The following is a 135,107-nucleotide window of genomic DNA, read 5'->3' as shown; positions in this document are numbered from 1 at the left end:
AAAACATACAGTATCTGTCTTTCTCTGCCTGACTTATTTCACCTAGCATAACACTCTCCAGTTCCATCCACGTTGCTACAAAAGGCCATATTTCATTCTTTCTCATTGCCAAGTAGTACTCCATTGTGTATATAAACCACAATTTCTTCATTCATCAGTTGATGGACATTTAGGCTTTTTCCACAATTTGACTATTGTTGAGAGTGCTGCTATAAACATTGGGGTACAAGTGCCCCTATGCATCAGTACTCCTGTATCCCTTGGGTAAATTCCTAGCAGTGCTACTGCTGGGTCATAGGGTAGGTCTATTTTTAATTTTTTGAGGAACCTCCACACTGCTTTCCAGAGTGGCTGCACCAGTTGCATTCCCACCAACAGTGCAAGAGGGTTCCCATTTCTCCACATCCTGTCCAGCATCTATAGTCTCCTGATTTGTTCATTTTGGCCACTCTGACTGGCGGTGAGGTGATATCTGAGTGTGGTTTTGATTTGTATTTCCCTGATAAGGAGCGACGTTGAGCATCTTTTCATGTGCCTGTTGGCCATCCGGATGTCTTCTTTAGAGAAGTGTCTATTCATGTTTTCTGCCCATTTCTTCACTGGATAATTTGTTTTTTGGGTGTGGAGTTTGGTGAGCTCCTTATAGATTTTGGATACTAGCCCTTTGTCCGATATGTCATTTGCAAATATCTTTTCCCATTCTGTTGTTTGCCTTTTTGTTTTGTTGATTGTTTCCTTTGCTGAAGCACCTGACTCTTGATTTCAGCTAAGGTCGCAATCTCATGGTTGATAAGATCAAGCCCTGTATCAGGCTCTATGCCAACAGCACAAAACCTACTTGGGATTCTTTCCCTCTCTCTGCCCCTCCCCTGTTCGTGCTCTCTCTCTCTCTTTCTCTCAAAATAAATAAATAAATAAACTTAAAAAACAAAGATTAACAGGAGGCAAAGCATACAAATTTTATTTTATTTTTACATGTACGTAGGAGTCTTCACAATAGAACAAAGGAATTCTTCTTCTCTGAAGAAGAGACCAGGAAATTTTTATATCTTTTAGACAAAGAAACAATAATTTGTGAATAATTGGCAATGAATTTCAGATTATAGGTAGTCCAACTAGGGCTAGGTAGTTGCTAGCTACCTAGCTTCCTTCCCACCTAAAGATAAGGGTTAGTTTTACAAGGTTTATTTGCAGATTACTCCGGTCCCTGGTCTCTGGCTTTTGGGCTGTTAAGAGTCTGTCTCGAGGAAAGGAGACATTTCCTGCCTTTAGGCAGAAAAAGGGAAGCGTTTTCTGCATTTACTTCTTCTTAATTGCCTTCAGCTCAAAATAATTTTTATGTCAAAGAGACATATTTTGGGGTGACATTCTGGCTTCCTTTGAGATATTTCTCAGACCTCCACTCTGATTTATATGACCTCTATTTGTGATTTCATACTGCTTTATGCTTATCACTCTAATACTGTATTCATCCAATACATATTTATTAAACACCTTCAGTATACCAGGCAATGTACTAGGATGTGTTTTGGAAGACACTATCTCTGACCTCCCAGAGATCCTGCTCTATTGTTGGAGAAGGGAGCAAGTAAATAAACAGGCAATTACAACACACTGCAAGAAGTGCTATGAGCCAAGAAACAGAAGGCTCTATGGGAGTTTAGAAGAAGGAGGAAATACCACAGTTTAGGGAGGAGGAACAGGTGGCAGGGAGAATGCTTCCCAGAGAAACGGATGGAGGTGACCAAAAGTAGGGAAGAGCTGCAACGTTCTAGGCAGAGAATAGTGTTTGTGGTGTCCTTCAGGGCATGATTTGTTTGAGAAACTAAAATAAATTCACTTTGGCTATGTCATAGGTGTCGAGTCTGGGATTTCATTTTACCTTATTTGCAAGCCAATGAGTTTGGTTGCTGGCAGAAAACAGGAGACTCCAGAGGGGCTCTAACAGGGCAAGAACTAACAGAGGCTTAGGAGAGGGAGGCAAAAAGGGATTGGATTAGGGATCCTGGATTAGGTGTTTCCTCCACCCTATAGCCTGCCTGGGCCACAAACAGCTGCCAACCTTGAGGAAGGGATGGGGGAGAACATCCCAGGCAGGAAACCCCCAGTCTTTCTGCTACTTTCTGGGACCCAACTTGCTCAGTGGGTCCCAGTCTGGACTCCCCAGGCCATAGGTATGGTTCCATACAGAAAATGAGTTGTCTGTGAGAAAGCTTCAAGATTTCACAAAGTCTAGAGGAACTGGTAAGCTTGCTTGCGAAAAGGCCAGAGGCTAATTAATACATCAACTTTCCTTAATTCTAATGGGAATCACCCAGCTCAGTGTAGCAGCAACGATTGATATCCTACTAACTTGAAATGTTGATGAATTCATATGTACATCTTCTAAATACCTCAAAGGAGGAAAAAAAAAAAAGACGTGCCTTTCTTAGAAGTCAGATTTATTGAGACATGATTTACATACAATGAAATTCACCCTTTTAGGTATATAGTTCTATGACTTTTGACAAATACATTTCACGTAGAGCCATCACCAGTTATGATACAGAACATTTCCATCACCCTGATGTTCATCACCTGATGTTCCTTTACAGTCAACCCATAACCCCATTCCCAGACCCCAGCAACCACTTATCTGATTTATGTCCCTATAGTTTTGCCTTTTAAAAAGTATCATAGAATAAGAGACTCTTAAAAACTGAGAATAAACTGAGGGTTGATGGGGGTGGGGGAGGGGAAAATGGGTGATGGGCATTGAGGAGGGCACCCGTTGGGATGAGCACTGGGTGTTGTATGGAAACCAATTTGACAATAAATCTCATATTTAAACAAAGTATCATAGAAATAGAATCACACAGTATATCTTGGTGTGGACATGTTTTCATTTCTGTTGGGTAAATACCTAGGACTGAGATGGCTGGGTTTTATGGTATAATGTTTAATTGTACAAGAGATTGTCAAAACAATGGTTGTACCATTCATTTCCCCCAGCAGAGTATGAGGGTTCCAGTTGCTCTGCACCCTTTCCAGTACTTGGGATTGTCAGGATTTTGTTTTTAGCAGTTCTAAAGCATGTGTAGTGGTATCTCATTTTTATTTTAATTTGCATTTACTTGGGGCGCCTGGGTGGCTCAGTCGGTTGAGCATCCGACTTCGGCTCAGGTCACGATCTCGCGGTCCGTGAGTTCGAGCCCCGCGTCGGGCTCTGTGCTGACAGCTCAGAGCCTGGAGCCTGTTTCAGATTCTGTGTCTCCCTCTTTCTCTGACCCTCCCCCGTTCATGCTCTGTCTCTCTCTGTCTCAAAAATAAATAAACGTTAAAAAAATTTTTTTAATTTGCATTTACTTAATATAAGTCAATCTTTTTTAAATAAACAGGCCTTTGTCTGGAGACACGATGTTTCAAAACTTGGCCAGGGGCTAGGGAGAAGGAAAGAGAGTGCTTGTTAGAGAATTTGTTGAGAACAGTTGGCATTGGTCGCTGGTTTTGCCTGGTAACCGACAAGATCTCCTGTCTGCAGTGACCTGCACTTCTTCCCTTTGGTCAGGAGAGGGCAGGAGAGGGCAGAAAATAAACTGCCCAGTCTTTGGCTTCTTAGGGGCCAGCATCCATAGTATTTGCCCTCAGCATTATATTTACAGTTTTTCTCAAATGTCTTTCCCTCTAAACCTATTTAGTTGCTACCTTGTGGGTCTTGACTCCCCAAGCTAATCTTGTCAAATGATTCAATGCCAAACCTTAAGTAACCTTGTAAAACCCTTTCCTGCCAAAGCATAACTAACCCAAGACTGAGCTACTGAAGCTTTTATAGAATCCTTATTAAGTCACCCTCTAATGTCACTCCATAGAGCCTGTATCAGGGGATCCACGAGCAGCTGAGCTGGGTAAAACGCTGCTTTTCTTCTACAATTTTGCAGAAGTTGAGAGAGACTGAGGAAGGACTTTGTGGGAGGACAGGTCTCCAGACCCTCTGCTGGCTACGGACCCTCCCCACCTAGGACCTGGGCTAGGGCAGCTCGGATGGGGCACTGCACAGATCCTTGGGGGCTGGGGCTGCAAACTGCCCCAAATGTAGTCCAGCCTGAGCCCTGGGCTCCTCCAGGAGTTAGAACCAAAAGGTCCTGAAGAGGGTAGCAAACATCAGGAAGAGCTCCATCTGAGCCAGCTGGTCCCTTGGGCACAGTTGATACCCTGGAAGCAGAGGGAAAGGTTAGATGGTGGCAGCTGTCTCTGTGGCTGTTCCATCACACCCCGTACCTACCACCCATAACCCAATGTTTTGCCCAGTATCTGCAGAGAATGGCAGGAAAGCTTCATTGACCAGGAAGTTTCCATCCTTGTCTGATAAGTGGCCTGGGTTGAGCTGTTGTGTGTGTGTGTTGGGGGGGGGCGGTGTCTCCCAACACTCAGGATCTAGGAGCACAGAGGCCAGGTTGGGCAAGATGATGGTGCTTTGCAGAGAGACACTGGTGTGGCTTCAGGAGCGTCAGCTGGTCCAGCATCTACCCCTGACACTGGGCTAAATGAGCTGTGAGAACACCCATTGTGTTGGTGAGAGTGACCCAGGGGCAGGAGGCCTCCAGGAGATTCAGCAGCATCTCTTTCTGGGTTTCTTTTGTCCAGGCTCACATCAGTGAAGTTGCTGAGCCTCTTACTTTCCTGGCTAAGGGCCACCTGTCTTTATCCTGAAGACTCCCAGCCCAGATCTAGAGACACAACTGCTGTCACTTATGGAGAAAGCCAGCAGCTGTTGGACATGACTGAAAAGGACCAGGTTCTGCATAGGGCAACAAATATAGCATGAGGTGGGGGGGGGGAGATGAGGGGAGAAACAGAATGGCAGAGAAAGAAAAACTGAGTGATGAGGCAGAGGAAAGGGGATGAGACAAAAAGCTTCCCTCTTTAGGACCAGGGAGTGGAGAACATGAACCCCAACTTAGCCCTAGCCCTAACCCTAATCCTAACTCTTTTGGGGGGTGGGGAGAGGAGAACTTGAACCCTAGCCTAGTCCTCACTCCAACCTCAAAGGAGGAGTGATTGGAAGGAGAATCAGCCTGATCAGGTGGGAGCATAAAGGAGCCAAGTGTCCCTACAGGGTGACTTCTGCTCTTTACCATGTGGCCCTGGGCTAAGAGGAAGGTCAAAGTGGAACCAGGATGGGGTTGGTCATGCATCCAGGACTTGGGACACTCAGCTCCAGGGATTCTGAGGAAGGGTTCATAACTCACAGCTCATTTAACTAACACCCGAGAATTAAATTAGCCACTCCTGTGGAGGCCAGAGGACTAGCCATAGGATTTTTGGTTTCAATAAGGGTGTCTTAGAGTTGAAAACAAAAACAAAAAACTTAGCAGTTTGATGCCTGCATCCCAAACAGAAGCAAATTAAGAATGCAGAAATTCAGCCGATGTAAACAGTACTTTCAGAAGTCACTTTTCTTGTTTTCAATAAGCTCTACACCCAATGTGGGGCTCTAACCCACAACTCTGAGATCAAGAGTCACATGCTCTTGGGGTGCCTGGGTGGCTCAGTCAGTTAAACATCTGACTTCAGCTCAGGTCATGATCTCATGGTTTGTGGGTTTGAGCCCAGTGTTGGGCTCTATGCTGACAGCTCAGAGCCTGGAGCCTGTTTCAGATTCTGTGTCTCCCTCTCTCTCTCTCTGCCCCTCCCCCGCTGGTGCTCTGTCTCTGTCTCTCTCTCTCAAAAATAAATAAATATTAAAAAAGAAAAAAAAAGAGTCACATGCTCTACCAACTGAGTCAGTCAGGTGCCCCTTCATTTCTTCTTTTAATTTTTTTTAACGTTTATTTATTTTTGAGACAGAGAGAGACAGAGCATGAATGGGGGAGGGTCAGAGAGAGGGAGACACAGAATCTGAAACAGGCTCCAGGCTCTGAGCTGTCAGCACAGAGCCCGATGTGGGGCTCGAACCCATGGACCGCGAGATCATGACCTGAGCCGAAGTCGGCCGCTCAACCGACTGAGCCACCCAGGCACCCCTCATTTCTTCTTTTAAGTTGCACTACTGCAGACTTAAGGGGGGGGGGGCGACCCCAGCCATCTGAACCACCAGGCTGGTCTATGGCTTTTAGCAGAGGCGTTGGGAGGCATATGTTCTGCCTGAGTGAGCGATATATTTCTTAATTACAGCCCTGGGAATTTCCCCCTGTTTTCCCTACCTGGGATGAAGGAACTTCTGCATTATAACATTTACTAATAATCATGTTTAGATGCAGAGGGCCCTGGCAAGACTCTCTTTTCCACCCGAATTTGTTATTTCCCATTCTGGGTGACATTCTGGATTCCTTGCAAAGTGACTGATCATAATTCATGGAACAGCCCCAGAGTATAACCTACCCAGTACACAGAAAGGGCAGCTCAAATTACAGAGCCATCTGCCTGCTGGGGTACCCCCTGTGGACTCCATGTCAGCTTCTTCCCAGGAAATGACAGTTGGGAGCTCATAATCAAATAGAATGTCTGAGAAGACAGGCTTGAATGCCATCCCTGTATTAGAGATCGTGCTGGTGTTGCTATCATTTGGCTTGATGGAATAGTTAAAAACAGTTTAGGAATACCTGTAACATTTACTGATCTGCTGGCAAGCTTTGATTTCTCTCTCAGAAAGCATCTCCCACCCAAGTTGCAATAGCTCAGTATCGATCCCAGGCTATTAATGGCTCCTTGGAGTTCTTGTTACAGAATAATTTCCAGAATGAAACTGGCAGAAATGAGCTCTTAATACGGACATTTCTGATCCTAAGTGGCATAAAACAACTGAACTCTGATTCTCTCCTTTTTAACTTGGTCTAATTTGACACAGCTTTTAGACCACCAGGGCTCAGGGCCTCCTACCTGCCAACAGCAAGAGGACCTGAGGACACGGTCCATGGTCCTGTCCTCACATCCTAGTAGACATTTGTCAAACCTGTGAACTTGCTGGCCAGTTACTGCCAAGCACAGTTCAATATCTTTTAGTGAGGACTGGATGATATTGTGGGTGCAAAGCCCTTGGCACCCAGTACACCTTGGCAAAGAGCAGGAATCACTGTGTTATTGTCCAGCCCATGTCAGAAACTTGCACAGAGACTATTTTAAGCTGGGTTGCCAGAGAGCAACAAAGCTCAACGACATATTTTTTGACTTCGTGTAGGAATGTATTCAACTGGGGCGCCTGGCTGGCTCAGTCGGTTGAGCGTCCAACTTCAGCTCAGGTCATGATCTCACGGTTTGTGAGTTCAAGCCCTGCATCAGGCTTGCTGCTGTAAGCACAAAGCTGCTTCAGATCCTCCACCCCGCCCTTCTATGTGCCTGTTTTCTCTTTCTCTCAAAAATACACATAAAAAAAGAAATGTATTGAACTTGATGTTAAACTTTTATCTCTTGAAAGGTATTAAGATAAAAAGCAGCTACTATTTTGAAGAATATTTCTGCATCTTTCAAAAACTCCTACTTAAGGCACCACCCAGTACATTGTCCACTGGCCCTCAAAAGGATATTGTGAATAATGATCTTCATAATAAGGGTTATAACTAATTGGAGATTCTTTTTTTTTTTTTTTTGCCTTGACTCCAAGGAGGCTCAGACTGAAGTTTTATGTACATGTACAGTAGGTGTTCTTGACCTAAATATTTTGATACAACTCTCTTCCTCTATCATGATTTGGTGCTTGTTATCTTAACCTTGTTATCAAATGAAAAAAACAAGATAGGCATTTCTACTAGAAATCAGTTCCAAAGAAATAATACAAAATGCAGACCAAGCTAAAGGCACGTAAACTGCAAATAGCCTAAATGTTTACCAATAAGGGTTAAGAATTATAAAACATCCATTTGGTGGAATGTTATGCAGCCATTAAGAGTGATATTGTTTTTTTTTAAGGTTTGATTTTTAAGTGATCCCTACACCAACATGGGGTTCAAACTTAAGCCACCCAAGAGTGATATTCTTAAACAGTGATTTTCAAAATGTGGTCCCTGGACCTGAAGTATCAGCCCTGCCTGGGCCCTGTCACAATGGTGAATTCTTAGCCCCCACCCCTCACGCCCAGCCACTGAGGCTGGAACCCACAACAATGTCCATTTTAGCCAACCCCGTGGAGACATGGGTCCCAGGGCTGTAGAGAAAGCCCAGCTGGTCCCAAACAACCCTGGGACCTTCCTCTTGGCGTGAATCTCCTGCCTTCTTGCACTCAACACTCAGTTCAAGTGCACCTTCTCAGAGCACCCCCAACCCATTCCTCACACAAGCCAAACCCACAGTCCACATTGGTGCCAGCTGTGCACTTAGAATCACCAGGAACCCAGCACTTCAACACATAGCATCTTGTTTGGACCCCAACAGTCCTGGGAGGTGATCTACCCATTTTACAGATAATGTTAAATTGTAAGTATACTTTTCTTCAGGGCTCAGTGTCCAGTGTGGACTTTCCATACATTACATGAGTCCACCATAAGTGTAAGTGTTGAGGTAGGTATCATTATCTCCATTTTATGAGTTAGAAAATAGAGGCCTGGGGCACCCGGGTGGCTCATTCAGTTAAGTATCTGTTTCTTGATTTCAGCTCAGGTCATGATCTCATGGTTCAGGAGTTTGAGCCTGACATCAGGCTCAGCATGGACAGCGTTGGAGTCGGCTTGGGATTTTCTCTCTCTCTCTCTCTCTCTCTCTCTCCCTCTCCACCCTTCCCATACTCTCTATCTCTGTCTCTCTCTCTCTCTCTCTCTCAAAAATAAATACATAAACATTAAAATAATGAAAGAAGAAAGAAAGAAAGAAAGAAAGAAAGAAAGAAAGAAAGAAAGGGAGAAAATAGGGGCCAAACAACAAAGCAGAAGATAAGAGCTACGGAAAACCCAGGTTTGCCAACTCCCAGTGCAGTGTTCTTCTCATTGCATGAGAAGCCTGGGTCTGTCATCTAGTATGCTCCATCAAATCTTTAAAAAGTATTTAGTCAGGGGCACCTGGGTGGCTCAGTCAGTTGAGCATCTGACTTCTGCTCAGGTCATGATCTCATGGTTCGTGGGTTCGAGCCCCGTGTCGGGCTCTGTGCTGACAGCTTGGAGCCTGGAGCCTGCTTCGGTTTCTGTGTCCCCCCACCCCACCCCCTCTCTGCCCCACCCCTAGCTTGTGCTCTGTCTCTGTCTTTCAAAAATGAATAAACATTAAAAAAATTTTTTTAAGTATTTAGTCAACATTGATTGAGGGCTGACTGCTGTCATGGGGAAGGGAATCGTTCTCAGCAGCCATTCACCTCTGGCTTGGATTTCAAACCCCACTTAACATAACAGAAGGCCTCCAACCGATGAGATCCGTCTACCCTAGAAGATGGCTTAGTATAGAGTTGTTTCTTGGGTGTGCCTTCATCCCACGTGGCTTTTCAGAAAATTCCTCCCATCCATAAAGGCACCCTCCTGAGCAGAACCCTGTTGGTTTTCCCTGCTGTGTTACGTCCATGGGCAGCGGGCTTCCACCAGCTCAGAATTTTCTGCGCGGAGGTAGGCTCTGCACAGTCCTAACCTTCAACTTTTGCAATCCCCTCCCAAATCCCACATTTGAAGGGTGAAGAAACTGAAGCTCAAGGCCGCAGAGTGAGTGGCAGGACCAGGATTCACCCCCACGTTTCTGACCTCAGTTCCTTCCTTCTAGTGTCCCTGGACTGAGAGAGGGAGGCTCATCTGCCTACCCCTTCGGGACCTCCAATCCAGGACAGAATTGCCACCTGGAGCAGTGTCTCCGGGTGCAGCTGAAAGCTTGGCTGCCACAGGTTTCCTAGGATGGGAAGGGGAGGGAACCAGCAGGAAGTGCCCTTCCTCAGGAGAAGGTGCCAAGTTTCCGGAGCAGGAGGCCAACGTGAGTAAAGCCAGCCCGTTGAGCAGGGGCTACATCTTGGACCTGCACCTCCCCTCACCCCTCTGCTTCCTGGTCCCAGGGCTTCTAGTTCATTCCAGCCTCCTTCTTAGCCCCCTCTGGCCACCTTCCTCGCCCACCCTGCCTGACCTCAGCGTTTATGCCAGCGCTCTCAGCCGGTGGTGTCTCGGAGGATTGGTGTGGAGGGACTCAAGTTCCGGAATCTTTCCCAATGGAGCAAATCCATCTGGTCATACCAGTCACACTCAGGTCCTGCTGCTCAGCCTGAGGCAGGTTGAGATACTCTCACTCTCACAGTAACCTCACCTCTGGCCCATGGAGCCCAACCCTAGTCAGCCTCCTTTCAGCCTCTACCTGGGAGTCTCAGCTGGCTGCGTGGGTCTGCTCAGGGAGGGATGGGGGCAGCCCCTGGAGGGGCATCATCTCCCTTCAGGATATGCTATTCCTGCTATGAGGAAACCCGAGCTCGTGGTTCCTTCTCTCCTCTGACCAGGCACTAAGCAGCCCCCCGGAGGCCTCACGAGCATCCCCTGTCACCGCGCTCCACCCAGCTCTAAGCTCTGGTTGGCTTGGACCCTTACCTTGCCTGGGGTCCCCATGTTCATCAGTCGTCAGGTTCTGCAGCCTTTGCTTTTGTCTCAACTGTCCTGGAGCCGGACTGCTGGGTCTAGATCCTAGCTTTTCTCTTACTAGGTGTGTGACTTCAGGCAAGTTATGCAGCCTCCATTTAACTGGGCATGCTCGTTTGTACAACTGAGAAAGCCAACTGCCCTCACAGAACTCTATACCTGTACCAGCGCCGGCAGGAGGCAGACAGTATGCTCAGGTTGAGTAAATTGAGGGTAGTTTAATAAAGAGATGGTTTACAAGAAGGTGTGTGGGCAGGGGTGAGGGGAACCATAGAGCAGAGCAGTGCTCAGGGCTAGCCACAGTGAAGGGCCTTTTCCACTTGAGGCTTAAAGAGTCAAAGGACATTGTTTACTGGGTGCAGAATTTCAGTTTGGGCAGATGGGAAAGTTCTGGAGATGGTTGCTGGTAACGAATGCACAACAGTGAATGCACTTTATGCCACTGAACTGTACAAATAAAATAGTTCAAATGGTAAATTTTATGTTATGTATATTTTACTACATTAAAAATTTTTTAAGTTTATTAATTTTTGAGAGAGAGAGAGAGTGCTCAAGTAAGGGAGAGGCAGAGAAGAGAGAGAGAGAGAGAGAATCCCAAGCAGGCTTCACACTGTCAGCGCAGAGCCCAATGCAGGGCTCGAACCCACAAACCACAGGATCATGACCTGAGCTGATACCAAGAGTCAAACACTTAACTGACTGAGCCACCCAGGTGCCCCAAGGGATTTTATTTATTTATTTATTTATTTATTTATTGACTGACTGACTTATTTACTACTATTTTTTTTTTTAAGTTAAAGGAAAGGGATGTTGGAAGAACCTGGAGCCCCTAGCTTGGTGGAGAGGGTCACTGGCAAGAGCTCTGGCCTTTGATAGAAGAATGCGGCTGGTTCATGGCAATTCTGTAGGGATAAATACCCCATCCTCACTTTTCCTTCACTCTCCGATCAATCTAATTAGCAGCTGGAGGGTGAGTGATCAGATAGAGAATGTAAAATAGTGCAGCTTCTTTGGAAGCAGTTCCTCAAATGATTAATGACAGGGTTTTAACATGTAAACCAGCAATTCATCTCCTAGGTATATACGGAAAAGAAATGATAATATGAGCACACAGAAACCTGTACACATATGTTTATAGTGGCATTATTGGTAATGTCCAAAAAGTAGAAACAACCCAAATGTCTATCAGCTGATGAATGGGTAAATAAAAATGTGGTATAATCATACAGGGGAGTGTTGTTTGGCAATAAAAAGGAATGGAATACTGCTACGTGCTATCACAAGGATGAACCTGAAAAATCTATGCTAAGTGAAAGAAGCCAGTCACAAAGAACATATTGATTCCATTCATATGAAATGCCCAGCATAGGCAAATCTATGGAGACCGAAAGTAAATCAGTGATTGCCTAGGACTGGGCAGAATGGGGGGATTAGACCTTACGTGTGGATAATGTACAATGCTTGTACAATATTTGTTACTGCTGCCATTCCCACAAAACTGCTACCTGTTTGTTAGAACTTCCCTTCCCCTCTCCCATAAATCATGTTCTTCTTCCTCATAACATTGTTTCAGAAAGTAACCTCTCTGAAGACTTCTCTAGTCAACCCCACCAATCCCTCACCACTTTCGCTAAACATGCCAACCATCACCTATAAGGACCTAAGGTCCTTGCCTTGTTCTGGGTGACTCCTCAGCTCTGTTGACCACATTTTGTGCCTCCGCCATCTTTTCCACAATATGACAAGCTCCTAAAGGCGGGTACCAGGTCTCCCTTTCTTTGGGTGTCTCCAGCAGTGTCAGAGTCCTCGGGTGTCATTGGGTGATGTGGACTCGTTGACAGAAGGACATGGTGGTCCCCAGGACCCAGTCCCACAGTGCACAACCTTCCTCCGTAGCACACCAGTGACCTATTTATAGGAGCTTCTACATTGGGGCTCCTTTTATATATGCCCAGACTCTTTGACCACTTCCTCTCCCACTGCAGCATGAGCTACTCGAGGCCAGCAACCATTCTCAACTGAAATATTACACATGTAGCCTAGAATACTCTTCTAGCCTTCAATGAAATTCAGACAGTTTGGTGGTTTTGGTATACGTGGATGGTAGTTGGGGGTGCTAGTAGTCATGGGGGTTTCAGTAGAGGCTTTAGTGCTGATGAAGGTAGTTGGGCAGGGGCTGTGATGGTAACTCCTACTTTTGGAGATCGGGGTAACATAGAAAGATGGATCTTTCATCTGTCTTTGACTCCACTGACCACATTCCATTTGGCTTCAGCTGTCATTTGGGTATCTTGGCCGGGAATGTTGTCCAACACCTCCTCAAAATCAGATAGGGCATTTGAGGACTTTTCTTTAAGTTGCAGAAATGTATTACCCTAGTGGGAGGCTTGCCTACTCAATGTTCCCAGATGTGTTGAACTTGAAACTCCCCCTCCTCCTTCTCTTGCCCAAGGTCACACTGTCTGGCTGCTGAGGGTGGGATGCAGCTCCTAAGCCAGAGACACACCCAGCACACAAGGCCTGACAGCCTTCAGATTCCAGGGATGGCAGGTCCAGGGACGCGGATCTGGAATGGAGACCCCAGCAGGGTACCAACTCCTTCATTTCTTGGCCAAGGCCCTCAGTGTCAGACTGTGTGCTGTGGGCTCCTGAGTGAGATGGTGGAGGTGGGCCACAAGGTACCCACCTGAAGGGAAGCTCCCATGCAGAGTATGTCTGACCCTGTGGGAGTCCACCCTCAAGCTGTACCTTCATAGGCGGTCTCCCTGTGATTCTAGCCCTCATTGCCACCCAAGCCACGGGGCCCCCCGTTTTCTCTTTCGGATTCTAGGCCAAGGATGGACAAAACTCAGACCCCTCTCTCTTGGTCCTCTAGGAACAACTCAAATCAACTAAGATGTTTTTGGCTGGGCACCTTCCCTGCATGAGGTATTTTCACATCAAATTTCTAAGCCAGTCCCCTCTATACTACTGTGAAGAAAACTGCTCCCCACTTTACAGATGAAGAAAGCAAGGCTTAGAAGGGTGAACTGATTTGTTTAGTAATCCAGATCTTCTGTCTCCAAATTCAGTTTTCTCTTTCCACAGCTGCCTCCCAGCTGGGACAAGCCTGCATACTCAAAAAGAAGTTTGTTAAAGGCTAACAGAAAACAGATGTTTTCTAGAAGCTAGTCATGCTTCTAGAGGCTCTGATGCAGCTGTAGGGGACTCCTTTGCAAGGCCTCACCTGTCTGATGCTGCCCTCAGAAACCCCTTCTTCAGAGCCAAAATGCCCTTTCCTCTCTGCCTCCCTTCTCTGCCCACAGACCTCCATCCAGGTGAGAGCCCTTTCTGTGGCCTTTGAAGAAAGTGGATAAGGAGTGCACATCACAGACTCATCCCAGGAGGCTGTGCCCCAGGCAGGAGCCATTTCCCGTGACAGACTGCCCCCCACTATAGAGCTCTCAGCCCCCACCTCAATAGATGGGCTCAGGTGGCTTCTCCCACGTCTAGATCTACCCAAATCCAGTGCCTAATCCATGTTCAGTGCCTAGAGGATGTTCCATCCTGCCCCCCACGTCTCCATCCACGGGAAAGAACCCAAGTATCAGGAGATACAGAGACCACTAGAGATGGAAGAAATGAGAGTTGAGGCAGGAGAGGTCCCCAAACTTATCTCCATACACCTGAACAAAGAGGGGCTTTTATTTCTTGTTTGTGTTTAACTTGTGCAATGTGCCCCAGTGTCTCATGGGAGTGAATGGAAACAAATACAGGTGGCCTGATTGGCCCTGGACAGTTAGGTAAAGTCCCCAAGGGACTGTAGCTATGACTAGGGAGGGTTGGAAGACCCAGGGACCTCTAACCAAAGGAAGGATTCTAGTCTCAGACACTATATCCAGGCAACCAGGGCAAAGGTCAGTGCTAGAGGGCATGGCACTGTTTTGCACATTTTATTATTAAACTTTGTTTTAATGTTTATTTTTAAGAGAGTATATGTGTGTGTGTGTGTGTGTGTGTGTGTGAGAGAGAGAGAGAGAGAGAGAGAGAGGGAGAGAGAGAGGGGAGGGGCAGAGAGAGAGATGGAGACAGAATCTGAAGCAGGCTCCAGGCTCTGAGCTGCCAGCACAGAGCCCAACGTGGGGCTCCAACTCACGAGCCATGAGATCATGACCTGAGCCAAAGTCAGACGCTTAAACCAACTGAGCCCCCCAGGCGCCCCTGCACATTTTATTATTATTTGTGCCTTCCTTCACTCTTGCAAGTATCTGCTCTGCTTCCTGTAAACACTCTACAACTGCTGACTCTAGTCTCCAGCCTTTCTAGAAGGGGAAATAGTGATGTGACATCTGACAGTTTGCAATGAACTTGGCATTTAGAATTCTGCTGAGTGTTCCAGGAAGCTTCCCCACAGGGAGCTGCTCTCTTTGAACCTCAGCTTTGAAGGCAGGGCAGCACTATTCAAGAGTCAGCTGAGTAGCATGACAGTTATTAAGCACCCACTATATGTAAAACATAGTATTTAAGCCAGAAATTATAAAGTATACAAAAATAAGATTTGCTGCCTTTAAATTTATATTCAGATAGGTGGCTCAGTCAGTTAAGCGTCTGATTCTTGGCTTCAGCTTAGGTCATGATCTCACAGTTTGTGGTTTGAGCCCCACATCGGACTCTGCAATGTCAGCATGAGGCCTGCTTGGGATCTCTCTCCTTTTCTCTCTGCCCCTCCCCCACTGGTACTCTCACTCTCAAAATAAATAAACTTAAAAAATAAAAGAATTTTATATTCATGGGCAGAAATATAAGAAAATGATCCATTATAATATGCAAAGAAAACAGAAACAAACCCTAAAATAGATGCATAAGGAAAAGGTTATAGGAACCCAGAGGGATGTGAAGAGAAAGGTTTTGTGGGGGAGATAATAGTTGACCAGAGTTTTAAAAAATATAGTTTATTTATTTACTTTAGGTGCATTCTATGCCCAACATGGGGCTTGAACTCATGACCCCAACATCCTGAGTTGCATGCTCTACCGACTGAGCCAGCGAGGTGCTCCAAAACATGGCTTTTTTAAATAAGAGACATTCCAAGCTAATAGCCAAGACTTAAAGGTGTGAAAAATATTTTTAGGAATACTGAATAGAAAAGGAGGGTTAGAGCCAGATAATGGACACCCTCAATGCCAAGCTAAGGAATATGGGCCACTTTATAGGCAATTGTTCCTTGAAGATTTTTGGTGGGTAAAGCATTTGACCAACTTGCATTTTTGGTCAGCATTTGGGCACTAGAAGGACAATGAGGCAGGGAGACTAGTTATAAGCTGTAGCTACAATATGAAAAAAGAAGGGAGGTGGGCCTTAATTAGGGCAGAGAGAGAGAGAAGGGGGTAGTGGTGGTGATATGTAGGACCTGGAATGACAGAATTTATTTGGGAAGAGACAGGAGAGCAGAAATAATTCAAGGCTTCTAGCCTGGAAGACTAAGGAGGCCCTGGGACTGCTAATTAAGACAGGGAGCATTGTTAGACTTTCGAGAGGCTATTTGAGGCACCTGGAGGACGCCAGTGGCGATGCTCAGCGCTAAGACAGGCCAAGCCTGCAGCTGAAGGTATGTCACTGTGCCTGTAAGAGTGAAAGATCCACGCAGGAGAGAAAAGGCAGGAAACGTCTCCATTTAAGGGGCAAAGCAGGGAGAGGGAGGTGAGAAAAGACCAAGAGAAATAAGAGAACAGCACCAAAAGGAAGGACACTGGAGGAAGGGTCGCATGCAGCAGGGGGCTTCTACAGGGTGACTGTGTAGGGGCTCTTCTTGCTGACTCTGTCACCTTCTTGGAAGGTAAACTCAGGGAATCAAAAAACGTGGCTGTTTACCTTAGTGCTATCCAACGGAACATTCTGCAATGATGGGAATGTTCCATACCTGCACCGTCCAGGCCACACGCGCCTACCAAGCACTTGCTACGTGACAAGGAGCTGAATTTTTTTTAATTTTAAAGTTTATTTATTTTGAGAGAGAGAGAGAGAGAGAGAGGGAGAGAGAACCCCAAGCAGGTCCTGCACTGTCAGCACACAGCCCGATGCAGGGCTCGATCTCACAGGTCATGTGGGATCATGACCTGAGCCGAAGTTGGATGCTTAACTGACTGAGCCACCCAGGAGCCCCAAGGAGTTGAATTTTTAAGCCAGTGGTTTACACAAATGGCTAGGCTTAAGATACGATTTCCGCTGGTGGTCAGCAGAGCCAATACAAATAGTTTAAAAGCTTTCTTGGCTGCATTCAACACAATATATCGAGAAACTTTACAATGAGTACCTTTTGAATGGTACTCAATTCTCAATGAGTTAATCTGAATGAACTGGCTGAAAGGGCGATTGCATGTTGTTTGAATTGCTGAGAATTCTCGACTAACTGTTCATTTGAAATCTACTTCACCACAATTTCCCACCTCCCCACAGCCATTCACCCTGCCCTTCCGCACCTCTTATTAGCCCCAGAGGAACTTTGTCTGGTGACCATGCCCGAGAACACAGGCTGTAGGGACTAAAGCCCACCACAGAGGATTCCAGGCATGCCAGGCCCCGCCCCCCTTGCCAACCAGCCCACTCCGTTACGGGTCTTTCTGGTACGTGACTCCCTCATTGGATATTCAGATCCAAGGCTCTTGTACACCAAAGCCATGACAAAGACATCTTGCTCCCTTCCCAGAAAACTATTTTCTACACCAAGAGTTTTACAAAATCCAAAATAATTTTATTCACTTTTTCAGATTTTTGCTTCCACGAGGTGTTCAGCAAACATGCTAAGGCGACAGAATGTCTAGTTGGTCACGACATGCAACTCTGACCATTCAGTTGATGACAGCAGCGACCACGCCCACCTGAGCTACTGGTCCCACAGCACAAAGGGGGTTTGCGGGAACACACGGAACCACACAGCAATCAGCAACCTGAGGTAGGTCTCTTTACAGTACAAAAAACTTCTACACCAGTGTGAGACACTGATTAGCAAGAGCTGCTTAAAGTCGCAGACTTTGGAGAGAGACAGAGACTGTGTGACAACTGCAGGGAGAGAGAACAGACCCACAAACTCCTGAACCCTGTCACTGAACCGTGGAGGCGTGGGACCAGGCAAATGAAAAAGTACCACCAAAGAAAGCAGCAGCTGGCTCCCGGGTTTGGAGCCAGCGGGTGTAGGAGCTGGAGAGCTCTGTGCAGTGGCCAGCGTTAGGAACCTGAGGCAGTGGGACACTCGGAATAGACTTGATTCTGGTTAGGAAACAACAGCAAAAAGAGGAAGGCAGGAAAAAAAAACGCCCCCTGTCCAAGGAATGCTCTTCTGTGATTCTCATTCCCGACGGAGGGAGTGAAAAGGGGTCTGGGGCTTTACCCCACTGCTCTCCTGACAGAAACAGTGAATGACAACAGGACAGAAAGCAGGAGCCCTGAGAATTCACGGCGCTCTGCATGGCCTCCAGCCGCCCCCTCTACCCCACCTGGGAGTGGCTGGGCGGAGGCACAGAGGGGGCCGCTGGAGGGCCCGCTATTGCCACACATCTTCCTTTTGGACATCCAGAGAACCTGGCACCGTGAAACCACCAGCTGAAGAACAGTATGCTACCCTTCCTACAATCTAATAGCAAAATCAGATCTCTAGTACAGCAAACTGTACAAAAATGATAGAAAGGAATTTGCACTGTTATCAGCACAGTGCTTATTTTAATATAAAATAAACAGCTTACATTTTCACTGTAAATATAGGCTATGTACAGAATTATATATAGATATAGCTACACGTATAAAGCTTCATTATAGGCCTCTGATACATTTATAATAACGGTTCCCTGAACCTTTTAGAGTGCAATTAAGAACAAAAACTAAATTTTGTTTACATGAATATGGAATAAATACGATAATCAAAATATGACTCTCCCTAAAATTGAAACACATAAGCCAATCCTGAACTGCTGTGCGAAAGATAAAATTGGGAAAGGCAAGGTTTCGGCAGGAGGACGTGATGAGGGGCCCGCCCTAGGCAGGGAATGGCAATGCTCCAAGGAAAAGAGACGTGGCAGCAGCAGGGAGGAGTTAGCCCTTGACGGCGACCTTGTTCTCCACAGCGGCAAACATGGCATAGAACCGGGAGCTGTCATTGGACAGAAGGACTGATGGGGTGTCAAACTCCACCACCTGCAAAGGAAAGAGACACATCACTTGGGGTCATTCAGAGGACCACTGCCAGGAAGGGGGCAAACCCCAAGTCCCCCTGGGGAAGAATCGCAGTGACACTTTGATCAATCCTGCCACGCCCAAATGGGTTCTGCATTTGGTTTTTTGTTTTTACTAACTAGGGTATAAGGAAAGGTTAGGGACAAAGACATCCAGACTTCCTTCACATAAATCTCAGGGGGGCAATAAATTACAGCTCAAGTCAATGGCATAGCAGGCAAATCTCATCTTGTTATACAAACTGATCCCAACCCAATGATGGAAAAAGAACAGCCCAAAATACTGGGTCGGTGGAATAAAAAAGGAAGTAAGGGATCCATCCAGTCGATTATCCATTCTTATGACAGACTTCAGTGTAGCCACTGAAAATCATATTGTAGCAAAAAAATGAATGATATGCTGGCAGAGCCTGCCTTCCACCACGGAGGCAGAAAATGTCACATATTCACTTTCCCAGCTTTTCTTGCTACAGGGCCAAGACATGGGGCATAGCCTTGACCAAGGAGCAGTCTCTGCGGTGCTTCTCGGAAAGGCTGTCCTGCCCACTAGATACAGACATAAGGACAAAGCCTTCCACAGGATTGCCTGTGTGAGGATATGACATTGGGAGCTAGAGCAGACATCCTGCACCATGAGGGGGAGGGAAGGTAGGAGCTGGCTGGAAGCTGACGTTGCTGAGCTGCTGAATAACCAACCATCAGGCCTCCTGCCATGGGATAATGAACTCCTGCCATCCAAGCCTCTTTCATTCTGGTATCGTGTGTCTACAGCAAAGCACATCCTATCTGCTGTAGTCTGTGTGCATACAGGCATGAAAAATGCTGGCAGGGTGCAAATTAATGTATTAATGATGCTTATCCCTGGGGGCGTAAATGACTTATTTTTGCTTTTATGCTTTTTTTTTTTCATGTTTTCCTAAAATTACAAGGAATTTTAATGAACACAAAAATTAAGGGATGGGAAGGACAGAGTTCCTCATTAAGAGCCAATCAATCCCCATTCCAAAACATTGAGCCACTCATAGAAACAAAGTGGTGTGCATGTGTGTCTTTAAGAAAGAATTTCCCAGAAGGTGTTCTTGGTCCCGTCTACTTTTATTTCATTATATTCTATTTAATACCTATGTACAGAGTAGTAGCTCTGTATATCCAATGTGTAACAGAATCTCACTAAACATTTAGGATAACGCAAACAAAGATGGTAACAAAAAACCATTAATGTTAACATAATTTCAATATGAGGAGAAAAATCATTAACCCTATGTTCTCTCAAACCAAGCTGTGAAGCCCAGACTAAATCTGCAGTGTTACAATTTGCTGCCATCCCAGGGGCACACAAAGGAGGTACCCAGCCAACACAAATCTACTTAACATCTTAAGTGACATACTTAACGTCTATCATGTGCAAAGAACACAGTACAGAGCCCTGCCAGGGACCCAAAGATGAATGAAGTATGACCCATGACTCTAGAGAGCTTACAGTCTAATAGGGGAGAAAGAGCATTAGCCAGTTACCATCAGTGGAGGCAGAAGAGGTACACATAAAGTTTAAGGTGGCAGAGGCAATCAGGGCATTTAAGCCGTGTCTTTCTTGAGAGACAGGCAGGCTGTATGCAGACAGATGTAGGGATGTGGGCGAGGGGACAAGAGGAAAAGGTGCTGGAGGTAGATGGAACCAAGTGAGGGAAGAACAGAGGAGAACCAGCTTAGGGTATGCAAGACTGGTTAGAGCCACTGGCACCTGCAAGGAGAGAGGGGGAAATGAAGGCGGCTAGGCTGGGCCAGATTGTGGGAAAGTTTGGAACAGCCAGATGAGAAGTTTGGCAACACTACATGATTGCAGAGAGCAAACAGAAGGTGGCTGGTCTCAATATGTCTCGGGCAATTCCTGCCTACGTGAGTGAGTTAGTATGAACACATGCTTTCTGATCTAAGTCAAAGTGTCACTTTTACAAGCAACAAAAAACAGGTAGTAAAGTACAATGAGAACCCAGGAAGAGTGCTCCTACTCAATCTCTTGATTGGGGGGGCTGTATCCCCCATGCAGCTGCCAGGTTAGAGCTGCTAAGGATGCTTATCTGAAAGCTAAGAATCGCCCTGAGATGGCAATCAGCCCAGTCCTGCCAGGGGCCAGTTTTCCTCCCAGACAAGGCCACATGTCAAGCCACGGTCCTTCAGGGGCTCAGTACCTGTCCCTGGGCCAGCACCATAATCCTATCGGAGCCTAGGACTGTATGTAGGCGATGGGCAATCGTCAGCATGGTGCAGTCAGCAAATGCTTCTCGGATAGTCTCTTGGATTAGTAAGTCTGTCTCCGTGTCCATGGCGGCTGTGGCTTCATCTAGAATCAAAATCTGCCAGAGAAGAGAGGAGAAAGAGAGATCCAACCAATTTCTTCGTAAGCATTCTACTTAATCTAGGTTTCACTAAAATGTATTTTATTATTTAAACCGTAATCTGTTTTTCCTAAGTAAGTACACACATATGCAAAAGAACCATTTTGCTTAGAACGGAGACAACTTCAAACCCATGTGTTCGCCTTCATTTCCACAAATAAAAGGAAATGCGTGTAATACTGATCTAACAAAATGCTGGCTCCTGCTTGCTCTGTGACTTGGAAAAACATCTTTCTGGATCTTCCTCTTCTGGTTTACAAAACAAGGCGACTGGATTTGATGGCCTGGATATCTCCAAGTCTATGGTTTCCAACAGTACTACAGCTACTCACTGGTCAGAAACAAAAGTCACCTTTGGAAATTAAAGGCTCAGGGAAGTCTGAAGGCTCAAAAACACTTGTATACCCAGATCGTGTCAAGGTTAATTTAGAAGCCTCTCTGGGCATGCTCCTAAAATGCTCCACTGGGCTTCGTGCCAGGAATGCCTTTGGTTCTCTTATGACAGAGAAAGGCTGTTCTTCCTCCCCACTGCTCACCAAACCACCTACCTTACAGTGACGGAGCAAGGCTCTCGCGATGCACAGGAGCTGCCGTTCCCCCACTGAGAAGTTATCCCCGTTCTCCATCACTTCAGATTCAAGTTTCAGAGGTAGCTGAGCAATCTAAGGAGAAAGGAAGGTCGGGACTTGAAGAGTCCAAAAGTAAATTTTGAAAAAAAAAAACCCAACGAATAAACAAAAACTATACTAAATTTTGTCAAAACTCCAGTAGCAAAAATAAATTATTCTGAAATAGATGAAACAATTTTTAGCCACGAATCTGGCTCATCTAGAAAGAAGGTACAGGTGTTACGATCACATGTACGAGGACCCTCATTTTTTTTTAATGTTTATTTATTTTTAAGAGAGAGAGAGACACAGAGCGCTAGTGGGGGAGGGGCAGAGAGAGAGGGAGACGCAGAATCCAAAGCAGGCTCCAGGCCCTGAGCTGTCAGCACAGAGCCCGACACGGGGCTTGAACTCACAAGCCGTGAGATCATGACCTGAGCTGAAGGTGGACACTTAAGTGACTGAGCCACCCAGTTGCCCTGAGGACTCTCATTTTCTAGGACATTCCATATTTCAGATAGATTATTCTGTTAGCCTCATACCATTAAAAGGTCCTAGAAATTCCAGTATTTTTATGTCCCCAGATCCTGTCCGATGGTGGCCCTAATTTTGGTTCTGAAAATATGGTCCTGCAAAGAGATCACTCTTTCTGAATTTCAAAGCTATAGGTCCATGGCTGTTAAATTTTGCCTTTAAAATAAGCTATTGAGCCTACTCTTCAAATGAAATTATTTGAGGAAGGTCAATATATAAGTGATAAAGGCACAGCTGATCTAGTTGAGTCAGGGCAGGGGATCCAGAGCTTTACTCAACTCAGGGGCATGAGAGATCTACTCCAGGTCAAGGGGATCACCTGTGGCCTTGGGAGGGTACATACTGAGTTACCCCAAGAAGTCTATGACTCCATATGCATGCTGCATGCTTTTTGTGGACTTGATACGTATTCAGATGCTTCAAAAACATGTTATACTGTCATGATGAATAAAATAGAAATTAACTTAAAAGCATTACAGAATCTGAGCGGTTGTCATTAATATCTTTTTTAATCAATAGGGAGCAAAAGGGCAATATGACCCTGGTCCAGAGATATCAACTTTTATGCCCTTTCTGAAATGCCTGGGAAGCCTTATCTAAAGTGCTCCTTCACAGGATTTCACAGACATCCTGGAAATAGAGCAACAGGCCAGGCTGGACACACATGTCACTGCATTCCCCCCCTGCCCCCAGATTTCCAGCAAAGTGCTCCCTCTGTGCTTTACTTACACATTCTTTCATGTGTGTCCTTTCTAGGGCATCCCAAATCTGGTCTTCAGTGTACTGGTTGAAGGGATCCAAATTTGATCTGGAGAGAAACACAGTAGGAATTTCACAATGATCCAACATGTAAGTGACCATCCTGCAAAGGTTATCTGTCATAGGATCATACATGGGAACAGGCCAGACCTCTCTGTCTTCTTCTTCTTAAGTTTATTTATTTTTGAGAGAGAGAGAGAGAGCGCGCGCGCGCACATAAGCCCAAGTTGGGGAGGGGCAGAGGGAGGGAGAGAGAAGCCCAAGCAGGCTCCACAGTGCCAGCATGGAGCCAGATGCAGGACTCAATCTCACGGCCCCAGGATCCTGACCTGAGCCGAAATGAAGAGTCGGCGCTTAACCAACTGAGCCACCCAGGCACCGCCTCTCTGTCTTCTTTATAAAACTTTATTTAACTTTTATTGTTTTTATTATGTAAATAATACAAGTTAGTTACAGAAAAATTAAGAAATACAGATATGTGAAACACAAAACCAAAGCCAATTGACATTTTAATCACTTCTAATCTGACCCCCCAGAAACAAACACTGTTAGCATTTCGACATATACATGTTGAAATACATCTCTGTATGTTCAAACTTAGAAAAACATCCTGATGCACCAGGGTGAGAGCCTGTCACTGAACAGGGACTCGAGGTCAGCTGGCTGACCAGGAGGAGGAGCTGATCCAGTAGAGGAGAAAGAAGAGTATGAACAGCAACTCAAGAGGAAGGAATTTACTGGAACAGAAAAGCAGGTTGGGGACTATTCTTGCTTACTGTACCAATAGCATCTGCCTTAAGAACATCAAGGATGATACCAAAAAATTGGCCTAGACATTTCTGAAAATCTTAAAAGACAGGGGAATCAGCTCTTTGTCCTAGAGGATGAGGGTAAAGGGATGGGGTGGAACAGATAATTGATAGAAATTGGGATGTTACATGAATTTTGCAGTGCCTTGTCTCCATCTAAACATGACATTTATAGTTCTAGTAACCTGAAAGGTATTAGGTATAATTTGCTTTGTCCATAAAATTATACTTGGCATACAGGAATAGGAAAGTCTTTGGGAAAACTTTAGCTCTGTGTCACATCCGTCTCCATGCCTGGGGTTAGCAATTCCAGGCACATAAATGCAAGCAGGACATTATCCCAGAACTCCACCTGACAGGAGGAAGCACAGGCTGGCACCGATCTTGCTCATCCCTTTGGGACACTTGTGGACTCTGCTGGGAGACTCTAACTGGCTCTGCTCTCTTATGCCCTTTGAACATGTGCACCTCTCCCCACCCTTTTGCTTGAGAGACACTGGTAAAAGAAAGGGCTCTGGGACCAGACTTGCTGATTCCTGTACAGCTTCTATTACAACTGTGTGACCCTGACCCAGTTAGCCTAACTTCTCTATACTTCAGTGCCCTCACTTTTTTATCCCCATCTTAAATAAAAAAGCACTTGTCTCTCTGTTCATTTGTCTGTCTCCCCCAGTAGATCAGGATCCTTGTCTGGATCTTATTCACTGTTGAAACCCATGTATATTGTCTACTATTTGTTGTAAGAATAAAGGAACACACATTCTTATTTGACTTCCTGGTAAGAGGCATTAGTGTGTCACAATTTAAAGCATTTTCTGTAATCACAGAGGCGAAGAACCGTATGATGCAGAGAGGGTATGAGTACACAGAATCCAGGCAGATTGGGCTCAAATCCCCACTCTGCTTCTTACCATCTGCATGACCTTGGGCAAATTACTCCTCAGTCTCCTGCTCTATAAAATGGGGATATAGTGACATGACTCAGTAAGTTACTGTAAACATTAGAGATAATATACCTACAGTGCCTGGAACAAGGCAGACATTCAATCACTGGCAGCTGTTAAATAGACAAGGTACATGTGGACACATTAGCTGTCTCATTCTAATGCTTGGTGGCCTTCTGATTCATATATTTAATGCATTTTCCAAGTGGACACAATAATCCAGGATCCTGAATACCAGGCTCAGAAAGAGTTCTGATAAAGTCCTATCTGTGAAAAGTCTGGATGGGGAAGACTAATCTTCTATAAGCATACCATCTAATATCTATTATCTCTGTGGGTATATCTCTTAAAGAAGAAGGTAGTCCAGGGGACTTAGGTGGCTCAGTTGGTCGAGGGTCCAATTCTTGATTCAGCTAAGGTCAAGATCTCACTGTTCGTGAGTTTGAGCACTGTGCCAGCAGAGCCTCCTTGGGATTCTCTCTCCCTCTCTCTGTCCCTCCCCTGCATATGTGTGCATGCATGAATGCATGCTCTCTCTCGCTCTTCAAAATAAATAAAACATTAGGGAAGAAACAGTACAGTGATGCCTATTGTTATGGGTTGAAGTGTGTCCTCTCCAAAAAGACATGAAGTCCTATCCCTCAGTATCTAAGAACGTAACCCTATTTGGAAATAGGGTCATTGCAGGTATAATTAGTTAAAATGAGGTCATTCTGGAGTGGCAAAGTAGAGTGGGCCCTTAATCCAACATGACTGGTGTCCTTATGAGAGAGGGTCACGAGAAGGCCAGGTGACAATGGAAGCAGAGATTGGAACGATGTATCTATAAGCCAAGGAGCATCAAAGATCGCTGGCAAACCACTAGTGGGTAGAAGAGACAAGGGAAGGATCAGAGGAAGCACGATCCTGCTGATACCTTGATTTCAGACTGCTAGCCCCTAGAACTGTGAGACAATAAATTCCTGTGTTTTGAGCCATCCAGTTTGTGGCGCTTTGTTGTGACATCCCTAGGAAGCAAATACACCTAGGAAGTTCACCACATACCTCTTATCAGACAGAGTATGCACACAAGGGATACAGTTACCTGCTCACTGAGGAGCCTGCCCCAGCGGACTGTCTGTGGGTGAAGACTCAGTGGACACATGGGTAGGCTCCACATTCAACCCTCTGAGGCTCATCACACCAGCTGACGGAGCCGCCGAAGGCTGAGCAATAGGCTCCAGATATATAAGGAATATTTACATACACCAGTAGGTGGTGTACATACACATTAAGACAGACCAGACTGATCTCAACAGGGAGCTCAGTCAGGAATAGAAAAAAATACACTGTCATTAGAGAAGCCAGATGGCCCCGAGTCTAAGCCACAAACAGAAGCGAAAGCAAAGTTGCGCATGCACAACATCAAAAGTTGTAGCTGGACGGATGGATGGATGGATGGATGGATGGATGGATGGATGGAGAAAAAAAGCACCTGAGAATGAAGACACCTATCTGTAATAGCCAGAATTCCTGGAGTCCTGGGGTACCTGGGTGGTTCTGGTGGTTAAGTGTCTGACTTCGGCTCAGGTCATAATCTTGCAGTTCATGGGTTCGAGTCCCGCATCAGGCTCTGTGCTGACAGCTTAGAGTCTGCTTCTGATCTGTGTCTCCCTCTCTCTCTGCCCCTCTCCCATTAGCACCATCTCGCTCTCAAAAATAAATAAACATTAAAAAAAAAAAAAAAAAAGAAGAACTCCTGGAGTCCTAATGCTGCCAGAAGTGCATTTTCATCTTTGGTCTTTCATATTTTATTTTTAGCAGTATTCTAAGCTTGCCTGGTGGCCATGGCTAAATGAGGCTGAGAGTACCTCTGAGAGTGTGAGAGGATACAGGAGTCCCCTCCGCCCCCATACATGGGAAGACACTGCTACGCCACACCGTCCTGCCATGGTGGGGGTGGGAGTGAGAGGGCTCCTGAGCAGCCTGGGGCCTCAGAGCAGGGGACTTGGGACCTGCAGACCTTCTGCTATCAGGAAGCTAAAGGAGAGCTCTAGATAGTTATTCAGAAATATGGACTGGTTGTTAAGAGTAAAATTAGATAGAAAAAAGGTTAGAAGTGGAAAAAGAGATATGGGGAACGTAGAGTAAATGAAAAAGACTCAAGAGAATAGCAGAGAGTGCATATTTTTCTTTTGTCAAGATAAGGGAAGCCTGTACAAACCTGGAATCAGATGAGATTTTGAAGATGCTAGAAAAGAAAGGTAACTAAAAGTAAGGCCCCTGAGGAAGCAGGTCTAACTCTGGTTTTTGGAAAGACAGGATACCTCCTCCCAAGGTCATGATTATTAGCAGGTGTTGTGATAACTTCAGGAGGCAAAACAGTGAGTGTGGCACATAAGAGCCCTGACAGCCCAGGTTCAGATTCCTACCTTTGGGCAACTTACTTAACTTCTCTGGGTTTCACTTTTTTCATCTATAAAAGCGGCATAATAATAGTACCTACCTCATGGGGTTTTGAGTATTTGATGAATTAATACAATTAAAATGCTTTGGACATCTGCCACGTACTGTTCTGTTGTTCTTTAGAGCAACAGTATCTGGCACAGAATGACCTCCCACCCCCCCTTTTTTTTAAAGATAATTTTTTAAGAGCCAATTTAGCTTCACAGCAGAACTGAGAGGAAGGTAAAGATTTCCCATATATCCCCTCTCTCTGGAATGACTTCAGCAAATGTTAGATAACATCTAGTGTTCTTGATACAATTATTCTAGACTTAACATTACTTTCTGATGTTGACGCTAAGGAGCTTTTGGGAAATCCCAAGTTCCACAGGGACTAAGACTATCAAAATAAAAAAAAAATTAAAAAAAGGAAAGGGACACCCTTTCTTGAAATTTATTTTATTATTATTATTTTTTAATTTTAGAGAGAGAGAGAGAATATCTTAAGCAGGCTCCATGCTCAGTGCAGAGCCTGATGCAGGGTTCAATCCCGTGACCCTCAGATCATGACGTGAGCTGAAATCAAGAGTCAGCCGCTCAACCAACTAAGCTAGCCAGGTGCCCCAGGCTTTCTAATAGTCTAAGAAAAGCAAAAGAACACCAAAAACTGAATATTCCTTGGGATAAAACCTGGTCTTATGTAAGACCTGAGAAGATAAAAGGAAGAATATCATAGGTCTGTGATTTAATTTCACCTCAGCATCTACTATTGACTTAAAAAGCCAAAATTACAGCTGGCAGAAAATGAAACTCACAGGATTCCCTAAATTTGTACAGTGGATTGCCCAAATAGCACTCTGAGCACAATAACTAAAAACTCAGGGCAGTAGCACACCAGCCATAAGCTTGTCCATCAAGCAGCAACATGTCTCTGGAGTTGATAACAAATGGCCCCAACTCCCAGAAAAGCTGCACTTCCATGAGGGTTTACAAATACCAGCTGCCATGCCAGCAGGTCAGTTCTTAACCATTAATTCTAGCATATGTGCTGCCAAAGCTAGCACTTAACCATCAACTCTAGAAGCCCCTGATTCACAGCCCCCAATGAAGTGCTGTAAAATTTGGAGATAAAACGTGAGGCATGTCAGTGGCAGTGTCCTTAACAGAGTCAAGTTTAACACACTTTGTTTCTTAATGTTTTTCCAAGTGATGATAAAAAAAAAATGGTTCTTTTGTCCGGAGCCAAAAATTATAAGGCCAATTATATTCTCAAAGGCATTCCTTGTGGCATCTAAAAATGGAGAGATTTATGGGAGGGAAGAGCAGATTTGGCAACAACTCTCAATTTCTTCATTTTAGACCCTACTCTTCAGTAAATTCTAATTCTCTTCTGACATTTGTTTGTTATCTCAGTTCCTAAAGGGAACGACTGATTCTATGGTGCCCAAATTCATTGGTGGTTAGAGAAAATGCCAAAATAAACACACCCAAGAGTGTTGACCCTACATGTGTATAGGAGAGAATTCATTTTATCTACCAAACCTCTTTGAATCAGTGAGTTCAGGTGCCATTTCCGAAGAAAGGGAGGGGACCTCATTTTTTTTTTTAATGGTTATTTATTTATTTTGAGTCAGAGAGTGAGAGCGAGAGAGCGAAAGAGAGAGTGAGAGAGAGAGAGAGAGAGAGAGAGAGAGAGAGAGAGAGAATCCCAAGCAGGCTCTGTGCTGTCAGCACCAAGCCGGACACAGGGCTCAATCCCACAAACCGTGAGATCATGACCTCAGCCCAAATCAAGAATATGACGCTTAATTGACTGAGCCACCCAGGCGTCCAAGGAGGGGACCTGATTTTAAAGATAAGTCTGTGGTTATTTGAAATTAAGTTGGTACCAATTTTTTTTATTTTGAAGACCACTAAAAATGAAAGAAATGGCAATACTACTTTCAGAGTGATTAAAAAAAAAAAAAAAAAGAAGTCCAATCTAGGTCAACTATATAGTTAAAGATATTTTTAGTTCAAAGGAGAGGAAACTTGAATAGAAATGGACATGGATTATGGAAAGCCACTGTTTCCAGGAGGCAAAAGCTTAAAGCTAAGGGCAAGGGTGGGATAATTTATAAGGAAAGATATTGGGCTTAAATATTATTTCCTTCTTAGTTACTATTTTAACAGGTTGAGAAGAGGAATTTTATCTTAGGCATCCTGGCAGATTTCAGAGAGGCATCATTCCAGAGGTAGAAAAACACGAGGAGTAATAAGGTCAGAAAACCATCACGAGAACTGCAACTTGGAGCATAGCTAGGGGAGATGACAACGTGGGGTGGGAGGAAGATGGAGGATGATGGTGGTGAGGCTGATGAGCTGCTACTATTCACTGGATGCTCACGGTTTGCCACGCTCAGTGCTTATATAATTTATATGGACCTATCCAACCTTCACAATGAAGATCATCCCCACATTTAATTAATTTAATAATATTAATTTAATATATCCCCACATTTGGGACACCTGGGTGACTCAGTCAGTTAAGCATTGACTCTTGGTTTCCGCTCAGGTCATGGTATTATGGTTGGTGAGACTGAGCCCACACTGGGCTCCGCGCTGAGCATGAAGCCTGCTGGAGATTCTTTCTCTCCCTCTCTCTCTGCCCCTCCCCACCACGTGTGTGGGCTCTCACTCTCTCTCAAAAAAAACATAAATGAACAACAAAAAAAGTTTTTTAATCCCCATTTTACAGATGAGGGAACAAGCTGAGTTAGGTATGTTCAGGTAACTTAGTCACAGGGCAGAGATCTGAGCCCAGATCTCGCTGACTTCTTTACCACCATGCTGCAGGGCCCATGGGCCCTGTTTCATTAATGAGGTGGCTTGTGCGGGGGAGCTACCCCTCACTTCTGCACTAAGAAGCACAGGTGGTGCGAAAAGCACTAGACTAGAGGTCACTAGATCTCAGTCCCACATGGAGGCTCTAACATGCCCATCTGGCCTCGAAATGCAGCACGAAGCACATGGGCACTCAGGTCCTTACCTGACAGTGCCACTGAACAGCACTGGCTCTTGAGGAATAATGGAAAGCTTGCTTCGCAGGTCGGCAAGGCCAATGTCACTGATTCTCACTCCATCAATCTTGATGCAGCCTCCAGATAACTCCACCAGACGAAAGAGGGCCATCCCTAGAGAGGACTTCCCTAAGGAGTCAAAAGACATGCAGAAAAGTAGCTCAATTAGCAAATTCCGTGAAGACAAAACTGGTTTATTCTCAGGGCAAAATCATCTAATTTTCTAGTTCTATTCGAACACTATTTCATCTGATTAGTTAAGATAATGTAGAAAATGATAGCCAGAGGGGCACCTGGGTGGCTCAGTCAGTTAAGTGACTTCAGCTCAGGTCATGATCTCATAGTTGGTGAGTTTGAGCCCCACGTTGGGCTCTGTGCTGACAGCTCAGAGTCTGAAGCCTGCTTCAGGTTCTATCTCCCTCTCTCTCTGTGCCTCACCTGCTTGTACTCTGTCTCTCTCTCTCTCCCAAAAATAAATAAACATTAAAAAAGAAAAAAAAGAAAGAAAATGATTGCCAGAAATAGCAAAAAAATGCACTTTCCAGAGCTACCAAGCATATATATTTAAATCACACAGCTTCAGCCTGAGAAGGAGTTTGAGGGACTGTCAGAATTTCACAAGAGTAAATTGGAAAAAGGACTGCTTTTCACCTTTGGGGTGGGCACACAGGCTGAAATGCATCTCAGGCAAACTGAGAAGAACAGAGAGCTTATAGCAAGGAACTAGTGGGGCAAACCAGAGGACACGATGTCTTCTCTCTTTTCTGTCCCCGTATCACAGCCCAGAGAGAAACAAGACAAGGCCTTTCTACCACTGCCGCAGCAGCTGGGAATGGAAGAAGTTCTGGGGTAAACACATAGGGAAGGAGGCTTCGGCTTAAGTAAGTAAGTGGCTGTAGATAACTACTGCGATAAGGAACTGTGATAGAAAAGCAGGTCTGAGGGAGAAAGTGATGAGGTCAGAATAGCTTTTCTTAATTGAATCTTCATTTTAAAAGTCATATAAGTAATTCAAGGAGATAATGTTAATCTCCTATAATCTCACTACTGTTATTTTTGATACATTTCCTTTCAGTCTTTTTCTCTGAGTTGAGATCACACCAGAGATACAATAATATAATCGCCTTTTCCCACTTATTATATAACAAGCACTCAACCATGTTAAAAATTTTTTCAAAATAAAGTTTTATTGGCTGCAATATATTCCACCATGTGGATGTGCTCTTGCTTACTTGACCAGTCCTCTAACATTGGAAACATATTTAATACTATAATAATGTTATGGCATGCTCAAACTGTGCTGCCACCTCAGATGATTTCCTTGGAAGACATTCTCAGAATTACCATGTCACAGGATATAAACATTTAAAAAGCTATAGTGCTCCCACCCTCCAAAAACTTAAGACATAGTCAGGTCTGCCTTTCTGAAACTCAGACCCGTGGTTTAGATTTAGAACCACAGGTTTTTAGCTTTTCAATGACTTTTCCTTAGCCAGATGCCTGGTTCTTGACCCCCCCCTTACTCTTCTTCTGCCTCCATGTTTTGAAAGTCCTCTCGTGAGAACTTCATGACTTTGTCTATTTAGCAGTCACTGAGGGCACAAATATCCTGCCTTCTCCCCAGTGTCTACAGCCACATCTCCACTGTCTGGGTTTGTCCCTGGGCAGACCCCTGTCAAATAACTAACGGGGACCCTGAGAAATGTCCACCTTCCTGAAGCAGTGATCCTTACATGCATCTATTAGAAATGAGCTGGGAAACTGGGTCCACGCAGCAGGATTCTTAAGGAGGCCTTCTCCTCTTATAGGTAAATGCCTTTGTTCAGAATTGGGGGGGGGGGGAGGGCGGGGCTCTGGTTATTGGTCCCGTACCCTCATACAAGGAAGGCAGGGAGACTCTCCCTTAGTGTCAAGGCAGTGCTTTAAGATCTAAACCAAGGGAGAAATTTTCCTCAAAAAAATAGATCAAGTTGTTCCACCTTAACAAAAGATGCTACCTGGACTGGAAGATCCTACAGTTCTCTGAATCCAGACTACCTTTGCACTGATGGAATGTACTAGTAAAAGAGGCCATGAGGTCCTCACAGTGATGTCCTTAACTATAGCCACGGCAGAGTCCCGGTCTAACAGTCTTTGCAGAAGCTTGTTAGAATTAGAGTCTAGATTTTGCAAGTCAGGCCATTTATAATTATTTTATTTTTTCTTATTTTTCTTCTGTCACTACTTATGGCTCAATGAAGTCTCAGTGAATACTTCAGTCTGTCTTACCTGTGTCAAAGGGAATCACAGTGGGGGACATCAGTTAGAGCTTTCAGGGGAGCTGAGTACCCCTGGAAGCCAATGTAGCAGAGGGAATTTGAGGGAGGAAAGCATAGGCAGAGCTTTAGGGACAGCCTAAAGCCTTGGCCAAGGCTTTAGGACAGCCTAAAGCCAAGGACAACCCTCCTTGGCTGAACATCCTCCTGCCAGTGTAAAAAACCTACAAACTGCATTGTTCTGACATGAAATAATTCCTTCAGGCAGGAAGCAGGAGATGGCGCTTTTTTTTTTTCTCTTCTTAGCAGGTTCTTTAAAGTAAATTGGCCAGAAAAGACACAAGGCCTTTTTTTTTTTTTTTAATGGAAAGAAACAGACCTGGAAGAGTTCTGATGCCAGGGAAGCATGGAGCCCCAAAAGCTAATGAGAACTGAACCAGAGAGACTGCTTAAACCAGGTACACCAGTTAGTAAAACAAAACAAGACTCAATGTTTGAAAGGTTATTCAGGAAGGAAAGGGAAAGAAATGAATTACTCAGTTCTTAACCCTAGAAATCTAAAGGGCACATAAGTAATATGATACTAAGGGCAAAGAAGAACGCCTAAAATGAGGGCCAATTCTCAATTTCTTTGCAATCAATATCAGGTTAAGAAAATAATTTCCGTCTTCAAAGGGACACAGGTTCCTTATTTAGAGCTGTGTTGGCTTCTGGTAAATATGAGGCAACACTGGCAATATGTCACAGAAAACTTAACTTTTTTGTGTATTTTGACCTCATAGAAATAAGGATGTTCACTGCAGTACTATTCATAATAGTGAAAAATTGACAACCACCTCAATTCCCCACAACCGGGGATTGGTTAAATATAAATTATGGTATATCCATAAAATAGAATTTTCTATCATGCTGCATAGAATTCATGTCATAGGCTATTCATTGACATAGAGAAATAACTGGTAGACTTAAAAGCAGCTCATGAGATGGTGTGTGTAAAATGACCTCATTTGTGTAAACATATTTTTTTGATAGAAAAAGCCTGACAAGATACCCACCAAAATATTAATAGTAATTATCTCTGGGTAGTGGAGTTATAGGTGCTTTTCCCCTTTTTGCACTTTGCTATATGCTCCAAGTGTTCTGCATTGAGAAAGTACACTTTTATGATTAGAAAAAGCACTAAATATTACAAAAGCAGAGTTAAGAACACATTTAGGAAATTGGCTTCAGAGACACCCCTCTCCTCATTACTCATCTAATACAGAACTGGTTTGAAGGGATGAGAGTGATAGTCAATAAAACAGCAAATCATGGGCCCCAAGCTTAACTCAGATAGGTTCAAATGTTTCTCCAGAGGCCTTTGCATTCTTACCTGATCCGGTCCGCCCCACAATGCCAATCTTCTCCTTAGGTTTGATGGTGAAGGACACTTTCTTCAGAACCAGAGGGAGATTTTCTTGGTACCTCATCTCTGCATTCTCAAAGGTCACCTCTCCTTCCTGGGGCCAATCAGGGGAGGGAGCCTTGTTCTTAATTCTGGCAGGTGCTTCCAAAGAGAGAGTCTGGGGAGACAGAAGGGGCTGGATCAGACTGACCAGATTCTGTGGGGGCTGAAAGGCCTTCAAAGAGAAGTAAAATCAGGACAACCATAGCAGCCACACAGAGGCAGCTGCTACCCTGTCCCCGCCCTATGAAAGGGAGCAAGGGCTTATTACCACTAAACCAGACAGCGCACAATGGCTACTAGCTTTTCACTTAGCAGTTTACAGTGGCTACTAAGCAGCATCTTGGGGAGGACAGCAGCTCTCAAACAGTTTTCTGTCTTACGGAATTTCTCCACAAAACCACCTTGGAGGTTAATGGTGGGGCATGAGACCTTTCACTGGCTCTTCACACACAGCCGTTTTGATCGGAATTCTTCGAAAATATTCTACTTGAAACAAGATTCCACCATTTGAAAGCCAATGGCCTAAACCCAAAGGAAGGAAACTACCATTTACTAAATACTTGATCAGATCCTGGCATTCTGACGTATCAGTCACCCCAGGAGACATGGGCTGTAATCCCAGTTTGCCACCAATAGCTGTGTGACCTGGATATATCACTTCTTCATTCTAGGTCTTAGTTTCTCATCTATAAATCGTGAGGACTGGATTAAAGAATGGTGGAAATCCATTCAGCTTTAAAATGCTGTGTTCAATGTAACTGCTTGGGTGATTTTTGTTACCAACAGCCCCACCTTGTAATGTTTGAAAATTCTCTGGCAACTAGTCATGGAGCTTTATAGCCTCATAGGAAAGTGAAGGCCAAGGGCTGTGGTGCTCTGGGCAGCAGTAGGGGTGGGGGGTGCGGGTGGAGACTGAAGTCTCAAATTCCAAGCTGGAAGGACTCCATGCCGGCACAGGCATCCAGGTTGGGGACTGGCAGTGGAGTCAGTCCTCAGAAACGTGACTGGTTTGTGCAGGGTCCACTCTGGTATGGCTGACCATCACCCTGACCTCTCCAGCAAGAGACTCTCACCAACAGCAATATTAAATCAAACACTACACACCCGTATATACACCCACATATTATCCACAGACATGAGCACTGGGCAACGAGGCTAACAGATAAACATAAGGAACAGCTATTAGCAGATATATTAGATGGTTATCTGCCATTCTGAGAATAACAGTTTGTAAGCTTAAGAAGTATCCTACAATTAATGAGGCTCATTGTCAAAACAATTCAGTGACGCATGTGTGCTGGAAAATGCAGTTTACATAATATACTAGTTCTCAATGGAAAGGGTAGTTTTTTAACACTATGCTTGTAGGTCAATTATTGGGAAGTTGGGATATATTCTTCCCATGTAAACAATGATAAAGTCTCTGAGCAGTTCACAAAATAGGTAACTCCTGAGAACTGAGTTAAATTTGCGAATCCTAACTACTCATGATTCTGCTTCTCTCTATAGAAAACTGCTTTCAGAGCTCCAGCTAGGACACCAGCAAGAGGCTGTCTCCTGGCAGCACTGCAGGGAAGGTGGGAAGAACTAGATCATCTCAGCATCCACTAAATTAACTGGTTTCTAAACTATGAGTGCAGTTTAGAATTAACTAGGGGGCTTCTAAAACTTCAGAAGCTGGGGTCTCACCCCAGACCTACTGCATCGGAATCTCCAGAGATGAGGCCCACATCTGTCTCTGCCTAAAGCTCAGTCGGGGACACCGATGGCCTTCCCTGGTTAAGAGCAAGTGAACTAGGCTAAGATTTAAAACAATATGTGGTTTCAAACAGGGTAAAGAAAACGTTACAGTAGTCAGCTTAACCGAACTAACAAAATTCTGAACATTTTAGAAGTTAGCTGATGAACCTACGTTCTCAGACACAATTCACAAAAGTATTTAGAAACTCTTAAGCTATTCTCTTCTCCATTCCACACATGCTGAAGAGTCCTCCCTGTGGAATAAGGCAGAGAAAACAAGCATCCTCCCTGCACATCCAGCTGAGGCAGTAAAAGGGCAAAAGGACCCCATGAAGGGTCACATCACAGTAAAAGGACTTCTCAGCCTGACCTTGATGTAGTGGTTGATTCTCTCCACTGAGGTGAAGCGGGCTTCCGTCTCAGATGCCAGTCTGACGGTAAACTGGAACAGCCCCGTTAGCTGATAATGGAAAGCAAAAGCCAAGGGAGAATTCATTATGAATACATGTCAGGCCAACAATAGAAAACCTGCTCCATCTAGGGGATTAGAGCTCAATATACGAACTAACTGGGCACCTGCAGCAGCTAGTTTTAGGGACTGAGTCATTCTCTAAACATGTAACACAATGCCTATTATCCTCCAATCAACTGCAATTCTCAGTGAATGTAGGTGGCATTGTGGTACTGCACGCACTAACTTTCCTGTATCCAAAGGATTTCCATCCATCTTTACATTTCCAGTACACATATCTGCAGCTGAGTAACTTCTGGGCTTCATACTTGCACCTACACCTGCTCTGGCAGTCCTCTCCTCCTGAGAGGAATGAGTGAGAATGCAGAGCCCTTGTGTACCTCAGACTGAGGACCCTCAAACACAGCACATATAACATATATTCTTCCCCACCCAATAATCAAGTAAGTCTGCATAACACGGACAGACGTCTTTGGGAATCTGTGAAGATACATATGTCCTCTTGGTTTTCTTTTGCTACTTATTTATTTTGATCTTTCCCATAGGGAAAAATGTCAAACAGATACAGGAGTAGAAAGGGAAGTATAATGAACTCCCATGTACTTAAAAAACTGTCAACTTACAGGCAATATTGTATCATTTATACCATGCAACCCATCTGTATTATTTGAAAGCAAATTCCAGACATCCTATCATTTTATCCATAAATACTTTAGCTTACATCTCTCTAACATACAAAGACTCTTTTAAAAACACAATACCATTGTCCAACACCATGATGACACCTTAACAGCTTCAAATACTTAGTGCCCAAGTTCCCAATTGTTCTTTGAGCTTTTTAAAGACCTTAGACTACCCCTAGGGGCCAGGTCTCCACGTGTAACAGTACTGGGAAAATCAGGGGCCTGAAAATAAAATGCATATAAGAAGCATACTGAGGACACAGTATTTTTTAGAAGACCAGGAAAAGGCCAGAGATGGGAGGGTGGTGAACGTAGAAACCTACAATTAACAAACTATTTTCAAAATCATGTTTATTTATGAAGAAACAGCACCTATTTCTTAAACACATGCAACAGACTTAAATTTCTTTGTTCCTATACAGCACTTGGATCTCTCTCCCATTCTCCCTGCCCAACCAAGCCTAGGTTGTTACTAACAAAGAGATGGACAGAAGCTCTAAGAGTCAAAGGCTTAGGGAGAGCCCCCTACCATGCCTCTCCTAGGGCAACACAGGACTCAAGTGAGGAGAGGTAATGCTCCACCCCAGAGACTGACCTGGACAGCATAAGAGATGGCAAGACCCGAGTAGGCAGGGGGAATCTGCCCATGCATGAGAACAATCATCAGCCCAGTGGTGGTGATCAAGGCAATGCTGATCAGGTCCAGCCGCACAGCCAGCCACCGCATTGCACACGTGAACAAGAAGAAAGGACCTTGGTTGTTATCCAGTAGCTCCTGGTACCTGTGAGAGAGACAGAACACCTAATAGGCCAACAAAGCACCACACAGTCCTGGGGAGGGGTGATGTCAGAGTTCTGGTGGATTATGGATGGAGGGCTAACTTTTAAGTACTTCCTGTGTGTCACCAGGAAAATGCTATGGAAACCTAAGGACTGCAGAGTATTCCAGGCTCCATACACAGGACAACTTGCGGTTTTCCAGTTTTACTCCTTCAGAGAAACATACTAAATTTGTTAGGGAAAAATATCTACGTTAACGGCACAAGGAATGCACGGGGAAAAGAGACCAAATAAAGAGGCTGGTTAAGCTTTAGCAAAATGTCTTACGTCAGGGGTCATTTCCTCAAAGAAAGAGAGGTTACACAGGCAAACTGCAGAAATGCCCTAGGGCCTGGAAAAATAAACTCACAGAGTGAATATGGTAAAATGGAAAATGTCTGCTGGGGCACTGATGTTGGGCAAAACAGTGCTTGTTTCCCAAGGCCGCAGAGCACAGAACCAGGAACTAAACCACAGCAAAAAAAAGATCTGGACAACCTTTGCCACTGAAGGAGCGAGACACTACTGAACCTGGGGTCCTAGAGAGCAGATCAGACACCATCCAAAGGCTTGCGTGTCACATACAACTACAACTTCAGAGCAGGGAGTCTTGCCAGGCAAATGTGCTTTGTTTACAAAAAAAAAAATCTCTTTTCTTCTTTATATATTTGGAGAAAATCTAGAAAATGTAGTAAAGAAGAAAACACAGTATTCTCACCACTCTGTTAAAACCAGGGTTAATATTCTGCCATATCTTCTCTCAGTACTTTTTCTAATACACTTAAATGTGTGTGTGTGTGTGTGTGTGTGTGTGTGTGTGTGTGTGTATACACATACAGTGTATTTTACTGTTTTTCTCTTAAAGTTAGGATTATTTTTCTGAGTTGTTTAACCTAGACTTTCCATTCTAGATTTTCTTTTAATTAATTACCTAATTTTTGGAGTAGACAAGATATGCACAGAAGATTTAGAAGGCATAAAAAAGTTTTTTTTTTAATGTTTATTTTTGAGAGAGAAAGAGAGAGAGAGCACAAGCAGGGGAGGGAGGGACAGAGGGGGAGATAGAAAATCTGAAGTAGGGTCCAGGCTCTGAGCTGTCAGCACAGAGCCCGACGCAGGGCCTAAATTCTTGAACTGTGAGATCATGACCTGAGCCGAAGTGGGACACTTAATCAACTAATTCACCCAGGAGCCCTGGCATAAAAAGTTTTACCATGAAAAGTCAGTCTTTCTCCTGCCCATCCTCCAGCTACTCAGTTCCCCTTTCCAGTGGCAGCTAGTAGTTCCTCGTGCACCCTTTCAAGGATATTCTAAATGTCATCTATATAAACATATACTTAAAAGGGAGCATACCATGCACACTCATCTGTATCTTGCTCTTTCACTAGTGTATTTTATTCATTTTTTAATGTTTATTTTTGAGACAGAGAGACAAACAGAATGTGAGTGGGGGAGGGCAGAGAGACAGAAGGAAACACAGAATCTGAAGCAGGCTCCAGACTCTGAGCTTTCAGCACAGAGCCCAATGCGGGGCTCGAACTCACAAACATGAGATCATGACCTGAGCCTAAGTTGGATGCTTAACCAACTGAGCCACCCAGGTGCTCCTCACTAATGTATTTTAGAGATCATTCCATATCAGTACCTATAGTACTGTCTCATTCTTCTTAAGGGCCACAGAGTATTCTATATGGGTATACCATAGGTTGCTTGGTACAGTACCATATATATATTCTATATGGGTATACCATAGCTTGATGCTACAGTACCATCAGTTCTGTACTGAAGGACATTTGAGTTAGTTCCAATCTCTTGTTAATACAAAGCTCGAAAATGACTATGTACATGAATTTCTCATATAAACAATCTTCAGCAGCTAAAATAAAAATGTCAGTCTAATGTCAATGTTCATCTTCTACTGTTTCAAAAAAAAAAAGAAAAGAAAAAAAAAAAGGAAAACTCCTTTATATATAGCCATTTAGAGTCCAAAGCCAACAGACTCCAAAACCTGTATTTTGCCTTCTCATTTGCTCAGAAAGGAGTTCCAGCAAGTGAGTGAATGAATTTTAATCAGAGACCATTAGATCACTAATACTTTTTTTGTAATGAGCTTTACAATCCCCAACTCTGGCCCTGAAAGGCTTCTTGGACTTATTAAATACTGGTGTGCTGACCCCCCCTTTGAGCCCTCTGGCCACCATCAGCACTAACCTGTGCAGAAATTCCTGCCCTTTGTTGTAGGCATGGATGGTGGCAAGGCCCTGTATGCTGGATGTGATGTGGGAGAGGAAAGGTGACTGTGTGATATTGTCCAGACGCTTCAGCTCTCGAATCAGCACCCTGGAGAGAGAATGAGTTCCATGTCAGAGTGGTAGACCAGCAACTCTGGCTTCATGCTGGAAGATGTAAACACTTCTTGTTTACCTGGAGACAATGTGCAGAACTGAAAAGAGGATGAAGAGGGGCCCCACCGCCACCAGGAACCATGGGAAAACTCCAGCGATCATTCCAACACAGAAGAACACCAGGATGACATTTTGGATGAACATCTCAGCCTGGAAGGGCAGGCGGACATCAACTGCGGAAATCATAAAGGAACAGGGAAAATGAGACCAAAAATTTTAAAAAAACACAAAAAGATTCCACAAATTTTCTGTCTGAAATTTGTGTGTTGTCTTTTAAATCAAAGAAAAATCTAGAAACCTGGTTGCTCTAATTTTCCTTGTCCCAGGAAATTCTAAGTGATCTTTCTTTCCCCAGTCCCTCTTTTGGGTTTACCATGCCACCCAATCACTTTAAACATTTTTTCCCTTTACAAAATAAATATGCTTGTTGCAAAATATTTAGAAAATAAATATTCAAGAAGGAAAATAAAAATGATCTTTTTCTTACCAGTACCAATAAACTGCTGCTAACATTTAAGAAATTTTTCATTATGAAAAAATTTAAATGTACACAAAAATCAAAGGAATATAGAACCTTCAACAGTTAACATTTTCTTCATCTCCTTTTAGTTATATCCTCTCCCAACTTTTTCTGTTTTTTTGTTTTGTTTTGTTTTTTTGTTTTTGGCTGGAGTATTTCATAAAAATCCCAGACATGTTGATATCACTGATTTTTTTCTTTCCATCTTTTCTCCGTGTGTGTGTGTGTGTGTGTGTGTGTGTGTAGAAGAAATGGGATCGTGTCATGCATCAGTTCTGTATATTAGTGATGGTTCTGATCCCTTGTTACTTTTGGTCATAGCTTTACATTGGCTTATCAACATCTGAAACATGTCCTTGGAGGCAACACAGGGTGACAGTTAAAAGCATTAGCTCTAGGGTGAAGAGATCTGGGCTCAATTCCCAGTTTTGTTATCTAATAGCTGTGTAATCTTGGGCAAGTTGTTTAACCTTTCTAGACAACAGCTTTCCCATATAGTCAGTGGATGAAGCAATACCCACCCCCCTAGGGCTACTCTGAAGATGAGGATAATCCATCTAAAACATTCAGTACACTGCTGGTTACACAGTAAGCCATCAATAAATATCAGGTGCCACTACTATTATTCTGGGCTATGAGAAGTATTTAAGCTCTGGTGCTGGCACAGCCCATGTGACATCCAGAAAACCTGCCAGAGGTTGTAGGTGTCCAGGAACCAACACACTGCCCTCAAAGTAAACATGTTTTGGAATCTCAGATGCTCCCATCCAAAGCATTTATGCCAACTGAATCCTCAGAACTTATTTTCAGGTTTAATGAGATCAAACGAGAAGTTAGATGGCAGGTAAGAAATCAGATGGGTCCTTAGCCTAAGTACAAGTTGCAATCTGGAGAAAATGCCAAAACTAACATGTTCCTGGTGTGGACACCAGCACACCTGGTGAGAGCCCCTGTGCTCTCAGAATCTAAGGCTGGATAGATGTGCACACCTGGTGAGCATCTAGAAGGCTGGAGAGCACAGGGAGCTGCAGCTTGGGCTCCAGAGCATAAAAGAAGAAGCAAGAAATACCTTCATCCATGTCTTTGGAAAACCTGTTGAGAATCCTCCCTGTGGGGGTGGTGTCAAAAAATTTCATAGGGCTTCGAAGGATCCTTCGGAAAAGTTCATCATGGAGCCGGGAAGAGGCTCGCAGTGTGCCCTAAAGAGCAGAGGACAAAGTGATCATGGCTCAGAGACCCAGGGACTCAGGCAGACTCAGTTCCTATTTATCCAGGTCACAACTCCACAGGACATCCACTCCAAAGCTGGAGAAGGGCAAATGGTCATGGAGGAAAGAGGTGGGTACTAAGAAAAGGCTGGGGCTAATGGGATACAGGTCATTTCAGCTAGGGCCATCTTGCTTCAGAGATGCTCCCCTGCTCAGAATTGACCTGAGAGAAGCCAAAGTCTGACCACGGAGTTACCAGGGAGAGCATGAGCAGAAGTCACCACTGCATACCTTGACAAAGACAACTCCTCGAATGGCTTTCAGGATCAGCATGACTGCCATGGAGAGGGCGTAGATGCTGGCATAGTACTGCATGAGAGGATTGTCCTTCATGCTGCTGCTCATAGAGGTCTTGTTCCCTTGTGTCACTGTGGTGTTCTGTTTGGAGGCAAGGCTGTGTGAGGCAAGACTCCTATGGACAGCAAAGAACTCCTACTCAGGGCCATTCTCAGTTCAAGGGAAGGTGCAGAATAATGACCATGGGATCTGGTTGTGGCAAACACAGGCAGGCTTTGGCCCCCACTTCTCTCTTTTCTAAATGAGGGCAGACAGCTTTCAGGTGTCCTATTGCTGCATGAGCTGGTTAGGGAGCAACTATCTTGTGAGGTTACATTAGGGACTCATCTTTTTTATCCTGGGTAATCCTTGTTTATTGGTTCTTTCAATCAAAAACTGAGCAGTTTCCCCAAGAACACCCAGAGAATACAAAGAAATGGCCACATTATTAGACATATAATTTTCCCATTAATGAGTAACCTTACCCCACTTCCTTGCTTGATCCAGTAACTCAACCACCAATTGCTGAAAGCTGTGCTGCCCACATTCAGCATGAAAAGGGATATAATGACTAGGAATGCCAAGGGGCCCCCAGCAGCCTGGATGTAGACACCATATACTGACCAGGGCACTGAACCCTGCCCCTTTTCTTCCAGTTGCACCAGCTGCCCTAGGTAGGAAAAAAAAAACCAACAAAAAAAACACCATAAACTCAGCAGAAAAAGGCTACTTTTCTAAAACTGAGTCACCTATAGAAGAGCAAAATCAAAGAAAACCAATAGTTTCACATAGCTCTAGATCAGAATTATTTCCTCCTTATTTGAATATTATTCCCTTTAACATTTACTAAGCACCTATTATCAACCGGGCCCCAGATGAGTCCCTGGAGCAGTAAAGAGGATTAAGACTATGTCCCTGCCCTTAAAATCTGGCTGAGGATCCTTCCACAGCCTGGTAGGACAGACGGATAAAACAAGCACATAATTATAATAAAATGTGCTAAATGCCATGTTAGAGACATATGCAGGGCAACATGGGAACATCCAGGTGTACCTAAACTATTTGGGGGAACTGTTTCAGGGAAGACTTTCTGTATGGTCTCAAAAGGTATGCCAGGTTTGACCAGGTGGGGAAAAGATGGGCACTGGCCCAGAGGTGGGAAAATAGCACAACCAAATCAGCCAAATCAGCAAGGCTAGAATATTAAGTGCAGCTAAGAGTAGCAGGAGATAAGGTTGATTAGTAGGGAGGCCGTGGTCAGAGGATAAAGGCATTTGAACTTCATCCCTCAGATAAGAATTTCTCCCAGCAGGGCACCTGGGTGGCTCAGTCGGTTAAGCATCCCTGCATCCGGCTCTGTGCTGATAGCTCAGAGCCTGGAGCCTGTTTCAGATTCTTTGTCTCCCTCTCTCTCTTCCCCTCCCCCATTTGTACTCTATATCTGTCTCTCTCTCAAAAATAAACATTAAAAAAAAAAAAGAATTTCTCCAGGTGCCTGGGTGGCTTAGTCAATTAAGTGACCAACTTCAGCTCAGGTCATGATCTCTCAGTCTGTGAGTTCGAGCCCCGTGTCGGGCTCTGTGCTGACAGCTCAGAGCCTGGAGCCTGCTTTGGATTCTGTGTCTCCCTCTGTCTCTGCCCCTCCCCCACTCACACTCTGTTTCTGTCTCTCAAAAATGAATAAACGTTAAAAAAAAAACAAAAACTTCTCAAGAGAATGAGCTACAGGTGTGTGGAGATTTGACTCCTGGCTATGGATGGCCAGATCAGCCGCCTCAGGCAGCAAGCAACCTCATCCTGTTGTCCCTATGTGTTTTCGTGTTTTCTACGTGTGTCCTATCAGGACAAGGATTAGGAAACACTGCTTTGAAATGGGAGGCTCCTGAAAAGACTTCCTGAGGGAAAGTGAGTTAGTTGGTCTCCTGTTTTTAACTAGATCTCTCAGCTGTCTGTATGGAGGACAGATTTAAAAGGAAGTAGCTATAATACTCTAGGTACAAGATGATAAAGGCCAGAACTAGGGCCGTGGCAATGGGGATGGAGTTTCAGGAGGTAAATTCATTCAGACATGGTGATTGGGTGAGGAGGAGAGAAAAGTTCAAGGGTCTCTCCTAGCGGCTCCCAGGGATCAGGTGACTGATGCTGGTGCACTAACACAGAGAAACAGCTCTACAAAAAGCCAGCGCTTCTATATCATGGTCAATGTTTAATTATCTTGGAGCAAGCCTCGTGTGCCTGGAGTACTTGAAGAGTTATGAGTAACCAGGTCAGGGGCTCTGCAGATGAGAACAAATGTTCCCTAAGGGTATTCTGGTTTTTTTTAATATTGCCTATGGCAGGAACCAACAGATGACTCAGGCTTCTGTGCTATGTTTGCTTCCTGTGTAGAGGTATCTTACTTAAACCACACCCCAATTCAAAGTCTCATACATGGTTTATGAAAAGGAAGAAAAGCTCCAGAGTGTACTAAATCAGGGTGGTTAACTCCCAACACCAAACATCCACAGCTTTAAGAACAAGGAAGTGAAAACGGGCCAGGGCCAAAGCACAAGCAAACCCAGGGAAGGTCCTGGATTCAGAACACTAGGTGACATGATGACACAACAAAACCAGAGCTTTAAAACAGACACATTCCTTTCTTTCCTTTCTTTTTGGTAAACTGATATGCAGCTTGAAATTCACAAAGGTGAAAGAAAAGACCTAAGGTATTGTAAATAGCTTTCCTAACTCTCAATGTTTGTTTTACTGCTAAGATAAAGGATTTAAAAAACAAACAAACAAACAAACAAACAAACAAAACAAGATTCCCCAGGACTTGTTTCCCCAGGACTCCCCCTGGGGAAAGTGCAACAGGAAAAACCTGCGCTATAAACTCTTCACCACAGCCCAGCTGCAGCCTTGTCGGAAACAGCCAGGAGTGTATTATCCTAACGAGGGAGCTACTGAGCATACAGGCACTGCTGGTGCTGGAACATCTCTGCCTAGACTGGAACTGACTTCTAAAGAGCAGAGGTGAATCGCAGGAGGAAGGGTGTATCTCTAGCCATTATTCCATTTTTCCTCACTCAAGATGACTCAGCTGATTGTTGACACCTGACCCACACTGCAGAGAGAGGAGGCAGAGGATTAAAGGTCCTTCTTACTGCTTTGGTCTGTTTAAGCAAACAGAGGGTGCACCTCATGATCTCCCAATATTCTGTAAGACTTTGTTATTCCAGAGGTAAAAGGCCAGAGACTCTAGAACACACAATGCTGTCAAACATTATGAATCACTACTTGGCATAAAGTTTCTAATAAACTTTAATGACAAATCTAAGAGGTCAGAAAAGGTCATTACCTTCCTCTGGCTTCGCTGCTTTCTCCTTCTTTACTGATCCTGTTTTAGGACCCTTGTCTTGTGATTTCTTCTGTGAACCGCTGGTTTCTTTTTTTGAATTAATCTAATTAAAAAAAAAAAGTGTCTCCAGTTACAAGGCAGCCATTCAGACAAAGGTCCATAGGACATACTCGAGAAGTCATCTGGCAAGCTGCTGCTACTCTTGAGAAGAAATACATCAAAACCTCTCAAAAGGGCCACCTATTCTCATTTCTTGTGCTTCCTCCACTCCTTCAATCTTTGAGATCTGGGTTCCTACCCTTGTCTTTCCATTGACATTGCTCTCCCCAATGTTCTCAGCCACTCCAACTTGCCCAAAGTATTAGGGCTGGGGTCATTTCCATTCCTCTCACCTCTTATCTCCACATTACTAAATCAAATCATAGATCTGATCATTTCCCACTGCTACTACAGGATAAAATCAAACTTCTCAGCCTGATTTTGCAAAACCTCCATATTCTCGCCCCAGCCTAACTCTACATGTTTCTCTCCCATTCCCATGGCTTCTACTCTACAGCCACATTGGATTTCATACCATTCCTCACACCACACTGCCATTCTCTACTTCTGGACCTTTGTCCACAAGGGTTCTTCACTTGGAATGCCTCTCCCCTCATCCCAACTCAGTTAGTTGTTCCCATTCAGAGGGATTCAAATCTTATATCCTCCCTGAGGCAACTTAGACTCCTCCAGAAGAGAGCTTACCCCTCCCCTGTTCTCCCAGGCACTTGTTCTCCCAGGCATGCTGCTGTAGATGTGACCTGGTATTACAGTTCCCTGTAAGAGCATAAGAGCATTGACCTTTCCTAGGAGAATGTGAGTCCCTCAGGGATGGAGAGGATGTCGGACTCATGGTGATAACCAACGTTCACAGGGCCGAGCCCTAAGCACTGCCCATAATAGGGCACAAATGGACTTAATATAAACACTCATCAGGGGCACCTGGGTGGCTCAGTGGGTTAAGCGTCTGACTCTTGGTTTTGGCTCAGGTCATGATCTCATGGCTCATGAGCTCGAGCCCCCATTGGGCTCCTCACATCGGGCTCCATGCTGGCAGTGTGGGGCCTGCTTAGGAATCCCTTTCTCTCTGCACCTCCCCTGCTTGTGTGTATGCTCTCTCTCTCTCTCTCTCTCTCTGAAAATAATAAATAAACTTGAAGAAAAAAAAAGAAAAAAAAAGATGAGGAAACCGAAGCTCAGGAAAGTTAAGTGACATATTGGAAGTATGTTCTCTCTGCTGCAATACACTGACTCTCAAAATTCTTTTATTCCTCAGACATTTCCTATTTTAACTTCTCTCCCTCTCATTTTCCCCTCCATGTCTACAGCGAGGAGGAAAACTTCTGAAGAGTCTAAAGTACCCTAAGACTCATAAGGAGAGATCATAAAATCCAAATCTGGATTCTGGCATCTCTATAGAAGTTCCTGGTGACACTCTGAAATGCTTGAGTTATCCCCAGAGGCCTAAAATACATTGGTCACGAACAATTAGTTGTTCTGTATCTGAAATCAAAGAGGATGACACCCAAAGACTGAAATAGGACTCCCAGAAAAGGCCCTAATAACTCTGCTTTTATCATGCATAGACATCAAAATGGTAGCTAAGAAGTTGCTTTTAGGCTAGCCTGAGTGCACCCCCAGGACCCAAGGTGACCACAGAATAAGGAGTTCAATATGAGAGCAGGTTGGTAAGAAGGAAAAACAACATCTTTGGTGTTTGCCTAACTTGGAGCCCGGAGTAAAGCCATGGAAAGCTGCCATCTTTCTGTGCTGCCACAGGAGGCAGGGTAGCAAGGCAGAAACAGCACCGTAGAGTCAAATCACCCCCTTGTTAGTGAGCTGCTTAACTTTTCAGATCTTCCATTCCCTCAGCTGTAAAAGTGGGGGATAATCCCCTTTTGCCACAGAGTTCTATTAAAATGACTAAATGGGATGACATCTATAATGTGTCTAATCCAGTAATTGGGACACAGTAGGTGTGAGTTAGTGAGTGCCAAGTCAGCAGTCAAAGCACCACGGATCATTTTCAAATGTATGCAATATTTAATTTCTCTTCCCTCACTCCTTATTCTTTCTTGTTTATTTAAAAAGGAGCTCCATAATGCTTCAATCAGGATTGGTCGCGTTTATGAAGCTAAGTTATGACTGAACAACATTGAGCCCATATATCCATCTCCCTGTCATTGCCTTATTAATAAGTTCTCAGTGGCAGAAGACACTGGCTCACCAGCCACATAAATCTGCTCTTCTAGAGTAGAAACAGTATGTGAACCAGCACAGCAGTCTGGTCATCAGAAAATAGGGCCCCTTCCAATAAGACAGACACTGAGTTCAGCTGAGATCTCTCCATCAGTCACTATGGTCGTGTCTCCCTTGCTAGAAAAGAGGAGGCACACACAAACACCATGAGAATCTTACCTCAACTGGGGGTGTCTCTCCCAGCAACAGGTTATTAAAAATGGTAGCATAATCACCATTTAAATTCATCAGCTCCTCATGGGTGCCTCTTTCTGTAATACAGCCCTCTTTCATGAAGATCACTTCATCACAATCAGCCAGGTACTGGGGACAAAGGCAGGGACAACACAGTGTTGCTGAGATTTGTGCAAATACATTCAATACCTATACCTTAGTTCAGAGGTTCTTAGCTGGAGGCAATGGAGCCTCTCGGGGGACATCTGGCAATATCTGGAAACCTTTCTGGTTGCCACAACTGGGGGCAGGGTACTGCTGTTATCTAGTGGATAGAGGCCAGGAGCTCTCTGGGCCCAAATGTCAATAGTACCAAGAGCGAGAGAACCCTTGCTTTAGTTTATTGTGGCTTGTGACGTAGTTCAAAAAACATCTCCCATTTTTGGCATAAATCTGCTGATGGAGCCACATAAGCCTTGCATTAAACTTCACACCCTTTTGTTGCACTCAGAAGTGCATACAATTACAGACTTTCTGTTGCAGAATGGGGGATTAGCCCCCTAAACTTGACGACATATGCAAAGCAGATGGCAACATCCTGGAGCTGCTCTCCAAAGTGGCTGCTTGTCTTGGAATGACAGAGGGAGAAGAGCTTGTTTTCCTTAAACAGTTCCCACTTGCATACAGATATTAACACAAGCTTTCCAAAGTATCTCATACCCAAACTCCAGTTTTAGCCTACTCCTCTTAGCCCTTTTACTTACTGATTTACATGCAAAAGCTAACATGCCCCAAGGATCTCTAATTCAGATGGCCATCTGGTACACCAGTACAATGAGTTTTATTGGTACATTGGGCCAGGAGCTATTTGCTGAGGAAATAACCACTGATGACTCCAGGAACCTCTAAGGAGTCCCGTGAAGGTACCTGGACCAGGCCCACCTCCCTGTTTCTGATTTTCCAAGCCAAGTGGGCAGCCTGAGGAAGAATGCTCCATACCTGTAACTGGTGGGTAACAAACAGAACTGTCTTAGACTTTAAGTGCTTCTGGATAGCACTGTTGAAGATGTGGTTGCCCACATGGGCATCTAAGGCACTGAGGGGATCATCCAGGATGTAGATGTCCCGGTCACTATACAAGGCCCGGGCAAGACTGATCCTTTGGCGCTGTCCACCACTCAGGTTCGCTCCTCGCTCGCCAATCTACAGGAGTCCAGAAAGCATAGTGAAACCTCCAGTTCAAGTCCAGTACCTTACTAAGTGATCACCCCAGTCACTGCTCCTCTGTTCCATCCATACCAGCTGCTTCTACTGAATTCCCCACCTGGATGAACTGTAACTCTTGATCCTCCAGGCCCCACACCAGAACCGGGGAAGCCAGCCCAGAGGAAGACAACTCTTCCTCTCCCATAACCAGCTGGTTACTACTCAACCTTACTACCTCTGGCTTTACACTCCCCCTTGACATACCAACCCAATCCATTATCTATGGGCAGAAAGATCTTATCAAACCACAAAGCTGACCATGCCCCACTCTCGCTTAAAACTCCCTTTCAAGGGGCGCCTGGGTGACTCGGTCAGTTAAGTGTCAGACTTCAGCTCAGGTCATGATCTCACAGTCTGTGGGTTCAGGCCCCATGTTGGGCTCTGTGCTGACAGCTCAGAGCCTGGAGACTACCTCAAATTCTGTGTCTCCCTCTCTCTCTACTCCTCCCCTGCTCACTCTCTGTCTCTGTCTCTCTCTCACTAAAATAAATAAACATTAAGGGGGGGCGCCTGGTTGGCGCAGTCGGTTAAGCATCCGACTTCAGCCAGGTCACGATCTCGCGGTCCGTGAGTTCGAGCCCCGTCGGGCTCTGGGCTGATGGCTCAGAGCCTGGAGCCTGTTTCTGATTCTGTGTCTCCCTCTCTCTCTGCCCCTCCCCCGTTCATGCTCTGTCTCTCTCTGTCCCAAAAATAAATAAACGTTGAAAAAATAAATAAATAAATAAATAAACATTAAAAGAAAAGAAAAACCTCTTTTTCAAGAGCCCTAAGAAATAAAATCTAAACAAACATGTCACAGAAGGCAGGCCCTTTGCCACCTGGCTCCACCGCCAACCCTCTCTTCTACTCTCTGGGATCTAAGCCATTTTAAATTGCGTGTGTATCTGAACCCTCACGACTACTGTCATGCCTTTTCTGTTACCATATCTGCTCAGTTCTGACATCCTCTCCTCTGTGAAACATCTCCCACCCTCTTCTCTACTACTACCCAAAAAGGGGGTGACTTTTTTCTTTTTTTAATTAAAAAAATTTTTTTTAAGTTTTGAAAGGGGACTCTTTCATCAGCTTATTTTGTGCCTATTCAAGTATCTCATCCTCCCAGCTATAAGCTTTTTGAGGGTATAGATCATTCTCCTATTGCTTTAATTCCCCAGTGCCCAGCCGTTTCTGTCTATGTAGCTGGCACATGAACACGTGAATAAATCAATTGTCAAATGGTAACTGGCTCTGTACTTAAAAAACCATTCATTGAATTCAGAGGTTTCAAATTTGAGCATGTATCAGATCACCTGCAGGGCTTGTTAAAACAGATGGTTGGACCCTGCGCCTATGATTCAGTAGGCGTGGGGTGAGGTGTAAGAATCTGCATTGCTAACAAGTTCCCAGTAACACTGCTGCTGCTGATCCACTATGAATCTGGGAACTGAGATTTGAGTACCAGTGAACTAAAGAAACCATTCTGGTTTGAAGGATTTAACTCAAGTCAGATGAAAAAAAGTGCAGGCCCCAAAGACCTCCAGGGTAGGTCATGGGAGACAAATATCAACAGGGAAGGACACAAGCCAGTTCCAAAGACTCACCTCTGCAAACTGCTCCAGGGCAGAGAGGCAAAGAAAGAGGCCTTTGTGCTAAGGGCTCTTTCTTTCTAATTGAAAAGGGCTCTCTGCAGACTGTATACCAGTAAGGATATACAGGATTCTGGTTGGCAGAATGAAGTTCAGAGAAGCTCAACAAGCACATGCTTGACTTATGGTTTTTTAAATGAATAGTGTGGAAAATGAACTCTGAACCAACAATAGGATTTTGTTTAAAATTTGTATGACATACAGAATGGCTAAAATTAACAACTCAGGCAACAACAGATGTTAGCGAGGAAGCAGAGAAAGGGGAACCATTTTGGCACTGCTGGTGAGAACAGAAACTGGTGCAGCCACTCTGGAAAACAGGATGGAGGTTCCTCAAACAATTGCACGATCCAGCAATTGCACTACTAGGTATTTATCCAAAAGATACAAAAATGCTGATTTGAAGGGGCACATGCACCCCAATGTTTATAGCAGCACTACCCAGAATATGGAAAGAGCCCAAATGTCCATTGACTGATGAACAGGTAAAGAAGATGTATATATAATATACATATACAATGGAATACTACTCGGTGAACAAAAAGAATGAAATCTTGCCATTTGCAACAATGTGGATGGAACTAGAGGGTATTATGCTGAGCGAAATAAGTCAGAGAAAGATATCATATGATTTCACTCATAAGTGGAATTTGAGAAATGCAACATATGAACATAGGAGAAGGGAAGCAAAACTAAGATAAAAACAGAGAGGGAGATAAACCATACAGACTCTTAAATACAGAGAACTGAGGGTTGCTGGTGGGGTATTAGGTGGGGGGATGGGCTAAATGGGCGATGGGCATTAAGGAGGGCACTTGTGGGGATGAGCACTGGGTGTTATATGGAAGTGATGAATCACTAAATTCTACTCCTGAAACCATTATTACACTATATGTTAACTAACTTGGATTTAAATAAAAAATAAATAAATAAAATGATATGCAGATAGGGAAAAAATTCAAATGACATATAAAATATTTATACGTTTAAAACAAGTAGTGTTGATAACCCCGCCCTAAGGAACACATGCTTTCCTAACATAAAGTTTCAATGAAAGCAAAACTCCCTGTGTGGGTACTCCTGCATTTAAGATGCATTACTAGTAGATGGTTCTGGCACAGCCCCGCAACCCATCTTCCAGAATCCTCTCTGTTAAACACATTGCCCCAACAGGGGCAGAAGGCCTGTACCTCAGTCAGGTCACTGTTGGGAAGAATGGCCAGGTCAGGCCTCAGGCAGCAGCTGTTGAGCACAGAGTTGTATCTGAAGGACATAAAGAGACTAAGCATCAGGGACATGTTTGGAGTAGAGCCTGCTGCCTTGGGCTGCCTTGAGTCTCACACGGCCAAGATGGGAAAGCATGAGAGAAACCAAACATTCCTTGCCTTTCTTCATCAAATTCCTTCCCAAAGAGGATGTTGTCTCTCAGAGTGGCATTGAGGATCCAGGCCTGCTGGGCCACATAAGCGAAGGTTCCACTGACTGCAATGCTGCCCTCTAGAAGTGTCATCTAGGGAGACAGACACCATCCAATGGCATCATGATGCAAAAACACCACCCTAAGCCAACAGAACCCCCCACATTGCACAATGGAGTTCAAAGTTTTGGCAATCTTCCTGGATGCTTTTGGACCCAAATCCAGACCTCACCTTTGTTCCACAGAGAGAGCTACAGCAGCAAAGAAAATCAAAGTTCTCCTTGCTTATGTGTGATGGGAACCCAGCATAACCCATGACCTGAATGAACAAACACTTCATTCAGCAACCCATAAGCTACTCGATATCCTGTCTCCCTAACTGCAAACTGTTTTAACTAAGGGAAGCACTAGAGTGGAAGGTCCTTTCAGAATTCCCCTGGGGAGGATGCTGTAAGGATTTAGAGCTAGTCCCTGCCTCAAGACCGGGGCAGGCCAATTCATCTATAAAATTAATTACTCCAGGCTGTTGGCTAAACCAGCTGCTTCTGTAAAATGAGGACCAAAAGGAAAAAAATTTGTTAGACATGAACTAGTATTGCAGAGTATCCATACGATGAGGATGGACCCTCTCGTTCAACACGAAGGCACTGCATGATGAGCCATGTGTTTCGAGTTGTGTTTTCACTCACAGTGATTGATATGATTTATCCATTTTATCCTCTTTCGGGGTTCCTTTTGGGACTGGCAGTAGACATCTGTCTTGAGTTAGGGATGTTATAGCTTGAAACAAAGGTTCATTAGCCAGCCTGCACATCGAAGCTTGTCCTCTCAAACACTGTTAGCAGACAGTGTATGGAGAGAGGTGCACCCACCACAGACCATAACAGTGGTATTAACTGCCCAGAAACTGGTAAGCATGCCGCTATGCACCCAAAGTGTTCCGAAACCCACGGAGGGTCTACCGCAGAAACTCCACACCCACACTGCAGACTGCCAACACAGAGTTCAACTCCAAAGAAGCCAGGGCCACCAGCTTTACCAGCCTCCCTGTCAAAGAGATCGCTGTCAGAGATTTGGTCTAAAAGCAAAGCCCCACTCTGCTTTCAACCTAACCACCACCCACTCAACACCACTGCCCCCTGCCCCCTTCATTTCCTCTGTGTCTCTCATCATTGACCCTTAAATCTGACCCCTAAGTTATCAGAACATCTAGGAGAGGTTTTGGCTTTTTACAAAGACCAAGGGCTGAGCCTAATCAGTAGAGTCTCATACAGCAGAGGGGTGAGAGGGTTGTCATTCCAGATGATGTGAACGCAGCCTTCCTCAGACCACACTAGGTACCACGGCTCTCGAGGAGAGCCACACTCTACCAACTGTGACAGTGACACTCAACAAGACAAAATATTCTATAATTGGAAGCTACAAAACACTCTTCCCCAACTCCATCTCACATGAGTTTAATCTCCTCAATATGGATAAATGACTCATTGGACCTCATCCACCTGCGGGTCAGAATAAGCTCAAGTTTATCCTTATCTCAACCTTGTAAGTCAAGCTGATTCAATTCAAGATTAAAAGCAGGTGGAAGCACCTTGTGTTTTTTCCCTATTATTTGGTTTTAAAACACAGTAAAAGATAATTTGCCTTAGCTGGATGACCTTTGCCCCTGACAGCCCTGGGCTGGCCTCTCGGTAAACCATTAACTCTCTGCCCTGGGCTATGCTTGTGGGTCTGGAAGGCATAGCTCCTCAACTAGACCACCAGCTCCTTGAGGGCATAATTCTTTCCACAGTTAGGTTGAAAAAGGAGTGCGGCTTTGCTTCTAGATCAAATCCTGATATCAATCTCTCTGACAGGGAGCCCGGTAAGGCTGGTCCGCCCAGCTTCTTCAGCTTGTGGGCAGTATGGGGTTTGTTCACTTCTTATATCTGACATCTCCCAACACACCATCTGGCATCATATGCCACTTAATAAATACATGCCGAGTAAAAGAAGGCAGGAGAAATAGAGGACTCCAGCTAGACATCAACCAGTCATTCGTCAGGCGTGCACTGAGCCCGCTTCCAGATGCAACACCGTTAAGGGGTGGAAATGTGGGGGTGGGGGCAGGGGGCATAACGCAGACCAAGGGTTCATTTTGTTTCTGCCTTTCCTCTCTTCGAGAAAAGTAGTTTATTTTCCCCAAGACTCTTGTTAAGCCAATTCCAGAGAAAGAAGCAGAAAATGCCAAGGACAATAACAAAATATTACCTGGCCTAAAATGGCTGAAATGAGAGAGGTTTTTCCACTTCCCACACTGCCACAGATTCCAACCAGTTTACCCTGCACAAAGCACACAGAGAAAGGAGGGTCATTACAGGACCACTGACCACTTATCTCTAGGGACTGCTGATTTCTTCAAGGAAAAAGACATTAACGACAGGCCAACAATATGGGAACTATCATCCTGATGACTCTGCGTGTCACTTACCTCTGTTTCCTCCCTGTCAGCCACCTACTTCTTAGGGTTTCTGTGGGGATACACGGAGGTAACAGATGTGTAAGCCTTTTAGAAAAATTAAATATGCCGCACACATGAAGGTCTCCCACATCACTTTTAGAAAGGCTCAGCCTCTTTCCTACTTTTTTTGGCAACCCATGTTTTTTGATTATTTTTGCTGTTGTTTTTGGAAATAAGGGCAGGACTCTTAAAAAATTATTTTGTTGATTTTCATTTTATACGATTTTTTTCCTCTAGGGTCTATAAATTATTTTCAATAAAAACTATGTGCACTGTTGTTTCCATTTTTCTACAAAACATTTCCAAGAATCTGAAGAATATTGATATCATCAATCCCACTTAAAAATGGGGGAAAAAAAGCCCGTGATGAACTGAATATCCTCAGGCAAAATAATGAGTTCTCTTGACAGGTGGTGCTAAAAGTTTTCAAGGGCAGACTGGTGATTTTGAAAAGGTCACTTATTTAGCAACCCTGCATCGGCTCAAGCCTCGCAGCAAAGGAAAGAAGAGTGGTATGTAGAAGAACAGGGATTCTGGAGGCAGACAGGTCTCGCTGTGAACCCCAGCTCCATTAGAACCTGCCAAGTGTGTGATCGACGTCTGGTTACTTACACTAACACCGTCTGTCTCTCACTAGGCTTTGAGCAACTGGAGGAAAGGCGTTAACTTTGTAGAACCAAGTACTTTGTACAACCAAAGTATCTTTGTCTCGGACAAAGTATGTTGGACAAAGTTTTTGACGCTGTCCTGGAGTTTGAAAGATTACAGCCTAGTGGTCATGAGGAGACCAAGTCACGGGTTCAATCTCTGCTCAAGTCACTTAGGTTTACGCAAACAAAACCCTGTTCCCAAGACTATATGGCGACTAACAGAGATATCAACAAGGAAGTGCACGCCCGGGGTGCAGACAAACACTAACTTCCCTTCCCCTCCCTGAAGAGGGGGGCCGGAAGAATTAAGGTATCCCTCTCCAAATAGCTAAAGGTCTGTCATGTGAATGTGGGCTCTAAAAGGGCAGAATGAAGATCAAAAGAAAGTAGAAGAGTACATTTCAGCTGAATATGAGGAGTAATCCTCTAATAGGGCTGTTTGGAAATGTAACAGAGCTGCCGCACTAATCAAAATCATTATTAAGTGAGAAGTCTGTTGTCAAGAGTTAACTGAAGTAAAGAACTGATGTCAGTGGCCTCCAGTGATAAACTACACTAGTGGTTTCAGATGTTTTCACTAAGGACCATCTCCTGCTCTTGTTTATATCTTTCAAGAGCTGGGAGCTTTTTGTTCTTAGAGTCTATCTCTGGGTCTGTGTAGCATATGTTAGTCGGTGGCTGACTTTGATACACACTGCATTAAAACCCACTGTTCCCCACCTCCAGTTATGTAGGTAAAGTCTCATCACCACCCCTGGTCCAAGAGACACTTCTGGGTTAACTGGTCTCCTTTCTTGTTCCCCTACACACTCTTTTGACTCCAGAGGCTAAAATATTTCTCTTCATACATGAGTCAGATCATATCATTCTTCTCCAAAGCCTCCAATGGATTCTCTCCCACTCAGAGTAAAGCCAAAGTCCTGTAAGGAGGCTCAGACACCCCAGCTGCCTCTCTGCCCTCAGCATCTACTATTTTCTCCTGTGCCACTCAGTACACTGCAGACTCAGGGCCTTTGTGCTTCTGTTCCTTCTGCCTGGAATGTTCTTCTTCCTCCAGATATCCATATGGCTCAGTCCGTCACCTCCCTCCTGCCTTTTGCTCATATATTAGTTTTTAAATGAGGCCTTCCCTCAGGCAGGCTGTTAAAATCGTAACCACACCTGCTCCAGGCCCCAGCATTCATAATCTTCCTCACACAGCCTTTATCACCACCTGACATACCATATATTTTACTTGTTTATTATCTGTCTTTGCCCACTAAAACATAAGTTCCAAGAGCACAGGGACTTTTGTTGGTTTGGTTTTCCACTGCTATAGCCCCAGCCCCAAAACAGTGTCTGGCAGAAGGCTGGCACTCAAAAAAATGGCTGATGAATGTATGTATGTGTATATATATGTATGTATGTACATACACATACACACACACACACACACACACACACACACACACACACATCTCAGACCCTCTAAATGGTTCACCCTTCAATATGGTGCTGGTGGGAACCAGTCATAGACTGTATTTGCAGAGCCCTGAAGTGGAGTCTGTTCCAGCCACTCTGTGCAGGAACCGCTCTGAGAGACTCTAGTCCTGTGCTACCTGGGCTGTGACATCATACACCATAATGATCCTTCATTTACATTAAAAATAAACAATTACAGAATCAATACATTGTACGCCTGAAACTAATTTAACATTGGTTGTTAATTATACTTCCGTAAGGGTATACAAATAGATAAAAAATTACAATAGATTTGTCACTAATAGTAGCACTGAGAGTTCTTCCTATGGGCCAGGTTCTGTGCTATGCACAGCTTGGTGGTAATGAGAAGCTCACCCAGAGTTATAATAACCAGAAATAATTATTACAGCTCACACACAACTCTAACAACTAGAATCTATTCAGAGCAAGATCTTGGAAAATCCACTTGAATGCTTCATTTCCTTGCTTGTAAATGAGCATCTCATGAGATCAGTTGATATTAATTTCTATTGTTAGATGCCTAAATATGCCTTTGTAGAGTTGGAGCTGGCCAGATTTGCTCTTTAGCTCAAAATGAGTCCCCAGCCACAGAGGACTTTGCTATAAGGAAAGCAGCTGCCTACTCCGGCCGGAAGAGACACCCGCAGACACCTGCAGATGGATGGAGTGCAGGTGGGGAACGGGGGAGGCGGAGGGCTTACCTCTTCGATCTCCAGGTCGATGTTGTACAGGGTCCTCTGCAAGCGGAGGATCCCCAGGTGGATGTGCTTGCCCTCCTCCTCCTCAGGACTGGGCCTCTCGTCGCTGTCCAGGAGGAGGTGGCCTTTCTGCTCTGCCAGTACCGCCTGCTGCTCAGTGCGCTGCAGCTGTCTCACCTTCTCTTTCTTGCCCCTGGCAGCCCTCTTGTCTTTTTTCGTTTTGGGGGTCAGCTTGGGTGAGTTCTGGACACTGCAGTGGGAGGAGTCCCATGCCAAGGTGGCATTTCTCACCTCTATCTTGATGTGAGGGCTGGCTGGTTTTTTCTTTATCATGTGAACCTCTTCCATCAGAAACAAACTCTGATAGGAGTTGTGAGAGAGGTGCAAAGATGAGACACTGGATCAAGACCAGGGGGACAAGCCTAGGGCGCACACTCACGTAGCAAAACACATCAGGCTATACAGTGGAAGGAAGCTGAAGGGCAAAAGGTATCTCATTAGTGTAGCCCAGCCTCAGGCCCATCGAGAGGTCACAGGGGTGTGGGGACACCCTCAGAAGGGACAGCAGCCGTCTCAATGGCCCAGCGCTCCACACTGCCAATCACATCCTAACCTACCTTTTCCTTTCCACCAATCTATCGTGGCCAAAGCACAATTAACTAACCTGTCTACAGCCCCTCGTTCTCACCCATGACTTGCCAAACAGCAGGTAGTAAAATGCAAGCAGAAAAACCAAAGGGCATGCTTCTCTCCTGAACAGACAGACCCTCATCACTCTGTTTCCCTTCCAGAACACTCCTGTGGAACCTCAAAGCCTATGTTCTTCCCTCACCTACAACATGGCTCATGTCTGGCGGGAAGAGGGAGCTGAGATCACGACCACGCCTAGCTTGATGGGTCGGAAGGGAGTACCTAAGCCTATATCACAGGCAGAATGCCTCTTCTTGGCAACAAGTTCTCATGTCTTCAAAATCCTGCCTAGAAACTTGAGAGGATTCAAACAACCAAAGGAACAGACTTGGGAGGAAGTGAAGGCTATCTCCTCCCTCAGAAACATCCTTGGGAAACAACAAGATTTTCCTCCCACTTATTCCCAGAGACCCTCTGAGTTATGCTAGGGGAAGAAAAGAGGAATGATTGAAAAGCTGAGTGTTTCTGAAATTAGATTCAAAATACTAACTGCAATAAACCTTATATGTGCCCATGATTTTGAATCCACTTCTGACAGCTCTCTTAAACTGGAGATCACAGAATGCTATCCCAGTTGGATTTCCAATATGATAAAAATAATTTTTTTAATAAAAAAAGGTTAAACATTACAAAGAAAGAAAGCACCTTTAGAGAAAAAGGTGACTTTCAGGGTCAGGATTCTGCTTATTTACTGAGAACCCCCAACTATTTTAAAGTTTGTGGGTATTTTTTTTAATTAATTAATTTATTTTGAAAGAGACAGAGAAAGAGTGGGGGGAGGGGCAGAGAAAGAGAGAGAATCCCAAGCAGGCTCCACACTGTCAGCACAGAGCTCAACGCAGGGTCAAACTCACAAAGCTGTGAGATCATATGAACTGAGCTGAAATCAAGAGTCAGATGCTTAATTGACCGAGCTACCCAGGCACCCTTTTGCCGGTGTTATTAAATGTAACATATAATCCCCTTCCCTTAGAGCGAGCCCTTTCCCCTGGATCTTAAACGTGTAGCTTCCTCTTTTCCTTCCTTTGATTCCAACACCTCCTATCCATTCCTAATCTCCAATCTTCCCAGAAGTGTCATGGTTCTAAATATCCTCGATAGTCTTCACTCTTGATCAACCTTAGGTTTAATTTCCAAAGACAGCTGTTGGTTTCATTTGTTCAGAGCCTTCTAGAAAGACTGAACTAAGAACAACATGCCAAATATCTTGACCACCTTCACAGAGTACACCCATATGCTGACAGATCTCCCACCATTGCTCTCCCCTAAGGAAATATTAAAAGGCTCTTTCAGGCCTCAAAGGACGATTAAAAAAATAAGCCTTTGCCTCTAGTTTGCACAGCTCCTTCCCCACATCTCCTTCCCATGGGCTCCCTGCAGCCTGCCTCCTCCTGAGACATGCTGAGGCACACAAGGGCCTCATAACACTTGAATTTATATCTATCTGAACTGGCACCTACCAGGACAACAGACTCTTAGAGGTACATAAACCATAGACCTCGGGGTGCCTGGGTGGCTCAGTCAGTTGAACGTCTGACTCTTGATTTCAGCTCAGGTCATGATCTCACAGTTCATGAGATCAAACCTGGTGTTGGGGTCTGTGCTGCAGGTGCGGAGCCTGCTTGGGATTCTCTCCTTCTCCCTCTGCCCTTCCCTTGCACATGTGCTCTCTCTCAAAATAAATAAATAAACATTAAAAAAACAAAACAAAACAAAACACCAAACCCATAAACCTCAACTTTATCATAGGACAGTATCAAAACACAACCCTCATTCACTTGGAATGTATCTATTGAGCAGAAGAGGGGACAGAGGGTCGCCAGATAAAATATAGGACACCTAGTTAAATTTTGGCTCTATACAACCATTGAGTAATTTTATAGTATAAGCATGTCCCACGCAGTCATTAACTAACTGGGTGTCTTGTCTTTTCATTTGCTAAAACTGGCAACCCTATACTGATGACTATCTTATCAGAAAAGTCACAGGGTGGCTTCTTACTGCCTTTCTACATGTTATCATCCTCCTGGAAGGAGGAGAAGGAGGGGTAAGGGAAGGGTGAGAGAGAGGAAGGGCTGGAGGAGACTGCTAAGAAGAATAAGACAGAATGGAACTGAAGTCTCATGGGGCATATAATACAGCTGTGAGTGATTTTGCTTCTATTATTAACTCTGAAGTTCCCTGGATAGAGGAAGGAGCTATGATGTGAAAAGCCACCTGCTAATACCAAGTCCTCACCAGTAAATGAAGACAAGAAAGCTCTTGAAAAACATGGGCAGGACAAACCTATACTATAAACTCTTATTCTTTCATCCAAGATGCTACCAAATCCATCCACTAACAAGGACAGAGGGACAAACTTATGGTCAAAACATTTACTTTCTTCCAAGACTAGATACTGTAGATTGGGCAAAATAAAGCTCTGATTATAATTAGACCATTTCTTTTATATAGCTCTGGCTCTTAGCCTTCTAGCAGCCAGGCTGGAATGAGGGAGGGCACAGAGCTGGGGATGCATTCTTGAGGACTGGCTTTCTTGCCCAAACAAAATTCGCCTTGTTAACTGTAAACAAATAGGATATAAATAAATCACAGAAAGCTATATTCCATTCTTCATATTCTCCATCATGCCAAATTTGTTTTCTCCTGAATATCTAAGATGAGGATATCAATGCCTCAAACATCTGAGCCTCAAACCTTCAAGCAACAAACATTGCTTTTGCATTATTCTCACTAGCCAAGAAGGCTTAGCAGGAGTCCAGAAGCTACTCCACGCAGGGGCATTGTCAAGGAATTGCAGCCCACACAGGTGCTGTTCCTTTTTCAAAAAGTATTAACCATGATTTTCAAATATCCCTCTACCCTCCTCAACATATCTCATCTCTTTGTATTATTCTGAAGGCACAAAGAACACAACAGAGGCATGATCAACTAACCACCCCCAGAAAAACCCTGCTATCTCCTTAGTTGCACTTTGCAACGTGGTCTCGTTTTATGACTATTCCCATATCACTGCATTCCCTGCATCATGAGTGGCAACTACAGGGCAGGGAAAAAAAGTATCAAAAAAAGGCTTAGCGTATTGACCAAACAAAATGACAACAGCATTTTGGTAGAGGTAGACGCTAGACTGAGGTGAAGAAAAGCTGACAGTCACATAACATTTCTGATCTTCCAGGTATGAATCACTGAAAGGCCTAGGAAGTTACGACATATACCCATATAAGGGCCAGGAAGAAAGGCTCAGCTCTGAAGGGGAACACAAATCCTGGGAGCCCAGAACTAGGTGGGTCATCAATAAAAGGTAAATTTCACGTTCACTTGAAAAGGTAACTAGTCTCGTCCCTTAATTCACTCTCCTCCACTACCCTCTTTCTTACCAACTTGCCAAAAGGTGAAAAACCAAGTGCAGCCAGGCTTGTGTGGCCCATTGGAATAAAGGCAGCGGTGAGCTTTGCCAGGGATGGCTCCTGACATGGAGGAGGGGAAGGGAGCCACTCACCTTAAATCTGTCAACAGCAACCGATGCTTCCGAGAGGGATTTTACAGAGAATGGTGTTACTTTCAAAGCAAAAGTCATGGAATTGAAGACAGTCACCACTGTGAAAGCCTGAAAATAGGAAAAAATAACAAGACATCATCACTTTCCTTTCAGGTTTAAAGGAGGCTGAAACTTGACTGTCAAGTTGGTATGAGTCACATATGCTTTTTTTTAAAGGTAGAGCTTTTATGAGACCTTCAATTAAAATTCTCAGTAAATCTGAACCAAAGGATGATCTGTATTTTCACAATTTAAATCTGAAGTTGGGTTGACTTAAAAATAACCCATAACTTTATTTGTGCTTAGACCTGAGTCTTTACTCTTCTTACTTCTCAGCTTAATCACATAAAAGAAAAATACCTTCTGATTATTGGGGGCACCTCCAAATCCAGAAACAAGAGGACCAGAGTATCTCTATATGTGGTATTTCTAAAATTTTCCCAAGCCCTGAGGGCTCACCGACCTGTGCTGCCGTCAGGTCAAAGCCAAGGGTCATGTGAACAGAGAATGTCACCACGCTGGCAATCACCATCACAATGGGAGCTACACCAACAGTGATGCTCTGAAAATATCCAGCTTTTTCCAATATCCGACGTTCCTCCTCTCGGATTTCTAAGAATAAAAAGCAAGCCAATTGCTGAAAAGCAAGCCAATTTGCTCCTCTGTCACCAAAGACTTGGTAGGTCTTCAGCCACACAGGGTTTAAAACAACTCTTTGGGGTGCCTGGGTGGCTCAGTTGGTTAAGTGTCTAACTTTCGCTGAGGTCACGGTCTCATGGTTCGTTCATGAGCTCGAGACCTGCATCGGGTTGTCTACTGTCTGGGCAGAGCCTGCTTCAGATCCTCTGCCCACCTCTCTCCTTGCCCCTCCCCCACTAGCATGCACATGAGCGCGCGCTCTCTCTCTCTCCCTCTCTCTCAAAAATAAACAAGCATTAAGGAGTGTCTGGCTGGCTCAGTCAGTTGAGCATCTGACTTTGGCTCAGATCATGATCTCACAGTCTGTGGGTTTGAGCCCCATGTTGGGCTCTGGGCTGACAGCTCAGAGGCTGGAACCTGCTTTGGATTCTGTGTCTTCCTCCCTCTCTCTCTGCCCCTCCCCTGCTTGTGCTCTGTCTCTCTCTTTCAAAAATAAATAAACACTTAAAAATAAATAAATAAATAAATAAATAAGCATAAAAAAAAAAAACCCAACTCTTTAGCACCTATAATATAAAAACCTAGGTCAACGTGACTATCAATTATTACCATTAATGCTGGTATACAAGCCTGAAATGGGATCAAGTCATAGGAACAAATCTAACAGAAAGCAGTCCCTACATATCAGTGCAGTGATCATCTTCTGCCTTAGTCTGATTTTTCTTGCAAACATCTTACATCTAAAAGGAATGAGCAGAGTAACTGCATCTGCAATCAGCAGTTTTGTTTGCTTACCTGCGTGTTGTTTATTTCCTGCCCAGGTAATTACAGAAAAGACTACCACAGTAATGGAGAATTAAAAAAGAACTCAGGTTTACCACAGTGCCTACTGTATGTCAGTGCTGGGTAAAGGCTTTCACACAAAAAGCAGTGAGGATGATTGAGAGAAAGTGAGTGAAATACAACTTTGGTAGGCAGAATGATTTTTCTTAAATATTTGCAAAACTGCGACCTTTATTAACAGAGCAACCCTAGAGTACTGAAGACCACGGAATAGGAAGTATGACAACAAAGTGGTGCGTTTTGTGTATGCAGGGTTTTTTAATGTTCATTTTTGAGACAGAGAGAGAGAGGGAGAAAGTGTGCATGCATGCGAGCAGGGGAGGGGTAGAGTGACACGGAGAAAGAAAGAATCCCAAGTAGGCTCCATGCTGTCAGCATGGAGCTCGACTCAGGGCTCAATCCCATGAGATGTGAGATCAAGACCTGAGCCGAAATCAAGAGTAGGATGCTTAACGAACTTAGCCACCCAGGCACCCCTATTTTTTTTAAACATATAAGCAATTCTGAGAAGCTTTGCACTGACCTTAAAGGTATTACCACTGCCCAAGACATTGCGAACTATCCTCAGAGCTAGCTCCTAAGTCATATTTTTACAAATCTAACTCATTGCTTTCACATTTACTGTATAACTTGCCTAAGTCCATAATGAGCAAGAATGCTCTTTTCAAACTAACACACACAGGTAAAGACACCAGAGTCAGGGGCTGAAGAAAGAGTGGACTCTCAGAAATAAAATTATGAAACCACAGAGTGAGAGAGCCAGAAAGGACCGCGGGCAGTCACCTTGCCTAAAACATGCTTGGCAGATATCCAGTTAGCATCCATTTATTCCATTCTATTGGCAATGAATTCACTACTTAACAAAGCTGCCTAACCCACTGCTGGACACCTCTGAGTGGCCACCTCCTCCTGATGACCACTGATAAATAAGCGTGTGAACTGGACACAATGTTCCTGAAGATTTAATCGAGAAACCAAGCAGTAAAACTAAAATAGCTTCCTTGCTCTGAACACTGTATTTCTATTCAACCTAAAATTGCATTAACTTTTGTCACTGTAATGTATTCAGGTTAGCTCACTATGAGGTGATGGTCAATTAACAGCCCACATTTTTTATACTTAAGTTTAAATGTAAATACATCTTCTTTTTTCAACTCCAAAGTGCCTTTAAATATATCCTTCTTAAATGTCACCTTTTTAAAAAGGTTTATTATTTTGAGAGAGAGAGCACTCACAAGTAGGAGAAGGGCAGAGAGAGAGGGAGAGAGAGAATCCCAAGCAGGCTCTGCACTGTCAGCACATGGCCCGAAGTAGGGCTCGAACTCATGAATTGTGAGATCATGACCTGAGCAGAAGTTAGATGCTTAACCGACTAAGCCACCCAGGCACCCCTAAAGATCATCTTTTTTAAGGTCCATCATTTGGTATTTAAATATTAGACAAGTCTCTGTGTTGAATTTACTGATCATGATAACCAGGATAGGGCCAGGACAGGCCTTGTGACTCAACATAAGTCAATTGTTTGAAAAGATAAAAATAAAACAACAAACCAAAAACCACGATGAGTGAGGAGCTGAGCTAGACCCAGAGCCCCGCTGTCCTGACCCCCAGCCCGGCACTTCTCCTGCTCCCCCAGGATCTTACACTTCACTTACTACCTGTGGTGTACGTGCACCTGTGGTGGGGAGGGGAGGGCGAAGCCCTCAATAGCCACTTGATACTGTTTTCTGTAATGTCTTCATGGCTAGGCCACAAAATAATGGGCAGTATGACAGTATAGATAGGCGGCTTTGAAACTGAATGAATTACTCATAACTGGCTTAGTTATCTTGGGAAAAATCACAATTTTCTGGTCTTAATTTCCTCCTGTGTAAGAAGAGATTATGGGTTCAAGTCTCTAAGATCCCTTTCAATATAAGATCATAAGATATTATAAGAATATAAGATATTATGATCCTATGACATTAGGATTCCTAGCAGCTAATGTGCTCAGGAAGCTAAGACACTAAAGCCCTTCTACCAAACGCACATATAAAATCTTAAACTCACTTTGTACAATTTGAGAAAATGCTTTGACCCAGGCATACATTTTAATAAATTTAATGTAAGTGAGGACTTCATTCATCTTCTGGACACGTTCATCAGTGGTGGTCACACATTTTCTCCTGAAATATGCAGTGATCCGGGATACAAACATCTGAAAGGAAAAGCAATGTTGTGCCAAGTCAGGGCTTATTCAAACTTAAGAACCGTCCAGCCTTTCTGGGAAATAAATCTGCTCAAGATTATTATAAATAAAACGAGCATCAGGTAGGTGTACTGCTTTTTGATAAAAGTGGTCTATTAAATTAGAATAAAATATTATTTAATTCTTACATCCTTGGAAGGAAGTTAAGACAAGTATTTGTTCTCATGGTAATTACAGATATTGAATGCTACCAAAGGGAAGCAGAAGAGCCATATCAGTTAGTATCAACTCGAGATGAAGAGACTCAACACTCCCGTGTTAGCTGGAGGCCTCCTCCTTCACTCAGATTCTCTTTTTTATTTTATTTTGTAATTTTTTTTAAGTTTACTTATTTATTTTGAGGAGAAATAGAGAGAGAGCAGGAGCAGAGGAGGGGCAGAGAGAGAAGGAGAGAGAGAATCCCAAGCAGGCTCCTCACTGCCAGCGCAAAGCCTGATGTGGGGGCTCAAACTCAAGAACCGTGAGATCATGACCTGAGCCGAAACCAAGAGTCAGACGTGTAAATGACTGAGCCACCCAGGCACCCAGATTATCTTTCTTAAATCTCATTAAGAGCCACGGTCTTTATTCAAGTGACACCTTAGAGTTTTCCAAACCAGGTACCTGCTTTGAGGAAATTTCCGGTCAAAGATGTGATGCCTCAGTGGTGCCTACTACATAAAACCTAATGGAAATAACTCATTTTAAGGAAAAGCTGCTAAAATACGGGAGGGAGTCTTACTCACCATTGCTGGGTAAAAGAGGATAAAAACAGCTGATCCTAGGAAGCCTGTTGGTCCTAGAATAATTACATTATAAATCATGCCTAAGATGGCAACAATGGGTCCTCCAGCCAACAAGCTGCCAACGGCGGCTGCCTCAAACATCCTCTGCCCGTCATTGGAGCACATGTTGATGAGCTACGAGACATAGAGAGCAATGAGAGGACCCCGCGAGGATGCTGGCCACTCAGCCACTCGTCTCAGGAGGAAGAGGCAGGACAAACAGAGATCCAACGGAAAGAAAGAGCTCAAGCTGGGAGCTTTCCCTCTGCCCTGAAGCAAACACCCTGTACTCACCTCCCCCACAGACTTCTCTTTAATGTTCTTTAATTTAAGGATCTTCTTAAATGCCATGGTTAGGATGGCCCCTCGCAAGCGGACGCCAGTTCGGTAATTCAATGCCCAAGTCAGTGCAAGTGACCAGGAGCGCACGACTTCCGTCAGGAGGAGGCCCAGGACTAAGAGCAAGCTGTACCGGAGGTTAGAGTCTGTGACCTGGGTGTATTCCAAGAGGTGTTTCACCACGAAGGCCTACAGGGAGAAACACACCCCACTGTCAACATCTCCACAGCACCCACACATCACGCCACAGTTTTATGTTAAGTTAGAAAGAGGAAGCAGCTCCACTGTGCAGTGGTACGTACGTACATAAGCAGAGAAAGACCTTGAAGGACCAAATCTTACGGACTACGTGGCCTGCGGGTATTTACTCAGGGCATTTCGCAGGAGGTATGTCTAATCTGAAATTTTCTTCCTTCAGGACACCACCAAAACCGTTACTCTTTCTAATGTAACATAAACCTGTCCATGAGCTGAAATTAATTCTAAACACACGGTCATTAAAAAGTATCTATTTGACCTTACTCCAGTATCTCCACACACTGATACATTTCTTTAAATGAAATTAAGACCTTTTTTTTTTTTTTGGATCGTTTCAAACGTGCTTATTTGATAAAAAGGAACAGTGTACCTACAGTTGGACTGGGGAAGAGTGAGAAGTGCATTTGCAAAACATTCCTGAAAATAAACATCGGCAGTTTAATAGTACAGAAGACAGCAAACAAAGCAGACTATCCAAAATCCAGAAACCCTCCCATGGACCCTCCCCACTCCCCACTCCCTCCCAAAAACAAAAACATGTTACCTCAGGTAGTATATGTCTAACACCACCTGCAGTGAGGGAAGGCAGCCAGCCCCCAAGAACCACCGAGTGCCACCTCCAGCTCTGAGGTCCTGCAACGCCGGAGCACACACTCACACAAGGCACATTCAGCAACAGGATTAAATACCAGGAAGTGGGAGGTAATGTACTTTTATTGAAAATGAAAAAAAAAAAAAAGTACCATCTTCAAAGAGCATCTCACAGACACTGTACAACAGGAGGAGCATTGCGGTAACATACATGGGAACATACAGAGTCGAGTTATACAAGGCTAGCCGTCTAACAGGTCATCGGGCCTCCGACTGTTGTTTTAGCTACACACAGTGGAAATACAGAATAGAACCGATATCTGTTTCCAGAGTCCGGAGTAGTACATCAAGCTGACAGCACTTAATCGATTAAGGCTCCTGAAGCTGCAGGGAGGCTGCAGTGGAGGAGATTCTCCAGGAATAAGACCTTGCTGCTAAGGAAAGAGAATTAAAAAACAAAAAAACAAAAAACTAAAAACTCCCCAAAGAGGTAACTCTGCTTAAAATCACTGGCGCTATTGGTTCAGCAGGCTGTGATGAATGACTTCTGTTCAGGACAGAATACAAAAATCTAGGCCTCAAGGAAAAACTGGTGGGATCCTTCAGAGTCTTTTCAAGTCCTTGCAGCTAAAATCGATCTTGCCAAAAATGAAAGAAAACAAGCCACGACAAAAGAAAGCCAAACCAATCCCCCACCCTGAAGGAAGAAAAAAAAAAATTAATGAGAAACCCATCCACCCAACTACCCCGGATCCTTATAGCAAAAGGTACTGTAGATGGAAGCCAGCTCTGAATGACAGACAAAAATGGAGGCCAGACACAATTGTCCTGAGGCGGCTAATACTGAATTCCAGAACCCAGACGCTCTCTGGTTAACTGGCATTTCTCATTTTTCCTGAAAGGAAATTAATACCAGATGTCCACTAGATCCTAAGAGATCCCCACCAATCAGATTTCTGTCAAGTGTCGGCAAATAACCTGATCAAATAAATGAGATTTCAGATTCCAAGCACTATTGTATTCCACCTCTCCCCTCCCTCAGATTTTTAGGTTTATATCCATTGTTTGGGTCACCACTGCATACAGCTGGGTTGTTGGTTTACTAGCAAGAAGATTGGCTTCTTTTCCAGTATGCAATCCAAAATGTGGAACTGAGTCACTGAGTGGCAGGGTCAAAACCCCATTTTTCCTCACGTGAAGCAACTCAGTAAGATGGCGATGCAGTAAAGCATTTTCTCACACACCTCGGCACTGATGGAACAGTCTCCAAAGGAAGGCGTGAAAGGACAGCAGGTTGTAGTTTGGGGTTCCTTCCTTCCCATACCTTTACAGTGCCATCTTTCAGCACCGGGCAATAGCATTAGTACCTCCCGGAGGTGAGGAGCCGGGGGAAAGTCAAAGACATAATGAAGGCTTACATTATGTAAAACTTTCAGAGGGTGGGGGGAAAGAGGGAACAGCAGATTAAAGAATTTCCAACACACAGGGTTTAAAAAAAGAAACAAACAAAAAAAAAAAAAACAATTACATTTCAAACCATTTTGCATGGGATAAAGAAAAAAAGGTTTTTCATGAAAAATCCAACCAAAATTTAGTTTTAAAAAGTTACAAACTTATCATTTAAATGCAAACAAACTGGGAGGAAAACTCGAGATTGTCAGAATAGCTGTCTGGCTGTGGAAAGCATTCCCAGTGAATAAACATTACCTTACCTGAACTCTTGGCGAGAGATTCTGCCCAGCTTGACTCTCTCATTCTGACCGCAGAATACAGCCATCCTGAAAATTCTAAAGAACAGCTTCTGTCACTGGTTCCACTACAGAGAGACTCCCCCCAAATCCAGATCCTGACAGCACCAAGCAAGCTGCAGCTGGGGAGAGGTGGGGAGGGTGGGAAACTTACCTCTCTAGAGGCTATTCACTGCCCTTTCCCCAAAAGGCCCTGGAGCAGAGTTAGCATTCACCGAGATGTAGTGCTGCAGGAGGTAGTCTTCTCTTGCAGATCTACAGGGTGGATGCTAATTCTTTACACAAAAAAATCATAGGTCAGGCCTGGTCTTTTTAAATTGTTTGAATCCAAGGAGGTCACAACTTTAGCAAGACCTTAGCAAGTCTGGCCACTCATGTTAGGTCAGGACCATACCCATATACGTTCTGCTACTCCGTTAACACTACTGTGACCTTTGGACACTCTGCACAGAGCTCTGGTCCACCGGCATCACTGAAACCTTGGATCATCTCGATGTACAAACGTCCAGCCAGTTAAAAAACATACACACACATTAACTTCATTGTTTCATATATTCTGCATGTGGCTACCAAGGTTCAGTGAGGCCTGAGAGGAGATCAGAAATATCCCCATATTTGGGGAGTCGGTTCTTACATAGATTTCTAGAAGAACAGACTGAGCCAGTTTGAAAGTCGTGCCACATTAGAAAATGTCCAAAAATCTAAAATGGATGTTCTTCGAAAGGATTTAAATCCACAGAACAGAAGGTATGCTCATTGCTAGTACTAATTTCAAAACCAGCCTGATTCTTCAATTTCCAATTAAAAAAAAATTTTATAAGAACTGGAGCTCCAAAAAAAAAAAAAAAAAAAAAAAAGAAGTTTGCTTTGCTTATAGTTTTAAATCTTTTTATCACTTAGATAGACTACGGGTGGGACCATTGCTTTCTCAATTGTTCTAGGATGGAATCACATGAAATAACACAGGCCTTAAGTTGCTCTTCCCCAAGAGGGTAGAGAGAAGGAAAAGCGTGCAGCAGTTTTCCTATTAAAGGAAGGCTCTCAGTGTTCCCTGGCATCTAGAAGAGTTTACTAGAGTTAGCAATCCAGTACGCAGTGCCTTAAAAGAGAGATTAAGGAATATGCAGATGCTCAAGGGAGTGACTGTAGGCCCCAAACTGAACATGCATAGGTAGCTTTTTTTTCCCCAAATAAAAACTTAAAATTGCAGTAATCTATGGAATTTCTTCCCTTTCTTCCTTTCTTTTCTTTTCTTTTTTCTTTCTTTCTTTTTTTCTTTTTTTTTTTTTGTATGGGGGGGAGCCAATGAACTTCTTGCACTGGCCAAATGGAATCATGAAAGCCTGTATACTGTGCTATCCAGCTCAAGGAATTCCACAGAAGATCCAGAGCAGCCACCAGCCCTGTAGTGAAACAATGACAGAAGCTCTTCTTGGGGGAAGCTGGTCCTATGAACATGTTTGCCATTTTGGTCAATAACATAATATTCAGGTACATGGTCTCTCTTACTTAAAACTTATACAAAAGTGTGTTAGTTGGTCAATTAATATAGAAACCTAATACCAGGAAAGTAGTGTTCTCTGCTTCAGAAAAGAGATCAGAACTTTTAAAAAGGCATCAAACATTAAAAAAAAAACCAAAAACCAAAAACCAAACAAACAACAATAATGACAAAAAAAAAAAAACACAGAAAAACTGCAAATTAGTTTTACCTAATCACCATGCATCTTAGGCATATACTTACCAAAACCATGAACCTCCAGCTTACCCACACACGGAAAATGCACAGTATAAGTAGCACTACTGCTCCGATGCCTCAAGGCAAATATGCAGAGAATAGATTTAATCAAAGTCTCAAGTGTAAGGAAGCACAGCAGGTGTAAGAAACAGGTGTCCAGAGAACAGCGTGAACATCACTCTCTTACCTACCCTGCTTCAGTACACACTAGGAAAAAACCATGGCTACCACCCCGACACCTACAGCACAGTTCACACCATACACCAGAACTCAGCAGACTCCAGGTCAGACTCTAAAAACCTCAACGCTCCTCTAGTTTCTTCGGGCTCATTTGCCACGGAACCGCCAAACACGTGACAACCCTGCCTCCAGGCATTCGGTGTGACTCCAGCACTGGCTCAGCAACCTACGCCACACAACGCCGCTCTCGCCCACTCACAGCACCGTGAGACACCATCTCCCCAAACCAAGACTGTCATTTCATGTAGACACGCAGCCAAGAAGCACAGTCCTGCACAGGGCTGGAATCATTCATTTTCACCCGCCCCAGGAAAGCAAGCCAGGTCCAGCTCTCCTCTGGCAACATGGCCCCTCATCCTTCCAGCTGCTGACAAGCCACCATTCACTCCAGAATCGATTGTTCCCTTTCAACAGACCTAGAGGCAACTCTAAGGCTGCTAACTAGCCCAAAGGTGAGCACAACCCCTGCAACAGAACAAGAGTGTTAGAGCTGGCCATGGCCGGGCCCCTGGAGACTGTCAGAAAGGATGGTTAGAACTTACTGGTCCACTGAAGCCAGCCAGCTGTGTGATCATCAGGCACACGATGGAGAGGATGAGCCTGGTGCGGCAGAAGATCCACACAACCCTTCGGAGGGAAGCGGCGTCTGGCCCAACTTCATTCAGCTCTTCTTGCCACAGTCTCTCTAGTCTTAACAAGGGCACATGTCCACGTTACACATCTCCCCAGGTGAACAGACACTCCCTAGATTCCCTCCTGCCATTGTTTTTTGCCTCCAGGCTTTGACACCACTCACACGAGCCTCTCCTTTAAACTGTGTACACGGACTTCACCTTCTGGGAAAAAAATACCCTTCCTGGGTAACTACATATTTACCCTGTATAGGGAGCCCCTCATGACATAGAAAATAATGAGAACAAAAGTCCTTCCTTCCCCCCAGAAAATTATCCCTGAACAGAATTCGCTCATGGCTAAGAGCTCCTTCCTCAAGTGTCCCCAACCCTTTCTGAAGAGTCCTGTAGTCAAATGTAAAGTTGTAAGCTAGATTTTAATCATGATAATCAGCTACTACAAAAATGTATTCTGTCACAAGGCAGCAACATAATTTCCCTGTCAACTCAGGAAGAGAAGCGGGGCTGAGAGAGAGAGAGAAAGCCCGTGGTTAAAACAGGATTAAAGGTGAAATAGGAGATAAAGCAGAAGAGCAAAGAGAAAGTCATCCCCAGGCTACCCTCCCTCCAGAGGACAGCTCAGATCCTAAATGAACACAGAGCTGAGGGCGTCACACTGCCGGACCCACCCTCCTAGCTCAGGCCCTATGTACCCAGTATGTGGGAGACCAGGGTGGACCAGAGACGCCTACCTTCTGCAGTTCACATCGGAAGACTCGTGTTTGGACAAAGACCACACGTCCTCCATTGAGAGCTCTCCCTTCCTGTGGGCCACACGGGCCAGAGGAGAAAGCCAAGAAAAAGTCATGCAGGAGAAGAGCCCAGCATTGTCCACTGGGTGCTGGTGTCTAAGGAGAGAAAACCCAAAGCACAAGATTGTCAGTGCACACAGACAGGCTAGCCAGCATTTATAATACGCTGTTTAGCAAACGGTTCCTGACTATAAATGGGTCTTCCCAAATGGTCTGATCTTAGCCCGAATTTTCAAAAATGCTTTTGGTGCTTCACAGACAAGTCATTAACTGGCAGAGCCTCTTACTTGGAAGTGGTCCGGATGGGCTTCAGAACACTTAAGCTGTGATGGTACTTTCCCTTGGGATGTTCCTCATCCAGGATTCTGAGCTGAGAATGCATGGAGGCATCCAGGGAAAGACCCTCAGCTCGGGCTGCTGTTTCCAAGGCATCTTGGCATTCCAACTGTTTTAACAGATAGAGAAGGCAGGGGCACAGTTAATGAACATTACAAAAACAGAGGGGCAAATCTACCTGACATAGTAGCTCAAACTGCAAACCAGATTCATCTTACCTGAGAAATCCCAAAACTCGGGGTTAAAACTAACTTGTATGATAAGAACTTGCTGAGGAACATTAAACCAGTTACATAGAACTTCCAAACTCTTGAGCACTTTTAGGTTCAGAAAAATTGAGCAAAACGTACAGAGAGTTCCCACATACCTCCTCATCTCCCCACCTCTTCCCCATCTGTTTCCTCCACTAGTAACATCCTTCCATTAGGGTGGTACATTTATTAAAATTGATGAACCAATACTGATATGTTACTATTGACTAAAATCCACCATTTACATTAAGATTCACTCTTTGTGCTATATATTCTAAAATTTATATATATTTTAAAGTGTATTGTATTTATTTTTGAGAGAGAGAGCATGAGCAGGGGAGAGGAGCAGAGAGAGAGAGGGAGAGAGAGATCCCAATCAGGCTCCATGCCCGGTGCAGAGTCTGATGCCGGGCTCGATCTCGGGGATCATGACCTGAGCCAAAACCAAGAGTCGGATGCTTAAGTGACTGAGCCATCCGGGCGCCCCTAAAACTTATATTTTTATCACCAAAATGTTTTATCTTTCATTTTCCAATGTGGACTGAGAGTCAGTTATTTCACTACTAACTGTAAATTCTGTCGCCCATTTTCTATGACAAGAACTTCACAATCATCCCCAATTAAACAGCCCTTGTCACACAGAAAAGCCAGTATGTACACGTGTCTCCCCCCTTTCTCCTTTATCAGCAGCAGGGAGAGCAGAATAGGGGCTCTCACCTGGCTGCACAGCTAAGAGCTCCAATACCCAGATATCTGCAGCATGAAGCTGAGGGTCCCATGGGTTGAAATACAAAGTTAACCAACCATATTTACCACAAAGCTTTTATAAATACCACTTAATCACATTAACAGAAATGCATGTAATTCAAAGTCTGACTGAGGCAGAAGACGGTGGGCCAAGAATTTGAACACCTGTATCCTTGTCTAGTCTAAAAGTAATTAAAAGTTGACACGTTCCTGTTGCAGAAGAGGTGTTATTTTCCTCAGATATGGATTATAAGCACATCATCCTTTTCTCACACTGTCACAAATATTTCCAGCAATGGTTATGAAACAGCAAGAAAGAATAGATCCCCAAATCAAGAAAAGTTAAGTAGCGCAGCACCTAACACACCATCTTACACAAAGCAGAGTCTCCATTTTTATGCACCACTTCTTTTCCACACAGAACAGAGGCCACTCAAATGTTGGCGGAAATGAATTCATGCATGGAGGTTACCTGGATGCCTAGGTGGCTCTCTCCTCAAATACAATAGCTTTAGTTCACAACACAGTTATGCATCTTCAGATAAGATAAGGTACTGCTTAGTATTGGGAAAGTACACAGCCTTCCCAACTGGGAAACACATTTTTTCCCTTTTGATAAAGGCAAGGTAGACCAGTTTCAAGAACATAACAACATTAACATGATAAATGAATCAATACCAAGAAACGAATTAACTTAAAAAAAATTTTTTTTTAATGTTTATTTTTTAAGAATGAGAAAGGCAGAGCGTGAATGGGGGAGAGGCAGAGAGAGAGGGAGACACAGAATCCAAAGTAGGCTCCAGGCTCTGAGCTGTAAGCACAGAGCCCGATGAGGAGCTCGAACTCACAGAACATGAGATCATGACCTGAGCCGAAGTCAGATGCCTAACCGATTGAGCTACCCACGTGCCACAGAATTAACTCTTTTATAAAGTATTTAGGTATTAGGTGAACACTTATTTTGTGGTTACACAAAACTAAGTACAACAAAGGTACGTTTTTTGTTTTTTTGTTTTTTTTTTTTAACTTTTAGGCTGCCTATAACCACAACAAGAAGAAAGCCATTGGGTTGAGAAAGGAGAAAGATATACTAAAAATACAAACACACCTACTATAAGGAAGTAGAAACTGGGAATACGTACAGAATAGGTATAGAATGTTGTGAGGACCAGCCTTGGATATCCAAAGCTTCAGAAGAAGATAAAAACTAAAATAATACCACTTCAAGTGCACACTGGATATTTGCCAAAATGGACTACATGCTGGGCCCTAAAGCAAACCTCAACAAATTTCAAAAGACTGACATCACATGGTGTATATAAATTGACCACTTTGGAATTCAGTTCAAATTCAGTAACAAAGAACACAAGAGAATCTCCAAATATTTAGAAATCATGCAACACACACTTCTTTTTTTTTATGTTTATTTATTTATTTTGAGAGAGAGAGAGAGCTGGAAAGAGAGACAGAGAGCAAGCAGGAGAAAGGCAGAGAGAGAGGGAAAGAATCCCAAGCAGGCTCCACACTGTCAGCATGGCAACCAATGCAGGGCTTGAACCCACAAATTGTGAGATCATGACCTAAGCCGAAACCAAGAGTTGGACACTTAACCAACTGAGCCACCCAGGCACCCCAACACACTTCTATGAGTTAATATATATATGAGTTAAATATATAATATATATATGAGTTAAATATATAAAATGGAAATTAGTAAATATTCTGAACAAAACGCTAAGAAATTATAGCACTTCCAAATTTGTGGGATGGGGCTATCGCAGAACTTGGAATAAAACTGTGAATGTTTTAAAATCATACATTAGAGGGGCACCTGGGTGGCTCAGTCTGTTAAGCATTTGACTTCGGCTCAGGTCACAATCTCGCGGCTCGTGAGTCTCAGCCCCGCATCAGGCTCTGTGCTGACAGCATGGAGCCTGGAGCCTGCTTCAGATTCTGTGTGTCCCTTTCTCTCTGTTCCTCCCTGCTCGGACCCTGTCTGTCTGTCTGTCTCTCAAAACTAAATAAACATTAAACAAATTTTTTGGGGGGTGCCTGGGTGGCTCAGTCGGTTGAGTGTCCGACTTCAGCTCAGGTCATGATCTCAGAGTTTGTGAGTTCGAGCCCCACTTTGGGCTCTGTGCTGACAGCTCAGAGCCTGGAGCCTCCTTCAGATTCTGTCTCCTTCTCTTTCTGCCCCTCCCCACTTGTGCTCTGTCTCTCAAAAATAAATAAATGTAATAAAAAATCTAAAAAAAATTTTTTTTATCATGTATTAGAAAAGAAGAAAAAGTGAAAACTTGGGGGAAGAAATTTTATTATTTCTGTGACATCCTTTTTAAAATCATAATTAGAATTATGACTGAACCAGGACATATCAGATTTTTAGGAATTGTGTACAATTTCTGGAATAACATAAAGAAAGTTGAGCATCACTTCTTATTTGACAATGCTTCCCATGAAATTTAACAAACAAATTAAGCCTAATTAGTTCAATGTCTTCCCTTCACAAGTACAGAGAATACATCTTTTGAGATGTTTCTAGGGACCCTCTGAAAAATCCCAAAGTTAGTTCAAAGTGAACAAGACTTTATTAGAATTAGATTTGGGGTGGAGCACCTGGGTGGCTCACTCAGTTAAGCATCCAACTTCAGCTCAGGTCATGGTCTCACGGTTCATGGGTTTGAACCCCACATCAGACTCTGTGCCTCCTGCTCTCTCTGCCCCTCTCCTGCTTGTACTCTGTCTCTCTCTGTCTCTCAAAAACAAATAAACATTAAAAAAAAAAAACAATTAAAAAGAAGAATTTGATTTGGCGGAAGTTTGTCAAAAATATCAAAAGGCTTAAAACACTTGATTAGATTACAGCCACCATGAAACAATACTTAGTTACCCATTTTGCCAAAGTGACAATTAAAGACTTCAAAAGCTAATACAGAAAGCTACAGAGTTGTAAAAAACTTACCTCTTTTAATAGAGAAGACCCAGTTTTCTAAAATAAAGGTAACATAAGGTGCAATAAATTATTTTCATAAACCATAGAATCTTTGTTTTCTAGGCAGATTACTTAAAAGGTAAAGAAAAACCTTTCACAGTCTCATCTAGAACAGACCAATAGTTCAAGAAAACTTTGTCCTTTTAGCAGATGAAATAACATTTTTTCAGTTTTACAGAAGTATATTATTGATATTTAAATTCATTTTTCCTTAAGCCAATTAAATAGAACTCTTTTACATAGTAATTTTGGCAATGCCCTCTGGAGGTAGAAAAACACCACATATGTAATATATGTCCATACACCTACATAACATGCAGACACAGAGACCCTGTAGCTTTCATTCCAAAACTCTAGCTGTGAATCAGGTATTTCTCACACGGCCAAAGCTTTTTTTTCTTCTTCTTTTTTTTAATGTTTATTTATTTTTGAGAGAGAGAAAGAGAGAGAGAGAGAGAGTACGCATGAGCACAAGCTGGGGAGGGGCAGAGAGAGAAGGGTACAGAGGATCCGAAGTGGGCTCCACGCTGTCAGCAGAACCCAGTGTGGAGCTCAAACTCATGAACCGCGAGATCATGACCTGACCCGAGATCGGATGCTTAATCGACTGAGCCATCAGGCGCTCCATGGCCAAAGCTTTCTGAGGCAAGGGAGCTTCTATAGCAGTCGGTATTTTGAAAAGCCTCTTTTCCCCTATTTAAAAAAATTTTTTTTAATGTTTATTTATTTTTGAGAGAGAGAGAGAGAGAGAGAGAGAGAGGCAGATCGCAAGCAGGAGAGGGGCAGGGAGAGAGGGAGACACAGAACCTGAAAGCAGGTTCCAGCCTCTGAGCTGTCAGCACAGAGCCTGACATTGGGCTCAAACCCATGATCCATGAGATCACGACCTGAGCCGAAGTCAGACACTCAAAAGACTGAGCCACCCAGGCGCCCCTCTTTTTCCCTATTTTTAAATTCACTCTCTGTGGGCAGTGTTTTGGTTATCTCCTGGGGTGTTTACATTTCAAAGACATGATAAAATTTACAACGTTAAGGGGCAGAGAGAGTACAAGTTTTCTCTTAGGAGTTTTTTGAGTAATTGCTATTTGGAACTTTCCTCTGTATTAAGGGTTGGACAGCCTTGGGCATTTTGTCTATTTCACTGCCAATCACCATAATATTCTCCCCTTCATTCTCTTCACTTTCCAGCAATTACAACTCTTAGATCCATTTTTTTTTTTTTTTTTTTTAAAGAAGGCTCCATGCCCAACATGGGCCTTGAACTCAAGACTCTGGGATCAAGAGGACCCTGGGATCAAGAGTAAGATGCTCTACCGACTGAGCCACCTCTTAGAGTCCTAATCAGGCTTTGTCACAAGTGCTCAGACCTCAATCCACAGAAGCCCACACCCTCCTAGCTTTGCAAAATGGCAAAATGGCAAAATGGAGACTAAGGTCTCCAACTTATTATCCTGCTCTCCCACGTAGTCTGCCAGTCCCAAAACTGAATAGTGGACAACTGCATGTCCTTCTCTAACTTCAGCCCTTACCCAACTTTCTGATCCAAGCTTCAGCCTCTAGTTAGTTGGGCATCAGTGGCCAGCAGAGCTGCCCAGACTAGAGGCCAGGTCACAATGAATGCTCACTGGGCAGAGTGAGCACAGTGTGCTATGTGTAGTTTCTCAAATGTGTATCAGGCCTGCTGGCATTTTCAGGGTGTCCTAGTACTCACATGGTGGTCCACAAGCATCTAATATACAGGCCACCACTCCCCACATCAATGTAGATAGCCAACCAGGGATTTCCCCCAAGAAGGATGCCTCTTTCCCAAGGCCATTTCTTTGGTCTCCTGACTGGCTTGCCAACAGTTGGTTTGTAAACTGGCCCCCATACATGCAGGGCAAGGAGAGGGCAAGGAGAGACCAAGGAAAGAGGCAAACCACCTCAGATTGGTAGGTGGCAGGTTTGATAAGCAAGGGAATTTACATATGAGACTTTTCTTGAGTGACAAGATGAGTACATCTCCACACCCACCTGCCAGAGTCTTAAAAGTTTATATAGAAGCCCTAACCAGGTTCAGTCATGTATACAGTCCAGATGGTCTCAACAACACATTATTATCTCAAGGCTGTGTTCCTCAGGAAGCTTCTGGGAGAGGGGAAGGCAAGTGGAAGCCACATTCCAAGGATGGGGGAGGGAGTGAGGAGCTTCCAATTGTAAGGGTCCAGTTCACAGGTCAACTGGCACTTGCATCCTCTTGATGAACCTTCTTCCCCCACTACTATTAGCTTTAGTAATTTCAGTTTTATTTTGTTGACCTAAAGCTGCCTCTATCCCACCTACCCCGGGACTTTAGCAAGAAATAGAAGAAGCTAGAGTAATTGTCCTTGTTTATAGCCAGATCTCATGACTAGCATTTATCTGTAAAGGCAAACCGCTTACTTACTCGAAGATGACAGGAATATCTGGGCAAATTAATTTATAACAAGTCAACACAGCATTCCTATGTGCCAAGCATTGTTTCAAATACTTTTTAGGTATTAACTCATTTAAATCCTCATAACAACCCTATGAGGTAGGTACTATTATTTCTCCTATTTTATAGCTGAGGAAAGGGAGGCACTTAGATGTTGAGTGGCAGCAGGGATTTGAGTCCAGGCTCCAGAGTTGAGGCTCTTAATCACTATGCTATGATGCTTTCAAACAAACAAACAAACAAACAAAAAAAGCAAATAAACTATCACTGTACAAGATGACCTCAAATGTACCCTCATAAACAGCTCTCCTCTTTCCCCAGGGTGAGTATCAGATTAAAATAAACTATGACTCTCTAACTCTGACTCTCTCAACTAACCTCATGATAAGCAAATGGTAGTTTCAAAGTCAAAGTCACAAGTACATGATTAGAATACTAGAATGCAAAAAAACTATCTTATTTAATTGCAAAAATAAAAAATGTGCTTCCTCATTATTTTTAAACCAAAGATGAACAGATGTTAAACACAGACACATTATAGACTTATACTGAAACAAAATAAAATTGTCTTTACACCACCCTGTCAGTAACCACACAGATGTCTCATCCTTCCAACTATTTGATTGTAGGCCTAACTTCTCCTCTCTAGCCTTCCTAAAAAGCTTACCTGGCCAAACAGGCCAGGAATAAAAGAGTATGTCTGTTTAAAGATAAAAATAAACTTATCCCACCACATTAACATTCTGTAAAGTGAGTTATCGACATTCTAAGTTTGCATGGATTAAAGATGGAAATGAACCAAGAGAAAAGACTTAAAATATTCAAACTATAAGTGTTTGCTGTATGAAAGCATAAATAACAGGGTAGAGAAACATGATTCAGTGAATGTTGTTGGGAAAAACAAATAACAGATTAAAGATGAATTCATTGAGATCCAGGTTTCATATTGTGATACTGTGATTTATAAGAAATGTATATTTGGTCACTCACATATAACCAAAATACATTTCTCGTATATATTTGGTCTTCAACCACAGTTACTGGATCATAGCTCCAAAACCCCTTAGCATTTCCTAAGTGCCAAGAGTGATGAAGGTGTCTTTTATTGTCTTAATGAAAGTGACTTTTGGACCTCATCCAAAGCTGGGGGCTGGATGCTGGGAGGACCAACCACGTGATTAAAGTGTTGGAACTTCCAGTCTTGCCCCCTACCAGGGGACTGCAGGCTGAATCAGCCAATGGCCAATAACTTAGTCAATAATGACTGTGTAATGAAACCTCTGTAAAAACTCAAAAAGACTGGGTTTGGAGAGCTTCCAGGATGGTGAACACATGGAGATTTCAGGAGACTGGTGCACCTGGGGATCCATGCTCTTTCCCCACACCTCGCCCTGTGTTTCTCTTCGTGTAGCTATTCATTCATATCTCTTAACATGTCTTTTATAAACTGATAAATGTAAGTAAGTGTCTCCCTGAATTCTGTGAGCTATTCTAGTGAATTAAAAGAACTTTAACGAGGAAGTTGGTGGAACCTTCAATCTATAGCCAGTCGGGTCAAAAGTAAAGATAAACAACCTGGGGCTGGCGACTAGTGTCTAAAGTTGAGAGATGGAGGGCAGTCTTATAGGTCTGAGCCCTTACCAGGTAGAATCTGATGCTGTCTCGGGAGAGAGTCAAAATTGAGTTGAACTCTCAGACATCCTGCTGGTATCCAAGAATTTCTTGGTGTTGTGGGGTGGGGGGTGGGGTGGGGAATGCCCCCCACATTGGAAATTGGCAACTCCAACATCTAAAAGATATACCACACATTAATCCATCTGGGATTAACCCAAAAAGTTACATTAAAAAGATGAAATAAATAGAAGAAAGAGAATTAAATTGCTTACTTAGTTGAGCTATGGGAGGAAAATAGTCTCCATTTTCCCCCAAAGCCAGAAACTTATCAAAGGCAAGATGGATGAGTTTAAATATAAAAAGGAAAATGTTTGCATAATGAAATTAACAAGGGGAAGGGGAATAAAGCTAAAGAAATGACAAGGTAACTGATATTTTTGAACAGCCAGTTTTTACTGAAAAATATATGATTTTTTTAATCTATTCATTCAATAAATACTTACTGAAGGACCTACTATGTGCCAGATACTGCTCTAGGTGCTAGGGATGCAAGAGTGGACAGACCCCACATCTCTAAATCACTGCCTTCATGCAGGTTACTTTCTAGTATTCACAAAAGGTCGAAATTCAGAACAGTCTGCTAAACTGGTTCAAAAGCTTCTTTCAGCCTCTAAATGCAATGTCATCAATTGAGAAATAAATTATATTTTAAGATACAACTCTATATACCTCCCATACAAGAAGGAGGGAAGTGTTAACACAAACATACATCATCTGAATATTGAACTGGTTTTTTAAAAATCAGTCTTCCTTTTGCTCTTTGTTTTTTTTTTTAATGTTTGTTTGCTTATTGAGAGAGAGAGAGAACGCATGCAGGAGAGGGGCAGAGAGAGGGAGAAAATCCCAAGCAGGTTCCATGTTATCAGTGCAGAGCCTGACTCAGGGCTCAATCCCACAAACCATGAGATCATGACCTGAGTGGAAATCAAGAGTTGGACACTTAACCAACTGAGCCACCCAGGCGCCCCTGAACATTGAAGTGATTTTTAATATGCCACTGGCAGGTACTCAGGAGAACAAACTGGTGATATGTAACACTCTACATATTCTCTGTCTTTATAACAGTAATGTATGAAGGAAAATTTTCAAAAGAAAAAAATAATTTCAATCCAATGGTTTATTGGGTATTAAATACCTAATACAAAATTAATGGCTAACCTACATTTGATCAATTAGATCAGTTCAGTGCTGTCCAATAGAAATATAATGCAAGTCACAAATGTAATTTAAGTTTTTCTAGTAGCTACATTAAAAGAGTAAAAAAAAACAGGTGAAATTAATTTTAATAATATATTTTACTTAATCCAATAGAAAATATTATCTTTTAAATACATCATTGATAAAATTGTAATAATGTAATGTTATTTACATTTGAATGTAATATATAACAAATATTACATTAATTATGTAATGTGAAAATATAATAATAAAAATTACTAATGAGATGTTTTAACTTTTTTTTGTACCAAGTCTTTGAAATCTAGTGTGTATTTTTTTTAATGTTTATTCATTTTGAGAGGGAGAGAGTGTGAGCAGGGGAGGGGCAGAGAAAGAGGGAGAGAAAGAGAATCCTAAGCCAGCTCCAGCTCCACTCTATCAGCACGACCATGAGATCATGACTTGAGCCACAAACAAGAATCGAACGCTTAACCGACTGAGCCACCCAGGTACCCCTACTGTGTATCTTATATATCTAGCACATCTCAATTCAGACTGCACACATTTCAAATGCTCAGTGACATGTGGCCGCAGTATTACATAGTGTATGTAGCCCCACAGTTCTCAAGAGAGGGTGATTTTGCTTGCCCAGGGGACATGTGGCAATGTTCGGAGACATATTTGGTTTTCACAACTGTTTGTCCTGTAGGTAAAGGCCAGAGATGCCGAACATCCTACAATGCAGAGAACTACCCACCCCCCCAACAAAGAATTATCTGGCCTCAATGTCAATAGTGCTAAGGTTGTCCTAGACAGCTAAACAGATTATATCATTAGTATTTGACGTATGCTGATCTAGGGGGGAGTGTATTTTATGACGCCTATTTGTTTTTTATGTTACAGTATTTTAAATCCTTTTTAGAAGTAACTTTTTACAGTTTCTCCTGAGATAAGAGCGCCCATTTTTCCTTATTTCTCTTGACAGGCACTGCAGACAGAAAGGCTTTCCATGGCCAGATGACTCGGCCAGAGAAAGGCCTCTGCAGCAGTCGATTCATTCCAAAGGGAAAAATACTGCTTGATCCAGGAGTTGAGAAAACATTAAACAAGGAAATACTACTGACATTTATATCTTCCTGAGGATTATGTAGCTACAAGATACTGAGCATTTTTTGTCCTACCAAGGCAACGGTGATGGGCACAGTGGGGGGTATTGGGGAGCTAAAAGGGGTCAATGAAATCCAGGTTCTGCTATGGTTCAAATAAGGGTCAGGGAAACACACAGTCATATTCATGTCCATCTGGTGAGGGAAACAAGGAACATTTGATCCATAAGCAAAGGGAGATAACTGCATAAGAGACTTCCCCTCCGCTGTGCACACTAACAGCATCTCAGTGGCTGTGATAATTAGCACACCTATCGCACAGCATGGCCACCGCATAACTAGTTTGTCCCATCTCATTTTAACAGGCTGCCAGAGCGGAATGTCTGCTGACAGGGCAACCATGGGCTGTCCCCTGCATGGAGGCCCCTGGAACAAGATACTAGGGGCCAGAAATCATTCCCCAGGCTGAACAATCCCTTCCTGACAGCAGGACAACAGCAGGGCAGCCTTCCTAAGCCTGGGGGCTGAGGATTCATCCAAGTTGTTCCTGAATGTGGGGGCGGCAGGAATCAACTGGCAGTTCAGAGGCGCCTCTCAGCTTTCAAGGGGATTAAAGGCTACAGCACTCCTGTCTGGCACACTCCACAAAGAAAGCAGTAATTGGGGGTGCCTGGGTGGCTCAGTCAGTTAAGCATCCGACTTTGGCTCAGGTCATGATCTCTAGGTTTGCAGGTTCGAACCTCTGCTGCCAGCACAGAGCCTGCTTCAGATCCTCTGTCCCCCTCTCTGCCCCTACCCTACTCTCTCTTTCAAAAATAAATAAATAAACTTAAAAAAAAGGCAGTATTTGGGGAACAATCAGAATAGACTGGCCTCAGACGCTACAGCATATTCTCCCTCTCTTCTCCTTAATTCACAAGATCTTAATTCACAAACACAGAATGGGTAGCCTCTTATAAACTTTTCTGGCCCAAGTAAAAGTTTTTCTGAGATGTCCCTCCCCTGAAACTGCCTTTATGACAAACATCTAGATGGATAAACTTTTTAAGGGGAACTCTTGCATGATCAGACACAGGTTTCAAGAGACTCAAAATATTAAAAATTAAATCAAAAAGAAATTAAAATGTGTTTTTAAATCAGAGAAGAAATAAAAAAGTTGATGCCCTCCCAAGACCAGCTGACTTTAGGCATTCCCATCCTCCCTACCTGCAACAAGTTAAAGAAAACTACAAAGGACATTTCCTCTCCTAATTTTCATCCCATCCTTACTGCAATAGGTTAGGAACATGATCCTGACCATCTCAAGCTCTTCCCTTAAGAACTTAGTCCAATAGTGGCCACTTCAGTCAAGAGGGATAGCAAAATTCTAGAAGGCAGCCTTCATGGATTCATCCATAAAACCAATGGATATAACTTAACACCAATACCATGGCAAATAGGTATTTTTCTGCAGTTCATAATCTAGCATTACCCAATAATTGGCAGGAATTTGAGAGTTTTTAGCTGCTTCATATAAAGCTAAATTCCAAGGAACTTATTCAAAGTTTCTATTACACTGGGGAGTGAGATTAACTTTGTTATTATAATGATAAGGTTTCAAAGGATTAAACTGAAAATGAATCAGAAGGGGAGAAAAAGACTTACAGGAAACACTTAGAGCCCCACTGGTGGAGGGGATAGAAGAAACTTTATTCCATGAGATCCAGAGCAGAGATTCTCTGTGCTGGCTACATTACGATCACCAGGGCAAATTTACAACAACATGGATGCTGGAACCCTAATCCAGAGAGTGGTTTAATCAGTCTGGTTTAGGGCCCTTCATAGGTATGGTTTTTAACATTCTTCAAGTGATTTTCATATGCAGTCCAGACTGAGATTTAGATTTAGATAGAATATTGATATTTTGCATTTGACAAAAGCTCTTTAAGACTGTCAGGCTTTAGCTTTAGGAAAAAAAAAAAAAATCTGGGCACCTAGGTGGCTCAGTCAGTTAAGCATCTGACTCTTGATTTTGGCTTAGGTCATGATCTCACAGTTTGTGGGATCGAGCCCTATGTAGGGCTCTGTGTTGACAGCATGGGGCCTGCTTGGGATTCTTTCTCTCCCTCTCCCTCTGCCCTTCTCCCCCCCCCCCCCCACACACACACACTTTCTCTTTCAAATAAATAAATAAATGTTTTGGGGTTTTTTTTTATCCAAAGTATAATTCACAAATAAAACTTCCTCCAGGGCACCTGGGTGGCTCAGTCAGTTAAGTGTCTGACTTCGGCTCAGGTCATGATCTCACTGTTCATGAGTTTGAGCCCCGCTTCGGGCTCTGTGCTGACAGCTCAGAGCCTGGAGCCTGCTTCAGATTCTGTGTCTCCTTCTCTCTTGTCTGTCTCCCTCTCTCAAAAATAAACATAAAAAACAAAAACAAAAATCTTCATTCAGCACCTTGTACCATACATAGACCCATGTTAAATGCTTAGTATAAGATGTTAGTATATGACGTTAGGGTTCTGTCATGTGACCCCTGTGCTGCAGAGCCCCTACAACTGCTGACAGTGGTGAGAAGCAAGAAGTGAAGATTGGGGCAGTCTGGCTAGCTTTCTACTGTGAGAATACAACATTTAAGAAAACCAAGATATAACACTATATCTGCTTTGGTAAACACAAGTTTTCATCTGATACCTAATAACAGAGTGAAGTTGATTCCTTGAAAAGCTAATTTACACAATAATCTTAAATAATTAAAACATATGTAAGATCTAATTACCTAAATAGGTTAACTCCCTAAAGGGAGGATAAGAAGGGAAGGGACAGACAAGCTTAATTCTGCTAATTAGTGAATTTCAGTGCACCAAATTAACTTCACATTAATCTGTAATTTTGATATTGACCAATTCGATCATTGACAAAGACCTCTGAAGGCCCAGTTTCCTGTTCCTGGCATTGACCTGTTTATTTCTGATTAAAAGAAAGCGGAAGAATGGCGAGACATTAAAGAAACCATTAGCAGGAGGCTACCTGAAAGCAGAACCAAGATTTCATCAAAAAAGTTTTCATTAACCATTTGTAACATCCAGATCATACATCTTAACCAAATAAAGGCTTAGGTATTTAAAACTGCTTAGAATACAGGAAGCTGGTTTCAATACTCTTCTTCCCTTTTGACAGAAGCCTCCTTCAGCTCCAGCCAACAGGCTATATTTATTTCCCTGAAGCAGCATTTCCTAGGAAAGAAGCAGCAGCCTCACTGCAGACAGCGTAAAAGAGCTCATGATCACGGCAGCAGGCCAACCTCAGGAGACCCATGGCCCTGTAGATTCATTTCACCATGCAAGAAAGCCACTGGGCTCTGCACCAATAGGAGTGCTGTTGTCATCTCCAGCAGAGGACTCTGGGCTGCTATTGGAAACCAACACCTGGCACCAAGCCAGATAACCGTATCACACCCATACTGAGCTTTATAAAGCTTTATGGATGCCGACAGGGAAAAGAAAAGGAAAAAAAAAAAAAAAAGCAGGTGTTCTTACTCATCCTATCACTGTCCAGAAAATCTGCTGAGTCACTGAGTACCAATCAAGAGAAAAATAATGCAGAGTCTGCAAATACTAATCTCCTTCATCCCGCTCTCCTTCCAAAAAGCAAGTAGACTCACAGGTAATATTCCTGACTCTGAAAACACAAGGGCATAGACAAATTCACACACCCTTAGTCCATACAGAAAAGTTTTCAGAGTCAAATATCTGAAAATATAATGTACTAGACAAAGCTATTTTTTTACTTAAAAAAATTTTTTTTTAATGTTTACTTATTTTTGAGAGAGAGAGAGACAAAGCGTGAGTGGAGGGAAGGGCAGAGAGAGAGAGGGAGACACAGAATCTGAAGCAGGCTCCAGCCTCTGAGCTGTCAGCACAGAGCCCCACAAAGGGCTCGAACTCATGAACCATGAGATCGTGACCTGAGCCACCCAGGCACCCCAGAACGTGACCTTTTCAAAACACTTGACAGTTATGCATTCATTTTAACATATATAAAAAAACAGACAGCATAAAGTTATGATTTTATTTATTTATTGCTTAGGTCAAGGCTGAGCAAAAATAAAAAATCCAGATTAAAAGAAATACTTCAAGTAAGAAAAAAGTTCAGAGGGCACAAGGATAAGATAAAAATCATGAAAACAGTACTCAAATTTAAAAGTCTGGGAAACATGAAAGGATAGTGAAAATAAAGTTTATGTGGACTCTTGACATTTTATAAAAGTAGTAACAGCCTTCCTGTTTCTTCAAGATAAGACTCGATCACATGAAGGAAACCTGCTGTCTGGCTCCTGACTTAATAAGTTAGGGGACAAAGGGCACAATAGTGATTCTATTTACAGTTCTTCTCCACCTGGAGAGGAAAAGCTGGCTGTTGCCACTGTACGTCCTAATGTCACTTCTACTGTAACCAACTGGGTGGGGATCCTGTCTCCAGAAATTTCACCAGACTACCCACATACAATAGCTTCCCAGCTTCCACCTTTTTTCTGAGCTATAAGCCATCCTTGCTCACTCCCAAGGCTTCATCTATATGGATGCACTAATGACTTCAAATTTTTCTTCTCCTACCTTACTTGCCTGTGCTCTATCTTCTGATCATTTTATCTGGATGCACTCAAATTCAACATGTTCAAAGTAAACTCATTCTCACCTGAATCTTCTTCTCTTCCTATACATCCATTAGTAGTTTTAAACTCTTACCACCAATCCCAGACCCCCCAATACTTCCTTCCCCTTCCAGAGATGCCCCTGTCTCTCCTTTCTCATCTCGCCTCACTATTATGCTTGGTTGGATGCAGACTCCTGGCTCTCTCACATAGATTGGCACAGGAGCCTCCCGACCACTCCCTATATTTTATCTCTCTCCTATGCAGGTTTTTTCTACATTGTCTCAAAACTAATCTTCCTAAGATAAAAATCAAGTCTTAAAAATCCCTTCTCAGCTCCATATCATTAGCCCTTGGGTAACACAAATGAAAACCACAATGAGATATCAGACATACCTATCAGAATGGCTAAGATAAAAATAACAACACCACCAAATACTGCCAAGTATGCAGAGAAACTGGATCACTCATATATTGCTGGTGGGAATGGAAAAGTGTATAGCCAGTCTGGAAAAGAGTATTGAAGTTCCTTATACACCGAAACATGCACTTACCATATGACCCAGCAACTGCATTCCTGGGCATTTATCCAGACAAATGAGAGCTTATTCACACAAAATCCTATATATAAATGTTCAAGGCAGCTTTATTTGTAACAACTACACACTAGAAATAACCCAAAATGCCCTTCAACAAATGAATGGTTAAACAATCTATGGTTCCTCTATAACATAGAATAGTACTCACAATGAAAAGGAAAGAACTACCTAAAACATGGAATACTACTCACAAAAAGAAAATACTGATCCACATATCAAACGAGATGGATATCAAGGAAATTATGCACAGTGAAAAAAGCCAATCTCAAAAGTTACACGCTACGTGATTCCATTTATATAGTATTCTTTTTTTTTTTTTTTTTTTTTTTTTTTTTAAGACAGAGCAAGCAGCAGGGAAGAGGGGCAGAAGGACAGAATCTCAAGAAGGCTTCAGGGTCAGTGCAGGGCCTGGCATGGGGCTCAATCCCACAATGCTGGGATCATGACCTGAGCCAAAATCAAGAGTCGGGCACTCAAACGACTGGGCCACCCAGGTGTCCCTATAGCATTCTTAAAATGACAAAATTGTCAAGGTGGAGAACAGATTAGAGGTTGCCAGAGACTGGGGGCAAGGGGAAGGGAGGTGGCTATGGCTGCAAGGGAGGTGAGAGTAGAATGAGAGATGCTTGTGATGGTGCTGTTTTGTGTTCTGACTGTGATGACGGTCACAAAAATCTACACATGTGAAAAAACTGCACAGAATATACACATGCAAATGAGTATACACAAAACCATAAAACTGGGAAGGCTTAATAAGGTGGGTGGATTGTTTTAATGTTGAGATATGGTGCTATAGTTTTGTTTTTTATGTTTATTTTATTTTTGAGAGAAAGAGAGCACAAGCAGGGTAGAAGCAAAGAGAGAGGGACACACAGAATCTGAAGCAGGCTCCAGGCGCTGAGCTGCAGGGCTCAAACCCACAAGCAGTGAGATCACGACCTGAGCCGAAGTCGGACACTTAACCAACTGAGTGACCCAGGTGCCCCTATGGTGCTATAGTTTTCTGCAAGAAGTTACCACTGGGGGAAGATGGATAAAGTGTATACAGAATTTCTTTGCATAGTAATCTCAAAATAAAAAGGGGGGGACAAAAACCTCCTCAATAACTTCCAATAGTTCCCCAGTGCCCATAGTAAAAGATTCCTTAGCATGGCATGCAGAATTTTCTCTTTCACATCCTAAGCTCTAGACAACTGGTTCTAAGATCTAACATTTAGAATGTTAGAACGCCATCTTAGAATGGCAGGCATCAGTCTAAGCATTTTATATGCATTATCTCATTTAATCTTCAATAATCCCATGAGTCAGGTTCTACTATCAATACCATTTTATTCATAAACCATCAAACCACAAATGACATAGTAACTTGAAAGCATCCCTACCTAATCATCCTTCAAAGACCTGCTCCAATGTCACCTTTGTGACTTTTTCTAGAGTTAAGTGCATACTGACAGTGCCTGGCACTCAGAAGATACTCACCACGTGGTTAATTAACGTAAGGCTTAGACAAACAACACAAACCACAAACAAGTTATAGAACTGGCACCTTAAGGATTTGACAGTGATTACATTGACTGTTTTCCAAAGTTCAGCTTGAGTAGGAAAGCACTATATAATAAACAGTGGGGATGGAGCACCTGGGTGGCTCATTCGGTTAAGCATCCAACTCTTTATTTTGGCTCAGGTCATTATCTCACAGTTCGTAGGTTCAAGTCCCATATCAGACTCTGAGCTGGCAGCACAGAGCCTGCTTGGGATTCTCTCTCTCCCTGTCTCTGCCCCTACCCTCCCTCCCTCCCTCTCTCTCTCTCAAAATAAATAAACTTAAAATATATATATACGGTGGGGACTGAAAACACCTATTACTGAGAAAATGTTGTTTAATAAGGCAACAGCTTTCACATACCAAAGAAGGACAGGTAATGTCAGGCTAATGAAACTCCAGTGTCAGCTGCAAAGTTTTTCTGATTCTCAAGTTTTCACATAACAAATACTGTACATGAATACAAACCTTACCTTCCTAAACCCAGTCACCCCCATTCTTCCTTTGCAATTGAAGAAAAGGTATAATTTTTTTTTTTTCCAGAAGAAAGATATTTCTTCCATTTTAAAATGTATACTCATGGCACACCTGGGCATCTCAGTTGGTTAGGTGTCCGACTTCAGCTCAGGTCTTGATCTCACACCTGTACGTTTGAGCCCCGCATGGGGCTCTGTGCTCACAATTCAGAGCCTGGAGCCTGCTTCGGATTCTGTCTCCCTCTCTTTCTGCCCCTCCCCCACTCACACTCGGTCTCTGTCTCTTTCTCTCAAAATAAATAAACATTTAAAAAAACTAATTAAGGGGCACCTGGGTGGCTCAGTCGGTTAAGCGGCCGACTTCGGCTCAGGTCATGATCTCGCGGTCCGTGATTTCGAGCCCCCCGTCGGGCTCTGTGCTGACAGCTCAGAGCCTGGAGCCTGTTTCAGATTCTGTGTCTCCCTCTCTCTGACCCTCCCCCGTTCATGCTCTGTCTCAAAAATAAATAAACGTTAAAAAAAATTTTTTTTAATAAAAATAAAAAAACTAATTAAAATTTTTTTGAAATGTATTTTAATTATTTCCCTTCGAGAAAACACAATTCTTATCTAAAGACTCCTTCACATCCATGGATTTCCTTGGAAAACTTACTTATCATACTACCACAGTCTAGAATTGTTCCAGTACTCTGAAATCTGCAGGAGTCCCTCCAAAGGATTCACATTTTAAACACAGACAACAGAGGCAGAGGCAAAAAACAAACAAACCAATTTTAAGTACATGAATGAAGTTTGGGGGGGTTTGTTTCTGTTTTGTTTTGTTTTATTTGAGAGAGAGAGAGAGAGAGAGAGAGAGAGAGAACATGAGCAGGGCAAAAGGAGAGAGAGGGAGAGGGAGAGAGAAGATCTTAAGCAGGCTCCACACTCAGCACTGAGCCTAACAAGGGGCTCGATCCCACAACCCTGGGACCAGGAGCTAAGATTAAGTCTGATGCTCAACTGACTGAGCCACCCAGGTGCCCCTAAGTACATGAATGAAGTTTAATGGTTCATATTCCCTCTCTTCCCTCCTCAGCACCCCCACCCCCACCCCTACATGTGACTTCTCTCAAGCAAAGCCTTTTCAGAATTCACCACAGGGTAGTATAAGCAGGAGAGAGGAGAACTCAAAAGGAGAAATAGGTGGCAGGCTGAAGCCAACCGACCGCTCCTTTTTTATATGTAACCATAAATTCTTACCAGTGATCTAAAGCCAACAACAGGGATGCCTGGGTGGCTCAGTGGGTTGAGCTTCCAACTTCAGCTCAGGTCATGATCACACGGTTTGTGGGTTTGAGCCTGGCATCGGGCTCTGTGCTGACAGCTCAGAGCCTTGGACCCTGCTTTGGATTCTGTGTCTCCCCCTCTCTCTGCCCCTCCCCTGCTCGTGCTCTGTCTCTCTCTCTCCCAAAAATAAATAAACATTAAAAAAAATTTTTTTTAATAAAAAAATAAAGCCAACAACAAAAATGAAATTTCGTTTTAATTATACATTATATGAAAAAAGAAGGTGTAGTCTAATACAACAAGTAGGTAAGAAAAGGAATTCAGGAAAAGGAATACTGACCGGTCGATTTCTCTTATATTTGGAGTCCTCTCGGTCTCTGTGCTGCCCGGAAGTGCTGGTTCTCTCTCTCACGTTTCTATAACCAGGACTGGGGATGATATACTCTTTTCCTATGTCGATATCCTTCATCTTCTCTGAGTAGAGGTGCCAGGGCTCACAGACTTTTGGTTTCACTTGAGAATTTCTGAAATTAAAAATTCATCAAAGAATAACACTATATGTTAATTATACCAGAATTTTTTTAAAAATTTTCTTTATTTCCTTAAGGAAAGAGATTTCCTAAATTTGTACTTAATCATATGCAAAAGTACTTTAAACTAGAAAAAAAAAAGGGCAAAAGCATTAAAGTTTACTACCATTATACCTATAAAAATAATTTTTCAGAAATGTTTAAAGTGCCATTTCATTTTTTTTAAAGAAAAAAATATCAGTGTAATAGAACCAAGGATTACCACCTCCCACCCCTAAGGGGGAAAAAAAGATTAGAAAAAAATAAATACACTAGTAAAGAGATATCATCACCTTCAACTAAGCTCAAACCCATGTAAGGAGCATTCAGATAAGTCTTTCAAAAAAAAAAAAAAAAGACAACTTTTAAGTTTGTTCCAAGCATTATAAACTCCACAATTTTAAAATGGATATTATTTCTCCTACTAAATGTTACTAAATGAAAATTTACAAAGCCCTTATTCTACCAATGATATATCCCACCTCTGCGTTTTTATAATTGGGTAACTGGTTTGTTATTTTAAAGCTCCATGAAGTTACATAAATACAAATACAAAACAAGTTTATACCTGAAATGCAAAACAAAACAATATTATCACACCTTAACTTAAAAAAAATTTTTTCTAATGTTTATTTATTCTTAAGAGAGAGACAGAGACAGCACAAACAGGGGAAGGGCAGAGAGAAATAGAGGCACAGAATCTGAAGCAGGGTCCAGGCTCTGAACTCTCAGCACAGAGCCCGACACAGGGCTCAAACTCCCGAGCTGTGAAATCATGACCTAAGCGGAAGTAGGATGCTTAACTGACTGAGCCACCCAGTTGCCCCAACAATATTACACCTTAACTTTAAAAACAAATTCCCCTTGGGGTACTGAAAGTGTTCTAAAATTAGGCAGTGTTGATGGTTGCCCAAGCCTGTGAATGTACTAACCCAAAACTGAGTTGTAATACTTTAAAGGGGTGCATTTAATGGTATATAATTTATATCTCAACAAAGCCGTTATTAGAAAACAATAACAAAAAGAAATTCCCCATCCTGTCCAACAAAATCTTACCTAATATTTACCTGAAACTCTGTTCTAAACCTCTGCTTGCCTGGCTAATTTTGATCAATATACTGTATCAACTCTGGTTAATTCTGAAAAAATAAAACACACACATTTCCCCCACTCTGAGATGGCTCAAAGTTTCCCAGATACAAGCTGAGAAAACGCCTTTCGCACCAGCCTCACTAGAAATTAAAGAAGTGTAGCTGTGTTGCCTTTTGGATTCCATAACTTCCTAGCTATCACTGGGTCTTAAAAGTACTACTCTGCAGACAAAATTCTGACCACTACAATTCATTTTTCTAAGGTATCAGAGAAAAGGAGAATACTTACTAAATAAAAAAGAACTAAATCTCCTCCATACAGACGTGTTTCCAACACACTTCTTGCCTTTCAGAAGTCTAGTTCAACTACCCTGAGTTGATACTGCTAAATTACGTATCTTTAAAAAAAAAAAAAAAAAGTCACCTTGTCCAAGGACAAACTGCACCATAAAGCACTCCGGCTTACAACCAAGAGCACAGCAATCACGTCACTGAGACCTCATTAAGCCTAAACTATAAACAGACCTGGGCATCTCCCTGTGTCCCCAATGTCAGGTTGCAGCTGCAGATCAGAGTAATCCTTCTTGTTAGAGGGATCACTGAAGTCCAACCTTCCTCACAAAAGGCTCCCTAACCTAGCTGATTGTGTGGAAGCTGAACAGATAAGTCCCATTTTGAAAAAAGGCAAGAGGAAGGAAGTGGGTTTGAAAGGGGCACGGCCCAACCAACTAATTCACAATTCCAAATGCCATATCAAGAAGAACATAAAGTTCATCCCAATTGTCTAAGAACTCTTGATAAGTAAAGTGTGTTTCAATCATTTTATTTCAAGTTATTCTACGTATGAAGGAGGTGGGGAGTAGGTCTCCATTGCCTCTAACACTCTTGTTTCTTAGCTTCCTGGGAAAAGAGGCATAGCCATGAGAGTAGGCAGGCCTTGAGTATGCACAAAGTTACTATCTCTTGGCCTTGAATATAAGAATTCCATCTTCTGTGTATCAGGATTATAAGACCGGGCACCCCACATAGAGGCCACCCAAGAGCTAGGAATCCCTATGAGTTTTAGAAAGAAAACAAGCCCAAGTCTGAATAAAGCAACCAAGAAAGGATCACTATAGGCTTGACTCTTTTTGACTCTATTTGTACTTCCCTATTTTCTTCTGTTCTCCTTTTGGGTGTTAAAAAGTTGTTTTACAATGCTAACTTGACTCAGCTGTCAAGAACGGAAAAAAGGAAAGGATTTTTTTTTCTTTTTTGAGTCAGAGCTACACAATGACATTAGCAGAACAACCAAAGTGGTAGAACCCCAAAGAAGTGTCCAGATTCAAAATCAACAGAGTTGAGGCCAGACAACTGTCCTTTTTTTTTTTTTTTTTTTTTAAATCAAGGTTCCCCTTCCAGTGGTAAAAGTGTAGACATTCTCCCTGCACAATGATGCAGAGGAAACTGCATGGGGGAGGGGGATTGCAAGAACTGGAACTAGCCAGACTGGTGTTTCCAAATTGCCTTCATTACAACATTCCTTAGGTATCCAACCTCAGGAATTTCATTCAGGCCCTGAAGCTGCACAAGAAGACCTGAAGCTATTTACCACCCTCTGATAATCCACTTGTTGTGCCTCAACCTTCCGCACCCTTCACTTAGGCAACAGATTCCAGTATAAGCTATCCATCTTGTCCTTCAAAACCTTCTGAAACTTTGCCAATCATTCCTGTGCCCTTCTGCCTCCTGCCTCCCCACGTCTGTGCAGAAGCCAGATGACCCCTGTGCAACAAACACAAAGCAACATGCAGCTCTGTGTGGTGGAAGTGGAAAGGCACTGATGACAGTCAAGAGATCAGGACTCCCTCCATTCCTGGCTCTGCCCAGGGTTTGCTGTGCGTACTTGTGTCACGAACCTCCATTTACCCGTTTGCAGAAAACGGGAGGATGACTTTTAAGGTCGCTGCGCTGGCAGCTCAGAATTGCTGGTATAAGACTTGAGCGGGGTGTGCCCCGGGCCGCCCTCCCCACAAGCATGAGGATGGGGGCTTCTCTCTCGCCAGCTTCACCTGGGATGCCTTGACCCTTGGGCGTTCCCACGGCCAGTTTGGGCCTGACGAGGCCACAGCGACCCACACCCACGGGCCGCGGACGCAGCACCCCCTGGTGGCCGCATCCGGGTATGTAGCCAGCACTCTCGACCACTCAGCCCACCCTACCTGCCTTCCGACGCCAGGACCTCAGCACCAGCCAGCCCTCAGGGATTGCGTCCCGAGGAGGGGGCGGCGGGACACTAGAAGGAGGCCAGGCTGCGCTTCTCAGGTCTCCGGATTCCCCCCGAACCTCCTCTTATCCCCGATCCCAGTCCGCCACCCCGGGTGGGAACATACAGGGGTGACCCCCGTGACAACCAACAGAGAAGGAGGGGGTGCGACGTTAGCTGCTACCTACCTGTGCCCCGGCTCCAGGATGGCCGCACCGGCCACTCGACCACGCTCCCGAGCATCAGCCCCGGAGCAAAACAAGCCTTTATAGCGGCATTGGCCGCCAGACTGCGCAGGCGTGCTGCACAAAGACTCCCCAAGACTGAAGGGAATTGTAGTCCCTCTTCTAGGAGCCCGAGGCTCGACACGCGGCAAAGGACTATATTTCCCAGAAGCGCTGCAGAAGCCCTGGAGGAGGTGCAGGCTGCTCCTCCTTTCCACCGCGCTCCTGGCTCTGCACCATCCTTCTCAGAGCTTCTGAGAGCCTGTCTGGAATCTTCTCTGAGGCCATGTGCCCCAGTGGGTGGCCGGGAGGGTTGACAGTAGCCCTTGGGGGAGGGTGGGGGGCGCAGCTCGGTGTTTGCAGGCAGGACGGAGCCGACGGTGTGCGGCCATTTATGCACCAGAAAATATCATGAAGGTCATCAGCTATCAACTAGCCCCAACTCGTGTCTTTTATGGCAGTTAACATTTTACGATTGTTTGCTCAGTATTCGACCTGCATCCTGCGCTGATATCACCTTTATCAGTTTTATCCCGTTGCCCGTCACATAACCTTGTGCTACCTGGTTTCTAGATAATGAAACGCCAGGATCACAATTTCTACGGTAGCAAGAGCCTTGGAAACGATGTACCAACTCACTCCTTTTTGTAAATCAAACTGAGGTTCCCAAAGAGACTGATCACAGTATTTCTCTTTGTGTTTCATCTGTACCTTCAACATGATCGTAACATCACTACTCTCTGTTGAGTGCCTACCTACTCTGTACGTGGTGCTTTACATGAAATTCTTGTTTCTTTTAATCTCCACAACCACAGTGTAGGTATATCCTCTCCATTTCAGAGATTATTTTTAAAAAGGTAAAGTGACTTGTTCATCTTTATACAACTAGCTAGTGTGAAGACACTAAGGTATCATAATTAATTAACACGATGTTCCTGAGTGAGGATGGATTAATAGGCCTATGCAACACCACAAAGAGGCTGGGAACAGACTCATGCATATGTGTAAACACGATCTGTGACTGAGAAAACATTACAGATCAGTAGGGAAAGGAAGAAGTTTGGATAAATAGTGCTGGGACAATAGGTCATCTGTATTTTTAAAAACTCAGGGATTACTACTTCAGCCCACACAGAAAAATCGATTTCAGGTAGATCAAAGACCGACCTGTGAAAGGGAAAACTTTAAAATGTTGGGAAGAAAATGTGAAATAACTTCATGACCTTGGGAGTAGAGAAGAACCTCTTAAACAAGTTGCAAACACAAAAAATAAAGGAAAGATTGATACATTCTTACTATAGTTAAATTTAAATTTCTGTACAAGAGCCATAAATTGAAAAGCAAAACCACAAGTTATAACCAACAAAATTTTGGATACAAAATATACAAATAGTTTCTACAACTCAATAAGAAAGGGCAAATCACTCAGTCGGAAAATAGGCAAATGATATGAACAGACAGTGAACACACTGTAAAGGAAACCTGAACAACCATTCAAGCATGCAAAGACACCCAATCAGGAAAAAAAAAAAAAAAGGGAAATTCAAGTTAAAATAGCAATGAGATACTGTTTTATGCCCTTCTCATGGGAAAACATAAAAACCTGACAACACCGACTATTGTCAAGGATCTGGAAAAACAGGATATTTTGCACATTGCTGGCAGTGTATCCACTGATAGAACCATATTAAAGAGCAGTTTGGCCACACTTAGTAGATTGGAAAAGGGCTATATATAGGGCAGTATTGTTAGATCCCTGGCAGACACCTAAAATTTAGTGGCTCGGAGTCAAGAAGTTTATTTCTCTCATAAATAAAAGTCTTAGGTAAGTATCCCAGATCAGTAGTGTAGTCCTGCTTCCTGCAGGCAGTCAGAGACCAAGGGTATGGTAGCTCTGTCAGGTTCAACATATAGCTCCAAAATTTTTCTACTCATTGCTATTACGAGTCACCCGGGTGGAAGGAAGGAAGAATATGGAGATGTGTGACCTGATCTTGAGGCACCAGCAGGGAAGCAATATACATCATTTCCATTCACATTCTACTAGTGACAATTTAATCATCTGGGCACATCTAAGTGAGAGGGAAACTGGGAAGTGTAATCCTCAGCTGGGAAGCTATGAGCCATCTACAATTCCATTACAATGGAAGAAGGAAAGAACAGATTTCAGTGGAAACTAATGGTTTCCACCTCATATGCCTATCCTTGAACCCAGAAATTCCACTTCTACATATATGCTGTAGGGTAGCCTTTCTCTATGGAGGCTTCTGCAAGTGAATTAAGCCCTAAAAAGAATTATTTGAGTGATTATTTTCTCAGTTCTCCCAAGGATAACACATATCTAGTATCATTCTAGATGTCCAAGAGAGAAGTTAATTCATTACACACAGTGAATGCTTTAGGGCATCAGGGCTTAATGCTATTAGCTGAGAAAAGATGCTCTAAAGGGCCTCCCACATATATACACAAGGAGATATATTCATTGTGCATTGTCTGTAGTAGTGGAAAGAATCTAAATTCCATTAACAAGAGAACAGATAACTAGATTATGGTATTTGTGTAATGAGCTACTATACAGCAGTTAAAGAACATGGGCTATAATGTATCACTATGTATAAGTTTCAAAAACAATGTTGAGCACAAATAAGTTACAAAAAGACTCAAATTGTATAACCCCAATTTGTATTTATTTTGTAAATATGTAAAAATGTGATATGTAGTTTATGAATACACATATATGTACTTAAAAATATAAAAAATACCTGGGCATGACGAACAACAATTTCAAGGTATAATTGGAGATATAGCTGGTGTTGGAGGTACTAGAATAAGATCAGAGAGGGAGACACAGGAGCTTCATCTGTTTCTGTAATATTTTATTTCTTTTTAAAATGATTTATAGGGGCGCCTGGGTGGCTCTTTTGGTTGAACATCCGACTTCAGCTCAGGTCATGATCTTGCGGTTCATGGATGGAGCCCCGCATCAGGCTCTGTGCTGATAGCTCAGAGCCTGGAGCCTGTTTCAGATTCTGTGTCTCCCCCTCTCTCTGCCCCTCCCCTGCTCATGCTCTCTCTCGCTCTCTTAAAAAATGAATATACATTAAAAACATTTAATGACTTATAAATGTTCATTTTAACGAGGTTTGGAGTGGGTACACAGGTCCTTCTAATATCATTTGCTGTACGTTTTGGTGGCTTTAAGTATTTCATGATAAAAATGTTTTAGTGTCATAGGAACAAATCATATCTCCTCTCACTGGGACTATATGCACTTGAGCCAAAGAATCTTGCAGGTCGCTATATCTATATCTGCTGATGAGAATTCCTGAAGCGCCTGTGGCCATCTGGTTGCATAAGATAAACCTCCTCAGCACACCTCAAGCCACCTTGCTGAGGTATACTAGCACTTCCTACCATGCCTCAAACACCGTAGAATCCCAAAGCTGCAAATCTGATACTTTAATATAAAATCAAAAGCTTCTAAAAATCTCCCTGAAATACTCCAAATATATTGATCATAGGTTAAAAGAAAAAAAAAAACACAATAATAGACGACCATTGAGCAGACCTGGTGCTAAGCCTCAATACCCTAAGGTCTTATCTCTGTCTGTCTACAGATAGCCTGGGCCAAACAATCGTACTTAACTTATACTTACTTATAAGTATAATTAGACTTCTACTTATTTACATGATACTGATTGCAAAGCATCCCCTCCTTAAAATGATTATGTGTTGTGAGATGTTTGGGGGAGTGATATTCTCCAATCCTCAGGCAAGGGGCTAGAGTAGAGAATCTATGTAAACCCACACTTGTACATATTTTAAAAATAATACTTATTTTATGTAATCCACTAAAAATATTCATTCAATATTTGATGGAGATATAATGGAGCGAAAACAGAGAAGTTTCCTGTCCTTATGGGGCTTAGAGTTCCAAATAAACTTGAGTCCAAAGTTAAATTATAACTGGAGTAGGTACTAGACAAGGAAGGTATGAGTTGTGCCTGAAGGACAGTGGGAGTTAGTAAGGTGAACATGTGGAGGTGGGCAGAGCAGAGAGCACTCCAAGCAGAGGGAACAACAAAGACCAAGCAGAAGGAAAAGGAAGGGAACATCTCTAAAGGCCTTGTAGACCATGTTACAGGTCTCAGAGGAAGAGCAAATGGCAACCACGACAAGGTTTTTAATGGTGAGTGGGTTAAGGGTTGAGAAATTTGCATTTTGAAAACTGCACTGTGGCTGGTAGACTGGAGAAAGAGTTAGAAGTACCTAGAAGGGAAGACAATCAGCAGACCTTGGTGATGGAGTAGGTAAAGTGGTGTGAGAAAGAAATGTGTCAAGGGTACCACCTAGGTTTCTGGTTGCAGAACTGGATGGATGGTGGTACCGCTGCTCATTGACAGAAGTGTTTTATTGCAGTAGCTTCCTCTACCCAGGTTACCAGGACCTAATGCCAAATGGCAATGATCACTCCACATCTGCTGTGGCATTCGCAGTTGAATTCTTATGAAGACAAAATTTCACTTTTGCAGATCAATTTTACAATGAAAGTCATTTTCAAGAAATAAGACTTTTTTTTCAAGTTAGCTAATAAAGTGAATATTTTACTTGCCATCACAGAAACAACAGTGTGAGAGAATAATAAACCTCTTTAATGGTCTCTGGCAACTTAAATTTTTTTTTAATGTTTTTTATTTATTTTTGGGACAGAGAGAGACAGAGCATGAACGGGGGAGGGGCAGAGAGAGAGGGAGACACAGAATCGGAAACAGGCTCCAGGCTCCGAGCCGTCAGCCCAGAGCCTGATGCGGGGCTCGAACTCACGGACCGCGAGATCGTGACCTGGCTGAAGTCGGACGCTTAACCGACTGCGCCACCCAGGCGCCCCTTAAATTTTTTTTTAATGTTTATTTATTCTTGAGAGAGAGACAGAGAGACAGAGCGTGAACAGGGGAAGGGAAGAGAGAGACAGGGAGACACAGAATCTGAAGAAGACTCCAGGCTATGCTGTCAGCACAGAGCCGGATGAAGGGCTCGAACTCACAGACTGAAAGATCATGACGTGACCTGAAGTTGGTCACTTAACCGACTAAGCCACCCAGGCACCCGGAGAATTCTTTTTTTTTTTTTTTAATGTTTATTTATTTTTGAGAGAAAGAGAGCCAGAGAGGGAGCGGGGCAGGGACAGAGAGAGAGAGGGAGACAGAGAATCTGAAACAGGCTCCAGTCTCTGAGCTGTCAGCACAGAGCCCGACGTGGGGCTCAAACTCACGAACTATGAGATCATGATCTGAGCCGAAGTTGGAATGATCTGAGCCGAAGTTGGACGCCTACTGACTGGGCCACCCAGGCGCCCCTAAATGTTTATTTTTTGAGAGAGAGAGAGAGAGAGAGAGCCAGGGGAGGGCAGAGAGAGGGGGTGGACAGAGGATCCAAAGCAAGCTCCACACTGACAGCAGCAAGCCTGATGCAGGGCTCAAACTCACAACTGTGAGATCACGGCCTGAGCCACTGAGCCATTCAGGTGCCCCCTTGGCAACTTGGAAAAGAGAAAAGGATTTCACATATCAACAATTCCAAAATTGGTGCAGCCACTGTGGAAAACAGTATGGAGTTTCCTCAAAAAATTAAAAGGAGGAGCGCCTGGACGGCTCAGTTGAGCTTCCGACTCCAGCTTAGGTCATGATCTCATGGTTCGTGAGTTTGTGCCCCATGTCAGGCTTTGTGTTGACAGTTCAGAGCCTGGAGCCTGTTTCAGAGTCTGTCTCCCTCTCTCTCTCTCTGCCTCTCTCCTGTTTGCACACACACTCTCTCTCAAAAATAAACATTAAAAAAATTAAAAATAAAGTTACCATATTATTCATTAATTCCACTATGGGGTATTTACCCAAAGAAAATGGAAACACCAATTCAAAAAGATATATACACCCCTATGTTTATTGTAACATTTTTTACAATAGTCAGGATATGGAAACAACCCAAGTGTCCATCCATAAATGAATGCATAAAGAAGATTTTATATTTTATATAAAATAGAAATATAGAATATAAATATAAATATAGAAGATTATAAATATATATACAGATTTATATAGAAGATTATATATGCAAATATACATACATATACATATACACATATACATATGTATACATATACACATATACATATATACATATATATACATATACACATATATATACACATAGGTGTATATATATAAAGGAATATTGCTCAGCCATAAAAAAAGCATGAAATCTTGCCATTTACAACAACATGGATGGATCTAGAGGGTATAATGCTAAATGACATGAGTCAATCAGAGAAAGACAAATACCATATGATTTCACTCATATGTGGAATTTAAGAAACAAATGAACAAAGAAAAAAGAGACCACCAAAAGTCAGATTTTTTTTTTTAATGTTTAGTTTTTTATTCTGACACAGAGAGAGAAAGCATGCTCACAAGTGGGAGATGGGCAGAGAAAGAGGGAGAGAGCGAATCCCAAGCAGGCTGCACACTCAGTGCAGAGCCCCATGCGCAGCTCAATCACACGATAGGGAGATCTTGACCTGAACTGATATCAAGAGTAGGTTGTTTAACCAACTAAGCCACCCAGGTGGCCCCAAAACACCAGACTCCTTTTTTTTTTCAAGTTTACTTATTTATTTTGAGAAAGACAGAGAGGGCAAGCAGGGGAGAGGCAGAGAGAGGGAAAGAAAATCCCAAGCAGGCGCCACACTGTCAGCATGGTGTCGGATGTGGGGCTCAAACTCATGAACTGTAAGATCATGACCTGAGCCAAGACCAAGAGTAGGACATTTAACTGACTGAGCCACCCAGACGCCCCCTCAAAACAACAGACTCTTAAATATGAAGAACTGGTGGTTGCCAGAGGGGTGGTAGGTGGGGGAGGGGGGTGGGTGCAATAGGTCAAGGGGATTAAGGGCATGCTTATCATGATGAGCACTGAGTAATAATATATAGAATTGTCAAATCACAACATAGCCTAAGACTAATATAGCCTAAAACTAATATGTTAATTATACTGGAATTGAAAAAAAATTTTTTTAATAAACTAAAAAAAAAAGATGTCAACAATGCCAGATGAAAGCCAAATGACATTGCATATTATATAGACAAAGATTTCACAGTATTTTCGATAGAGAACTGCAGTGGGTGAAGCTGAGTGTTCATACAGTACACAGCAGTAGAGGCACGTTATGGTAAGTCATATCACATAGCCACTTTATGAAGGAAAGAATTACACACTTCTCACCTTCGTAGTAATAACATCTCAACTAATTAGCAGTAAAGGTAGTAGTGAGAAAGAAATGAAGAATTGCTTTAAAAAAGCGTTAGGTACAGTTATATTGACATGCACTATCATATTGACCCAATAAAATAACAGATAGGTGTTCAAAAACTAGCTCCTTGTAAAAAAGATAGGGAAATGGACAGCAGTTATCTAATTTTAATAAAACAATATTATCTACCACATTAATGTTCTGTTGATTCTACAGTCTTGTATGTACATAATTTATAAATTTATTCTAATTTGTAGAATATCTAATTTTTAGAATTGTTACTTCTCAAATGTTCTCGGACAGTAACATTTTATTTTTTATAAATCAAATAAAAAATTCTAATTTGTAGAATATCTAATATATAATTTTATCTTATAAGAGCTATAAGTATAAGGACTTTATACATGATTTTATGATTATAAATATTTAAGTGATATTATAAATAATTCAAGTTAACATCAGGGGTTTAGGAGTTTTGTTTCTCTTTAAAAAAAAATTTTTTTTTAATGTTTATTTACTTTGAGAGAGAGAGGCAGTGTGAGCAGGGGAGGGGCAGGAAGAGAGGGAGACACAGAATCTGAAGCAGGGTAGCTGTCAGCACAGGGCCTGGCCGGGGGCGGGGGGGGGGGGGGGCGGGGGCTGGAGCTCAAACTCACAGACCATGAGATCATGACCTGAGCTGAAGTCAGATGCTCAACCAATTGAGCCATCAAGGCGCCCCTTGTTTCTCTTAAAAGAGGTCTGAATCTTATTCAACTTTGGGAACCACTGAGTGATAGAATAAAACCAAATTTCAGCTGGGTATACAAAGCCTTCCGTGATCTGGCACCACATAATACCACAGCTTCATTTCCTGTTACTCTCCTACTCAAATCTGAGGTCCTCACAACACTGTGATTTCCATGTTTTTACTTAAGCTGTTCCTTCCACCTGGAACAACCACCTAAATCTATTCAACTAAAATAAGCATCACAGTCCATAGACCAGCGTTGGGATTGTAAACCTCCCAGAATGACAGCTAATGGTTACTTACTCAACTGAATAAAATCAGACAGCATGTCTGATGCCTCTCCTGGTTAGATGTGCAGGGGAGATTCTCCCACATTAGTGAGAAGTATGGAGTGGGCACCTGTCAGACACCAACGTGGGAGGCCCCACTAAACAGGGTCCCACTAAACCAGAAGAGCCAAAGATAAAGAGTGCAGCCAAAATGGAGCCTTCTTTCTAAAACAGGCTGTCACAGGCTGCAGGAATCACTCCCAGTCACTCCCCAAAACTTCTTGCATGTTTTTGCTTTATAAATATGGGCTTCTGATGAGACGAGATAAACCACTTCAGTCTGTTTGTGATAACATTTTTGGCATGAATATTTGTTTAGGAAAACTAGAAATCTGTGAAGGCTGTATTTATTTTTCACTCAAAGTAACTCATCTGTTGAATACCATGAGGAAAAAGTATGTACTCTTAAAACACAAATTATATACTTGATTGATTATAAGACCACCAATGAGAAAAATTAGTGTTGCTTTTTAGCTACTAAAATGTTACTTTGGGGGTGTCTGAATGGCTCAGTTGGTTGAGCAACCGATTCTTCATTTCGGCTCAGGCCGTGATCCTGGGGTTGTGAGGTCAAGCCCCACATCAGGCTTTGCACTGAGCGTGAAGCTTGCTCAAGATTCTCTCTCTCTGTCCCTCTGCTCCTCTCCACCGCTTGTTCACTCTCTCTAAAATAAAATAATAATAATAATAAATCAAATAAAAAATAAAATGTTACTGTCTGAGCACATTTGAGAAGTAACAATACCAAGACATTTTATCTATTTAATTAATTTATTTTTTAATACTTTATTTTATTTTTTAAGTAATCTCTACACCCAACATGAAGCTTGAACTCACAATCCTGAGATCAAGAGTTACATGCTCAACTGACTGAGCCCGCCAACTGCCCCCCAAAATATGTTTTTAAACTCTCATTCTAAAATTGGATCTAGGCGAATGACATGTGATCTACAGCTCGTAGGTAATTGATCTAAAGGAAAAGAAAGAAAAAGATTCCTTTTCAAGTCAGTCAAGTTTATACTGCTAACGGAATCAGAAACAGCTTAAAATTTTATCTATTTTACTTCCTATTTGCTTGTAGGTTCTTACAGTTCTAATTAAACTTCACGTTTTAGTATACTTACCTAAGGGGCGCCTGGCTGGCTCCATTGGTTAAGTGTCCGACTTCGGCTCAGGTCATGATCTCACAGTTTGTGAGTTGAAGTCCCACATGGGTCTCTGTGCTGACAGCTCAAAGCTTGGAGCCTGCTTCAGATTCTGTGTCTCCTTCTCTCTCTGTCCCTTCTCTGCTCATGCTCTGTCTCTTTCTCCTTCAAAAATAAATAAGCATTAAAAAAAATGTTTAGAATACTTACCTAAAATATACTTATTGGGGCATCTGGGTGGCTTACTTCATTAAGCGTCCAACTTCAGCTTAGGTCATGAACTCATGATTCATGAGTTTGAGCCCCGGGCTGGACTCTGTGCTGACAGCTCAGAGCCTGGAGCCTGCTTTGGATTCTGCGTCTCCCTCTCTCTGTTCCTCCCCCACTTGCTCTCACTCTCTCTCTCTCTTTCTCAAAAATAAATAAAGACTTAAAAACTTTTGAAAACACTCATCTAGTTTATTTCTTTAATTTCCTGATTGATTTATACGTATGTTGCTTGCATTCTATACCCTATCTATAGAATTTTCAAGTTTTTTTCTTCTACATTTACTCTATTCACCTAAAGCATTGTTTCCCCAAAATAGTAGATGAAGTACTACTCCTGCAAGATATTCTGAGAAAAAGAAATTCTCAAAGTCAACTAAGTCTGGGAAATTATACATATGATATTCAAGTCACATTAACATTTTAGCTAAATACTCTGAGGAATCCTATAGTAAAAAAAAAAAAAAAAACTTTGCTTAGCCTTATTTAATTCATTGTTTCTCAGACCTCTTTGAAGTTTAAATAACAAAAATAATTTTTTTAGAAAAGAATTTAACATCCAGTGGAACTAGTGTTCTGCAAGAAAATGCTTTGAGAAATACTGATCTAAAGGGGTGCCTGGGTGGCTCAGTCGTTAAGCATCGGACTTCGGCTCACATCATGATCTCACGGTCGTGAGTCAGAGTCCCACATCAGGTGAGCATGAGCCTTGCTTCAGGTGAGCCCCCGCTTCTCTCTCTCTCTCCCTTTCTGCCCCTTGTGGGATTCTCTCTGTCCCTTGCTCACTGTGCCCTCTCTCTTAAACAAACAAACAAACAAACAAACAAACAAACAAATAAAGCCATCTTTAAAAAAAAGAAAGAAAGAAAAAAGAAACTTCCCAAAGGAGAAGGGATCCTCAAATGATGAAGAGGGCTCCTACGGAGTGAGGGATGACCTTTATGGTAACCTACAGCTGAGTGAGGCTGAGAGAAAAGACTGATGCCCACAGCAGCCAGGGTTGCTTCAGTCAACCCAGACATTTGGAATCCAGAAGATTCCATTCAGGCTGAAACAACCTGAACAATCTCAAGAGAGCCAGGGTAACAATAACAGCTACTATTATTGCCATTTTTACTGTTATTTGTTTCAATTCAGTAATTGCTTAGAGCAGAAAAGGTAACACACAAACATTATCCCTAACCACATAAAACCCCAATATTAGAGATAAGTAAACCTTTGCTACTTATTGTTCCAGCTCAGGCCATAAACTTTTTCACTGAAGGAATTGCTCTCTTTGCTCTCTAAGCCACTCATTACTCTCTCTGGAGCCTTCTCTAATGGAATTAATTCCAGAATAAAAGAGGTTAAACCCTCTGATGACTTTGGCCCACTTAACCATAACATGTCTGGTTTCCACCATGAATCAAATATTTGTACATGCTAAATCTGACAAGACCTGTGATCATCTAGGCATGGCATGGTATGTTGAAATTACTTCCCAAGGCTCTTTTAAGACTACACGAGAAAGTAAATCTTAACACTCAGAGGCAAATTCAAACACCTACAGAGGATAAGCAGGTAACATACATGAGGGGAGCTGGTCAGGAATAATCAATAGTTGGTGACAGACTGTGATGATCTAGAGAGAATGTTCCATCCAAACAGCGTAACCATTAGCTTTGGCAAATTGTTGCCAAGCAAAAACGTGAGCCCAGTATTGGTTGATCTCACTTTTTAAATGAAGCCAGAAATATAGGTCTTGCACGAAATCTCCCAATTTTTAATATGTCGACAACTAACTAATTTCTTATAAAAAACAGCAGGGTCTAAACAACATGAATTTGCAAGCTTTCCTTTCATGTTCTCATCAGTCAACTTCTACTAAAAATAGCATTGTCTCTACCACCTCCCCTCTACCTCACTGATCACTCCTTCCATCCAGGAGATCTGGGTTGCTTTTGACACGCTCACAAAATCAAAAGCTGAGACTAGCCAGTACTGAAGTCATGTTTAAAACCTCAAAGTCTGAAGTTGATTATAAAAAGGAGGCCCCAGTTTTTCTGAAAGATGGTAGCAAGGTTAAAATAAGTGCATGTGGGGGCGCCTGGGTGGCTCAGTCGGTTAAGCGTCCGACTTCAGCTCAGGTCACGATCTCACGGTCCGTGAGTTCGAGCCCCACGTCGGGCTCTGGGCTGATGGCCCAGAGCCTGAAGCCTGCTTCTGATTCTGTGTCTCCCTCTCTCTCTGCCCCTCCCCTGTTCATGCTCTGTCTCTCTCTGTCTCAAAAATAAATAAAAGTTAAAAAAAAATTAAAAAAAAAAGTGCATGTGCCACTTGAAAGCAATGGCAATTATTATGTGCCTGGTCTATGATGCATTGTAGGCCACAGTGATTCTAAAGTATGAGGAGACTATTAGCACTGCTCCAGTGACCAGATATTTTTTCTTCCCCCTCTCCTAACTGATTTTCCAGATTACTTTTGGAGATGAGATTCAGGCCCAGTTAGGGCACAGGGTGGGCTAGTCCCCTGTGACACTCTCTTGTCAGCGGTGCTTGTTAGAGAGACGGCTAATGCCACCTGATACATGTATTATTCAAAACTAGGGTTCAAGGTGTGGCCTGTGGTCTTTTAAGGTCAACATCATCACTAAGTCCCCAGAGATCAACATTATCTCAGAGAAGCGCCAAAGAGAAGAAGATGGAAAGAGGTTGGCTCCATGAATATGGATTCTTCCTTTGTCTCATTCTCCACCTGCTGCTTCAAGGTAAGAAGGGACAAGAACAAGAACAAAGTAAACATACAACTTCTAAGAAACAGACCAACCAGACTAATTTTTATTATTCCTAGATAGTCAATGTCTGGATGTTCATCCAGGTAAAAATGAAAACTCAAGACACTGATAGCTTTGTACCTCTTCGTAAGATCCTTCTGTCCCTATGTTTCTATTGGGCCTCTTCTCTTTTCTCATGTCTTTCTCTTTCCAGGCATATAATCTAACCACATGGTTTCTGAGTATCAACTAATGTTAAAAAGAAGAAGATTCTTTCTCAGCTCTCTTGAATCAAATTAAATGGAACAGAGAAAATTCTAAAGGGAAGAAGGTGATGAGAAGGTCTGTCATGAAAAAGGGAAATATTTTTAGTAAAAATTTTCAGTGTAGATTATTTTTCTCATTCATTATTGAAAATGAATGATGAAGGAGTACCTGGGTGGCTCAGTCCATTAAGCATTTGACTTTGGCTCAGATCATGATCTCACAGCTTATGAGTTTGAGCCCCGCATCAGGCTTTCGGCTGTCAGCCCAGAGCCTGCTTTGGATCCTCTGTCTTCTCTCTGCCCCTCCCCCTTCTGGTTCTCTCTCTCTCCCTCTCTCTCTCTCTCTCTCTCTCTCATTCTCTCTCTCAAAGTAAATAAACTAGAAAAAATGAACGATAAGGGTTAGTACAATATCAGAGATAGATATGAATAGACTCTGCCAGAAGATGTTATCACATAATTCTCTATTTCTGCATCACAAAGTAGTTCTAACCCTAGAAAAGGGTTAGGTGTAAGATGGGAATCAAGGAACTCTCTTTAAGGTAGTCTCACTGGTGATAACCACTGTGTTTTAGACGAGAACAATCACAGCACATAGTGGAGATACAGTAAATCCTTATTAACTTGAAAAACTGAGTTCCTTCCTTAGGGTCCCACATACCTCCTACTACCTACCTGATTATTGCCTTCATGATTAATTTATGATTATCTATGCTGCATTAATATAGTGAGGAGAACTGTGATTGCAAATATTGTCACTGACATCACCCAGATGGCTCAAGGACAGAGATGAGCAATGGAAGGACACTGAGTGAAGGTGGAGAAGTTTGTGGTGAGATTCAGCAGGACACTGAAAAGTGGTGGTCAAGGCTGAGTTTGCCTACATGTTTGGAAAAATTTTGCATGTGGACAGAAACAAAGGAATTGAGGATGGAGCCCTGACTCAGCTCACCTCATCAACTTCCACCATTTGCCTACCAGCCCAGCCCACACTCCCTGGTCCAGGAAGGAGGAGCTCACATACTTCTCCCATGCCCCCTGTTTTCTTTGTGCAGAAATGCTACCTAGCCCCCAGCCCTGACACTCTTCTCACAGGATCTCTGCTCTCTTCAGGAAGAGGAGACACATTCACCATCAATTGCTCAGGCTTTGACCGGCATGGAGTGGATCCTGTCGCCTTCCAAGCAGTGTTTGACAGAAAGGCCTTCCGTCCAGTCATCAACTATAGCATCCCCACTCGTGTCAACATATCCTTCACTATGTCAGCCATTGTGGAAGTGGTGAGTCCTGGCTCAACATTGCAATGTGCAATGGCAAGTGGCAAGTGGTGGTGGGTTCCTCACTTGAATTTTGTAAAATGAAAATCTCATTCCGTGAGGTGGGAAGATATGACAGGGCATGTTTCAGTGATATCATAGCAGGTAAAATCTGTCCCTTTTCGGACTATTCCATAAGAAACATGACCCCAATGTACTTTTATACTGCCTTTTTTTTAAACTATGTTTTCCATGTGCTCTGGAGTATTTGACCTACATTTTTCAGTGGTTTAATGATTAAAAATCATAATTGTGACATAGAACAGCCATGGAAATGAGAAAGAGGTGGATGGTGGCATTGGACTTGACTTCATGGAGGCAATGATCCCAGGTGAAAATTGTTTTTTCAGGATGCACAGCTTCAACTGATGACATCTTTCCTATGGCTAAACATGGTATGATAGACTTTTTCCCCTTTACTGTGGTACCTCCCTTTTCCCACTGCTGGGTCCAACTTTGCAGTTTACAATGGATAAAGCTTAGAATACCCACAAATTAGACAAATTCAAATGGAAGCAGACTAACAATGAAAACACAAAATTTCCTGATTATTCTGTCAGCTTGGGGCACAGGGAGAAGGTAGCATAAACCAAGGTCATGGAAGATGATACCTAAGTGGCTCCATACCAGGGACTCCAAAGTTGAGGTCAAGGTCTCCCTTGAAAGAATCAAGGGAGAAGTAGAAGAAAGACTTTGTTAGTGCACTGTGATATCTGTCACCAGAGAGGAGGTAGGAGAGTGAAGAAATGAGAGAAAAAGGAAATATAAAGTGCAAGAGACAGAGTGTGACTAAAACAAGTTCCCACCCTATTGGTCTCACACCATGCTTTCCTATAGTTCTGGTACAATCCATTCATCACGTGGAACCCAGAGGAATGTGGGGGCATCAGGAAGATCAGCATAGCAGCTGAGAATCTTTGGCTTCCGGATATCTTCATCGAGGAGTTGTGAGTATCCGCACTGAGAAAACAGCAGGAAGGAAATGCTATCTCCAAGGAATGGGATGATGTAACCAATAGGGGTCACATAAAGACTCAGTTTAGAAGGAGCAGTGTCTGAATTGAGTTTATAAAACCCCCAGAACACAGTGACAGGTGGAAGGGGGAAGTCAGATGAGTGGGGTTAGAGCACAGGAATGGTGTGATCTGAGAGAGAAAGAAGGCCAAGACTGATAGAGAGCTCACAGTACCCACCTTCCCATTCTTCTCACATACAGTATGGATATGGATCAGACAGCTACAGGTCTCATGGTTTATGTCAACAGTGAAGGTCTCATCAAATATGATAAGCCAATGCGGGTGGTCAGCATTTGTAACCTGGACATCTTCTATTTCCCCTTTGATGAACAGAACTGCACACTCACCTTCAGCTCATTCATCTACACAGGTAAGTGAGACTCTGTATAGTAGCTGATTGACAGGCAGAGAAAGTGTTTTGAGAAAGAAGAGGCCAGGAAGCTGGGAACGGTGAGGGGATTTCCCCTAAAGGGGTGTGGAAGCTAAGTGGTAAGAAATGCAAGTCTGGGTAAGGGGTTTGGGAACATTTGGGAGGCTGAGTTGTCTGGGTCTCTTTTGCAGTGGAGAACATGCTCCTGGGCATGGAGAAGAAAGTGCAGGAGATTTCGAACACATCACAGGACCTCATTCGGAGCAAGGGGGAGTGGGTACTTCTGGATATCCACCAGAGAATGATGAAGATGACTGTGGGCACCAACCAGTATGACCAAATCATTTTCTATGTGAGCTCAGGGGCCATGGCTGTGATCTTCTCTAAGATGCATAACTTATGTCCTCCACCAGAATGTAAGCTCTCCCACTAGAAAGTAAGCTCCGTGAGGGTGGATATTTTTATCAATTTTTTCACTGATAAATTTCCACTACCTAGGACAGAACCTGGCACTCAGTAAATATTGATTGAATAAATCCTCCTTGGGGAAAAAAACAAAGGTCCTATGGCAGTGACTCATAGTGAGAGTGAGCTTTCCATCTCCCATGGCTATCAGAACTCCATGGAAGGCAAGGGTTTTTAAGTTTATTTTTAAAAAGAGATGGTGTAAAAGTTATGAAACACTGTCTTAGGGATATTATGCTTTCAAATCTTGGTGACCTCAAAATTATCTGCCACTGTCTTGCCTTCGCTCCACTGGTCTTGAATGGACACCAGCAAAGTCACTAGCGATTAGACCTTGATGAGAAAGCAAGCAGAAATAGAGATAAAAAGCACAGGATACCTAAGAATCTGGTCCCACAGTCCTGCTAAGAGCACATTGGTAGGGCTAAAAGTGGAAGTGGACAAAGTTGACACCTTGGGTCAAGAAGGAATGAGATACATTTCAGTGGTAGGCAGCATGGCAGAATCAAACTCTGGAAAGGCAGACAGTGGTGATTAAGATGACTTTGTTGAAAGACAGGACAGTGAAAGGGACTTGAGGCAACATTTCCTTCCTAGACAGTGTGGTCTGGGACATATCTCAACTCTTGCTCTTAACTGGCTCAGCAGCCTCCCAGCCTACTCCTCACTTGCGCCCCTCTCTCCTTCCTCCAGGTTGCCATCAGGCGCAGGCCCAGACTCTATGTTATAAACCTTCTGGTGCCCAGTGGCTTTCTGGTTGCCATTGATGCCCTCAGCTTCTACCTCCCAATAGAAAGTGAGAATCGTGCCCCATTCAAGATGACACTTCTGCTGGGCTACAACGTCTTCCTGCTCATGATGAATGACTTACTCCCTGCAACTGGCACCCCCCTCATCAGTATGGTCCCTTCCTCCATCAGGAGAATGAAAGCAAAGTGGGCGTGGGGTAGGGAGACAGACCAGTGGAACCTGGTCAGAAAAGGGATCCTGGAAAAGGACCCTCTGGGGAAAGAGGAAACACAAAGTCCTAGGAGGTACCTCTGGCCCTTACATTGACCCATCTTCCCTCCAGGTGTCTACTTTGCCCTGTGTCTGTCCCTGATGGTGGTCAGCCTACTAGAGACCATCTTCATCACCTACCTGTTGCACCTGGCCACCACCCAGCCCCCACCCATGCCTCAGTGGCTCCATTCTCTCCTCCTCTACTGTACCAGCCCAACAAAATGCTGCCCCACTGCACCCCAGAAGGGAAATAAGGGCCTAGGCCTCACCCCCACCCATCTGCCTGGTAAGGGGAGTCAGCACTGCCCACACATTCTCTTTCCACACCTCCACTCCTCTGCTCCTGCTTCCTTCCCTGTTCCCTTCACTCCCCAGGTAAACTTCATGGCCCATGGCTGAGTCTCTATCTCTGTAGGTGTGAAGGAGCCTGTGGAGTTGGTGGTGAAGGTGCCAGGTCCCAGAGAGGCAGAGTTAAATGGGTGCCCTGGGTCAACAAGGGCCCAACAAGAATATGAGGCTCAGAAGCGGCACTTGGTCAACCTGTGGATAGAGTTCAGCCACATGATGGACACCCTGCTCTTCCGCCTCTACCTGCTCTTCATGGCCACCTCCATCATCACAGTCATCGTCCTCTGGAACACCTAGGCAAATGCCCATCTGCAAGCTCCAGTCTGGAGCTTCTCTTGCCTCTGGAAACCATCCAAGCTCCCATGTGTGTCCAAGTCCCAGCCTCACAGGCCTGGCAACCACCTTGTTTTCTGCTCAATCCTTCTGTCCGGTTTCAGACCAGACCTGGATGATTGCCTATGCCTCCCAGGATTAGGTCCTTGCTCCTGCACTCCATCAGCTCCCGTCAGCACTCCCATAAGTGATGGCCGCCTGCCTCATCAGGATTCAAGTTCCTGGAATACTTTCTTGATTTGAATCATCCCCAATAAACCCCTTTGCAGAAAGCATTGGTTCTTCCCTACCTTATATTACAGTGTCAGAAATCTTGGATTGAGAGTCTTCTTGCAGAAACTACTCATTAACAAAGTAAAAAGGATTTTATAAGACTATTATGCAACTTAGGAAAGTGAGGAGAGGGGAGAGAAGGGCTCAAAACCCATTACAAGGAATTATAAGAAAATAGAGCTAAATCTCCTAAATCCAATTTTCCGATTTAAGCTTTAGAAATTAATAATGTGCCAGAATCAGGCATCTCTTACTTAAAGAGTGAAACATTTCATCACAGCCTGACATATGACTCATTCATCCTTAAGCATCTAGATGTTAACGTAATCCCGAATTACCGTTAACTGTCTGCACTGTAATCAAAGTTGACTGCCCTTAATCATGCAAAGGAAAGAGCAGAAGCCAAGGAAAGCACATTTGAAAATGGCATCTGCCTTACTTGAGAATAACACAAATGCCCCCATATGAACTGGAAAATTCCCCTTCCTGGAACTTGCCTTCTGATTTTGCAAGTGTTTGTCTTTTGGCCCATCTCTCCCACTAGCTGTCTGGGAGAGGTAGAGGTTCCATGGAACCGTGACATGATTTGTTGGACACCCCAGGTTCAGAAAAGCACAGATGTGAGAGCAAATTAATTACAACTCATACAAAATCTTTTATTTTTAGCAATCATTTCTTTTCTTTTCTTTTGTCTCTTCTACTACTTTCTATTGTAAGCCTAAGAGATTAATGGTGGTCTTTACTGAACAATATTTCTCTGGTTCCTCCTCTCCACTGCTCTTCCTCAAACTTCTTTGGCTCCCTCTGGTCACCGTAGATGCCTAAAGAGTGGCAAGACCACCAATGCTCACTAGAAAGGTTGCTGTTGGTGGTGCAGGCCCAGGGTCCTTCCCCAGTGTTTGCTGCAGGAGACCAAGCCAGCAGGGGCAGATATCCCCAGCTGAATGCTGAGTCACCAGGACCAGATATCACTTGTTCTTTCCTTGCAGTCTCCTTCCACAAGGACTCAGACAGGATTTCATGAGAATCTGGGGGCACTGAGGCAGAAACACCCTGCTTAACTACAAATCACTCCTTGTACATGCCCATGGTTTTCTAACTCAAGTTGTGTGCCTTAATTCTCCTTTTCCTTTCTCTGCATTTTTTTTTCCAGAAAGGTCTTCGGTTTCTCAGCTTCTAGGGCCCTGTCAAGCACCTCCTCACCAACACCAGTCTTCCGGGAATGTCCAAAACCTAGCATCTACACAATCTAGGCTCAAATCAGGAGCCCTGACATTCACCTAAATAAATTAGTGTATCTGTTATTATTTCCGCAACTCCTCAACTCACAGCTTGCTACAGTGTGGGGCCTTAGAAAGGATGCAGTATACTAATAATAATACCAACACTTATTAAGTTATGAATATGTAGCAGGCACTCTCCTAAGTGTCTTAGATAAATAACCACATTTAATCCTTACAGTAACTCTATGAAGTGGGAACTGTAGATCCACAAATCCTTGGAGTCAAATGCGTTTTGGAAGTTAGAATTTTTCAGACTTTAAAAAGGAAATATTTATGCACATACTGTATGGGGCAGGGGGCAGCACCCTGAAATCAAACACATTACTATTTCTGCAGTGAGATCTATGAATATTCATAGTAGGGAGTAGAAACAAAACTGTGGATAGACTCTCATCAGCCCAGGTCATCTTTTGCCACCAAATAATTTGTGAAAAATCATTTGGTTTTCAAAGTTCTTTAAGTTTTAGTACTGTGGTTTTGTATTATTATCCCCATTTTATAGATTCAAACAAAGGGGATAAAATAAATGAAGCAAATGAAGCACAGAGAGGTGAAGGGACAGCCACTGACTGGGCTCCCAGTGTTCTGAGCTAGTTACATGAGAGTTCTGCGGGGCAGCTGACTCCAGACACCGGCCTCTCAGCTCCTGCCACACTGCCCTCCAAACTGAGGAAGAGGGGCACCTGGGTGGCTCAGTTAGTTGAGCATCTGACTCTTGATTTCGGTTCAGGTCATGATCCCAGGGTCATGGGATGGAGTCCCATGTCAGGCTAACACCTTAGGAGAATTAAAACAGAAAAAGCAAGGCCCTGATCAGGGTCCCAAAGACAAACTTTCTTTTACATTTCTTTTAACTCCCTCCCTCAGCCTTCCCCACTCCTCCTCTCTCCCCTCCACCCCCTCCACAGCCGGCCAAGTTCACTACTTGCACTTTTTCCACTCCTTTCCGTAGCATGCATTTCCCCAGATCTCACCTGGGAAATCCACCTTCCCTTTGTATTCCCTATGGATTTAGATTTTTGCTGCTGATACATATTCTATGATTTTTTTTTGGATATCTACTCCTATGCCTTATTCCAGGATAGTCATCTCACCTGGAAACTCATCCTTGACTTTGCTAAACAGCCCATTTACCCAGCTTTTGCGAGGTTCTGAAATTATTTAAGATCAATTTGTGGCATTTTGGTTTTCCCACCCATCTTCATGGTACATATTATTCTGCTTATTTTCTTCACGTGCTTTCTAACACATAACTTTATGTTTTATTTGAATAGAAGATACACAATTTATTTTTTTTGAAATGTGAATTAGGAGGCTAGATCTCTTTTCAGCAAGAGAAGGCATGATATGGTGATTTTATCTTCTCCACAAGCAAAATATGAACACACGATATTAATACACAAACGATAATCATGAGGAACCTTAAAACCAGAACTCTCCCAGAAAATTTACAGATATGGTTTCTGCCTTTCTATTCTACCTATAACAGAATCCTATAGGCATGCTTAGTACTAATGACTTTCCTCTTGTTATGGAGCAAACCACTGAAAGGCTTTGCAAGGTAACTTAGAAAAATTTAGGAAAATCTTTAGAAAAATCTGCTGATAGGCAACTGCTCCTGCTTGGGCTATCTTGCATCTGATGGCTTGTGTCTGGATGATCACTCTTCACCTTGGCCATTCACCTGCAGTGCTACCTGTGGTTCTTCCACGCATTTGTGCTCACTCCCTTTTTCTCTAAACTCTTAGAAGCAGTGTTTCTCCAACTTTTCTACATTTTCTCTTGGCTCCATATTAACCTGACATTAAAATTTATTATCTCCTTACTATCTTTGCTCTCTCTCCTCTTCCTTCAGGTCTACTCTAGGATGTGAAGTCACAGACTTCATTTCAAGCCCATCCTTTTCCTCCTCTCCAATTTCTGATCCTCCCTTTGGTAACCTCTCTTATTGGGTCACTCATTAGTACTGCTTCTTCCAAATGGCAAGTACGAAAATAGTATAGCAGAGAGACTTTGGAATCTGGCAACCTTGGGTTCTAATCTGACTGCATTACTTGTTGGATAAAACCTTATACAAGTGGCTTCACCCTTTATGTTTAAATTCCATTTGTGTTGCTGAGCTAACAGCACAGATGAAATTATTTTTAAAATATGGATTTAAAAATCATTTACAAGCGTACAGAAACTAGAAAACCAAATGTGACGCACCAGAGAACATCTATTTATCATGCAGACTGAGAGTGTGCAAAATCGACTTGTGGGTGAGAGGCAGTAGACATAAAGAATTACTGACTTTCTAGTTCAACCCACTCATTTTTTAGGTGAGAAAAATGAAGTGGAGGAAAAGGAAGTGATAAGTGTGGGGTTGTCAGACTTTAAGAGAGCCCAGGATCAGAGCCTGAACCTGTCAAAGGTGAATGCTTGTCCATGGGACTCTTTTCCTAGGTGCATTTCAGAGTCCCAGGACCTTCCTTCTCTTCTGCTTCAGGCATCATAGCCAGCCTGACCCCCAGCTAGTGACCCACTCTGCAGTTTGGATGTTTCAACTGCCTCTGTACTCCTGGATCCTTAGCTTTGGCCAATGGCCTCTGTGTGTGACTGCCATCCATCAGTGCTGCAAAACAATGGCCCTCATTTCCCCCTTCCACCATTTAATTCTGCCCTTGCCAGGTTACAGCTATATTCCCAAACCAGATGAGTGGGACCATGCAGCATGGTCCTACTTGGAATAAGTTAAGGAGAAAGTTATTGGTGTCTGTGACTTGCAAAGTTACAGCTCCTGTCCCCACTGTTTACCTCTGAATCCAAGCATTGTCTAGGCCTAGGGATTTCACTTGTGGGAAACTAGGGTCCTAATAATCCAGGCCATAAGACTTCCAAGCTATGGAGTAATAAAAAGAGCAAGGAAAGAACAAAGGAATCAAACCTGGGTTTGAATCTGGATTCTACCTATTTCTACCTGGGTGGACATTGAGCAAGGTATTTTGACCTTTTGCGCCTCAGTTTTCTAATCTGTAAAATGGGAGAAATTCCACTGACCTCATAAAGCAGTTGTGAGGATAAGAATACTAGGTGGCTCTGTTGGTTAAGCGTCCAACTCTTGATTTCGGCTCAGGTTATGATCTCACAGTTTGTGAAATCAAGCCCCGCATCAGGCTCTGTGCTGACAGCATGGAGCCTGCTTGGGATTCTCTCTCTCCCTCTCTCTCTCTCTGCCCCTTCCCCACTCGCACTCATGCTCTCTCTCTCAAAACAAATACATAAACATTAAAAAAAAAAAAGACTGTAAGTAAAGTGCCTAACACCAGTGTAGGGCACATGACACAAACTCAACAAATAGCCATTCTGGTTAGACCTTTATTGGAAACTTAGAGGGGGGCAGTCAGAAATAAAAGGCTGGGCCCTGGCTCCAGCCCTCTGTATCCCACCTGCTACTTTCACCAACCCCCATCTCTACCATACCGCATCCAAGATGGAACCCACACCTTAGCTACACCATGGGAGCAGCAAGTAACTTCTCTGATATGGCCTCAGGATCCCCATTAGGTTCCCAACCACCTTTCTTACATCTGTCCAAGGCTTGTGTGTCTCTCTCCATCCATAGTGAACTGATGGGCCAGATATTTAACTAACATTTATTGATTGCTGACTACTATATGCCACACACTGGGCAGAGTTGGGGAGTGTGGTGGGGAGAAGGACAAGATGTGCTTCCCACTTTCCAGGAGGTTATAGAGCAGGAGAGGAGATGCCTGCTCTATCTCTCCTGCCTCTATCATATCCACTTCCTAGAAGCCAAACCTACTTTTAAGTCAACCTATATATTTAGGTCCAGTTTTTTAGCCAACCTTGATAAAAGCAAGGTGCACAATTGTCATCAGCTGTCTTTCATTAAGGCTTAAAGTTAACCCTCATTTCCTAGACCCAAGGTCTGGTAGCCCAGCCTACCTGTGGAACTAAGGTGTACTTGAAAGACCTTCACTCTTAGCCATTCCAGGAGCCCAGTGCCCCACAGGTGTGTCTATAGACACAGTAATACTTTGGTCCTACATGGCATCATGACCCAATCCTCTGGCCAAGTTTCTAAAACAGGGAAGAAATGCCTTACAGAGCTAGTGGGGCTGAAGCACTGCAGATATTTCAAACCTTAGACAGAAAATATCTCTCTCCTGTGCCTTCCTGCTTTGGGCCCCTCGGTCATTCCTGTCTTCCTCAGCACTTTCTATTTAGGGCTGTCATGATCTTCCATCTAAACAAAGTTTCTTTTGTACTCTAGGTCTGATCCTTTCCCCTTTCTGCAAGAAAAAAAAATTTCCAAGTCTTTCTGGAAATGTAACTAAGATACTTAATATAACAATACTCCAATTTATTCATTCGGTCCAATTGTGTTTTCTATAGAGATGTCACATAAGACATAATATTGATACATGCCATTAATATTGATGTTATCAGAGATTACTAGTTTATGATAATGTATAACACTACTGACAACGCAAAGACATTAAAAAGGGTTATGCTACCTTAATTTTATAACTTCTATTATCATGAAATCAATGCACAAAGTAAAAAATGTATAGAAAACTTGGTTTAGGTAAAATGAATCAGAAAGGCAGAGAGATTGAAAGGAGGAACTCTGGTTAGGGGCTGTTGGAAAAATATAGACCACAGATGATGAGGGCATGAACAGAGCTTTATAATTTGATGCTTGCAGTTACCTCTAATGAATACATAACCAAATCACTATATGTTGTCACCTTTCCAAATCTGCAAATTCCCTGGCCTTAAAAGAATTTAATTCTTACTTCCCCACACCCTCTCATTAAGGCAAGTTATTTTGTTATTGATCTCAGCACAGACCTGTCAAACAGGTGCTTTGCCCTTAGTCTTGGCTTACCTTCCCCCCTGCCTGGAGCCTGGAAGGCATACCTGCACAAGGGCAAAACAGGACACTCTGCTGTGACCTCTCTGGCCACAGCTTCTCACCAGGGAGTGGTCACCTGCCATACACATTATTCAAAACCAGGAACCAAGGTGTGGTTCTGAGCTCCTTTAAGCTCAAGGGTTTGGGGGCTCCTGGTGAGTCCCCAGAGAAGAGTCCAGAAGAAGAGAATGGAAGGGGGGTGGCCTGCTGGGGGGGGATTCCTCCTCTACCTCACTGTCAACCTTCTGCTTCCAGGTAAGATGGGGCAACAAGAGAAGACCAGAGTGGTTCTGAAGGACATCTAGAAACTTCTCTGCAGCACTTGGAGGACATTCAGAATTAACATGTTAAATACTTCTTCCCTAATATCTGTGTCTTGAGTGTGTGTATTTGTGTGTGTGTGTGTGTGTGTGTGTGTGTGTGTGTGTGTGTGTGTTTGGGTATATCAGATAGGAAGACATTTTGCTGATCAGTATACACTGACTTCTCTATTCCTGTCTGCATAGGGATCTGCCAAACTATCCCACTTCACCACCTTCCAATTACACCTTTTCACCCACTTCCAATGCCCCTCCCCCTACACCCTCATCCCACTCTTCCTGTCTTCTTCCCTTGACATAGTATCTGTGAGAAGGGTAGCCACTGATTTTAAACATGTCATCAAGGAGTAGGTAAAACACTGAGGGAAGGTAGGAATCAATCTGAGGTAGGAGTAGATAATTTGCTTCCATGAGGGAATATTTGTTCCCAGCCTGGATATATACCTTAAATACTATGAAAAGAGATGGAGTTGTAGAGGAGCAAGCAGAGCAAAAGATCACACAAAGCTGGAAATGGGGCTAAGATTCTGCTCAGGTACTACCAAGATGGCTCCCTGGTCATGGCCAAAACACAACACCTACACAGGCCTCACTATACTATTGGCATATGGTACAAGCTCAGTGATATTGCCTAGTTATCCCAATGCTGGAAATAAAACCCAAGATATCTGAGGTCACTAAATCTGAGAAGGAAAAATAAATGCATAGCACCAAGGTACATACCCATTCAGAATACCTACTACATGTTATCCATATCTACCTAGGAAGTACATTTGTTTACTTCCCTGATTTTTTTTGACAAATCAGTTCTTGTCTTCAGTAAACAGAAGTCCCTGAGAATGAGGAAAATACATTATAGCAGATTTCTAAGTGACCCAGATGACAAGTGTTAGGACAGTGCTGAGAGGTGCTACTAGGTAGACCCAAGAAGCCTGTGACATACATTTGAGGACTTGTTGAAGTGAGACCAAGTTTGCATATAGATTTGGGCAGATTTTGCATGAGGATGAAACAATAGGAATGAGAATAGAGCCCTGACTCAGCTTACCACACCAACTTCCACCATTTGCCTACTTGACCAGCCCATCCTCTCTGGCCTGGCAGGAAGGGCTTTGGCCTTGGGAAAACTTGGCCCAGGGAGGAGGGCTCACCATTCCTCCCAGTATGTCACCTGTTTTCTCTCTGCAGAGAGACTTCAGCCCTGGCAATAGAGGCTCTCTCTTATAGGGTCTCTGCTCACTACAGGAAAAGGTGACACTTTCACCATCAATTGCTCAGGCTTTGACCAGCATGGGGTGGATCCTGCTGCCTTCCAAGCAGTGTTTGACAGAAAGGCCTTCCGTCCAGTCGTCAACGACAGCATCCCCACTCGTGTCAACATCTCCTTCACCCTGTCTGCCATCCTGGAAGTGGTGAGACATGGTCCCCACTTTCCATAGATTCTAATAAGGAACAATGATTCTCTGCCCTGTCAACCCAACATTGTACTTGCCCAGTGGTGAACATTCAGTTCTCTGAATGGATTCTGTACAAATTAGAGGATTTTCCTATGGGATGGGGAGACATAAAGAATAATGCTACAGTAATATTTTTTCAGGATTTGTTCTTGAGCCCTGTCCTTTCTAGAATGCTCCAGAAAAAAAGAGCGGTCTGTCAATTAAAACTGAATTGTCCCTAGCTATGAGGGGAGACAAGTAAGGAAAAGACAGTCCAGCATCTAGAACTATGCCTGGCCCAATAAATTATTAAATATACAAATATGAGGTGGGCATAGGTCAAGTCTTTTTGTACTAACAACCCTGGATGGGAATTTCTTTACCAGAATGCACAGCTCCAGCTTCTGACGTCATTCCTGTGGATGAATTTGGTAAGGCAGCCTCAACTATCTCCCTCCCAGTTCCATTTATAAGTGTAAATTTTAGGAGTGACTCAAAGGTTTCCTAGTCCAAACCTCTACTCAATGTATAAATCTTTCTGTGACCAAATAACTCCATCTAGAACTGGACTGGCCTTGGGGACACAAATCTCTCTGGGTAGCTTATGAAGGTGGAAATGGTGACGCAAGAAAATGGCCAAATGGTTACAGGCCAATATATTGGTGTGCTCCTGGGACCAAGGAATTTTATATTATATTTAAGTGGAAAAAAGGCCACTAAAGGGGACTTTACCAGTGACACTTGGCTATATGAAGAGGGGGGATACAGGCTGTGGTCATTAGGGACACAAGTGGGAGAAAGAGGATCAGAGCTCAAGGAAGAACAGGAGGGGCAGGAGAGGCTGATTGCATAAGCTCTGCCATTGCTCACCTGTTTCCTGGCTCACTGCCCTGGCTACAGATGTGGGACAATGCCTTCATCAGCTGGAACCCAGAAGAGTGTGCCAGCATCAATAAACTCACTGTATCAGCTGAAAACCTGTGGCTCCCAGACATCTTCATTGTGGAATCGTGCGTATCTGGGCTGGGGAAAGCCAGTAGGAAGCCCATCTGCAAAAAACAGCCTAGGGCTAGTGCAAGGCACAGGGACATCAAAAGAGTCAGACGGGGCACCGTGTCAATTAATTGACTCCCACAAAACACTATGAGGAGTACGAGAGACAAGATAGAGTGACAGTAGAGAAAGAACCCAACTGGAGAGCATAGGAGAGGAAGACTTGGGAAGGGAAACAAAACTAATGAAGGCACCACAGCACCCTCTCCCTCCCTCTCACAAGCAGCATGGATGTGGATCGAGCACCTCCAGGTCTCACTGTATTCGTCAGCAGTGAAGGTCAAATGACCTACGACCGGCCAGTGCGGGTGACCAGCATCTGTAATCTAGACATCTTCTACTTCCCTTTCGACCAACAGAACTGCACCTTCACCTTCAGCTCCTTCCTCTATACAGGTGAGCAAGACATGTGTTGGTAGTTATTCAAGATTTGGGGAAGATATTTAAGTGGTATAGGTATGATTAGAGAAGGTTTTAGATCAGTGTTTCTCAACTGTGGCCACCCACTAAACCTTTTTAAAAATACCAATGACTATGCATCACTCCAGAGATTCCAATTTAATTGTTCCAGGTGGGGCGCAGGTACTGTTAGTTCTTATATGTCATCAGCTGATGTTAATGTGCAGACAGGATTAAGAATTACTGCTTTAGGGGTGCCTGGTGGTTCAGTCAGCTAAGTGTCTGACTTTGGCTCAAGTCATGACCTCATGGTTCATGAGTTCAAGCCCCATATCGGGCTCTGTGTTGACAACCTGCTTCAGATTCTGTGTCTCCCTCTCTCTGTCCCTCCCCCGCTCGACTCTGTGTCTCTCTTAAAAACAAATAAACATTCAAAAAATAAAAAAAAAAAAGAATTACTGCTTTAATTCCTCAATGAAGTTTATAAAAAAGAACTACAGGGGTGCCTCGCTGGCTGAGTCAGAAGAGCATGCAACTCTTGATCTCAAAATTGTGAGTTCAAGCCCCACATTGGGTGTAGAGATTACTAAAAAATAATAATAATAAACTTAAGGGGTGCCTGGGTAGCTCGGTTAAGCATCCAAATTCAGCTCAGTTCATGATCTCATGGTTCATGGGTTCAAGCCCTGCGTCAGGCTCTGTGCTGACAGCTTGGAGGCTGGAGCCTGCTTAGGATTCTGTGTCTCCCTCTCTCTCTGCCCCTCCCCCGCACACGTTCTGCCTCTCTCCCTGTCTCTCAAAATAAATAAACATTAAAAACTAAAAATAAAAAAAAAAGAATTACTGCTTGATATCTTGGGTGGCCCTTGTGCCAAATGAGGTTCATCTGACCCTGAGCTACTGCACCTCCACAATTTTTAGCTGAAACTTTTTATTTTTTTATTTTTTAAAAATGTTTATTTCTTTACTTTGAGTGAGAGAGAGAGCAAGAGCACACACAAGTAGGGGAAGGGCAGAGAGAGGGAGAGAGAGTCTTAAGCAGGCTCCACACTGTCAGTGCAGAGCCTGATGAGCGGGGAGATCATGACCTGAGCCGAAATCAAGGGTCAGACCCTAACCAACTGAGCCACCCAGGCACCCATAGCTAACACCTTTTAATTTTGATAGCTAATACACTTTACCAGTAAACACATTGAATGCCACCAGGTGTCATGTGACAGATTTAGATAAATTAATCATTATAATGGCATGCATGTAATTATAAAAAGGTTGAGCTATTCATGTTTGATTCCACCAAAACAACATCATAAAACTGGGGAATGGAGAAGAAAATAGGAATGATTGCAGAAGTTCTTGACTCATGTTTGAGTCATATCCAACATTCCCATAACAACTTTGACTCATTCTTGTTTTCAACCAAAAAGAAAAAAAAAAAAATCAATGCTGCAGCCTGCACACCCATGAACTGTGGTCCTGTAATCCATTTTTAAGAAAACTTGGATGCCTTGCCTTAAAAAGGAACAGAGAGGAAAATTTGTTGAAGAAGCTCAATAGGGGAGGAATTGAGTCTGGGGGCAGGAAGCTGGGAGAACTTCTGGACCAAACTGCCTTTGGCCTGCCTTGCAGTGGACAGCATGCTACTGGGCATGGACAAGGAAGTGTGGGAGATAACAGATACATCTCGCAACCTCATCCAGACCCAGGGAGAGTGGGAGCTCCTGGGCATCAACAAAGCCACCCCAAAGATGTTGGTGGGCAGCAACCTATATGACCAGATCATGTTCTATGTAAGTCCAGGGGCCCCTGTTTGACTTCTGATCCCAGTTGCTCTTTGATTTTCCTCTTAATCTAAGGCACTTTAGAATGTAAAAAAGAATTTCTGGGGGGTTAAGCACCTATTCCCCACTCCACCCTCTATCCTAACTGCCCTGAAGAATGATCCCCAGGGCCCCCCCCACCCCCGCCTCTTCCCATCACCTCTTTCCCCTCCCCACCCTGCAGAGAGGAGGCTGGGCTTGGCTGTAACAAGCTCTACTGCTCAGAATGGAGCAGCCACCTCTGTGATGGTCCAAAGGGCCCTACTTGTCCCTAGATGTCTACAATTGTTGTGTTCCCAGCAGGTTGGACATATTTACAAGTGAAAATTAGACAACAAAGTGGGTACTTCTGTAGAGGGCACAATTAAATGCATGTGGTACCTAAAGTGATCCTCCTACAGCCAGCCTCAACACATCAGCAAGGATTAGATAGTCAAATATACAAGTCGAGCTCTCTGACATCAGTTTATTTGCCACATTCTCCACAAATCCTCCCCACAGGTGGCCATCAGGCGCAGGCCCAGCCTCTACATCATAAACCTTCTGGTGCCCAGTGGCTTTCTGGTTGCCATTGATGCCCTCAGCTTCTACCTGCCGGCAGAAAGTGAGACTCGTGCCCCATTCAAGATAACACTTCTGCTGGGCTACAACGTCTTCCTGCTCATGATGAATGACTTACTCCCTGCAACTGGCACCCCTCTCATCAGTATGGTCCCTCCCACTTTCCAGGGAAGCAAAGGCAGCAGGGCACGGGGAGGGAAACAGGAGAACCGATGCCTCTCCACTTAAGGAGGGAAGGGGTTCTGAGGAAAGATTGGATTTGGAGAGTATTAAGACAAGTGTAGAAAAGAATCTGCCCTAGTTTACTTAGAATTTGCTTTGTCCTAAGGTGTCTACTTTGCCCTGTGTCTGTCCCTGATGGTGATCAGCCTGCTAGAAACCATCTTCATCATCCACTTGTCGCACATGGCTACCACACAGCCCCCACCTATGCCTTGGTGGCTCCACTCTCTGCTCCTCAACTGTGCAAGTCCAAGGAAGTGCTGCACCACTGCACCTGGGAAGGGAAATAAGGGCTTCGGCCTCACCCTCACCCACCTGCACGGTAAGGGGAGTCAGCACCGCCTACACTTTCTCTTCCCACACCTCCACTCTTTTACTCTTTCTTTCCTCCCTGTCTCCCTTGCTCCCCAGGTGAACTCCATGGCCCATGGCTGGGTCTCTGTCTCTCTGTAGGTATGAAGAAGCCCGTGGAGTTAGTGGAGAAGGTGCCAGGTACCAGAGGGACAGGGTTAAATGGGTGTCCTGGGTCAACAAGGGTTCAACAGGAAGATGAGGCTCAGAAGCAGCACTTGGTCGACCTGTGGGTGCAGTTCAGCCACATGATGGACACCCTGCTCTTCCGCCTCTACCTGCTCTTCACGGCCACCTCCATCATCACAGTCATCGTCCTCTGGAACACCTAGGCAGGCATGCATTTCCACTTGTCCCTGCAAACCACAGCCTGGAGTTTCTCTTGGTCTTAGAGCCAGCCAGTCCTGGGCCCCATTCCTGATCTTAGCCACTTAACCCCAGTGACTACCATGTCCCCATCTATACTCCCCAAACTCCAACACAACTGTACCAAGCAGGTTCAGAATAGCCCCAAACAATTTCCTGATTTCTCATATGTCATTCCTACACACTTTAAGAGTTCCTTAGCCACACATAACTTCTGACTCTCTTATCAATGGAGCTGAGGGTCAGCAGAGTCTCTCTTTGATTGATTGTCCCCCAAACATAACTTTTCAGGAAGAACTGGCTCCTCAGTACATTTCTAATAGGTCCACAAACACTGGGACGTAGACTATCAAGTCTTGCAGAGGACTTGATAGTTCACTTAAACAGCTGTAATCTGATTTGATTTGAAGACACTTTCAGAATTTTAAAAGAAAGAAAAGGTCAAGTCTCATTTGTAAAAAGTTACTATAAAATATTTACAACAGGAAAATGTTTCTTGTATCAACTACTTTCACTTCACTTGCCTTCTCTCTCATTCCTGAAATTGCTCTTTGAAATAAATTATATATTGTGTCCTTTTTCCCCCTTATGAATTCACAAAATCAGAGAGGGCCTTCTGAAAATATATGTTTGGAGGAGGGCTGGGAAGACTAAGGGTTCAGGTTAGGAGCGCCTGGGTAGCTAGTTGGTTAAGTGTCTGACTCTTCATTTTTGCTCAGGTCATGAACTCACAGTTCGTGGAATAGAGCTGTGGGGTATGGAGACTGCTTAAAGCTTCCTTCTGCCTCTCTCTCTCTCTCTCTCTCTCTCTCTCAAAACAAAACAAAACAAAACAAAACAAAACAGAACAAAAAACCCCAAGGGGGTGGTTCAAGTTAAATCAATTATCCTATAGCCACATAATTAGTTGCTTTGTAGCCATTTAAAGTAAGAAGGTAGATCTATGCTCATACCATAGAAACAGGACCATGATATATAAAGTGGGAAAAACAAGTTATTACACATAATTTCTGTTAAAAAAAAAAAAGGAGGGCTAGAGAGAAGGGCAGAGAAAAAGGTATGGATGGCTAGAGACCAAAACATCATAAGCAAACTTTGTCTTGGATTAGGGAATTAGAAGTGTTTACTATTTTCTTTTATATCTTCATTTGTGTTTCCTTTTAAGTTTATTTATTTTGAAAGAGAGAGTGTGTGCATGCACTCACATGAACGAGTGGAGGAGGGGAAATGATGGGGGGGGTGGGGGAGAGAGAGAATCCCAAGCAGGCTCCACGCTGTCAGTGCGAAGTCCAATGTGGGGCTCAAACTCACGAACTGAGAGATCACGGCCTGAGCCAAAGTCAGACGCTTAACTGACTGAGTTACCCAGGTACCCTTTCATCTGTGTTTTCTTAATTGTTTTCAATGAGCATATATTATTTCTACTATCCAAAAAAGCCCCAATTTAAAAAAAAAAAATTAATGTTTACTCATTTTTTTTTATTTTTTTAACGTTTATTTATTTTGAGACAGAGAGAGACAGAGCATGAATGGGGGAGGGGCAGAGAGAGAGGGAGACACAGAATCGGAAGCAGGCTCCAGGCTCTGAGCCATCAGCCCAGAGCCCGACGCAGGGCTCGAACCCATGGAACGTGGGATCGTGACCTGAGCTGAAGTCGGACGCTTAACCGACTGAGCCACCCAGGCGCCCCTGTTTACTTATTTTTAAGAGAGACAGAGACAGAGCATGAGCGGGGGGGGGGGGGGGGGGGGGGGGCGGGGAGAAAGAGAGGGACACAGAATCCGAAGCAGGCTCCAGACTCTGAGCTGTCGGTGCAGAGCCGGACACGGGGCTTAAACCCACTAACTGTGAGATCATGACCTGACTTGAAGTCAGACACTTAGCCGACTGAGACACCAGGCACTCCAAGCCCCTATTTTCTTAAGTGCCCCTTACTAATAATACTTCACACCTTCATAGGCAGATATGATCCTGGGGAAGATTCTAACAGCTGGCCCTGAGGAGAGACAGAAATTGAAGATGGAGGCAAAAGAATACCAAAGACATATTTCTGAATTGTATTCCAATTAGGTGAAGACATTTCAGAGATTTATTTACATTTCTGCCTCCCCTAAGAGAATGTGTCTTCGTGAAAGTCAGGTACAGTGTCTCATTCATTTTTTTAACTCAGTATCAGGCATTATGCCTGACATATCACAGGTGCTTAACATAGACTTGCTGAATGATTAAACGAATGAGTGAATGCCAGCCAACCAAGAATTAGTATTTTACTACCTCTAGGTGTAATCTCTTTATCCCATCCTGGTGTATTTTATTTTTCCATATCTAACGTGGGAAATAAGCTACCCATTGTTAGGCATCAGCTATCTTTGGGTTCTTAGAGACATTAATTAGAGGCACCGGCAGAGACATTTCTGGTGGCAGATTCTCTTGTGCTTCCTTCTTTCCATTACTTTGAACATATTTCTCACTCAGAAACTGTCCTTGACTTTTGTCAATAATGTAAAATGGAGAGTGTCTGCCACATCTTTGAGGAATTTCCAATTTCTTAAGATGACTTTTGCATCATTTCTTTTTCCTTTCCCATATCCACATTGTATTTCTTTAGATGTCATTTTGCAATGTTCTTCCACATCACAGAAATGTGACTTTAGTTTTCAGTGCCAAGACCATTATGATTGACAATATCCTTTGCAAAAGAACATCCTGTTTGTATGTTAGAGTTGAGGCAAGGCTTGTGGTCTAAAACACGACCTAAAAATGAAGCAAAATATTTTAAGCCAGTACTAGCCTAGACATGTCATCAGGAACGTTAGGAGTATTTCACAATTTCAGACGGGGTGCTTCTGGTTTCTGACATCCTTTCTCCCACTTAAGATATATACAAACAGCAGCCTTTGTGATAATACCTTTATTTCATTTTCCTCCAGTTTCTATTGTAAACCTCTGTTAAGAGTATGCATTGGATGGGGCGCCTGTGGGGCTTAGTCGGTTGAGCTTCCGACTTTGGCTCAGGTCATGATCTCGCCGTCCGTGAGTTTGAGCCCCGCGTCAGGCTCTGTGCTGACAGCTCAGAGCCTGGAGCCTGTTTCAGATTCTGTGTCTCCCTCTCTCTCTGACCCTGCCCCGTTCATGCTCTGTCTCTCTCTGTCTCAAAAATAAATAAACGTTAAAAAAAAAAAAAAAGAGTATGCATTGGAAATGTATGAACTGTGTGTAAAAAAACAGACCATTGGCCCTAGATTACTACTCACCTCCAATGTTTGATTATGCTTCTAACTTCTCAGATTGTCATTTCTACTAGCTTCCCACTCTCTCTTTTCATTAGCAGTATCTAGGGGTATCCTCACAAACTTCTCACATCTCAGTGTTTATCTTCTTCTTTCTTTTTTTTTTTAATGTTTATTTATTTTTGAGAGACAGAGAGAGCCAGAGCTCAAGCAAGGGAGGGGCAGAGAGAGAGGGAGACACAGAATCCGAAGCAGGTTCTGGGCTCCGAGCTGTCAGCCCAGAGCCTGACGCGGGGCTCGAACCCACGGACCTTGAGATCGTGACCTGAGCCGAAGTCGAATGCTCAACTGCCTGAGCCACCCAGGTGCCCCTTATTTGTTTTTAACTCAAGCATAGCTGACACACACGGTCACACCAGTTTCAGGTGTGCCACATAGTGATTTGACACCTCTACACATTATGCTATGCTCACCACTAGTGTAGCTACCATCTGGAACCAGACAACACTGTTGAAATACTGTATTCCCTACGCTGTGCCTTTCATCCCTGTGACTTAGTCATTCCACCCTGAAGGCTGTGCCTTCCACTCCCCATCACCCATTTTGCCCATTCCCCCATGCCTACCCCCTTTGGCAACCAGCAGTTTGTTCCCTGTATTTATGTGAATATCTTCTTCTCATTGTTTGTTGGCTGTTTGTGTTTCCTCTTCTATAAAGTGTCAATTTATGTCTTTAGTCGATTTTTCTGATAGGGGTTTTTTTTTGTCACTGTTATGCATTTATAGGTATGTTTTGTATATTTTCTACTATTTTTTCAGTTATATATGTGTTGCAAAGATATTTTCCCAGTTTATGATTTGACTTTTCACATTTAGTGCCCTTTATTGAAAATAAGTTTAAAATTTTTAAATTGCTGAATTTATCACTTTTCCTTTGTGTTTGTGATTTTAGGGTCTTATTTTAAGAAATCCTTCCTTATCCAAAGTTTTAAATCCTTAAAAATGCAGAGAAACTGGATTGCTCATATGTTGTGGGCAGGAATGTAAAATGGTTCTGCCACTCTGAAAATGAGTATTGCAATTTCTTTAAAAACTATACATGCAAATACCTTACAGTCTAGCAATTGTACTTCTGAGTATTTATTCCACAAGACTTATGTTCACACAAAAACCTGTAGACAAATGTTTATAACAGCTTTATATGTAATAGACAAAGAATTGTAAACAATTCTGTGAAGAAATAGGTATTTGGTCTCTGGTCCCAGTTCCTGACACAGAGTTTATAAATCCCTTGCAATTTCCTAAATAACAGGAGCATCTCTCTAATAAGGTGACTCTTGGTGGCCTCCTGGGTAGCTTCAGGATGGGGACTGGTCATCAGGAAGACCCAGCCATGATGAGAAGCTTGGAACTCTCAGCCCCAATTCCCATCCTTTAGGGAGGGGAAAGGGACTGGAGATTGAGTTAAATTGATCATGCCTACATGATGAAGCCTCCCTAAAAAATCCTTAAACTATGGGGTTTGGAGAGCTTCCAGATTGGTGACACATCTACATGCTGGAATTCTACAGGGACAGAATCTCCTGCCCTTACGACCCTTCCAGATCTCACCCTGTGTACCTTTTCCTCTGGCTGTTCATCTGTATCCTTTATTGCATCCTTTTCAGACTGTGAAGAGAAGTAAATGTTTTCATGAGTTCTGTGAGCTGTTATAGCAAATTATTGAATCTGAGGAGGGGGCTATGGGAATCCCCAATTTATTGTCGGTCAGAAGTACAGGAGCCCCTGACTTGCGATTGGCACCTGAAGTGGGGGTCAGTCTTGTGGGAATGAGCCCTCAATCCAAGGGGTGTGCACTAACTCTGGGCAGTTAATGTCAGAATTACTCGGTGTGAGGAAAAAGCCGACAATTTGGTGTCAGAAGTGTTATGAGTAAAGTAGAAATAAGTGTTTTCCCTTAAAACTCAAGGTCCTTCAACAAGTGAGTGGTTGAACAAACTGTGGGACATTCCTACCATAGAATACCAGTGGGAAGTAAAGAGGAGTGCATAATGATACCCATTACAATCTGGGCGGATCTCCAGAGAATTACATTGAGTGAAAAAAAGCCAGTCCCAAAAGATTTATACTGTGCGATTTGATTTCTATAAAATTCTTGAAATGACAAAATTATAGAAATGGAGAACAAATTCATGGTTGCCAGTTAGCGGGGTAGGGGGACATAGGGAGGGAGGAAGGTGGTTGTGGCTATAAAAGGACAACATAAGGGGAAGCCTGGGTGGCCAGTTGGTTAAGTGTCTGACTCTTGATTTCAGCTCAAGTCATGATCTTACAATTTGTGAGATTGAGCCCCACATCGTGGGGTTCAGCCCTGATAGAATGGAGCCTGCTTGGGATCCTCTCTCTCTGCCTCTCTCTCTCTCTCAAAATAAATAAATAAAACTTAAAAAAAAAAAAAAAAGGACATCATAAGGATCCTGGTGTTAAAGTTCCATATCTTGACTATATTGATATCAGTATCCTGTTTGTAGTATGGTAACACAGCCCAGCCCAAAGGTTTTCAGTGAAGTGAGTGTGAATCAGAACCATCTGGGGAGCTTTTAAATATACACATTCTCTGGGGCACCTGGGTGGCTCAGGTGATTAAGCTTCAACCTCCGCTCAGTTCATGATCTCATGGTTTGTGGGTTTGAGGCCTGCATGGGACTCTCTGCTGAACAGCTCAGCGCCTGGAGACTGCTTTGGATTCTGTCTCTCCCTTTCTCTCTGCCCCTCCCCCGCTTGTGCGCGCACACGCTCTCGCTCTCTCTCAAAAATAAATAAACATTAAAAAAAATTTTATAAATATACACATACCTTCCGCAGGGGTGGATGGGTGGGAGTGCAGATATTTTCAAAAAGTTCATCAAATGATTTTTTACTCACACATTCCTACATGGCCCCAGAGCTGTAGGCCTTTAGAGACATTAGGGTAAGGAAGCACGAGTAGGAGAGGTCTGTTTTAGGAGAATGGCAAAATGGAGGATTAGACTGGGGGTAAAACAGGTAGAGGAAACCTTCTGAAGAAGCTGCCCCAATAGTGCAAACAAGGGATGATGCAGATCATACTAGCTGTGCTGGCCATGGGGACAGACGTCTGTCAGCCCGGATTCTGTCCCAGAGAAAGAAACTTACTCTCTCCATATTTTTAGCTCAATATTGACAATAATCCCAAATGTCCACAAGTGGATAAAGAATACATTTCCAAGTATGCAACAAAATAATTACATGTTCTTGCCCCCCAAGATTAGCAGGTGTCTCTACCACACCCCTTCTATGTAGTCCATGCACTTTCCCTGAGGCCCAAGTTAGTTCCAGGAGGACCTGATGAGGCCTTTATCCATGGCCTTACCTGCCCGATCTCCCAAGTCCCCAATTTTTTCTGAAGGGTACTTGGAACTCAGATTTCAAACTCATCCTGCTAAACATGTGCTTTTCCCCTGGTTTAGGCCTTACTTCCCCTTGCCTGGGGCCCGGAAGGCATACTTACACAGGGGCAAAGCAGGACACTCTGCTGTGACCTCTCTGGCCACAGCCTCTCACCAGGGAGTGGTCACCTGTCATGCACACTATTCAAAACCAGGAACCAAGGTGTGGTCTGAGCTCCTTTAAGCTCAAGGGTTTGGGGGCTCCTGGTGAGTCCCCAGAGAAGAGTCCAGAAGAGGAGGATGGAAGGGGGGTGGCCTTCTGGGGGGGCATTCCTCCTCTGCCTCACTGTCAACCTTCTGCTTCCAGGTAAGATGGGGCAAGAACAGGACAAGATGGGAATGCTGTTCTGGGCAAAATCCAGAAATCCTCTCATTCTCCAGAACTAGGAGCATCTAAAATAACTGGGCTAAACATTTCCTTTCTCTGTAACATCTATGTTTTGACTTCCTTGGAAACAGATGAAAAACCCATTTCACTGATCAGTTCACACAACCCCCCTTTCATTTGCCTGCCTAGGCATCTACTAAACTGTTTGTCCTTCCATTTACCACCTCTCCAATCCCACCCCTTTATAGTGTCTAACTTTTCCTTTCTACCAAGATATAGTAACTATGAACAGGGTGATATGGGTCCTGTTGGCAATAACATAGCTCCTTTCCCATCTCACTCAGGAAGATATTGCAGAGGAGGTGATGTGGAGGGGAAAGGGAAATGTTTTCTTCCTCTAGGATAAGTTTCTCCTTAGTTTGGCGATGTACCTTATGAGTCAGCTGATATGGGGAGGTAATGGATGAGGTATGAGAAAGAACTTGCTGGGCCGCAGTTACAGGAATAACCACAGTCATCTGGGGCTGGGATGTGGGTGAAGGGGGCCAATGGGCTTTTACATTTCATTGTACATCTCCACCAAGCACATGGTAGATGATCAATGAAATAGTCTCAAAATGGTGATAACGAAAATGGCTCCCACAGATCTTTGAGGAAGTCACTGAATTTGAGAAGGCACAGAGCACAGCACATAGTAGGTAGTTGATAAATTCACATTAGTGCAACATTAAGTTCCCACATATTTTACATCACACTTACGATGTACTCATGATTTACTTCTTTCTAAACTTTTCCTTCCAGGACATGGGGAAATGTAAAAGTGGGAAGAGGAAATTAAGAAACAAAATTTTAGGGAAATTTTGTTCAGTGACTATAAGAATGAATCATAACAAAGAAAAATGTATGGTCAGACAAAAGCCAAAACTTCAGGGTTGGGACTACAGAAGAAATAGGACTCCCCCCCCCCCCCCCCGAGGTTGTTTGCATATGAATTTGAATAGGCTTTATATGGGAGCAAAGCACAGGAAGAAAGGGCTGAGCCCAGGTTCAGCTTACCACATCAACTTCCACCATTTGCCTACCAGATCAGCCCATCCTCTCCAGCCTGGCAGGAAGGAGTTGGCCTTCAGAAGTCTTGGCCCAGAAGGAGGGGCTCACGTGCCTCAACCCATGTCCACATTTTCTTTCTCTGCAGAGGTTCTCAGGCCTCAACCCTGGTACTCCTCTCGCTTAGGAAACATGAAAGCCCTATTCCCACCTCACGGGGCCTCTGCTCTCTACAGGAAGGTCAAACACTTTCACCATCAATTGCTCAGGCTTTGACCGACATGGGGTGGACCCTGCTGTCTTCCAGACTATATTTAACCAGAAGGACTTCCGTCCAGTCATCAACTACAGCATCCCCACTCAGGTCAACATCTCCTTCACTTTGTCTGCCATCCTGGATGTGGTGAGTT

The 135,107-nt window shown here is 43.3% G+C and overlaps 3 protein-coding genes and 1 long non-coding RNA gene across 15 annotated transcripts in view; 2 read left to right on the top strand and 2 right to left on the bottom strand.

The window, feature by feature from the left end:
* Positions 1–17,210: 17,210 nt before the first annotated feature.
* Positions 17,211–105,624, bottom strand: ABCC5 (ATP binding cassette subfamily C member 5). Of its 12 annotated transcripts, none has more exons than XM_027061328.2 (30): positions 105,467–105,624; positions 92,189–92,372; positions 72,900–73,057; positions 72,553–72,708; positions 71,732–71,879; positions 66,570–66,803; positions 66,237–66,410; positions 65,313–65,460; positions 62,245–62,393; positions 61,743–61,850; positions 57,554–57,910; positions 54,471–54,542; positions 52,189–52,313; positions 51,994–52,066; positions 48,912–49,115; positions 47,919–48,062; positions 45,462–45,564; positions 42,610–42,794; positions 42,080–42,226; positions 41,650–41,779; positions 40,080–40,233; positions 39,867–39,995; positions 37,432–37,618; positions 36,052–36,141; positions 33,867–34,056; positions 30,209–30,368; positions 22,974–23,052; positions 21,651–21,764; positions 20,896–21,060; positions 17,211–18,668 (listed from the first exon to the last, which is right to left on the bottom strand). In XM_027061328.2, the coding sequence occupies exons 2-30, from the start codon at positions 92,315–92,317 to the stop codon at positions 18,567–18,569; spliced, it is 4,314 nt and encodes a 1,437-aa protein (XP_026917129.1). In that variant the 5' UTR covers positions 92,318–92,372; positions 105,467–105,624; the 3' UTR covers positions 17,211–18,566. The 12 variants fall into 12 exon arrangements, with proteins under 12 accessions (XP_026917129.1, XP_014919069.2, XP_053077122.1 ...); XM_015063583.3 differs by lacking the exon at positions 105,467–105,624 and adding an exon at positions 95,942–96,099; XM_053221147.1 differs by lacking the exon at positions 105,467–105,624 and adding an exon at positions 94,034–94,187.
* Positions 105,625–109,598: 3,974 nt separating this feature from the next.
* HTR3D (5-hydroxytryptamine receptor 3D) lies at positions 109,599–113,882 on the top strand. Its single transcript, XM_053221151.1, is given in 10 exon segments — positions 109,599–110,044; positions 110,408–110,457; positions 110,896–111,036; positions 111,306–111,341; positions 111,343–111,444; positions 111,684–111,742; positions 111,745–111,827; positions 112,634–112,886; positions 113,013–113,228; positions 113,358–113,882. Coding segments are annotated over 10 exon segments (1,557 nt in total). The 5' UTR covers positions 109,599–109,657; the 3' UTR covers positions 113,588–113,882.
* A 6,406-nt stretch (positions 113,883–120,288) lies between these two features.
* LOC106983794 (5-hydroxytryptamine receptor 3C) lies at positions 120,289–127,008 on the top strand. Its single transcript, XM_015081969.3, has 9 exons — positions 120,289–120,355; positions 121,666–121,832; positions 122,243–122,287; positions 122,757–122,866; positions 123,136–123,305; positions 124,935–125,095; positions 125,627–125,831; positions 126,015–126,230; positions 126,362–127,008. Exons 1-9 carry the CDS (start codon positions 120,289–120,291, stop codon positions 126,589–126,591), a joined length of 1,371 nt encoding a protein of 456 aa, XP_014937455.3. The 3' UTR covers positions 126,592–127,008.
* Positions 127,009–128,142: 1,134 nt separating this feature from the next.
* Positions 128,143–135,107, bottom strand: part of LOC128315227 (uncharacterized) — a 7,682-nt gene continuing 717 nt past the window's right edge. The window contains exons 1-3 of the long non-coding RNA XR_008297781.1: positions 132,712–135,107; positions 131,476–131,523; positions 128,143–129,380 (exon numbers count right to left, since the gene is read on the bottom strand). The exon at positions 132,712–135,107 is cut by the window's right edge and continues 717 nt beyond it. This is a non-coding gene — a long non-coding RNA (uncharacterized LOC128315227). The remainder of the gene's footprint in view (positions 129,381–131,475; positions 131,524–132,711) is intronic.

Source organism: Acinonyx jubatus, chromosome C2 (assembly GCF_027475565.1).
Source record: "Acinonyx jubatus isolate Ajub_Pintada_27869175 chromosome C2, VMU_Ajub_asm_v1.0, whole genome shotgun sequence".
NCBI lineage: Eukaryota > Metazoa > Chordata > Mammalia > Carnivora > Felidae > Acinonyx > Acinonyx jubatus.
This window is presented reverse-complemented; position numbering and strand designations above follow the sequence as displayed.

Bases quoted from the DNA above. Each gene is read 5' to 3' on its own strand.
- ABCC5 (XM_053221147.1), bottom strand. The intron at 66,804-71,731 runs GTAAGTTCTAAC...TTCTCCCTGTAG, and splicing joins TGGCTGGCTTCAGTGGACCA to GCCTTCGTGGTGAAACACCT. The intron at 62,394-65,312 runs GTGAGTTTAAGA...TTTTATTCTTAG, and splicing joins ATTTTCTCAAATTGTACAAA to AAATCCGAGAGGAGGAACGT.
- LOC106983794 (XM_015081969.3), top strand. From the start codon at position 120,289: ATGGAAGGGGGGTGGCCTGCTGGGGGGGGATTCCTCCTCTACCTCACT. The intron at 125,832-126,014 runs GTATGGTCCCTC...CTTTGTCCTAAG, and splicing joins AACTGGCACCCCTCTCATCA to GTGTCTACTTTGCCCTGTGT. The intron at 126,231-126,361 runs GTAAGGGGAGTC...GTCTCTCTGTAG, and splicing joins CACCCTCACCCACCTGCACG to GTATGAAGAAGCCCGTGGAG.